This window comes from Balaenoptera musculus, chromosome 17 (assembly GCF_009873245.2).
Source record: "Balaenoptera musculus isolate JJ_BM4_2016_0621 chromosome 17, mBalMus1.pri.v3, whole genome shotgun sequence".
Lineage (NCBI taxonomy): Eukaryota > Metazoa > Chordata > Mammalia > Artiodactyla > Balaenopteridae > Balaenoptera > Balaenoptera musculus.
Window position 1 is genome coordinate 15,968,913 of NC_045801.1, and position 144,179 is coordinate 16,113,091.

Here is a 144,179-nt window from a genome sequence, read left to right on the forward strand (position 1 = left end):
AAGAAGATATTCAACTTGAAAAGCCAACACTCGATTTATTAATAAATATTTTAGTTTTAAAAGATGGCCAACCAAGGCAGCGTGGGCAGGTTAAGATCATTTGTAGCTGCTACCACTCCCTACCCATCCCCAACAATGTATTCAAATGCAATGCCAACGGTTACTTATTAAACTCAAGAGATATTATGCCCTGGGAAAACCATTATAAACTTGGCCTGTAGGAGAACCGATCTCTTAATGAAATACAGAACAACTATCTCTGAAAAAAAGAAAATGGGCAATCGCCATGTAAGTATTTATTGCTTTCGGGAATCAAACCAAGTTCTAATTTTGGTTAGCATGTGGAGAAATTTAAACTATGAAATCATGATTGATACTTTTATACTTTATCATTGTGATCACTCCTAATTGTTGGTTTTCACAACAGCAAACCATGCTTTCAAAATGCATTTGGAAAATATTTTTTCTCCATTAGTCAGAAATCTCTTTGGAGGCGTGAAAGAGAAGTATTCAAAACAAGGTGGTAAACAGTGCCTTGCAGAGAGCAAGCAGTTAAAATAGTATTTAAGGAATGTATGACTAAAGATGTTAGTTTGCAGCAAAGCTGCACAAAGCTTCATAGACTGTGCCCATCGGGTGTTTTGGGAATACAGGCTCATGTTGCAAATATCAGTAGATAAAGATACAAGTACTCTCACAAACCTATACAACTTGGATTGAAAGGTGAAAATATCCCAGTATTTTTTCTAAACAGCACCAAATGACCAGATATTTGCAAATACTCACGGAATGGATTTAATATTTTACTTTTTCTGAAATGTCTAGGCTCATGTGAATAGCATGTCTGTAAACTCTTAATGGCTAAAAACTGACAAAAATACTACCATTTGGAGCTAACTATGCACAAGGCAGGTCGGAGTTAAGTCTTGATGTTGGGGTTTTTTTACAGTGAAAAAGGTATACTTAAAGCTATGGCAATAAGAATTTTAATAAGGTTTTGCTGCACCTAATGTGGTTTCCCACAGGAAGACGGATTTATTGTGTGTACACTAGGAGCGAAGAGAATAAAACTCCAAAATTTTCTGCAAACTGGAACTTTGTTAATAAGATTTTCTCCTTTGCTCTAAATCAAACTTGTGCTCAGATGGTTGCAAACCTATAAGCGTTTTCTTTGAAGAGGCATTATTTTTAAAATCATCTGTAAGTAGCATTTTCATACTAGCCAAGGTTATGAAGCTTCCATTTAGATTATCTTTCAGAGAAACTGAAACCGACTTTTAAAATACTTCTGATCCTGGAAAAAAATTTTTAAATAATAAAATAAAATACTTCTGATCCCGGGCTCCCTGGTGGTCCAGTGGTTTGGACTCCAAGCTTCCAGTGCAGGGGTCATGGGTTTGATCCCAGGTCAGGGAACTAAGATTCCGCAAGCCGTGCAGCGCAGCCAAAAGAAAAAAAAATTTTTTTAATAAATAAAATAAAATACTTGTGAACCATGCAGAGGACCTCAGGAAAAATCATTGGCTCCTGCTTTAGCAGCTTAAGAGGATGTCTGCACCCCTTGAAAGGGGCAGCTGGCTTGTGTGAGTGGTCTAGCATTTTATGTATTTCTTTTTTGAATCCCCAGAGCCAATCTTACTCCCTGTCAGAAGGCAGTCAACAATTGTACGAAGGGCAGGCCCAACCCTCAGCAGCCGTGCAGCCTCTCAGCCAGCCATCAGGGAGTGGAGAGCCAGAGTTCCATCAGCCTGTAAGCACTTTATTTTCCCTCCAAATCGTAGGTATGACCAGGCTTTCTCATGGGCCCATATTACTCACCAGTGACTTGTTATACTGGACCCTCTACAATCCTCTGGTCTGAAAATGTCACCATCAGGCATTACTTCCAAGCAGGGAAATTTTTCCCTAGAAAATGTTTGTTATAATATTTGCAGCTAAGGTAAAAATGCAGTTTAGGAACTCAGCTTCCCTTCCCAACAGTGTCCCCTTAATGGTGTCCTGGAACAGAGTACATGATCCTACACTATGCCCCTGTGACACTGTAGAAAATATTAGTGGAATTTAGCATGTGCATAAGGAATGAATATGTTCTAAGACCGTGTTTCTAGATGAGTAAATGCAAAACCTTCTTAAAGGACAAATTACTGCATTAGACAATGATTTGAATATGTACAAACTTAAAACTACGATGCTTATAGTTTTAAAGCAACTACGCAACCAAAACAAATTTGCAAACTAAATGCTAGTAAAATTCAAGTCCATGATGTGCAAAAGTATGTTATTGATTTAGTGTAATAGATAATGTTATTTTGCTGAGATTAAATGTAAAAATGGCGCAGATTGCTATAATGTGGTTTTTCTGAGTTGCAGCATGTCTAAAATATGATGCAGTGTGTGACTTCTTAGTTCTCCTGTCACGTTTCTCTATCCAAACTACTGAGAAACTTTTGTTTGTAAGACTCCCTGTAAGACAATTGGGCCTTCTCGTGGCTAAAATGCAGGCTTTTTATATTAAACCTCCCTCTGTTCTCTGTTCTTTTACCATGAGCTTGTAACAATTAAAGTATGGTTATTTGGCATGCTTTTTAAACAGAAACACAAATGCAGACATTGAAATCATGTGCTAGCCCCTGCTCACCCTGATGATCCAGTATGCTTTATATTTGTTTTTATATATTAGTTATTATCAGCACTAAAGACACTATATAAAAAGCCTACTAGGAAGGTTGAATTCCCAAAAATATGTCCACAAACCAGAGTCCACAGATATCTGTTTGACAAATATTGCTCTAAAGCCAATAGAATGTTGGCCAGGAAATTACATTTTCCAAGGTACTCTGATATGGAATCCTAGCCAATTCTGAAAACTGAAAAATTACTTTTTTTTGCTTTGTGCTTTCCTCCAATCCTTTTGCCATCATTTTTTGAACTCAAGACATAGTCTTTGTGCCTAACCTATTTGGAGCAGTAATAACGGACACTTGGATATTATCATTTGCTGAAACACAGTGTTCAGAGTTTGCTTAGCCTGGAGGCCATGTCCCTGTGCTCAGTGAGCTCTGTGCAGAGACAGAAAAACAGATCCACAGGAAAAAGCTTAGGTTCAGCCAGATAACTCTTCTATTCTACTGTGTGAATTGTTTTCAAGAAAATCACCATCTAGAGGAAAATAGAATATTGACACAAAGAGTGAGATGACTTTGCCATAAGAGTATGGCTATAGGTGGCAGAGTCATAGACAGGGAGCAAGATCTAGGGGTGCCATGGATAAATGTGGAAATAATCACAAACTCAAGAGGACTATTGATTTCTGGAATTCTTTTTCCAGACTAATGAACAGGCGCTAGAAAGGACTGCTGCCTGGTTACTTACTCATAGTATGGACCCTGGGCTAGCAGCAACATCCACATGGCCTGGGTGCTTTTAGAAATGCAGAATCTCAGGCCCACTCAGACCTACTGAATCAGAATCTACATTTTAACAAGATCCTCAAGTGATTCCCATGCACGTTAAAGTCTGAGAAGCAATGGACTGGGGAACAAGTTCTTAAACTTGGCTGGGTGTTGGAGTCACCTGGGGAGTTCTAAAAACCACTGATGCCTGAGTCCCACCCCCAGAGAGTCTGAATTAATTAGTCTGGTGGTTGGCCTGGGCGTTGGGATTTCTAAATGTTCCCCAGGTGATGCTAATGGGCACAGAGTTCGAGAAACAGTGAACTGCACACCACGATCCTGACAAGACTAGCTCAGCACACCGCTGATGAACGAAGTGTCATTCTGAGGGTCGGTAAATGAAAACCAACTTGTAAATGTTAGGACATCTGCTCAGCGATCTGCCACAGTGTTTGTCAAAATGCCACGTTTATGACTCACTTGTGCTAATATTTAGCCAACACAAATATTGTCTGAAATGGAGACTAGTTTGGGACTCGTAGCAGGAGTTCCGAAGCAGCAAGTTCAGATGCAGGTGGATCGGGAACACCTGGGAGCTACTTGACAGATGGGGACTAGGTCCAGATCCCTGAGAAAAGAAGGGAGGCTCTAGAGATAGGTGAGAATGTGTTTGGGAATTTGAGACAAAAGTAAGCACGGCTTTAACCAAGAGTGTACATTCAACTGTGATCCTCAAACTCAAAGAATCGCAGTGAACCCCAAGCAGAAACCAGCCTAGACCATGCAGTAGTATCTCTCCTATCAGGAAACCTTTTGTCCCAGAAAGTTAGTCCTTCGTATCACCACCATCCATAAGAGGAAGCAAAAATGGCTTCTGATGCGAAAACATGACATGCACTAAAGCATGTCATACCTTTATGACATGAAATAAATATGAAATATTCTTTGAAATAAAGAAATATGAAATATGAAATAGAGAAGCATACCTTCTCTATTTAATGACAACTCACCCACTTAAAGTCTAGCTACATTTTTGGCACAATTACACAATCTGGGCTGTGGAGGTTTCTTGGCTATAATAGATTAAAAGCAGTCATTTTAAAGAGGTGGGGGGAAAAGGCTGGCAAGGACAAAACCACTGACAGAAGGAAGAACATGCAAACTGAAAACTTGACCCAAGAACTCTAAAGTTATAGGAACCCAGGCTCACTTCGTGTAGGGGATGGACTCCAGCGTATCCCAGCGCACCTGGGCAACTCTGCTCTCCAGCACGGCGACATGAATCCAAACGCCCAGCAATGACGGGCATCGCTGAAGGTTTAAAGGGGCCTTCTGACATGATGAGGATGATGATAATAAGAGACATTTTTCAAGTGCTTGCTGGACTGTGAGCAGTTCTGAGAGCTGGGGTCCTAATGTAGACGCATGGGTCTACTATCAGGTATTCCTCAGTGCAATAGTTCCACATGTGGCCCCCAGACCAGCATCATTAGTATCACCCAGGCTCTTGTTAGGAATGCAAATGATCAGCTGCCTACCCCCAGATCTACTGAATCAGAAACCCTGTGGGTAGAGCCCAGCAATTGCCGCTGAAAAAGCCCTCCAGGAGATTCTGATGTTCGTTCGTGTTGGAGAACCAGTGTTGAAGCAAAAGCCTCTCACGGGCCTCACTAGAGCTGTGCCCTTGCTCTGACCACGAACCATCCCCACCACTCAGCCTGCCCAGGTGCCCTGACCATGGCATTTCAAGCCTTCTTAGCCCCATGCCCTCCTCCTGGGCTTCTCACGCCAAATGCAACCCAGAGAACTACCCCCTTCTGTGCCTTCCTCCACCCCGAACCAGGCCTCACACTCTCCTGCCTCCCAGCTTAGAGCTGCACAGTGAACTGGCGGCAGAAAGGCAGGAAGCCACTCTCCATCCTCTCAGCCAGCTCAACATATTCTTTTAGAGAAACTACCAGAATCCAGGTACTGTTTGAGGCTCTGAAGATAAAAAGAGGAATAAGATAAACGACCACAGTCCATGCCCTCAAAATAGCTCACAGTCTGGTCAGGAGGCAAACAAATAAATAATTATAATGACGTGTGGTGGATACACTAATAGAAACGTGTCCATAGTAACAAGGTTCAAAAGTTGGACAGATGGTACCTCCCAGGCCCTTCCCTCAGAGAGCGTATCTCCTAGTTATTACTTTAAAATGTATATCTCAGAAATTAAAAAAAAAAAAAGTTGGACAGAGGAGGGAATGATGCCCTGTGGGAGAAGTGAGAGTAGAATAGGGTTTCTAGAGTGGAGAAAGGCATTCTTTGTAATGCAGGAGCACAGAGGGGTCCAGGAAGGCTGGTGCTGCTGGTGAGTTGAGTTCTAGCCCTGCCAAAGCACTCAGCACATCCCACAGCAATTGCCTGGGCAGCTGCTACCCTGTCCCCCAGGCTGTGAGCTTCTGAGGGCAGACGCTGTGTCTTACTCACTGCTGTAGCTCTGGGGCTTGACACATAACAGGCGTTCCATACATATTTTTGATAGAAAGATCGATGAGCAGGGACAGAGACAGGAGACAAGACTAGACAGGTGCACAGGGTTGAGGCCCGAAGTCCCTTGCATGCCATGCAATGTGTATTGGTTTCCTAGGGCTGCTGTGCAAACTACCACAAACTGGGGGGCTTCAAACAATGGAAATTTATTCTCTCAAAGTTCTAAAGTCTAGGGACTTTGAAATCAGCATGTTAGCAGGGCCACACTCCCTCCGAAGGCTGTAGGGAAGAATCCTTTCTTGCCTCTTTCAGACTCTGGTGGCCCTGGGGCACTGCATTCCTTGGCTCCTGGCAGGATAACCCTAATTTCTGCCTCCATCTTCACAGGGCCTTCTTCCCTATGTGTCCCTATGCTTTCTCCTCTTCTTCTAAGGACATTGGAATTAGGACCCTCCCTAAGTCCAGAATGAGCTCATCTTTCTTTTTTTTTAAACCACCTATAGAGGTTTGGCGTTCTTTCCTTATTTATTTATTTATTTATCTTTGGCTGCATTGGGTCTTTGTTGCTGTGCGTGGGCTTTCTCTAGTTGCCTCTAGCGGGGGCTACTCTTCGTTGCAGTGCATGAGCTTCTCATTGCAGTGGCTTCTCTTGTTGCGGAGCACAGGCTCTAGGCGCGCGGGCTTCACTAGTTGTGACACGTGGGCTCAACAGTTGTGGCTCAGAGGCTCAGTAGTTGTGGCGCACGGGCTTAGTTGCTCTGTGGCATGTGAGATCTTCCTGGACCAGGGCTCGAACCCGTGACCCCTGCATTGGCAGGTGGATTCTTAACCACTGTGCCACCAGGGAAGTCCTGAGCTCATCTTGAGATTCTTAACTAATTACATCTGCAAAGGCTCTATTTCCAAATAAGGTCACATTCTGAGGTTCTGAGTAGACATGAACTGGGGGGACACTATTCAACCCATTACACCAAGGAAATTGTGCTTTATTGCCTTAAGCTAGTAGTGGTTTTTAAACTTTGCACAACAGATTCCTTTGGAAGGCTTGTTTAAACAGAGAGCTGGGCCCCATCAGCACAGTGTCTGATTCAGTAGACACTCTATGGTGGGGCCTGAGAATCTGTATTTATGACAAGTTCCCTGGTGATGCTGATGCTGCCGGTGTAGGCACCACACTTTGAGAACCACTACCTTAGGCAGTAGAGAAGCCCTAATCGATCTCAGACAAGGGAAGGACAAGGTAAGCACTGCCTTTTGGATGGACCATGCTGGAAGCTGGTGGAGAAAGGTCTGGAGAGAAACATGACCAAAGGCAAGTAAAGCACTTGAAAGTCAGCACTTCCAAGTAAAGCACTTGAAAGCCTGGAGAAAGATGATGAACCCCTGCCCCCAACTAAAACAGTGACGATGGAATTGGAGAGACGAGGACAGATTGGAGGGTAAAATCGACATAACTTGCTGACTGACAGGATATGGGAGGTGAGGGACAAGAAAAACTACAGAGGGATTCCAAGGTAACTGGCTTGTGCACGCAAGTGGATGATGGTGATGCACCCGCGGGATGAGGCAAAGTCTGCAAGGTGAGAGGATGAGTTTGGTTTGGGGATCTGTTGAGTTTGAGATTTCTGTGTTCCACCTGGGTTGGATGCCTGGCAGGTAGCTGGATCTGGAACTCAAGAGTGAAGTCCGGGATTGAGGTAATTTGTGTGTATAAATTCTGTTTTTTTGTCTGTTTGTTTTGTTTTTAAGTTAGTATGTGTTTGTTCACAGACTACTGGACTCACAGTGGCTTAAATAACAAAGACCTTTAATGATTAACCCTAACAGGAAGTCTGAAAGGAGGGGACTCTAGGGCTGGTTCAGCAGTTCAGTCACGTCATTAAGGACCCAGGCTATGTCTGCCTTTCCATTCTGCCACCCTTGAGGTACTGGCAACATCTCCCCTCCTGGATGCAAGACGATGGCCATGTGTGTGTTCAAGTTAGTAATCTCACATGATAGGGTCACAAGCAGGAAGGAAGGGGATGGAGAAAAAAAATGTCTTTCTCCTCTTGTACCAGTCCCCTATCAGTGAGGAAAATCTTTTGGGAATGCCCAGGCAGACATCCCTTTCTATCTCATTGGCCAGAATTGGTCAAAAGCCCATCCTAGACCAATCACTGGCAAAGGTGAAGAGGATAGTGATGGATCATGATTCATCCCCAGGGCTGGGGAAATCATCTTGTCAGCTAGTGTTCTTTCCCTCTCTTTCTCTCTCTCTCATACACTCTTTTTCTTTCCATGTCCTAGCCTCATTCTCTCCTACTGAAAATGAGCTTTTTCTTTTCAATGATGGGGGAGGCAAAAGGAGTTGATGAGAGGGAGGCCTGGCCACAGATAGTTCAGGCACCACAGAGAGTTCCATGGCCTCACATAACCCCAGATTAACTACCCCAAGGAAAAGAGTTTTCTCTAAGCATCTATACATACAATGCCAGGGAAAATTCTGATTGGCTGAGGTATGTGCCTACCTCTTTGAATATCACTGTGGCCAAGGTTGGCCTTACCTATCGTTAGGGATGGGCAACATTGCTTTATCAGTATTGCTTTCTTATAACTATTGTTTTTATTAATATTACTACTACTACTTCAACAACTATGACTACTATTGGATAGACTGAAATAGAAAGAGAATGAAGATTTGAAGATCAGATGGGAAGGCAGTAAAATAATTCACCCTGTCAGTGATGGAGGTTTGGATTGTGGCGGGAATGAAAAGGAAGATAAAAATGTTTAGAAGAATTTTAAAGAAATAATTAATAAGTTTGGATCCAATGCATATTGCAACTCTCTTACCAGGGGGAAGAATAACATTCATTGTTTTGATTCTGGAGGAGACAAAAACTTGCTCAAAGCAAATTTAGCTCTTTCACCTTGTTTCCTTTTCAGCAAATCTGAACTTGTTCACATACTGTTGGTTATGCCCTACTACACAGCACTATTCCATGCTGTAATGGCTCAGCTCAGCCCCCAATATTTTCACTTTTCAATTCCATCTGCCCAGTTATCATTGACTCTGGAGGATGCCAGAGTATACTAGCTTCCTTTTTTCCTGTAAGCAATGAATCCCAAGTTCATACTCTCACTGAATTGGCAAAAAACAAAAGAAAAGAAAAGAAAAACAAAACCAGCCTTTGGCAATAGAAGAAGGAGATGGATAATTCTTTTCCAATGAGAAAAGTGCTTCATTTTTCATAACACTTGAAGGCATGGTTCCTTTCACAGTTGAGAAATAGTCGTCACCTCCCCATCACCACCTTTCCCTCAACTTTTGTTGAGGCAGTACAGCAGTCATTGGATATCTAGAGGTGTAACCCTCTTCAGAGGTCTCTAACGCCCCAAACAATCAGTGGACAACCTCAAAGCAGACATTTTCCCCAGGACACAAAATCTGGTTTCAAGACAATGCATGTTATTCTGCCTCTAGAAGAAACTCTGAGTTGTGAAGCCCAACACAGTACTGAAGGGTCCCCAAGAATGAGCCAACTGGGGCTGCCAGTGAGGATGTGATGCAGACAAAGAGGCAGGGGGTGATGACAGACTTCTCCCTTTGGACCCACTTTAACTCAAATTCTTCCTCCTAGTTACCTTATCCCAGTACTCGTCTTTCAGATTTGTCATCTGGGTTCCTTTGAAATCAAATCAAAGAGAGAAAGTCACCATGGTCCACTTCTAATCCTCCCTTTTAGGTAACCACAGCAATGCATTCTTTGTGACTGGGGACCTTGCTTTAGCCAGTACCTATGTACCATTTACCACTAGAAGCTCAGCCTTCTCAACACCTTAAAGTAACATGTTGACAGAATTGTTATAGCCATTAGATCAGGGCTGTAGACCCTCCACATATCAGATTTTAGCACTATTGGCACTTGCAACCAGATAATTCTTTGCTGTGAGGGGCTGTCCTGTGCCCTGTGGGTTGTTTAGCAGAATCCCTGGCCTCTATGACTAGACACCACTGACACTCCCTTATTTGTGACAAGCAAAAATGTCTCTGGACATTGCCAAATGTCCTCAGGGAGGCAAGTAGCTCCTGGTTGGTTGAGAACCACTTCATGAGACACAGACCTTAAATGGGAAAGCTGGGCTAGTGGGCAGATGTCCCCATAATGTCTTTATCTGGCTGAATTTCCACCAGCAATGATGCATTCCTGCCCCTCTGGTCTAGGCTCTCCCTCACACTGATTTGTCTCTCTTATCACAGGGTAAAAGCCAACTCATCTTGAAGCTTGACCCTTGTCCTCCTGTTGATGACAATGGCAGCTGAGAGGTGCTGGTTTTCCCCCAAAAGGCTGTTAGCTCATAAGTTAAGTTCTGATGGCCAGAATGCAAAGGGCCTCCCTGCAGAAATACCCAGTAACAAGGCTGCTAAGCTACTGGTTTTCCTGCCTAGATGAACAGTGCTCATCTGGAAAGACATAATCATGAGTGAAATAATCAGGAGTCAATTTGCTCACCTCTCCCCTGGGTGTAGCCCCCAAAAGGGCTGCCCCAATAAATCTTCCTCTACCAGAGCTCAGGGCATGGTAGGCCCATCACATTGTTTGCGTTTCTGAGTATACTGCCAGTAACTTTGGAAACAATGGTACCCACCACCTCGAAGAGTCTTAAGTTCACATCTCGTTAAGGTCAGGTCTCAACCCCATAGTCACCTTTGATGGTAAATATCACATTGACATGTATAACCCAGACAACATAGCCTAAGGAAGCTTGTCTTTCTGGAAAATGACCTAACTATACTAATCTTCATTAAAAGGTGTTCTTAAAATGCCAACATAAAAATAACCCCAAATTTAGGAGAAAGATCACTTTTTTAATCTAAAAAGTTTCACTTATTTTTCAGAACACACAGCATATGTAAGCATATATCATATTGAGATCTGATCCAAGGGGATGTTTTTTCTATTTTCAGCCTTAGTTGACGAATGATGCAAATATTTGTACCCATTTAGAATGATGGCCAAACTATTAATAGTCATACCTGTCACTTTATAACTGCATCTCTGAAAGGGTGAATAAACAGCAGCAAAGAGCTCCCTGTGTTCTCAGCACCCTTCAAAGGTTTCCTAACACACTTTCCTAGCTATCTTGTCTACATCCTTGGCTAACAGACTTCAAAAGCTGATCCAAGTGAGAATAGGATCTAAGAACGGAGGAATCAGCTTTGTCATCAGTCAGTGAGACCATGGTGACCATTAACTTTTTGCTCTGACCAGCATTTACATAGATTTTGATTTAAAACCAAAAAAAACAAGACTTTTAATCAAATTTATTGTTTCAAGGAAACCATGCCCAAGAAGCAATCAACTTAATTAAACAATATGCCACTAATTACCCAAGATTCATGTTTAAAGATGTGAATGACCCCTCTATTGTGTTTCAAATTGCCCATCAGTGTCTACTAAACGTATCTGTGGAAATGTCACCAGGATATTTTCTGGCTGAATTCAGTTCATTGACTTTAAATAGTACAATACTTTGCATTCGTGCTAACTGGTTTCAAAGTACAAATGAGTGACCAGTTAGAGGTGAAAGAACATTGTCCTGAGAGAGAGGAGTCCAGTTTTTTCCATAAGCAAGTAAGTGACCCTGGGCAGATGACTTAACCACCAACCCTCAGTTTATCTGTAAAATGAGGGAATTGGATACATTGAATAATGTTTCCCAGACTTCAGACTTAAGTGTGACCTTCTTGAACGTTGCCAGATACATGTGCCACATGTTGTACTAATAGTTCTAGTAACTATTTTCTTTAAATCCACTCATCTTTTTGACACAAATTTAGCTTAAAAAGAGACTTTGTATTAGTACCATAAATAGAAAACCAATATCATTCGATGTTAATACAGAAAGTGAGTGTATTACATTCGAACTAAATACTGTCGCCAGCCAAAGGCTCAGATCCTGTCACCTGTTTTCTGATAAAAAGACCTTTTGCATGAAATAGAGAAGGTGTTTGCAAAGTAACTATTTGAGGCTTTCTGGACCACACAGCCTTTGTTGCAACTACTCAATTCTGCCATTGTAGTGTGGAAGCAACCACTGACCAAATGTATATGAGTGGGTTGGCTATGTTCCAATAAAACTTTATTTACAAAAACAGGTGATGGGCTGGATTTGGCCTCAGCCTACAGTTTGTCAACCCCTAGATTGGAGGAGTATGAAAGACATACTATTACCTGGCAAAGACTGACTACTCAGAAGAATCTAGAGAGAATTTTATTTTATTTTATTTTTTTAACATCTTTATTGGAGTATAATTGCTTTACAGTGGTGTGTTAGTTTCTGCTTTATAACAAAGTGAATCAGCTATACATATACATATATCCCCATATCTCCTCCCTCTTGCGTCTCCCTCCCACCCTTCCTATCCCACCCCTCTAGGTGGACACAAAGCACCGAGATGATCTCCCTGTGCTATGTGGCTGCTTCCCACTAGCTATCTATTTTACATTTGGTAGTGTATATATGTCCATGCCACTCTCTCACTTCGTCCTAGCTTACCCTTCCCCCTCCTCGTGTCCTCAAGTCCATTCTCTACATCTGTGTCTTTATTCCTGTCCTGCCCCTAGGTTCTTCAGAACCATCTTTTTTTTTTTTTTTTTTTTTTTTAGATTCCATATATATGTGTAAGCATACGGTATTTGTTTTTCTCCTTCTGACTTACTTCATGCTGTATGACAGATTCTAGGTCCATCCACCTCACTACAAATAACTCAATTTCGTTTCTTTTTATGGCTGAGTAATATTCCAATGTATATATGTGCCACATCTTCTTTATCCATTAAAAGGAACTCCTTTCCCAGTTGGAATCTAATGGGCTTTAATACCTTCAGTGTTCCATGTCACTCACTTTGAAAAACGCTTGGTTGAATTTCTACCCTAAGAATCTATGATAAACCTCTTCCCTTTATCTTTTGCTCCTTGGATAAAGTCTAGGATTTCTTACTTGTACAGCTCTCAGTGTATATATTTTTTAAGTTGTCTTTCTCATTCACTGGGATGTCAATGGGAAAGTTCCTTATTTTTATCAGACCAATGGTTCTCAACCCTGGTTGCACATTAGAATTATCTGGAGAGTTTTAAAAATTCCTATACCTAGTATATACCTATATCTTAATGATTCTGATCTAATAGGCCCAGGATGTGACTCAGTCATTTGTGTATGCTCACAATTGGCTGTGGCAAACTTGCAAAGTCAGCCCCAGCCAGGGTGACCAACTCTCCCGGTTTCCCTGGAACTGGCCCAGTGTTAGCACTGAAAATCCAGAATTTCCTGAGAAATCCTCGACCTTTGGCAGTCAGACAGTTGTTCACCTTAGTGCCAGCCCACCACTGGCAGAAAGTCCTCGACTCTCTCCAAGAGGGTCTGGAACAGTTTCAGAGAGGAGATGCGGCGTCAGCAAATTTCCTTAAGTAGATCCATTCTCCACTGTTGCCCCCAGAATCAATGGTGGGCAACCAGGTGTTTAAAAAATGGACAGGCACGAGGCTCCGTGCTGTCAGTCCCCAAGCTTCTTTGGCCCTCTGAGGACTCAGGTAGGACAGTGAGGAATCCAGCACAGCCTCTGTCCTCTGCCTCCCCTACCTCACACTGATAGGCCCCTTGCTAATAAGACAAACCGGCAGTCATTTTGCATAGATTCTGTCAGGTAGGGAGAAGTGACCTTTTACCTGTGAAAATGTTTGACAGTTTATCAGGCTGGAAAGCAGTCACCCAAAAGGAGCAAACATCAGAAACTGGCCATCCTGCTGGCCTCATGCCTCTTCAGTCTTCAAAATGCCTCCACTAAAATGCAACTCCCTGGCACACTCTGGTCCTCGAACGACGATCCCTATGAACTAAGGGCAAGATGCTTTAGGAAAGGGGGAACTGGAAGATTTCGGATGAGATGGGGAGAGAAGGAGGAAGAGTCCTGAGAGCCTGTTGGAGAAGGTCAGAAAAGCCAATCCCTCATTGGCCAGCTCTGATCACCATTATGAGATCTCTCTGCCCAGTACTCTCGTCTTTTTTTCCCCAGCTTTATTGAACTACAATTGACACATAACATTATGTAAGTTTAAGGTGTACAATGTGTCGATTTGATACACTTATATATTGCAAAATGATTACCAGCATAGCATTAGCTAACACCTGCAGTATGGCACTTAGTTACCATTTCTTTTTTGTGGTGAGAACATTTAAGATGCTTTCTTAGCAACTTTCAAGCATATAATACCGTATTATTTAACTATCATCACTATGCTGTACATTAGATCACCAGAACTTATTCATCTTATAACTGCAAGTTCGTACTCTCTGGCCAACCTCTCCTCCTTTCCCCTAGTCCCTGGTAACCACCATCCTAGTCTCTGTCTCTATGAGTTCAGCTTCCACATATAAGTGGTATCATACAGTATTTGTCTTTCTCTGACTTATTTCACCTAGCAGAATGTCCTCAAGGTCCATCCATGTTGTCACAAATAACAGGATTTCCTTCTTTCTCGTGGCTGAGTAATATTCCATTACATATAATATATTCCCTTCCTTCCTTCCTTCCTCCCTCCCTCCCTCCCTCTCCCTCTCTCTCTCTCTTTCTTTCTTTCTTTCTTTCCTTCTACCACATCCTCTTTATATATTCATCCATTGACAGACACATATGTTGTTTCCATATCTTGGCTATTGTGAATGATGCTGCAGTGAATCACATTGTCTTATTTTATCTTCCTGAGATTCTGCTGGGTACAGCAGGTATTAGCCCCAGTTTACAGAAAAGAAGCAGAAAATATGATTCTATTTGACTCAGAAGGAATATTGGGAGCAGAGTTTGACAGTAACGCCTCTCCTGCACACACACTTTGCCCTGAGAGAGGCTGTCCCTTTTGCCTTGCAAATAGTGATAACTGGCTTTCATTTTTCATTTCACTTCCTATTTTCTCATCATCAAGAACATTTATTGACCCTATGGTCATGCAAGTGGTCCTGAGCTTCCCTGGTCAGCAGACAAGTCACAGGTCTCGACTGGTGTTTCTACTAAAAAAACAGCATTCTAATAGTTGAAATGAGCTTTCTACCATTAAATTTTTTTTAATAAATAATTTTGACAGGAACAAAAAAATGGTTGCTGAGAAGTCAGTAGTAGAGTTTCTGTATCCAGACTGTGTAGGTTTGAATTCCATTACTTACTAGCTGTGTGACCTCAGACAATTAATTAACCTCTCTGTGCTTTGATTTCCTCATCTGCAAAATAGGAGGTAATAATACCTACTTCATAGGGTTGTTGTGAGGACTGAGTGGCTATACGTAAATTGTTTGGACCAGCGTCTGGCACTTAGTAAGTGCGTTATATTCAGCTGTCATTCTCAATTTGAAGTGTTTCCCCCATAAATTTCTCTTAAACTCTTAGCTCCTGCTACTACTTCTCTACAAGTACAAAATCGTTTCTGATTTAGGACAGAATTATGTAATCAGCCACACAAGGCACCATGTCAGGCGCTCATTCAACACTCAGCAGGAATCAGGTCAAGAGGGAAGGAAGTAATAAAAATAACGCTGAGCCCTCACCACATGCCAGCATCCTGCTAAGCACTTTTGATCCATATCCTTATAACAACCCACAAGAGATAGATACTATTATTACCATCTTTCAGATGGGAAAACAGAGACTTAGAAACGAGAAGGAGAGAAATAGCATCATGCCAGATTCAAGGGTAGATATCTTGGAACAGGGGGGTTACCTATGTGATCAGAAAGAAGTCTCTCTCCCAAAATGAACCTCAGTATCCCCAACTCCATACAAGGCAAGTTTAGCCCAAACGGCCAATGTTAAGTCAAGTACCATTAACTAGCATGGGGATGGTCATTGCTAATGCTGAGGAGAATACAGGCATGTCTGAGCCTCTCCCCAGCACGGCCTTCATTTTGCTCCTGTTTAATAAGACCAGGCCATCGCCTAGTTCTAATCCTGGCCCTCCTTCTAGTCTCCCCAGCCCCCTTCCCGATTCCACGTCAGCTCAAACAGTAGCCCTCTTTAGATCAGTGTACAGCGAGCCCTCTGCCCTCTGCTCCCCAGCATTTCCTCGGAGACTTCCTGTCTCAGAGTCTGGATACTAAGCAACCACTTTTAAATATCTACCGAGGAGACTGCAGCCAGACAAGCCTTCTGGGGAACAAACAATCCAAATGCCACTCCCATTACAATTTGATATTATTTCAGAGTTTACAAATGACCCTTACATCCTTATGTCACCCAGCATCCCACCTCCTACGTGCCACCCACCGTGTGCTTACTGTAATCCGGCACTGTGCTACTGCACCCCGGACACGACTGCATCCAAACTTCACGCTACCCATGAGCTGGTGCACCTCCACTGTGAAGAGGAGACAACAAAGGCTCGGAGAGATGGGTCAGCTTGCCCGAGGTCCTACGACCAGCAAGAGGCAAAGCGTAATTGAACACAGTAGGTCTGACTCCCAAGACCACATTGTATCTTTACGTCACATTTAGATCAATCATGTTTGTTCTGCAGCGGCGCTGTGACAGGTCATAGTAAGCACACATGTACACAGACCCAGAAAGCATCATGCTGTAGTCTCTCCCTGGAATATCCTTTCCCCCACCTCCGCCCCTCCTCTTCCCCTTTTTTTTCTGCTTGCCTAACTCCTACTCATCTTTCAAGAACCAGCACACATGTCAACTTCTCCATAAAAATTCCTCTTTCTCCTCTCAGCTACTGGCAGCCAAAGTGCTTACCATACCATAACGCAATTGTCATTGATCTATTTCCATGTTAATTTCTCTGAGGACTATGATTCATAGACATTGAGTCCCCCCACCCCCTCACCTGGGGTAGTGCTTGCCACGCAAGAGATGTTCAGTATTTGTTTGTTGAAGGAAGAGGAGGGAAGAAAAAAAGGAGGTGGAAGGAGAAAAGGGAAGAAGGAAAAGGAAAAAGAGAAGGGAGGAGAGGAAGCAGGGGAAAAGGGAGGAACTGTTCAGAGGATGGTCTAATTTGCCTGCTGTGTATTGCTTTTTAATGAATTCACATGTCTCTCGTGAGACTGTATATTCTTATTTTCCAGTCTTGATGTTATCCAAGTAGAATATCAGGTCACCTGATCAGGTCCTAGCTACTGATGAGCAGGAGTGTATTTAAATACGGGTGTCCTCAGGCTGGGTGACCCACCTGGAGAATTTTGGTTACTACATAATGTATAGAGCCACGAGTCTGCAAACACATCCCTCAGCTAACTTTTTCACACACCCCATCCCCAGAGTTTGCTGTGAGTTGGAGGTAGATTTCTTGAAACCCCCTTCCGATCATAAGAGTTAAGCCTTCCTTCAACTGTACTGGGTCAGAAGCCTTTGAGCAGGTGTCTGTTGCTGCACGCTGGCCCTTCTGCCTGGGGGCATCAGATACAAAGCCACGCTGCTTCCTGGGCCGTTGATGGGCTGAAGCTGGCACACCCCTGAGTCATTTCGGAGTGGGTGTTTTCAACATTCTTTCCGCCCAGGTGACACTGCTTCCTAGGCTCCTAAAATTTCAGTTTATTTCCTCTGCATCCTCCCTCCAGAAAAAAATGGTTCATTCATTTCCTTGCTTTAAATGCAAGAACACGAAAACACAGAAAAGTGTCATTTAGACGCACTAGAAGGAAGAAGAAAACAGCAAAGCTCCCAGCGTAGTCGTGCACCAGGCAGTGCCCTTTGCAGAGTCAGGAGTATTCGTTTCATCTTGAGCCTGACACACCAGCACGATGGCCAGCACTGCACCCGCCTTGTATCTCAATGGGACCCTCACACCCTGGGGTGCAAATTAGCACACTGGCCGGAATGTGGTGTTGCGGTGTCAGCCCAGATCACCTGGACTCCACAGAGCCTGAATTTTTAACCATTTTACTGCCCTGGGTGAAATGCATGCGTGGATCCCAACTGCAGGTGATGAATGAAAAACTGATCCTCAGAGTGCCATTTACAAGCTGAAAACCCCTCAAGCAATATTCTGGAAAGGTCATTACTGATGTGCCTTCAACAAATATTGTTTACATTTATTGAGCACGTGCCCTCTGCTAGGCTTCATTTTAGATGTTTTGCATGAATGACTTCATTGAAACTCTCACAAGAGGCCTATGAGATAGGGGATATTATTATCCGCATTTTGCCATGAGGCAACCACAGCACAGAAAGATTCCCAAACTTGCCCAAGGTCACAGAAGTAATAAGCGGTACCGCTGGGATTCAAATCTAGTCTGACTAGAAACCTATGTTCTTAAAGTTGACTATTATATCCTCTGTGGCTACCTATTATAAACATGATGTCTGGGGCATTGCGAGATAGATAACAGATGGATAGATGGATAGATAGATAGATAACTAGATAGATGATATATAGATAGATGATAGAATCTCACAATATCAAGTTTGGAAGATGTCTGTATATTTCTATATGTATACCTTCCAAATGTGTCAAGTCAAAATATGCAGAATCAAAAACCTAAATATCACTACAAGACAAAACCCAAGAGTTGGCCCAAAGCAGCAGAGGCAGGATTAGCAAGCCTGTGGTTCCTCTAAATATCTGGCACTGGAAATGTTATCTCATGCAAGCCTCAGATCTCAGAAGGCAGACACTGCCCCCATTTTACAGATGAGGAAATGGTGGCTTAGAGTTTAAATGGCCCAACTTTACATGACTGCTGAGGGGCAGGACCACATTCAAACTTAGATCCACGTGGGCTCAAACCCAGACTCTGTAATCATTTTTATTAACATCTAACATCATGTCTTTTTTAATGTGTCTTCTGAGTGTCAATGCAAATGATGTTTAAAAAAAAAACAAAACCAAACCAAAAAAAGGAATGTTGCCCCACCTCTTTTACGCCTTGTAGTTGAAAGCAGGTGGACTATCCATGTATTTGCCTCAACCCTCACAAACTCAACCCTCTGTCCCCATCCTGGAGTCCCCTGCACCCCCATTTTGTGTCTGACTCACATTCCCGCAGACCTGCTTTATATGGAAGTTCTGCTCAGTGGCCTCAGGTTTCAAACACAAAATCTCCTGATGGGCAAACAGGCCCGAGGCCCCGAAGTCAGCTGCCTGGCCCACTAACAATGAACAATGGAGGTGGAATGTCCTCTCTGTGTATATTCCCGAGAAATTCGTTACCCAGATCATCGGAACAAGCCAAGGACACCCCTTGCATCAACACTGGCCATCGCTGATGAATGCATCCATTGTAGACACAGTCCCAGCCATGCCGAGGGGAAGATTCCTTCCACACAGACTGTCTTCTTTTTCTCTCTTTCCTTTTTAAATCACATCACATGATTCCTTCCCTCTGACATCAAATATCCTGCTGTTACTAGGAACAAGATGGAATTCTCTTCTGATAAGGAAAGCTAACCAACATGGCTAAGAGTCATTCATTCCTAGAAGGGGACGGTGACTTCAACCTGCCCTGCTGAGGGTCATGCATCTGATATAGACTTTTACGCTGCATTATTTGTAAAGCAAAAAAGGAAAAAATTAAGTCTCAATATCATCTTTATTCCTAACATGGGCTTCAACACTCTCCCACTGCACCCCACGCCACCCCACCAGACATTACTATTATTTTGGACTAAAAGACATTTATTTTTACTCATTTTTTGGCCTTGGATAAACAAACTGGACATGTTCGGAGGGTCCTTTTCCCCTCCCTCCACTCTTATAACTCTATGATATTTGTATCATGGAACCATCTTGCTAAAACAGAGAGGGAATGTCATTTCATACCTGTCAGTCAGACAGTCCTGGTTCGAGCCCTGGCTCCGATTCAGCTGTTACCTGGCCAGGTGATCTTAACCAAGTCTCCTCATGGCTTCTGCAAGCCCTGACAGCATCTTTGTGCAAACAAGGAAAAAGTATTCCCCTGGGGGAGAAGCAGCCCTGCCAGCACAGAGCTTGGCAAGTGTATCCCCAGCAGGACCCAGCTCCCACTGCCCTCAAGCCAGGCATAACCTGAACAGCCATTCACAAGTTCACAGCCATCCTCTGTTCCAACTCGTCAGTTGTGAAGTGGGATAGATAATAAGTCCACCAAACTCTTGCACCGATGAGGCTAAAATGACACACAGAATAGTTTATGAAGCCTGTCACGAGATTTCTGCTGCTCCGGTTTAACTCTACCTCACTTCCTGAGTCACACCTAATACTCCTGATGAAAAGCAAAGACACAATTTACTTCTTTGAGATTGCTACTTCCCACACTCCCACACCCAGAGAACCAGCCCTTTTATTTTTTTTTTTTTATTTTTTTTAAACAATTTCTTTTCTTTTTTTTTTTTAAGAAATTCACGTTCTTTTATTTATTTATTTATTTATTTATTTATGACTGTGTTGGGTCTTAGTTTCTGTGTGAGGGCTTTCTCTAGTTGTGGCAAGTGGGGACCACTCTTCATCGCAGTGCGCGGGCCTCTCACCATCGCGGTCTCTCTTGTTGCGGAGCACAGGCTCCAGACACGCAGGCTCAGTAATTGTGGCTCACGGGCCCAGTTGCTCCGTGGCATGTGGGATCTTCCCAGACCAGGGCTCGAACCCGTGTCCCCTGCATTGGCAGGCAGATTCTCAACCACTGCGCCACCAGGGAAGCCCAAGAACCAGCCCTTTTAGAATGTGATCAAAAGGCAGGGTGGGCTTGGTCAGTGTGCAGCCTGTGCAGCTGCACAGGGCCCCACGCTCAGAAAGGCCCTGCTCTTCGTTTAATGCTCTGATGTCACCATCCTGAAATTCTTAATCATTTTTGAACAAGGAGCCCTACACTTTCATTTTCCACTGAGCCCCACAAATTACGTCTCTGGTCCTCCCAACAAGCCTTCAGAAACACCAGATAGCCTTCTTACAGCCCACAAAAGATTGGGAAAGGAACATGGGACACGCCATTGCTCTGCCGAACATGAAGGCCCCAGTCATAATTAGAGTGTGAGGCAGGATGGTGCACGGGATCCAAGAGCATGAGCTTTAGGAGGCAGATTGAGCTGGTGCAAACCTGCATCTTGCAAGACCACAGACAAATTCCCTCACCTGCCTGAATCCAGGCTTCCTCCTCTGTAAAGCAGAAGACAAATGCCTACTCTTCCCTGTGAATAATGAAGAAAGGTCTGTCAATGAAGAAGTTGTCTAGCACATGGCGGGTGCTCAACAAATATGAGTCCCTCTCCCAGCTTGTTTCGGGAATAGATACTTCAAGATGGGCCAATGGACTACATTCCAAAAGGCAGTGGGGTGATAGGGGGCCCTGAGATCCCTTTGGCTCTTAAGATTATATGATTCTCCATTAACCAAAACCTACAAGCCAGCCTTCCTCCAGTCCATAGTTATTCAACCTCAATCTTTCCCTCTCTCTTTCTGTCTCTCTCTCTCTCTCTCTCTCCATATCTCCACCCTTCTTGTCTTTGCTTTGCTTCATTCTGAACCCATGCTTCCTTCATGTAGTGGACAAGATGGCTGCCAACAGCCCTAGACTCACACTCTGTTGGCTTAGCAAACCCAGCAGGGAGAGACATCTCTCTCTCAGTATCTATATATCAACCCAGGGAAAACTCTAATTGACCCTGCTTGGATTACATCCCCACTCCTGAACCAGTCACTAGTGCCAGAGTGACAGGGTGTGTGTCCACCCAAGGGCAGGACGATGGGGCTCAAGCTTCGTGACTGACATCCCCGGTGAGACCACAGGAAATGGGGGAAGTCCCCCAAAGGACATAGGGATACCAGGCAGATAAATGCAACTCATCCTCTGTGCTTTATGTGGTTTACTGCTCATTCCCAATAGGTACCCAAAGAAATGAAAGGAGGGACAGGGAAATTGGGGAGTGTAGACAGTAGCACTTAAACCAGCCTTCACTGAAGGATGGGAAATAAGTGACATATGTCATCAAAGACCATCTCTGTGAGAAAAGACAAAGAACTGAGAAAACACAGGGTGTGTTCAAAGCTACTCGTTGCATGACTGCAACTAACCTCACATCTTTAAATTTTTAATAGCCATGCATTGATGTTTATGCTTACCTTTTGTTTAGGCAAGCAACACTGGTTTTCCACTTCAGTGCTAATAGAAAGTTTCTTTTTGAAAAATAACTTTAAGCAAAAACAAAGTAGGTCAATTGAAAGAAAAATAATAAGCAAATAATAATAATGTAGACGTAGATAGCTGTGGACATTCAGTGCATGTATTATGCCAATGACTGAAGTATGGGAAACATTAATATATATACAGAACTTTTTCTCCCCAAGGAGCGGGAAAAACCAATAACTCTGCTGTTGCTGGTCCATAGGGTTATCTCTGACAAACTAAATATTATGTCTCTCATTGTGTGAATGGTAAAGCTTGTAGCCCAGATTGTCAAATGGATATGTAATAAGATCCTAGAATCCTCAGCTTCTGGCCGACAACACCTATTCTCTAGACATACTGTGTCTCAGGGCGAAGGTTGAAAACCAGCATTCCAGGACATTGGCCCACCGTATTACTCTCTGTTTCAGAGACAGACACACAAAGCTGGGGTTTATATGAAAATCACTTCTCCCAGAGCTGGCTGGGCTGATTGTCCTTGAGAACAGAGGGGGCCATTCTCCGTGGCCATCCATGTCCAGCTGGCTCCAGGGAGTACCAGCCATCTCTCTGGGGCCAGAGTTTCCCCAGCTGATTTCCACATGTACCCATGTGTAAAGCGGCAGCTGGTCCCTCGTTTGGATGTCTGCTTGGTCTTCCCATTAGCTGCCAACTTCAGCCAGAGATAATTATTAAATGCCTGTATTGTCCACTCAACCTTTTCAATTATTTTTTTCTAGGCCAAAGAGAGAAGTCATCAGGGTTTTGATGTTGATCGAGATGCCAAAAAGCTGAACAAAGCCTGCAAAGGAATGGGTATGAAAGATATTTTGTTTGCTAATTTACTACTGAACTTGATTAAACTTGATCTCATGTCCAACTTTCCCACGATCTTAGGAAGATGACCTCCCACTTATCTCGTATCTTCCAAGCTAAGTTGATCACTTTTAAGGTTCCCTTTATAAAAGTTCTCAAAGTTATAAGCAGATCCTATTACTTGTCAGGATTCAACATAATAGCTAGAAATTTAATATTATGACATTTAATTTGAACTTGAGCTGGGGGAAACTTCATGAGAAGTGTCGTTCATATGATTCTAATGTCATCTAAACCCTCTGATGCCTTTTATGGGAGGTGGTAGGGAATCAGGGTTGATGAGAACTGGATTAGGGACCTGGAAGCTGTATCTACGAGCAGAGCAAGTGGAGATAAAACTGTGGCCAAGGTTGAGAATCAAGGGGCAACACTGGAGCAACTATTTACATCCAGGCCTAAGTGCATGGCCAAGGATGGGAGACTAAGCAAGAGATGAGGAGTAAGGTAGACCCAGGAATAAGGGGAGATGAGGGAGGGAGCATCTAGGGCTAGGGCCATGAAAAGAGGCTCTGGAACCCAAGGAAGTCACTGATAAAACAAGGTTCTAGTCCCAGAAGCTTGGAAGAAGGTGGAATTCGAAGCTCAGATAGAAGGATTTACCTTGAGTGGGAGGGGGGAGGGGAGGGAGGGAAGACTGAGAGCGGAAATAGATACATTCATGGGTGTTGTAAGAGGAGAAGGCTGAAGGTGGTCATGCCTAGTAATGGGACATGGCTCCGTGAATGTGAGGCAAAGATATCTGCTAAAGACATGGGTTTGACAATGGAGTATGGAGTTTGGGTGATAATTTGGAATACTAGCTCTTGAGTAGAAAAGAAGGCAGAGGTGGCCAGTATCGACTTCTCATGCTGAGAGCACTACTGAATAAGAGAAGAAAAAGGAGGAGGCAGAGGAGGAGGTCAAGGAACAAACTTACCTGCCTTCAATGGTATCTTAAGTTCTGGAACTGTACAGAAAAAGCAGCTTTACAATAATAGGTAATGTTTATTGAACTCTTTTGCCATACATTTTGCATGCATTACTTCATTTGACAATAGCAAACCTCATTTAATCCTAATTTTCCAAATGGTTAAAGTGAGGCTCAGAGGGGCTAAATGACTTGTCCAGACTCACACATCTAGTGAGTAAGTGGTCAAGCCAGCATTAAGCCCAGGCAGGAATTAATTTCCTGCTCTTGACCACCAGCTGATGACCTTCCTAGCTTAGGGCAGCTTTCATCTCCATGGGGGCCTTCAGGGCTCTTTAACACACATCTCACATTCACTCAACAAACCAACAAACACTTATTAAGCACCTTCTCTGGAGGGTCATGTGTGACATGTTTAGGAACCTGCACTTTATTCTGAAACAAGGTGGAATCAAGCAAGAATTCATCTGGAAAGCAACATAGAGAGTTGACTGGAGGACGGTGGGAAGGGAGATAGGGGGACAAGTTAGGAGGTGACCAGGGGACAGATGATGAGGCTGCTGGGCAGTGAGTACAGACAAGAAGGAAAAGATTTGAGGCATTAATGGGCAGACACCACAGGGGTTGGTCACAGACCAGTCGGCGTACGAGGTAAAGTGAGAAGTCAGAAAGAACTCCCAGGTTTCTGTCTCACGGAACGAGATAGGTGTTATCATTCATCAAGAAAAGGAATATAAAAGGAGCCTCCAGTGTTCTGGTGAAAGTGTAGGTCTTACTTCAGACATGTTGAATTCAAGTGTCTGAGAAAATCCAATGGAATGATCCACATTAGTAGAAATATGTCTAGAACCCGGGAGAGAGATGTGGACAGAGACGGTAGACTTGGGAGACAGCAACACGTGGGTGGTGGTTGAAGCTATGGGTGAGGATGCGCTCACCCAGGATGTCTTTGTAAAGAGAGGAGAGATGCAGGAAATCCCAGCATTTAAAGCAAATGTAAAAGTAAGACTGGGAAGGAGTGGCCAAAGAGACAAGATGGGAAACAGGAGAGAATGTGTCTCCAGAAGTAAAGGGAAAAGAGAGTTCCCAGAAGAAAGGAGTGGGAAACAGTATAAAACCCTACCCACCCTGAGGTCAAGTAAGATGAGGAGTGAGAGTTGGATTTTGCAGCTAAGAATAAACTGACCATCTCTACCAGAGTGGTTCTCAGCAGACAGCTGGACGCAGAAGCCTCATTGCCCTTCACGGGGGTGAGAATGGGGATGAGGTTCTATCCCATCAGAGAAGAGAGAGGCTCACAGCTGATGGAATGTTGAGGTGAGGGGAGACTAGACACATAAAGAAGGAGTCCACTGAAGGGGAGAGCTTGTAAATACAGGAGGGAAAGGGGGCTGCTGACAAAAACAAGATTTTAGAAAGCCTGGAGGAGGGGGAAATCCAAAACACAGATATCAGGATCGACCTTGAATGGAAAGAGGAGGTGCGACTGAGAGCTGGAATTGATACATTCATGCGGGTAACAGGGGCAGAACGTTGAAGGAGCTCTGGCCTGGCAACGTGACATTGCTCAGTAAGGTGGGAGGCGAGGTTGTCTGCTCAAAGTGTTGGGTTTGACGATGTAGTATGAGGTATGAGTGGTGCTTTGGAATAGACGTTGAGTAGAGATGACCAGGAAATGACTGCTGATCCCCTGTGAGGTCTCCGTTGACTAGAGAGACCACGATTTCACATTGGCTCAGCCCACACGGCTCTGTGATTTTCTCCCGCAGCCTGAAGGCAGGACAGGGGAAATGGATGTTAGGTTGACCCCAGGTTTGCTGATCCAGGGGTTCCAGAAGAACAAGAAAGTGAGGGCATTTGAGGGGGCAGTAGCTTGGGAGAAAAAAGATAGAGGGACCAAGGGGCAAGGCTGATTAATTTCCTCAACTTTATTTTCTTACATCTACTGGGGAACTTTTAATATTCTAGGCATTGAGCCAAGCACTTTATATATAAAATCTCATTAAGTTATTCTCACAAAAATCCACTTTTCAGACGAGGAAAGAGGCTGTGACAAGTTAAGTAACATATCCAAAGCCACAACCCCGTAAGTGGTGAACACTGGGATCGAACCAATTCCTATCGTTTCCTGAAACGCCACCAATTTAGACACCACAGCTAAGCCGCCTCGGCCACACAGAGGCAGTGGGTGGGGATAGGGCTGAGAAGACATGGCTGGTAGGAGCCATCTCAGTCCACAGGCTGTTTTATTAAATTTTGCTTTTTCTTATTGTGCTATAATTCACATATCATAAAATCCACCCTTTGACAGCGTATAGTTTAGTGGCATTTAGTATATTCACAGGATTGTGTACTCATCACCTCTAATTCCAGAACATTTTCATCACCTAAAAGAAACCCCACATAGATTCACAGCCACTCCCACTTTATCCTCCCTTCAGGTCCAGTCAACCACTGGTCCACTTTCTGTCTCTATGGATTTGCCTATTCTGGGCATTTCATGCACCTGGAATTATACAATAGGTGGCCTTTTGTGTCTGGCTTCTTTCACTTGGCATAATGTTTTATGAAGACAAGTGCCAGATTTTTACTTAGAGGTAAATTAGTAGATTTACTTCCCTAGGAAAATAAAATAATTTACTTAGAGGTAAATCAGCAGATTTACTTTCCTAGGAATGGGTACTGTGGTAGAATAAAGATGGCCATAAACTCTTTGTGTGACTCCAGAGAGAAGAACTGGGATCCACAGTGGAAGTTCTAGGAAGACATCTTTTGCTTCTGTATAAGGAACTATCTAACTATAGAACAGTCTGCCTTGCCCAAGAAATGCTGAAGTCCCAAAGGAGCTGGGGTGGGAGACAATCTGGTAGGAAAGTGGTAGAAGGGATTTCTACGTAGTAAGTATTGTTGAATAAATGGGTGCGGTGGGGCTGGAAATGAAGGATGACAAGCAGGTTGCTTGGTTTGGGGGCATCAGAGGAAAGCTCAGCATAGGGGAGCTGGTCCTTGCTCACATCCTCGCTAATCCTGTATTCGGACAACAGCTGTTGGGAGGTATGTTTGCCTGCAAGTGTCAGGATGTTTATAGTTCTGAGCTGTGCTGAGCGGCTGAGCCAGCCTCACAGGTGTTTCCCTGCTGCCTCTCAAGTGAGGGCCTGGCATCTGGATGTGGGTTGGAGACAGGAGCTGAAGTGGGTGTGGGAATGAGTCAGCTGTGGTTTATGATAAATCCCCAAGCTCTTAGCCACCACACAAGTTTAGTTCACTAAGCACAGATGGAGCACCTACTGAACGCCAAAGTCATGCAGTGTTCTCCTCCCCCTCCTTTGGGTGTGGCCACAAGGTGAGGCCATTCTTGTGCTGGTGACTGTTGGAGAGCCCCTTCTAGGTGCCAGGCTCTATGCTGGGTACCACACGCACGTCACCTTGTGTAACCCTACCAACAACCCTGTAAAGTTGTACTATAATGACAACAGAATGCCGAGGCTCAGAGGTTAAATACTTGCTCAGGGTCAACAAGATATGAGATGAGGGGAGGGTGATTGCAACCGAGGGCCATCTCGAAAAGATATCATTTGGATGAAGGTCTAGAATTCCCACCGCTACTAATAAGAGCAAGCCCAAGCAAAATCGTACCATTGGCAAAATTTGTCTGCAAGACCGTGCACATATCTTGTTGCTATACCAGCCCAAGGCTGCGAGGTCTGGATTTAAATGTCTAGGGCCATGCTGTCCAATAGCCACCAAGGTGAGGCATACAGGTCACTTTTAATATTTTTAATATTTTAATATTAATATTTAATATTTAATATTCATTAAATATTTTAATATTTTAAATATTTAATATTTTAATAATTTTAATATTTTTCTCTCAAACCGCTTTTTTCTTTTTTTTTTTTTTGGCCGCGAGGCACGTGGGATCTTTGTTCCCCGACCAGGGATCATACCCACACCCCCTGCGTTGGAAGCTGAGTCTTAACCACTAGACTACCAGGGAAGTCCCCATTTTTAATTTTTGAGAAGCCAAATTTTTTTTTAAATGCAGGTGAAATTAATTTTAATTATACTTTAGCTAACTCAATACTGTGTCAAAAATATCATTTCAACAGATAGTCAATATCAAAGTTATTCATGAGATACTTGACGTCCCGTTTTTTGAATTAAGTCTTCAAAAGACCGTATGTATTCTACACTTACAGAACATTTCAACTTGACCAGCCACGCTTGAGTCCTCAATAGCCACATGCACGCACTGTATCAGGTAGAGTGAGGTCAGAGGCCCTAGGCATCAAAAAGATTACGTGCGCTCCTCACCTGTTCACCCACCTATGCAAGTCAAAGTAATAAGAATGCTGTACCATAAAATAATATTTGATTCTTACAAATAACATAAAACTGACAAATTTCCTTGTTTGCGGTTTCTTTGGTACCCCTGCTTTCCTGGCTCCTAAGTACCTGCTTGGTCTGGGTCTTGGTTAACCCAGAACCCCTGACACTGACACTGTCAGGCCTTCCTCTCAGGGCTCCATGCCCACCCTGTTGCCCCCATCCCAGCAAGGCCCTTCTGAAGATGACGTCTTAATCCGATAGTGTGTGGACCCCAACATTCACTATCCTCTCTGAAATGTAAGAGGATGTTTGTCATTCTCCCTCCGAGAAACAGAGAAACAGGGGCTTAGAGGGAAAAGCTTCTATGGAGCTGCTATGGGGTGAGACGGCTGTGGCTGGCTTTGGGGCCTGCTGGGAAGCGGCTCACTCACTAGGCACCAGAGTCCCAGGGGTAACGGGGAGCGGACTTCAAACCCAGAGGTCCCCACCCTGCTGAAACTCAGCTCTGTGTGTTCCCAGAAAATGGCTGGAAGAGCCAAAGCCAGGAGGCCCTCCGGCACTCCCGGGGCTGACGGTCACCCAGTTCTGACCTCTACTGTGTAATTACTGCGTCAGATGAACAGTCAGAGCTGAGGTTCCTTCTTTTCTCATTTTTTAAAAAAGTCTTTCCCAGAACCACTGGGGACTGGCCCCAGTGCCTCAAATCACTGTAAATGTTTACAGGAAATTGTTCCACTGCACAGACTGCTTATATGACACACATACTGTGAAATGTAAAGTGAGGTCACCATCCAGTAAATCGCTTCTCGGCCGGGTAGTGGGAACAGCTCCCTGGATGAACCTGACACCCGGACTCAAAGGGCTCAAGAGAAATCCAGTCAGTTCCAGGCTCTCCCCCACCTCCAGGCTGCTGCTGGGACATCCCCAGACTGCTTTGCTCTCTGCTCTCCTTTTAAAAGAACATTCAGGAAGGAAAGTCTAAAAAACCTTATTTTTAAAATTTTAACTCAATTTTCCTGAATTATGCAGATATGGGTTGACTATAGCAACAGAGTAGAGGATTTCCTATTGGTCCCTGCTACACACAGGCCACCTGAGTAGCACACACAGCTTACACGCATGCAGAGACCAGCTCCATCATAATGCAGTGCAAACCTCTCTATGCATGCATTTACACATTCGTGCACTCAGCAAGTCAAGTCTGATGAAGACTGAGAGCCTTCTCTGTGGATATTGCAATGAGCAAAGCCCCCTGCTCCCGTGGAACTTGCAGTGTGGGGTGGCAGAGACAGGACAGAGGAGGAGGACAGGTAATGTGAGGGACACCAGCAGGTGTCCCAGAAAAGCCCAGCGAGTTGAGTCCTGAAAGAAGAATGGGAATAACGGTGAGGAACAAAGCTAAAGGTCTTGCAGGCAGAGGGAAGAGCCCAGGCTGTTATTCTGGATTTGAAGGGGCCTAGATGGAAAGGTTTGAAGCAGAAGAGTGCGCAGGCTGATCTGCTCCACAGAAAGGTCACTCTGGAGACTGTGAATGCTGATTGGAAAAGGTGAGAGCAAGACAGGAACGCCATCTGGGGATCAGCGCTGGTGGATGATACGACAGAGGTGAGGATGGAGAGAGATGGGTGGGTCTGAGGGCTACCAAGGAGGTGAATGGTGAGGTCTTCGTGGTGACAAGTTAGGTGTGGGGCGAGGGGAAAGAGAGAGCCAGGGGTGAGCACCCACACCCCTCCTGGCTGGCACAATACAGCGAACGGGCCACCTGGGAGGCAGGAAGGCTCCTTCCAGCGATGACAACTGTAAGGATAAAGGTCTGAGATGCGGAGGCCCTAGACCTGGGCTGGAGCAGCCCACGTGAAAAACAAAAAGTTGGGGGGCTGGATTCAGAGATTTTTTATGAGAAAAAGAAATCTCTCTTGAGGTGAGATTTCTGGCACTCCATGGTTAAAAAGAAACAATGTCACAGAGGAAGTAACTGGATACACAGTACGCAGGTGAGGCTACAGGAGGAAATGAAGAGGAAGGACAGAAATAAGTGCTGGAAGTGAGCCGGAAGGAGGCAGGCAACGAACGCTATTTTTGCAAGTGAACTCATCCTAGAATTTTCTGTTTCTCCAACTGGAATCAGAGAGCTAGATCTTCCCGGAACCGTAAAGGTGGAACTAGTCCTTGAGACCAGGTGAACAGTCCACGGACACAGAGCTGGTGTCTGTCCTAGGAGCAGCGCACAGCTCTCTCACCCCTGGGTCAGAGCAGTCTTTCTAAGTCCCAGCACTGGCTTTCCAAACGTGGCATTGAGGGCTGGGGCCAGAGTCGGGGCCAGAGTCAAACACTTGAAGTCTTTGCCAACACCCCTTTTTCTTCCCTTCCCCGTCTCCAGCCAGCTCCCCCTTCATCCCTTCCCGCACCCTTGACCCAGATTTTTCCTGTTCCCAACCCGTCTATCAAAATGCATCTGCCCCGTATTTTGTTCCTTCAGGATCCTGATCTCTCAGCGGAACAGGAGCCATCGTACAAGTCCAACTAATTCAGTTCCACTGAAAAATTGCCAAGCATGCTATTTACAGGCAGCAGACATTGAGAGGAGGGCTAGGAACAGGCTAATGCAGGAAATCTCCAGACTCTGGGCTGTGAAGGGGGGTTTTTTTATTCCTTTCTTGAAGTCTTGAGATACTGCTGAGGACAGTGGATGGACTGGCTTCCTAGGGCTGCCATAACAGAGCACCACACACTGGGTGGCTTTAAACAGACATTTATTATCTCTCAATTCTGGAGGCCAGGAGTCTGAAACCAAGAAGTCAGCAGGCCATCCTCCCGCAAGGTGCTAGGGAAGGACCGTTCTATGCCTCTCTTCTAGCTTCTGGTAGCCGCAGGCGTTCCTTGGCTTGTAGATGCATCACTCCAATCCTCCGAACTCACAAGGAGCTCTCCTGTGTCCCTTCACACCATCTTCCCTCTGTGTGAGTCTCTCTCTGTGCCCAAATTTCCACTTTTTATAAAGACACCAGTTATATTGGATTAGGTCCCACCCTAATGATTTCATTTTCACTCGATTACTTCTGTAATGACCCTATTTCCAAATAAGGTCACATTCTAAGGTACTGGGGGTTAGGACTTCAATGTATTTGGGGGAGACACAATTTAACACATAATAGTAGGTGTCCCGCAACAGCCAGGTTACAAGAGAGGAGTCAGATGGGAGGTCTGCCAGTGCCAGGATGGACAAAGTGATAATATTCGAACAGAGCTTTATTATTGTCTAGATACGAATTTTCAGAGTCTCTGTCTCATCCTCTTACAGCCCCTATGCGATCAGATTGTCATAACTTCCTTCTCCCAGAGAGTAAAAGTGAGACTCGGGGCAGCACTGCCCAACAGAAACATAATGCAAGCCACACATGGAATTTCCAAATTTCCAGAAGCCACATTTTTTAAAAAGTAAAAAGAAACAAGTGAAATTAATTTTAATAATATATTTTGTTTAACTAAAGACATTAACACTCTAACAGGTAATCAATATAAAAATTATTGAGATAGTGCTTCCCTGGTGGCACAGTGGTTAAGAATCCACCTGCCAATGCAGGGGACATGGGTTCAAGCCCTGGTCCGGGAAGATCCCACATGCCGCAGAGCCACTAAGCCCGTGCGCCACAACTACTGAGCCTGCGCTCTAGAGCCCGCCAGCCACAACTACTGAAACCCACGTGCCTAGAGCCCGTGCTCTACAAGAGAAGCCACTGCAATGAGAAGCCCGCGCACCACAACGAAGATCCAATGCAGCCAAAAATAAATCAATAAAACAAATTTTTTAAAAATTAAAAAAAAATTGAGATATTCTACACTCTTTCTTTACACCAAGTCTTTGAAATCCAGTATGCATTTCACAAAAACACATAACTATTAAAACCTTAAACGGTCCTAAAATGATCTTTCATTCCTTCAGTGGTATGCATAGTACCACACCCTAGAAGAGCAGATCTGACAGGCAAGACGGACCCAACAGCCCCACTCACCCAAGGAAGACAGCAGTAAGTGGCACCTAATAGTACACACTACCTTTCAGTGACCACTCCCTATGGCCTAGGTACCAGGCTTAGAATGTCACATACATGCAATCTTATGTATATATTATATATATATAATTGGATAAAATCTTATATAACATGCAATGACTCTAGAGGTATATAAGCAATGTTCTTTAGAGGAACAGCGGGAGCAGAAACTTAATGTTTCAGGATTTCGGAAAGTGCCTGACCTACTGACAAACGTGGTTCAGGTAAGGTGAGTGAGCCTGGGGGTTTGTGTGTACAGAGATGGGTCTAGAAGAGCAGTTTGAGACCATACTGCAGGAAGTCTCAATGCCACATTAAAGAACAATGATTTAATTCTGGAAATCATGAAGAATCACTAGAGGTTTTAAAATTAGGGAGTGAAATGAGCACACGCGTACTTCCAAATGATGATTCTGATGACAGTGTGGAGGGCAGGCTACAGAGACCAGAGCCTGGTGTCAGGGAGACTGAAAACAAGCAGGGCCTGATAGGCAGTGGCAGGAGGAATGAAGAGGGAAGAGTCATCTCGTAGGTGAGACAGATGGGACTTGGCGGTGTCGGAAAATAAAAGAAACGTAAGGTGGGCCCTCAAAAGTGACTTTGGATTTTCTAATTCAGGTGATGCCACACACTGAGATGAAATTAACAGGGTGGGGAGTGGATTCAAGGATAGACAGGATGAGCTCAGCTTTAGCTACATGGGGAATTGAAAGGCCTTGGGATCTCCATGGGAAGCTGGCCACAGGCAGCTGGAAATAAGATCTAAACTCAGGAAGGGTAAGGGCTAGAGGTGCTAGTTTAGGATTCATCAGCCAAAGGGCAATGGTCACGGGTTGGGGTGGGGGGAGTGATGGCAATTAGCAAGGAGAACTGGCAGCTGAGTGTAGAGGGCAGGTAGAAGAAGAAGGGCTGATGGAGGATGCTGAGAGGGAGATGATGGAGGGGCTGAAGGGAGGAACGGAGGACAGAGCTAAAGCCCTCAAGCAGAGAACAGTCAACAAATTCCAATACTGCCGAACAGCAAGGTACATGCGGGAACTAAGAAGAGGGTCTGAGCTGTGCCTCAGTTTCCTCCTCTGTAAATACGACTTTGAGCCAGAAGGCTTCTGACACTCCTTCCAGCTCAGTCACTGGGGTGACAGCCCAGGGACAGTGGCCTCAGCACAAGCCTTGCCTGGATCTGAGGCAGCCCTGGGGCACTTGGTCATTTATGCTCCCCGGTGTCCCAGGACCCATGTGCACCTCAGGGCAACCATGGACCCCTACTTGGATTTCATTCTCACAGTAGCCTTGTCTATTATCACCCCATCTTATAGGTGGGAAAACTGAGGCTTGGTGAGGCTAATTATTTGCCTGATGTCATACGGTTTAAGGGATTTGAATCCAGTCCGAAGAAACTGAATTCAGGGTTCGCTGATCAAATAGTCTTTCTCACTCTCACACCTGCAACACCTGGGTCATCTTTCCAATCCTGTCTCCAGGTTCAAAAAATGATACGCTCCCCTTCTTTCTTAGTCATTATCGTTTCAGTGCTGATCAAATACCTACAATGAACAAGTATTACTATGAGCATCAGGGAAAAAATCGTTTTAGAAAGAGTGTGATTCAAAAGAGTTTAAAGGGTAACTGCCCCTCATGCTCCCAATTAGGACTTTTCTCCTGAGATTAACAAGTTTATGGATGGGCTTGATACTATAGCAATTTGGGTCTATATCTTAATCTCTTCCACTCCATTTTAAGTACCCGCAGACCAAGGAACATACCATATTTTTTTTTTTTACAGTTTCTTTGAGGTATAAGTCACACACCATACAATTCACCCATTTAAAGTGTTCAATTCAGTTGTTTTTAATGTATTCACAGAAATATGAAAGCATCACCACAATTTAGAACATTTTCATCACTTTAAAAAGAAACCTCCTACACTTCAGCTATCACACCTCTGCCCACCCCCTCCCCAGCCACTATTCTACTTTCTGTCTCTATAGATTTCCCTATTCCGGACTTCCATATGAATGGAATCATAATATGTGGTCTTCTGTGATTGGCTTCTTTCACTTAGCATAATGTGTTTAAGGTCCGTCCCATTCATACTGTAGAATGCGTCAGTACTTCATTCCTTTTTCTGGCCAAGTAATATTCCACTGTATGGATATAGCACCTTTTAATTATCCATTGTCCACTGATGGACATTCAGGTGGTTTGCACATGTTGACTATTATGAATGATGCTGCTATGAACATTTGAATACAAGTTTTGTGTAGACATAAGTTTTCATTTCTCTTGCATTTATGCCAAGGAGTGAAATTAAGGAATAGACCATACTCGTTCCTCTTTCCACTACAATGCCTAGCATTGTGCTTCGTGCAGTGTGAGGCCTCAGTGGATATTTGTCAAGTGAGTGAAAAGAATACAGTTCTCAGCATAAGATATTAAAGCCAAAGGGTCCACCTAGGTTCCACCAAAGCCTGTGACCACCACCCTGGCTTCCCCAGATTGACTAAAACAAACGCCCATCTTGTTTCTTGCTCTTTGTGATTTTGCCTCTTTCTCCTGCACTTCAGGTACTGACGAAGCCACCGTCGTTGAAATCCTATCAGGCAGGACATCGAGTGAGAGGCAACAAATAAAACAGAAGTACAAGATAACGTATGGCAAGGTGATGCGGAGGGTCCTCGGCCATGTGCACACGGCCTTGGTCTTGACTGTCTCTTCTGCTTCTTTGATCTTCCCAAGACAGTGAGGACTATCCTTAAAGCATTATTGAGTTAGCCCAGAGAAACAAAATGAAACAACTATTTAAAGCTTTAATTGACTTCAGAAAAACTGAAATGGCCTTGTTAACAGCCTGTAAAATCAATATTGGCTAACTCATTATTTTTCCAATTGACTTCTTTTTAAATTGATTCCTCAGTCTTTTTTTCCCACTCATTTGGATTAATTCCACATATTAACTTATAGATAGGCCAGGGATTTGAAAACCAGTTTTCACAGGTGGGTCTTTATGTAAGAATTCTTCATTTATTCAGGTGTCTTCAAGAATGATATATTCTTCATAAGTGATTGTTACAAAAACTAAAAAACCAAAAACCAAAACCAAAAAACCCTCTATTTCGTTAAGCATCAACGCCTTTTTCTTTCTTCGCATATCTTTTCTTTCATTCTTCTTGTTGATGGTGTTACATTTAGAAATCGTTAAGAATGCATTAGGCTTTCTGTTTTCTTTATTAATATAGCATGAACACGACTTAACATTTTCTTAATGTCATTAGAATTATCAGTTTGCCAAATAAATGTGAATTATCATGCTGCATTCTAATCCAAATTTATACTTCCTTTACAGTTTCAATAACTCTATGTATAAATAGATATAGAGATAGAGGTGGATTTTCTTACTTATTTGTCACTGGGGAAGCAACAATCTCTCTAGGCCTTGGTCTCCTCACAAATAAAATGAAAATGGTAATTTGCCTCCCTTCTCAGGTTGCTGTGAGAATCAAGCAGGGTAATGCTGGCACCTACCAGTAAAGGGGGGCTGTGATAGGTATGATTGTTTCCACCTTACAGAGAGAAAAAGTGGAGCTCACCTGTTTAAATGACTCATGCAAAACCACACACTTAGTAAGAAAAAGAACCAGCAATCAAATCTAAGTCTTCCATCCCCAGGGCCAGCCTCCACTCCTGAAGAATCCATTGCCATGAGAGGAGCTATTTATTTATACATTAAACAGTCCAGACAGCTGTGCTTTTGTAGTTTTTCTGCTTCCCTCTTCACAATCAGGCTTGTCAATGTCACTCATTGATGACATTGGTGAAAATAAGTGAAGCTTCAATTCAGCTGCATATGATTGAATTGAATGACATTGAACTTTCATCCTTGTCAGCGTGCCTGACTATAGCATCCTCTCAAGTGCTGTGTCTACTCATATCCTACCAGTATGGAAAGTCAGATACAGGCATCTTAAGCTTTGGTGTAAAATAAGTGTAAATGGGTTCAAAGAGAGGACTCAGGGGCTCTGTTAAAGTGGGCATGCTCTAGCACAAAACTCTGCAATACCTATATCTGCCAATCATTTGCTTACTTTCCAATTCTCAGCTGTGTTTCAAACAGCTGAGACTGCCAAAGAGGTGATCGAGAATCATACCACAAAGCTAGAAGACATTAGAGACAATCAAATCTAAAGTCAGCTGAGCTCCAAAGAGAATAAGTATCCCAAGGTGACACAGCTAGTTAGCAGGAAACCAGGATTAGAGCCGAAGAATCCTGAGCTGGCTCCTAGGTCCAAACAGAATGTAAACACACAAGGATTTGTTTTCATCCTTGTGACGTACGAGAGCAGGCAGCTGGGATTTCTCTTCTCTACAGTTCTATATAATGCCCATCTGACTTGAAAAAATATTTCCAGTCTTCAGGTAGATCCACACCAGAGGACTGACCAAAGGCCTGTCTTCACAAGATCAGGGTTAGATGCAGCAACTGCCACGGGATGGAGCCAGTAATATCACAACCTGCTATTAAGACTGCAGATCCCAGGGCCTTGGACAAAAATCTTCTGGGATTTTCCTCCCAGGCCCAGAGCTCAGAGGTTCATTTGAGAAATAGTTGATTTGCCTTCTCCCTGTAAGTTCCTTTCAACATGAAATAATAATAATAATAATAATCACTTATTGAACATTGAAAATGTGCCAGGCACTGTGTTCAGTGTTTACAAGGATTGTCTTATTGAATTCTCCCAACAACCTTAAGAAGTAAGTCTTATTATTCCTCCCATTTTTCAGAGAAGGAAACTGACAGTTGGTGAAATTAAGCACACTTCCTAGGTCACAGAGCTACATGACTGTGTTGTTAGACATCATGCCATGGTGCTGAGTAGCCAGGCCCACCCCATGCTGTAATTTGGTCTATCGGCTTCCAGTCTGACCCACACAGGGCTGTCTCTGTGTGAAGGTCCTGCTTTGAGGTCCTTCATTTAACTTGGGACATTGATGACTCTAGTTGGACTGAACGCCCATTCTTAACGCTTTTCTCATTAAACCATCAGGTCGGAGGGAGACAGGTAGGAGTAGGCAGTTCACCTGTGATTAGAGGGGGCGTGCCCAAAACAGGATGCCAGTGAGAATTTCATGTACTTCCCTTCCCCCACCTGAGTTCTTTCCCACGTGTGTCCCTTTCAGAATCTAACAAAATGCCAAAGTGACTGTGTATCAGGTTTGCCCAGGACAGTCCCTCTTTATTCCTGTTGTCCCCCTGCAATTATTAATAGTGCCCCCCCCCTTTCACTGTCAAAAGCATCCCAACTTGGACAATGAATGATCTGGTCTCCTAGAGATGACAAACCTGTATTTCAGTCTTCTCTAGCCAAGTATTTGGAGATGAGTCCTTTATCTTATTGAGGTTCAGTCCATGGGGATAATGCAATACCTCTCCTGCCAGGGCTGTTTCAGGGATCAGTGAGGAAGCTCTCTGAACCCTAAAATATTCTGCAAATGCTGGTTGTTATTATGATTCATCTTTGGGGTCCCCAGCCCTGAGCAGGGGATCTTCCCTCTGCCTCTCTGCCAGCCTTGGCAGAAGATGGATGGGCACTTGGGTGACAACTGTCCTCCAGAGCAGATCACTCATGCCTGCAGAGCTCCAGTCTAGATTGTGCCCCGTGTGTCCACAGCAGGTGTCCTGCGGTGGGGAGAGCAGACACCTGTCCCTCTGCTCTCAGGACGTTCCCAGACAAGACTCTCGCTGTCTTCCCACAGGACCTGGAGGAGGTGCTCAAGAGTGAGCTGAGTGGAAACTTCGAGAAGACAGCCTTGGCCCTTCTGGACCACCCCAGCGAGTATGCCGCCCGGCAGCTGAAGAAGGCCATGAAGGGCCTGGGCACGAACGAGGCGGTGCTCATCGAGGTCCTGTGCACGAGAACCAATAAGGTGAGTCCCAGCCGAGCCCTGGACCAGCTCCCAAGGGAGCGTCCATATGCCCATCAGAGATGGTTACAGCAGCCAGAAGGGAAAGTCCTCCCTGCATTCCGCCCACGGGGTGAGCAAGTGTCTGGGCAGAAACGCGTCCACTTGGTTCACACTGGAGAGATCCCTCTTCCAATCTTCTGATGGTCAGTCTTGGTGTTGCTGCTCCTGGCTTGACAGGATAGATCCTTCCAGAAGCACAGTGTCAATCCAGCTTTCATTTTTCTAAAGAGATGCACAGTTTTACATGAAGGAGGAAAGTTCTACTTTACCCTCCCAGCCTGACTTTGCGGGTCTCCTGGCACAAATAATACAATAACAGTCCAAGCATGGCTGCATCTAGCGGAGAGCACAAGAACAGGCAGGGGGGTGGGTGGTGTCAGGGGGGTCCCAGTGAACACCCCTGGGGCCGCCACCACTTCCCCAGAGGTTTCCATGTCCTCTATCCTGTCCTCCCCTGGTCCCTTGGGCACATGCCACCATTTCAGGAGCTGAAAAGGACATTTGTTAAGGCCCTTGCAGAAACCCATTCATCTTTGGTTCCAGAACCCATAAGGGCCAAGGACTTCATCAGGAGAAAAGAGGGCCCACAGGTCATTATTTGGAGACCCCCTCCCTCTTCCACAACACCCATCACATAGAATGGGGAGGTCCAGCGAGGAAATGCCAGGAAAATCCAACATTCTTGAGGCCTCCGGGTAGGAAACAGAAACAGCACTTGGAGCAGACGGCGAGGAAAACCGCCACAGTGCTGGGACACTGAAGTGCCATTTAAGCCCCCGAGTGCCTACCACCTGGGCTGCTTCCTCCTGCTCAGCCTGTGCCGTCCATCCACGTTTCCTGAAGCACCAGCAGCCTCCACGCTACAGCTGCAAACCCCTTTCCTGAACATCGCTGGACTTCTTCCCAAAGGATAATAAAACCCCTCCATTTGGGGAGTTTCCGGTTAGGATTGTGCCTTAAGGGAGGGTTAGCACAGGAGGGCGGCATCAATTCAGTCCAATAACCACACAACTCTCCTTACTCAATATTCCTATCCTTTCCAGAAGCACCAAAGTCCTAGCGACCAGGAAGCCAATATCTGGGCAGCCTGCCTTGGCAAGAAGGTTAATTCGGTCGTTACTTTTCTAATCACACTTGCCTACACGAGGTTCACCCTCAGCCTAATTTCTTTCAGGTCCTGGTCTCAAACAATGAGCAAGATCTTTTTTTTTTTTTTTTCAATCAAATAGATCTGACAGTAAAAAGAAGAAAAGCAGGGAGAGAGCAGGCCCTGCGTTCAGGCAGATCCTGAGAGTGGGCTGGAGGGAGGAGAAAGGGGAGGGGGCTGCAGAGTCACAGGTGTTCGGTCCCCACCTGCTTCCTCCTCTCTCCCACCCACCAAAGCAACATCGGCCTGGCCCTCATCTTCTATCGCTCCCACTCCCTTCTCCCCATCACTGCCCGATGACTCTCATTTTAAACAGTTTATGAGAGATGCTGTAGGGAAATGCCTGCTCTTATACGCTGCTGGTTCAAGTGTAAACTGAGGCAGCTCCCAAGTGGGTCAAGCCATTGCAACATACAGCCATACCTTGTTTTATTGCGCTTCGCTTTATCACGATTTTACAAATAGCATGTTTGTGGCAACCCTTCATTGAGCAAGCCTCTCAGCACCATTTTTCCAAAAGCATTTGCTCACTTCCTGTCTCTGTGTCATATTTTGGTAATTCTCACAATATTTCAGACCCTACACTGGCAGAAAGATGACGACTTGTTGAAGGCTCAGGTGATGGTTAGAATTTTTTAGCAATAAAGTTTTTTAAAATTAAGGTATGTGCATTGTTTTTTAGATATAATGCTATTGCACACTTAACAGACCACAGTAGAGTATAATCATAACTTTTGTATGTACTGGGAAACCAAAAGATTCATGTGACTCACTTTATTATGATACTCATTTTATAGGGGTGGTCTGGAACCAAACCCACAATATCTCCAAGGTGTGCCTGTAAAGCAGTTCTTCCTGGCACACACCCTAGAGAGAGATTTGCACTCCTGTACACAGCAAATTGTTTACCGAGTGCAGTCTTGTCTGAAGTAGAGAAAAACTGAAAACAGCCTAAATGTCCATCAATCAGAGGCTGGCTAAATAAACAGGGGCTTACTGTAGGATGGAATATTTTGTATCCATTTAAAAAAAAACACTAGGTGACTAACTAATGTACAAGCATAGCTGGACCTCCAAAACCTATTACTGAGTGAAAAAATAAGGCAAAAAACAAACAATATGAACAGTATTCCACTTTTTAAACACATACACAAAACAGTTCTATATATTTGCACTAGCACAAATATATGTATATGAATGTAAAGGGAAAATATGCACTGAACTTCTAACACTGGCTACCTGGGTGGGGAAGGGGGAGTGAGATGGGGTGAGGGGGTAGTGAAAGAAGATGTTAGCTTAGCTGTAATGTTTTCACTTTTAACTAAGGATGACATATGCTAAAGGATTCCACACAGCTAGGGACTTGCTCTAGGCCTAGACCTTGACTTGTAGGGACAACCCCCGTTGTAGGAAGTCATAAAGGCATCCTGTATCCAGAGACAAGCTCCTGCCTCTTCCCTTTGCTTGTCTCTGCCTATATTATTGATTAACCCCACCTTGGAGTATTGATTTTTCTTTATTACCTCTCCTAGGAAATCATCGCCATTAAAGAGGCCTACCAAAGGTGTAAGTGACCGTTTGTTCTGACTTTAAAGAATGTTCCTTCCAAAATACCTCTGGGAGACTAAATCTGCTTTCTCTCCTCCTTTCTTCTTCCCCAAAAGTATTTGACAGGAGCCTTGAATCAGATGTCAAAGGTGATACAAGTGGAAGCCTAAAAAAAATTCTGGTCTCCCTGCTACAGGTAAAAGTAAAAAGGTCTAACCTGCTTTATGATCTTGGGAAACAGCCCTTGGTAGCATGGGACCATGATGAAAAAGGCAATTTAGATGATAAACATTTCCTTCTTTTATTAAAAATGTTACTGAGGGATCATCAACCTGTGTTCTGTCAGCCCAACTCTTGTGAAATCATTCAGTGGGGATTTTTCCCATCATAACAATCCGCCTAGTCATTTGCAGTTTACAGTCCCTTTTTGTTCGTGAGCTATCTCATTAAGCATCACCACCTCACTTGGCCAGTGAGGAACCTCTAGGTGTACACACAGTAAGACACAGCTTAGGAGCAAGAACCAGCCCATCTGACCCCAAGTAGGGCCCTTTTCATGACACAACTTACTTCCAGGATTCACCCCAAGTCTAGGCCTGTAAGAACTGCTGCAGGGAGCTTGGCCTGGAAAGCAGGGCTTTAAGAATAGGCCCTGCTAGGACACAGCCCCCGCGGCCCCCAGCCAGATGGCATCTGCACTCTCATTGACACACCCATCTTTGTGAGCTTTGTGTGTTTCCTCTGCTTCATTACTCTCGATGTGGAGAGACTGATAGCAGAGAATACACAGAGTAGGCTTCACCTGTAGCACGAAGAGTATATGAGTGTTCTCCTGCTGTATAACAAATTGCCGCAAACTCAGCAACCTAAACTATGCAGACCCATGATCTAGCGGTTTCCATGGGGCAGGGGTCCTGTTACGGGTTAGCCAGGGTCTCGCCAGGCTGAAATCAAGGTGTCGGCCAGGGCTGCCATCTCATCTGAGGCCTGGGGTCCTCTTCCAAGCTCACTGGCTGTTGGTAGATTTTGGTTCCCTGTGGTTGTACGACTGATGTCCCTGTTTTCCTGGTAGCTGTCAACCAGAGACCACTCAGCTCCTAGAGGCCATCTGCAGTTCCCTGTTGTGGCCCCATAGACAGTTCAGAGCATGGCTATTTGGTTTCTTCCAGGCCAGCAGGAGTTCATGTCTCTGACTTCTTCCATCTCTGACCTTAAAGAGCTCACCTGATTGGGTCAGACCTACCCAGGATAACTGATTAGGGATTTTAATTACATCTACAAACATCCCCTTTGCCATATAAACATAATATGATCACAGGAGTGGTATCTCACCATATTCACAGGTCTTACCCACAATCAAAAGAAGGGGATTATACAAGACTGTGGTCCACTTAGGTCATCTTAGAATTCCACCTGCCACTAAGGGCTTAGGTTAGACCTCCAAAACTTTCCATGACCAACATTCAGGGCTCTTCAGGACTGGGACCCTGAGAAGTGAAATTTGATATTTTGGAAGGAAGACTAATAGTTTCCCAACAGACTCATTCTAGGGGACATCATGAGGTTTCTTAGAGGTCAGTGGGGTTTGTGAGTGACCCTGGTTTCTACCAAAAAAAAAGGAAAACTGTGTTGTCACAGAAGCTACTCTGTTTATCAGTTGTGCCCAAGAGATGGCAGCAAAGAGCAGCATTGCCACTTGGCCAGGTTTTGTCTAGATTCAGCCCACCCCTCTGAAATCACCCCCTTTTCTAGGACTTTCCCTTTTTGTTTTCTGTGGTCAAGCAGGAACTCAAGTTAATAACAATGTGTTGATTTTTCTAGGCTAATCGCGATGAAGGAGATAATGTAGACAAAGATCTAGCTGGTCAGGATGCCAAAGATCTGTATGACGTAAGTATGCAGATGTGCCAGTCTCTGCAAATTCTTTTTTTTTTTTTAATTAACATTATTTTCAACAACTGTTACTTTATTTTATGTGAATTGGAATTACTTGGGAAATAAGAATGATCTTTAAAATATTTTTCATATATACAGTCTTCATGAACCTAAAAGAATTGCTTTTTCTATTCTTATATTCTGGGGTTAACCACCTCAGATCCATTCTGGAACAAGGGAAGGTATAAATCATATAAATATGTGAGGTATACTTGTGGGTTAGAAGTTTAAAGTGCTAGATCGATCAATGTGGCTTAGATTCAGTGCATATTTTATTGTTTCCTGTAAGGGAGGCCTGGTCACAGCTCTGTTTATTCAGTCTTTTTGCAAAAGGCTTTTTCAAAATGTTTGCACTCGGCCCTCTAGGCAGGGGAAGGCCGCTGGGGCACGGACGAGTCTACCTTCAATGAAGTCCTGGCCAAGAGGAATCACAAACAGTTACAAGCCACATTTCAAGCCTACCAAGTTGTAAGTGATCCAGTACTAAGGCAAGGAGTTCACACGGAAACTGAGTCTCAAGTTATTTCCAAAAGAAGCCGAGATCTGGGATATGGAACTGGGCGGCAGGGGGCGGGGTGTCTTTTACAATAGTGGTTCTCAATCAGGGGTGATTTTGCACCCCCAAGGGATATTTGATAATGTCTGGAAACAAGTGGGGTTGTCACAACAAGGTGCGTTGGGGGGAGCAGCACAGTTGGCATCTAGAGCGTCAAGGCCAGGGACGCTGCTGGACATCCCACAGTGCACAGGGCACCTCCCACAACAAACAGTCATTGGGCTCCCCGTGCAGCGCTGAGGCTGGGAAACGCCGCTTTGCAACAGAGGCTAGGGAAGCAGGGGAGTGTCAAGTTTAGGAGCAAAGCCCTAGAGTCAGAGGGTCCAGGTTCAAATCCTGGTTCTACCACCAACAAGTATCCTGATGTCACCATCCTCATTTGTATAAACAGAGACCGTGAACATCAACATCCCACCCTCACGGGGTTATTTTAGGTGTTAAATAAGATGAATATAAAAGGCTCAGGACAGTATCTGGCATGTGGTAAGCTTACAAATGCTGTTACTATTATTCCAATTGACAGTTGGGCTAACAATATCTACTGCTCCCAAAACAGATACGATAATACCTCAGAGATACACTCTTGGAAAGATGTGTATCAGTTACTTTTATACAATTATCTTTTTTAATCTAATGATAATTTTAAGTCAACGAGGTGAGTTAGCTATTTCAAGGCACTTAGTGGTTAGTCCTTCCCTGAAAATCAGTCTTTAATTGCAAGAAGACTTTTGTGGAATATCAGATTTTTTTTGGTCTCCTATTTTATATTTGTGGAATGCTTTTAACTATTCAAAGTACATCTGTGCCCTGTGTCTCATTTCAATTTCACAAGAATACTGTAACTCAAATGTAGGCTGAAGAGCCATTGTAACCCACAACTGCTGGAGGAGGAAAATCTGTTACAAGTAAGGAACCATCTGTAACTTATCAGGACCACACAGCAAGTCAGTAGCAGAAAGTGGATGAGAACTCCAAGATTCCCCAGCCTGAGCTCCTACCTCAGCTACAGCTGGCTGCTCCTCACTCAAAATAGCGCTTCCTATGTGTTGCCAGCAGATGAAAAGACAACAAAGCTTTGGAATTTTATCATTACTGTATATAAGCCCTTAGGGCCCTCTGCTTTCAAATCCTGCCCAGAGTCGTGATCAAAGGCAGCTGACCCTGTACTCCCCTGGCCCCTGGGCCTGGAGCTATGTAGACTGAGCTGGAAGCCTTCTCCATGACCTAGACCCTCTTCCCATAAGACTGGGGCCATGGATGGAGTTTCTGGGGTGGCTGTCATTTGGGATCACTATAGAAACACACATATGTGTGAGGGTGTGTGTGTGTGTGTGTGTGTGTGTGTGTGTGTGTGTGTGTTTACATGAACTACTGACTATCTAAGGATACTCCCTAGGCCGATTGTTCTCAAAATTAATCCCAAAACAGCAGAATCCGTATCACTTGAGACAATGTTTAAAATGAGAATTCTTAGTGCCTGCCCTGGACCTACTGAATCAGCTTCCTTGGAGTTAGGGTCCTATAGTCTGTGTTTTAACAAATCTTCCAGATTCTGATACATGTTAAAGTTTAACAAGTCTGCTCTAGGCTACTAGCTGTATGACCCTGGGCAGGTTATTAAGGGTTCTGTGCCTCAGTTCCCCCCAACCGTATAATAGGGATAATAATAGTACCTACTTCACAGGGTTAGTAAGGATTAAATGAATTAACAGATTTAAAGCATTTATTGCCTGGCATGCAGTAGGTGCTCAGTTAACATTAGCAGTTGTTACGAGTCGCCTTATGTGAACCGATAGTGTCAAAAAACAGAGCTAAAACTCAAATGGTCAGTAAGATAATCAATTGATCTGATAATTCTTTACATGAAACCAGCTCTAAAATGCTACCTATTCATCATTCCGAAAGCCTTGTTGGAACATTGTTCATCTTGATCTTTATCATTGATCTTCTGAGTTCATCCTGATCTTGGGAACCTAGCTCCATAAATTTTCTCATGATCTCTGGTTAAAAGCACTAAGATGCTAGGGTCAGATCAGTGAAGTGTATCATACGGCATAGGTTGTCCTGGCATAGAGTTGAATTTTAATTTTTGGCCCAAAAACTCAGGTTTTTGCCCTTAATCTGCCCTCTAAACCTGAGTCTTAACTGTTGACACTCTCAGAGATCCCAGCCCAAGCAACAAAGCTTCCCCAACTCTGCAGCATCATGAAAGATTATTACCGTCCCCAAATCTACCAAATATGAAAGGCTTGTAGAGTTATAAAGTTCCCCAAACATAGCTCAGCATAAATTGTAGGTACACATACCCAGAGCCCCAGGTCACTGCCTCACCACCACACCCCTCACCACTTCTCCCCTCCCCTTAAAGAGTTCCTAAGCCCATTCCAGAACCTTTAGCCCTTTCCCTTTAACTGCTATAACCAAAGTCAGAGTGCACAGGGTTTTGCCGTGGGCACGCTGTCAGTTTGGGGCATTGGTTTTAAAAGAAAGAAATGTGTCTCCTATTCTTCTAATAATCTCCCCACAGGCAATGTTACCTGGTAAACTAGAAGCCTTTGAGGCTTGTCTGGAATCCACCCTGGCAATTGGTTTTTGTACCGAGATCAGAAAACCTGGTTTTGTCTAAAGAGCCCCCCTAGGAATTAAGTGTTCCCATAAGTGAGAAGCTTTCCATTTGCAAAGGAGCATCTCAGCAGCTTGGGCCAGTGGATTGTTTTCCATTTGTGTTCAGTGGAGTCCCTGGAGGTGCCTTGGTAGCTACCAGGAGGGAATGGGGGGAGGAGGTAGGTGGAGAAGAAAGGGCAATGCCGTCTCACTGTATCTCATGAATAGTACCCCCCAGAGTTGGGCAGCGAAGAGACTCTGAGAGGGCGGGAACCTGGCATTACCGTCTGGGGCTGCGCTAAGGAGCCCATCTCCCGCCTCCCCAGAACAGCTCTGCTTTCCTGCTTTTATCTGTTGTGTAGGCTGAGATGCTACAGAAAATTTAAAACCACTGTTCTAGCCCAGTACTAACAATAAAAATGGAAAGTGGTTTAATGTGAGGATTTTTTTTTTTTTACTAAACACAGACCTGTGTGGGGAAAATGTCCTCTTGAAACACAATCTCAGTCTACACAGCAAGAACCCTGTTCACGGGAAAAGTCAGAGCAGTTTCTTCTGAAACACCAGCTCTCACATCCAGCCCCCAACACCTGAGAACAGCTAAGAAAGGGACTGAAAGCCCCCCCAGTCCAATCCCCTGCTTATCTAGGTCGATTCCACACCAGACCTCTAGATGGGCCAACTATGATGAGGAGATCAAGCGACGGGTTTCATTAAATCTGGACCCTCCTTCCCCCCACATCTATTGTGCTCGTATCACAAAGAATATGTTGTTTACCAGTGTTTTCAGAATAAACTACATAAACTCCACTGGCATGTCCTCAAAGGCCCCAATTATTTATAGACTCACAATTGTGTCATATCCTCAAGAGATAATTTCTAAGAAAGAAGTTTCAGTATTTCTAATGCTTAATTGCATTTCCCAACCCCAACCAAAAGTTCTCCTTTCTCTTTATATGCCTGCCCTGAGCTTGGCCCAGGCGGTACTTGTGTTAAGCGTGGTCACAATTTACTCTGAACTTCAGCTTCTATAAATATTTGGAAGGAAACCTAATGTGTAATGCTGTGCAGAACGAGCTGGCGGTGAATATAAGATCATCTGGAGTCTCCCCAGAGGGAAAGAAAGCAGCATTTGACGTGGTCAGCCCCTGGCTTCCAGCCCAAGTAGCCCCACAGTATCAGACACATTAAACCAAGTCCTTACCGTGAACTTCACCACCTCTCTTCATGTCGCCCAAAGTGTAGGTGCCCGAGCTCCCAGTCTCGGTCCACAACGGAGGAAGGTGTGGGAGATGATTATAACCACAGCCTCCTGGAAAACTGGAAACGGAAAGAATTTTTATAAACACATAGGAAACTCAAGTACGATAGAAACGTAAAGAATATTGTTGCAGTATTTATTCATTGTTTTTCCACTCCCTGATTTCACAGAGGAGGAAACTGAGGCTGAGGGAGTGGTCCTGATGGGGGTCACATCCATTAGGGGTCAAATCGGGACTAACTCCTAGGCCATGAGAGTCCCCACTCGAATGGCGGGCAGCCATCCCCAGCCCTGCAAGGGCTGAGGCCAGAGAGGAATCCCAGAGTTCCTCTGGTCCTTGCGTGACCAAATCTGGTCCTTGCGTGACCAAATTTTTTTTTTTTTTTCTATTGCTTTTTGTAGAAGAACAAGCCTCAAGTGCACCAAGGCCAAAAGCAAAACCTGGACTAACAGCTGCACTTTCTTTCTCCAGCTCATTGGCAAAGACATCGAAGAGGCCATCGAAGCAGAAACGTCAGGAGATCTGCAGAAGGCCTACTTAACTCTCGGTAAAGTAAAGCTAGGAAAGCCCCTGACTTAGGTTGGGCTCCCTGGAGCCAGACTTGGAGACAGAGGTTTGTGTGCAGGAAGCTTTCAGGGAATAGCTTGGGAACCACACATCTAAGCAGCACTGGGAAGGGAGAGAATGAATGTGATGCAGCTGCAACAGGAGCTGTGCTGGTCCCCCAAGGAGCCCTGAAGTCAGGATGTCCAAAGTGGAGGCAAGGGGACCAGGCCTTCACACCCCACATCAAGCAGCCGTCTGGCTGCACCCAGGGAGCATTTGCAACCTTGGGGAAGATAGCTCCCTCTTTGGACTCCTAATGGATATGACCCCAGTCAGTCCCTCCCTCCTGAGAAGGGACTCAGCCCTGAGCAGCCAGCAGGTAACACTTGGCATGACCGCCTGCTGTCCTGAAGACGGCAGCTGGGGGACCTACCACAGCATCCACGACAGTCCCACTAAGATCATGGGGCCCCGAGAGCATCCATCAACAGCCTGGGACCATTGTCTAGTCTCGTGGGGCAGCATGCGGTTCATGTGACACACACTCAAAAGCACCCAGGTTCGGATCCAGGAACAAGTTTCTGCGGGTGCCTGATGGCCCAAGGGTGACCTTTTCCATTTGGTTCCCTTCAACATTGGAATGAATGAGGTCTGTGTAGAAAGCAAGGCGGGGGAGACTAGATCAAGGCCGTGCCAAGCAAACGCCAGGCATTTCTCTCCAGGTGTTGCCCGTAGACAGGAAATAGCAGAGAGATGGGTACCGGGCTGTGGCTGGCAGGCTCCTTTCTCATTTTTGCAAGCCCCGGAATGAAGGCATTGTCCATTGTCCACACGCCGGTGGCGAGGAGGCCAGGGCAGCAACCCAAATGGCACGAGAAATGGAGAGAATATCCCCAGAAGAAGAGGAAGAACCAAAAAAGCAGCCCCTGGAAGCTAAAAAATGTGCTCACGCTGCCAAACTCTTTTGTTTTGTTTTTTTGATGGAATTTTGGGGGCAATGTCAGCAATTGATTTTTTTTTTTCCACCCTCATTTTGCATTCAGATTAGCAGGTCTGCTATTGTTATAGAGGCCTGAACATCCTTAATGTCACTCCTGTCCCACGATGGATACACACAGATGACTGTCCTTAGGGCTTTAAGGATGAGTGTCTTAAGTAAACGGAGAGATCTACTCATGGCCCAGCTACAAGGCTCCAAACCCTTTCTGTACCTGCAGTGTAAAGAAGCAGGACAACGCCAGAGTTCAGTCAGAAGATTAATACTAATTCTTATTAGTATTAAATATTAATGGTAATAAAACCATTCAACCCTTTAACATTTACTTAGCACCTGCCTGGGCCAGCAGTTGTCCCAGGCGTGGGGATCAGAGGTAAATAGGTCCAGTTCCTGTTCTTAAGAAGCTTCAAACTCATGGCAGATACACACAAATCAACAGACTGAGCTACAGTAAAGATAAAACCAAAAACAATCAGAGCAAGGCAGGTACAGAGGAAGGAAAGGACCCATCCCTGCAGTTGGGGGACCATGAAATGAAGGAGTTGGGTGGACTCCACTGGTAGCAAATATAAAACAGATTAGAAAAGACCTTGAAAAGGAACCACACAAAGAGTGGGACATGACTTCATGACTAAATTCTCTACACACTCCCCACCCTACTCCCACCTAACTCACAAAGATGCCAGTTTGCCACTAAAATTGAGGAGGAGGTGTTATGAGACCAAACGGTTCCCACCGCTTGCAGCCTCTGGAGCAGCCCTTCTCAAAGTGGGGTCCGTGGACCCCCTGCATCAGACTCACGTGGGGAGGCGTGTGAAAGTGCGGTTTCTGGAGGCCCACGCCAGGTTACCCACTTAGAACTTCCTGGAATGCAGCCCAAAGCCACACATTGACAAGTTCCTCCCGTGATCACCTTATGCTCCCTGGAGTTTGCGAACCCCCGTTCTGCAGGCCAGGAGGAGCAAGAGACACCGCTGGCTGCCCTTCCTCTCACACACACGAAGATCTTTACTCCCACATCCTCCCAAGCTGGCCCCACCCAAACTTTCGGGGTATTCCTGCCGCTGCGAACAACAAAGGTTGTTCACCAGGCATAGACTGTATATGGTAGAAAAGTTGAGATTTTTCTCCCCAAAATATCAGGAAGAAGGAATGTCGGGGGGAAGTCACTGGAGTAGGGACGGAACGCACTGAAGTTAGACAGACGATCACTGCAGCGTCAGTTAGTACGAGTGCACAGGACGGGGTCCCCGGGAAAACCTTGTGAGGCCACTAGCTCAGAACGTCTGGGGGTGTGCGTCACAGTGAGTCTCAAACATGCTGCTCCCCAAATTGCCAGGTTCACCCCCCACCCCCCATCACCACCACCACCAATCCAGCAGCTTGTGGATTCAGACTCCTGGGTCTGGGCTTCTCCGCTGACACTCTGGTGGCTGCCACATGTCCTATAAAATAAGGAGACAGACCCTCCCCCAACCTAGACTCTGCTTTCCTAATTCTGTTCCTCCCCCTTCCTTGTCAGCATTCTATCGGCAATTATCTAGAAGACAAGAGTTCTCGCTGCAGGACATACTAAGGATGTGCATTCCACACTTATGCTGAATGTATTACTTATTATTTATCACTAACATCAAAAATGTTAAGTGTTCTAGGTAAATGTCAGCAACATAAACAGTAAAGGGTTCATTCCCCCAAAGTGTTAGTCCTGATGGACCCATATGAGCCTTGGAGGAGGGGAGAGCAATCATGATCTATCCCCAGGAGCAGAGATGCACCCCATCCCCTGATTAGTGAATAGAAACCACACTTTGTTAATCTGTGGATTAGATCATACTTTATTCATTTCTGGCTGGGGCAGGGCCAGAAAAGAGCAACTAGCAGCATCGCAGGAAGGTGCTCTGTAGACAGGATCAAACATTGCATCAAGCCCACATCCCAGATGGAAAACTAAGATGATTGTGGGGACCTTGGAAAAGATTCAGAGATGAGGCTCACAAACAAAACCCAGTGAGGGACTTCCCTGGCGGTCCAGTGGGTAAGACTATGTGTTCCCAATGCAGGGGGCCTGGGTTCCATCCCCGCTCGGGGAACTAGATCCCGCATGCATGCCTCAACTAAGATCCCATGTGCCACAACTAAGACCCGGGGCAGCCAAAATAAATAAATAAATATTTTTTTTAAATAAAAAATAAAACCTAGTGAGGAAAAACAAAAGAAAGGAAGGTTGTTTAGCATGGGCAGGAGGGCCACGGTCCAACTGAGCGTATCTTCAAGATTACAAAGCTTTATCATGGCAAGGTTGCCAGCCAGTGCGTGTTTCCCCTCCAAACCCAACTCCGACATGAGATTCCTCTTAGAGATGAGAAGGCATTTCTGCTGGTGGGAATCATGTACTTTACAGGGAGGGCCTGAGGATGGTCACAGCGCTCCTCCTCCTCCCAAGGGTCTTCAGGGAACAGGAGAGGTTCTTATGTGTCTGAAGGGGTTTTGGTTGAAGAGTCCAGATGCCCTGACCCCAGGGGAATCTTCCAGATCCCATTAGCAACAGTGTGAAGTCTGCTCCTTTCAAACACCCGCCTCACAATTCCACCAGCTCCAAGGGCAGCCAGCTGACACTCTGAGCCAGCTCTGTTCCTTCCGAGGGTCTCTGGGTCATTCCACAAAATGTGAACACCTCACGTTCTCTCTCCCTTTGTCCTGCCCAGTGAGGAGTGCCCGGGACCTCCACGGCTACTTTGCTGACTGTCTGTACAAGGCCATGAAGGGTGCAGGGACCGACGAGGAGACCCTCATTGACATCATCGTGACCCAGGCGGAGGTAAGACGCACTCCTTGGGCTCCACCTTCTTGTTTTGCCACCACTGATGTCATCTACAGGTCGTTTCTAGTAAGAGCCTATTTACAGAAAGAGTAAAACAGAGAGAGCCCTTGCCTTCCCAGACTTTGCAGAGGACAGTGTGCTGTGCTTCAGTCTGTTTCTTTTTATAAAAATACAGTAACGATAGCGGCTTCTATTACTGTCATCTGTGGCTCTGGAGAGCTTGGGGTAGTGTGTGGAGGGAACCTGGAGGGGCCGTTCCGGATAGGGCAGCTCCATTTTAAGGAAGGTAAAACAGACACTCTGAAAGGTGAACAATGGACTAGATCACCCGAGCAAGTAATTTCCCGACTCCTGAGCTAAGCCTTTATTTCCTTAAACACACCCCAGAAGCACAATTTTGCACAAAAAACCACATCAGTACAAGACAATGTTTCTCAACCTTTTTTAAATTAGCGATCGCCTACCCTCACCTCCAGGGAGCCTTCTTAGACTCAGTTTTTTCCTGTCACTCCCTTCCAAGAAATGTTAAGATGGCATACACTGTGTATCTGTTTATGTTCCCTATGTACATACGTAGTTAATTTTACACAAAAAGATTAAGATTTTTTTTCACCCTCTAAGAACCAGTTTTTGCCCCCGTTGGGAGCAATATCGCCCCCCTTTGAGAATGCATGAGTATAACAAAGCCACAGGGAGAGGAGTGGCCAGAAGCTTGGGAGCAGCTGTCAAGACTCATATTCAGAATACAGGGCCACAGAGAGGAGGAATTACAGAATAAATGGGAAATGGCATTTCATCCACAGCAGAGAGGCCTTGGAGAGTGAAGTGGAACTGGGCACTTGAAAACCACAGACATCTTCCCTCAAAAACCTGTTAAATGAGGGGGAAAAGATACCAACCCAAATTCTGGCCCCCAGCTTTTTGACAAATAATACTTAACATCTGACACTGTTTTGAAATATAACTTAGCAACACAACCATTCTTTCGTTTTTCTTTCTATTCCTGGAATTTCTCCTCCCCCTCTTTCTCCTCCTCCTCCTCCTCCACAATTCATATTTTCCTCTCTCTCTTAAAGCCCCTTTCTTTTTTCTCCTCCCCTCTCCCTCCCCCAGTCTCTCTGCCACTCTCTTTGTTTTATTTTGGTTGCTCTGATTCTCTCTTTCCCTTATCTCTCCAGGTCTCAGCCTTCTCTGTCTCTCTGTCTCTTAGTAACTCACCCCGCCCCCAGCCAGAGTCTCTGGAGATCCTACGACACTCCAAGGAGCAGGTTGGTGACAAAGCCCAGCAAGGCTTCTAAAGACCCCAGGGGGCTGGACCACTCCGAGGGCTCCTCAGGGTGCCATATTCACTCCAGCATGCATGAGCTGTAGCGTGTTTATTCCAAGATGCTCTGTCCTATCTCAGTACTGACCAGTACTGTCCTGGGTCATCAGTACTGGGTCTCAGTACTGTCCTGGGTCATCTCCACATGGGGACCATTCCCTCGGAATGCTTCCGGCCCAGCCAGATATATTGGCCAGACCCCCTAATCCCCCAAAGCCACCTGGTACTAGAACAGAGCCCCGTGAGCCCCACCCCATCCCTGCACTGACCCACCCCCCCCCACTTCCTGCCCCTCCCCCAGCTGAGCAGCCTACCAGCCAGGAGAGCAGGGATCACAACCCACCTGCCTGATGCAGTCTCTCTCTTGCACAGCATCCACTTCCAACAATCCCTCCCTCTCCTACCCTCTCCTGCTCTCATCTTTCTCTCTCCTGTTGGGCCCTCTAATTGGGGCAGGAGAAGAAAAGAACCAGAAGCTTGAGCAATGGTTTGTGAGTCTCTCAAGAAAGCAAGATAGAGTCTAAATTAAAAACAACGATAACAACAAAGCTAAAAACAAAAAACAAACAAAAAACTCCTGGTTAAAGAGAGCTCTGTGCTTCTTTTATGAGACTTACTGTGTTCTTTCTGGAATTATATCTTCCATGGTGCAAGTGTTATCTCCTTTACTAGGTGGTCAGAATCTTCAGAGCAGAACAATCTTTTCATTTGTTTCTTCTGAGTCCTTTCCCCACCTCCAGCACCTAGGTCTTTCAAGCTTTTCAATGAATTACAGTTGATCCCTGAACAACACGGATTTGAATGGTGTGGGTGCACCCATATGCAGATTTTTTCAGTAAATAACAGTACCTGTATTTTCATTTTATGGATCTTTAAATTAACTAAGTGTGGGGAAAAGTTTGTGCTCCATTAGAGATCACAATATGTAGAATCAAAAGAACTAGGGTTTGAGGCCTGATTCTATCCAAACTGTTTCAGCTTCCTGCCCTTGGGTGAGTCATTGATCAAATTCCTTTGTTTTTGAGGCAGAGACAGCAATACACAGATTCTAGACTGCACGGGGGTCTGCGTTCCTAATTCCTTTATTGCTCAAGGGTCAACCGTAGATTCAAAATAAGTCCTAAAAATTGATAATGAATTGAATCTTGTTGTTTGGCACTAATATCCTTGCTGATCAGGGTACAAGAGAAAAAAAAAAGGTGTCATTACAAACTGTGTTCACAATTTTCTTAACCTTATACTAAGAGTCAGCAAACTGTGGCCTGCAAGCCAAATCAGGCCCACCACCTGTTTTTGTACAGTCCTGTTACCTGAAAATGATTTTAAAGTAACTGTAAAAAACTCAAAGGAAAAATAATATTTTTGTAACACATAAAGTCATATGAAATTCAAGTTTCAGTGTCCATAAACAAGGTTTTACTGGAACAGACACACAGACACTGAACTCAGCTTTCCTATTCTCAGCCACGGAATAGGAAGAATAATAACTCCAACTCTAAGGGTTGCTTTGAGGCATTAATGAGCAAGTGAGAATGATGTGCTCGGAACAGTGGCTGCCTTTGTTTATGGTGAAAACGCTATAAATGTCCCAGTTGCTGTTGTCATTTCTCCTACAGGTGAACCTTCAGGGAATAAAAGCCAAGTTCCAAGAGAAGTATCAGAAGTCTCTCTCTGACATGGTTCGCTCAGACACCTCTGGGGACTTCCAGAAACTGCTGGTGGCCCTCTTGCACTGAACCGAGCCAGCACAGCAGGAGCACAGGGAGGAACCACCTTTGTCAAGAGCCCCTCCCAAACCAGATTTGCAAATGCCACTCCAGCACGAAACACCCTCAAGGGTCCTGGTTTATTTCCTTGGCAGCTTGAGCCATGCGGCCAGGGCAAACTGTTTAAGTTAAGGGCAACAGCCTCAAGACGCTTGACTAGATCACCCTGAATGCTGGTTTAGCGAGTATCTGGGCTGCCTCTTAATTTTCCTTGAGGGTAGTCACTGAATGCTTTCTGAGCACAGATGAAATCCGCAGTTGATGAAAAACTATGCATTCGTAATAAAACATTTAAAAGAATATGTATCACGCAGGGATATGTATGTTCTGGGTAAAGAGCAAATGGTTAAAGTAAAAGAAAGACCAAAGTAAGCAATTCATTCATTTTCCTTCTGTGTGCTCAATTTCAAATCCTCCATGTTAATTGAAGATGTGGATTACACCTACATCAGCTGCTTTTCCAAAGACTGGGTTGATTTGCTTTGGTGTTTGTCCTGTAAATAAATGACTTGTGAAATTTGAACATATCTGGAAAATGCAAACAGTTACATTTATTAATAATCACCAAGGACAGTCACCAAGGCCAGTGGCAAGGAAACAACTGACTTGCCTATATGAAACGTAACGAGAGGTAAAATTCCCTGATCTGCTACCTGGTTTAAATGGTTTTTCTTGCTTCTCTAGACATTTGAGCCACTTGAGTCTTCCCTCTGACCTTCAAATACAATTAGGCTGGGCACAGTGCCAACAGGATCAAGGTTAATGGTCTGACTCTCAAATGGATTGATTCTGTACCAAAAGCATCTCTGTTCCAAGGTGTTTGTCTCATAGCCATGTGCTGCTACACATAAAGGGGTCTGTCATGAGAACATAGACACTTTGGTCCAATAATTATAGTTATCGTTCATTGGATGATTATTTGTGCCTGGCACTGCTAAGTAGCTTACTTTCATACTTAATTTTCCCAACATCCCTATGAGGTTACTATTACTCCCATTTATGAGCTGAAGCAACTGAGACATTAAGTAACCTGGCTAAATTCATTCACAAATGACAGAACCGAGGTTTGAATTCAGGGCTGGTGGACTCCAGAATCCATCCTAGTAACCGCTTTTCTTGGAAAAATAACACAAAGTACATGGAAATGGGTCTGTATTCATTCACCTGCTTAAGTTCCTACTATTTGCCAATCACTGTGCTGGGCTCTGAGGATACAAAGATAAAGAGAACACTGGCCACACCTTGGGCAGTTCATTCCCAGGCCAGTAGTGTAGACGGATGCCTCCAATATTCATCAGACGCTGTAAGTGCATTGATACAGGCATGTAAAGCTCTCTACCCATGAGTAAGAAGAGGGAACACAGAGCTCTGCCTGGCGGAACTGGGGAATGCTTTACAGAGATGCAGTTGTGCTGGGTTTTGAATACATAGAAACTTTCGAGAAAAACAAAGAAAGAAGCACATGTGTAGAGGCTTGGAAACATGAGGGAGCAGGATGTGTTCAGGAGGCGTTGAAATCCATTCTCCTGGGGCATAGATGTGGTGAAAGGGAGGAGAGGGCCCGGGAGGCGGGTGATGAAGCTGCAGAAGAGTATGTTTGGGTCACATCAGCCGTGGTTCTGCCTTCAAAGTGTGAGCTTGGTCCTCTGGGCAATGGTGGTCATCGGAGACGTTTAAATGAGTGAGAACATGATCAGATTTGGGCCTTGGGAAATCACTTTGGTGGTGTAATCAACACAGAGCATACCAGCCCAAGCACGCTGTGCTGTGTCTTTCTAGTAGCTGTAAAAGCGTGATCAACAAATTAAGAAGTTATGTTAACATCTGCATCCTCAACATACCGGTTTATCTACCTAACAACAGACACTGCTGTCATTACGAGCTTTAACACGTAAAATGGTTCAGTGACAAAACACACTCATGTTCACTTGTTGTCAAAGCTGGCCTCGTGCTTTTAAAAAACAAACAAAAACAACCAGTTCTTGGGATCTGAGCTTGTAGTAAGGACAGAAAAACAAACCAGTGGACTGAAAAGAGATCTATTAAAAACAGCCATCCTTTGAGAGTGTTGAAGGCCATGATTGACATGGCGAAGAGAGGAAAGGGATTTCACAGGGGAGGAAACAGGCTGAGTAAGATGGAGAAGCAAAGTCATTTGCTCAAGGTCACACCCAGGAAGACTCAGGGCCAGAATTCAAACGCAAGTCCTTCTGACGCTGATGCCTGAGCTCTTGGCCAGTCTGATGCCTGAGCTCTTGGCCAGTCCGCTCACACGCATGCGTGCTTTCTCCAGCCCTTGCTGCTCCAGGCACCTCCCTGTTGCTCACCACTCACAGGCAGAAGCCAGTTTCCGCGCTTGAGCTGGGGGCTGCCTCGCAAGAGGACTCCCCCGTCTGGTCTGTCCCCAGAGTGTCCCACCCTCCCCGTCCTCATGGTCAGGAATTTCCTCCTTTTCCCTTCCATACACCCCTGCCCGGCCCAGGCTCCCCCACCCCTCTCCCCAGGCCCCTACTCTCAGAGGGCAGGGCCTGCCTGGGGATGGGGAAGGAGGAGAGGACAAAGGTGGAAGGAAGCGGGGAGAGCAACCCTGCCCTGTCACCCTCCCGCTGCACAGCCCTGTCCCCCAGCCCACCCACCCACTTCCCCCAGGGCCACTGGGGAAATCCTAGCTCCTGCCCCCCCGGGTGTTTGGGTAGGTGGGGAGGGGGTCTGAATCCCTCCTCCAGGGCTGCATGGGGAGAGCAGGTCCTGCGGGTGCACGTGGTAAGTCGCCATCCACTTCCCCATGAAATTCTGTTCCGGACCCTGACTGGCTCAGCCCCAGTGACTCACCTGGCCGTGGCAGGTAAAGCAGGCTTAGGGACGCTTGCCTGTGGGCACCACAGCAGAAGCTGAGGTGCCCCTTGAGGAGCAAAAGGAGTCCCTCGACCAGTCACGGGCGCTCCAGGCCCTACTCACTCCTCCCAGCAGCTCTGGGAGCCCCATGTGGTTCCCCTCATGCAGGCCCCCCCCAGTATTTGTGGGTCCCAGCCCGCCTCCCTGTCTTTCCCTTTCCTAGCTCTGTCCTGAATTGTGAGGGGCCCAGGGGGACAGTGCAGACCACACATCCAAGTGCTGTCCACAACCCTGTCATGGACCCTCGGGAGAGGCCGGGTCCTGCCTGGAAGCCAGCTCAGGGCCCTGACAAGGGCAAGGTCTAGAGAAGGGGGTTCAAGCTGCAAGTCGGTGTGTCTCTTCGGCCCCGTGGAACACCCCTCCCCCCCGCCCCTGCCACACGGAGGACTGCGGCCGGCGGAGGACATGGCATCAGCCCCGAGAGAGGGGCCCAGGGCAGGGAGCCCTTTCCATGCGCCATTTTGAGTGGCACTCGTCACTTTCCTTCTTACTCTTCCATGGCCTCCTATTTCTTCTCCTTTCAGGAGATCAGGGCCGGCTCAGGCTGCTGGTACCCTGCATGGGCCTTAAGCACAACAAAGGGGCAAAATACCCGCCTCCACCACCGCCCACAGACTGCCTTCTGCTGCATGGTGACACCGCCTAACCAGACTTCTGAGGCCTCAGCCTTGAGGCAAACTGCGCTTTGTCATTTTTCTCTTTTTTATTCTAGGCTCTTCCCTCACCCAGACTCAGGATCGCCAAAGCCAAGGGGCTGGAGGGCAGCTGTCTCATTCCTATTCCAATCACTCAATGAGCATGAACTGAGAATCTGCCGGGCGCAGGGCTGGGCGTTGAGGACCCAAAGGTGAGCCGATCACACCTGGTCCTGCCCTCACAGAGCTTCCTGCCCAGGGGGAGACAGACATTTACCAAGTAAACATACCGAGCCAGAAAATCATCACAGGTTGACATGACATGTTTGTTAATGTTTGATTGATTATGCTATTGGTCGTAAATTTTCTAACTTAATAAAGCTCAAGAGTTTTTGCACTAAAAAGAAAAGAAAAGAATCACAAGTTACAATACCAACCATTAAAGGAATGAAGTGGGTGCTGTGATGGAGGGTGATGGGGGCTGGGTGGGAAGGAGGGAGAAGGGAACCACGTTAAATGTAGCAGCCAGGGCCCGCCTCTCAGGGGAGGGAGAATTGAGCATTAAGGCCTAAGGAATAACAGGACGCACCCATATACTAGGTGGAGGGGATTTCAGGCCTAGAGGACAGATCAGGACAACTTGGGACGACGTGGGAAAGAGCAGGGGTGGTCTCGGAACCCCTGGATGGTCAGCGTGAACGAAGGCAGAGTGAGGGGCGGTCAGCAAGGCAGTTAGGGCCTAAATGGAGCACGGCCTCACATGGTAAGGTGTCTGGGTCTCATTCCAAGTGCCTTTCCCGTGCGGGAGCCCCACATGCAGGCTCCAAGGTTTCACCTCTTCTTATCCTCATGGTTCCCAGTATGACTGGGATGAAGTGGTGGAGCGGTGGTATCACCCATGCACAGTCCCAGATCAGCCCAACCTCTCTCTTCTCCCGGTTGAGCTTTTCTAAGAGGATTTTGGTGTCCTTTCCCACAAGGTGACTTCATCAGAACCATGTGACATATCAGAGAGTTTCTAGAAACACTGGATTCCACTGGATCACATTGAGAGGTTGTGGTATGTTGGTAAATGTTTAAAAATTAGCTCTCTTGGGGGAGGGGTAGCTGATCTGTAGCATTTGCTGATTTCCATGGTGTAAATACTCCCACCATAGCCAATTTCAAGCTACTGATATGATGTCACCGAACACAGGGTTCAGAAAAGATGAGAGTAGCACACCCGTATACAGTCTTTCCACCATACATATACAAAAGACGTAAATAACTTCAAGAGCACAGATGATAGTAAAATGTAGTAAATAACTAGAAAGTAATAAATTTTGAGTATCTATTACATTTTTATCAATATAATTTAATTGTAGGTTTACATAATTTAATTTTTAGTAATGACTGATTAACACCAGCTCGTCAAATTCATGAAAAATTAAAAACTGGCTCCCATGAACCCATAGGAGCTGATGCCAGCGCTCTATTTGGTGTGAGTTTCCATCCCATTTCTTCCAGGGGACTCCCGAGACGATGTGTACCCTGTCCCCAGGTACCTGCATAAGAAGTGAACACTGAACACTGTTCACCCAGGACAAAGTGTTGCTACCTACCATACATTTCAGGGGCACAATGAATGGTTGTGTATGTTGTCTACTGCACAAGGCTGCCTGGTGGAGGGGACGTTTGGGACCTGAAACCCAGCCCTAGTCCCTCCATCAGATTTTGCCTGCAGGACTACAGCTGCCTAGAGAGGGCGCCTTCCACTAATTTTCACCGAGGTACCGTACGGACTGGTCCTGGAGCTGTAAGTAATCTATTTTACCTGTGAGAGGCCATTCAAGAGACTCTTCCCTGGACAAAATGCCCGTTACCAGCTTCTTATTCTAAAAAATATTTAGATTCTGCCCCTCTTGGCATATAATCAATATAGCCATATAATCGATCCCTGTAAATCTAAGGAGAGTGTTTAAAAGTGAAGATTAAAAAGAAAAAGGAGATGAGAATAACGGTCCAGAAGAGGAGACAGAGGTTATATCACATATACGGAGATAGATGGTGGAGCAGAAGAGGGATACCCAGCTGCCTTCAGGAAGACGTCAGCCCAATCAGAGTTAGATGTGTCAGCCCCCAGAACACGCCACCATCCTCACCCAGAGGGCACTGGGTCCCTGCCCCAGCAGTGCAGAGTCTGGCTCCTGCAGCAGCAAAAGACCGATGCACAGGACTCCTCCAGGCTGCAAACTAGCTATTTCTCAGAGCACACTACAGCCCATAAAAATGCCTCAGATAAGCCCCCAGAAACTAGATAAGTCAAGAAATAAGGGTGCCACGAAACCAGAAGTGGTATTCGGCTCTCCATACCAACAAGCAAGAACTGCCACACTGTATTCAGAGAGATGTCAAGGCTGCCTGCTTGTGCCACTACAATTTCTTGCATGACCAGGGCATAGAGCAATGACCACTATGTTAAGAGAGGGTCAAGAGAAAGAAAAGTGGGTGGGGTGGGGGCAGGGAGAGAGGGTTTCAAAAGAAACTTTTTATTTTATTTCTTTCTGTAAATTTTAGGTTTACAGAAAAGTTGTAATTATATTACAGAGAGTTCCCATATATCCCACGCCCAGTTTCCCAAATGTAGCACTAATATTGTACATTTGTCACAACTTATGAATATGGATACATTATAACTGAGTAAAGTCAATACTTTATTCACATTTCCTTAGTTTTTACCTAATGTCATTTCTCTGTGCCAGGGTCCCATGAGAATACCACATTACATTTAGTTGTTATGTGTCTTCAGGCTCCTCTAGACTGTGACAGTTCCTCAAACGTTCCTTGTTTCTGTTGACCTTGACAATGTTGAGGAGTACTGGGCAGGTATCTGGTAGAATGTCCTTCCATTTGGGTTTGTCTGATATTTTTCTCATGGCTAGACTGGGGTTATGGGTTTCTCTGGAAGATCACAAACGTAAGGTGCTATTCCCATCACAGCATTATCAAGGATACAAGGGCACAAGGGTACATGCCATCAAGGTGACTTAACACTGCTGACGTTGACCTTCTGGCTCAGGTAGTGACTGTCAGGTTTCTCCACTGTACTCATTAAAAGGAAGTCACTGTGGCAAGACAGGAATAAAGTCACAGACCTACTAGAGAATGGACTTGAGGATATGGGGAGGGGGAAGGGTAAGATGTGACAAAGTGAGAGAGTGGCATGGACATATATACACTACCAAACGTAAAATAGATAGCTAGTGGGAAGCAACCGCATAGCACAGGGAGATCAGCTCTGTGCTTTGTGACCACCTAGAGGGGTGGGATAGGGAGGGTGGGAGGGAGGGAGATGCAAGAGGGAAGAGATATGGCAACATATGTATATGTATAACTGATTCACTTGGTTATAAAGCAGAAACTAACACACCATTGTAAATCAATTATACTCCAATAAAGATGTTAAAAATAAATAAATAATAATAATAATAATAAAAAAAAAAAAAGGAAGTCACTGTGCATGTCCCATACTTCAGGGGCAGAGAGTTATGTTCTACCTCCTGGAGGGGGCAGTAGCTACATTATTTGGGATTCTTCTGTTCAGGTTTGTCTGTTCTCCCCCATTTATTTATTTATTCAATAATTCATTTATATCACTATAGACTTATCAATACTTATTTTGTACTTTGGGTTATAATCCAAGACTATACTATTCATTTTGTTGCTCAAATTGTTCCAGCTTTGTCTATTGGGAGCTTTCTCAGTTGGCTCCTGTGTCCCTCTGACATACCCCCTCACTTTGCTTCTTGAGTACTTCTTTTATTTCTGGCACTATAAGATGCTCCAGGCTCATTTTGCATATTCCCTTCCCCAGCCCTAGAATCTGCCATTTCTCCAAGAAGCCCTGGTCCTTTTATGGGAGAATGATATTAGCAAACAAAATCTGGGCACTGGGTGTGCTCATTGCTTCTAGGCCCACTCAGTGGACAGAGCTAGGAAATATAAGTGCATATACTAACCCATGTATACACACGTACCTATATTTATACATATATGTAGGTAGATGATATAGATATAGCTGTATAGGTATAGATGTAGATGTAGACATAGACATAAATCCACCTGTATCTATATTAAGTTAGACATGAGTTCATACAATGTCTTCAGCTTTCATTCAGTACCACACGGTTCATGCTAGTAGGATATTTGACATCTTGAAAACATCACAATGAGACAAGAGAGTGGGAGGGAAGCTCCTAGAAAAAGGAGCCATGGGGGAAGAAGCAAAGAAAACTACACAGCGCCCTGCATGTGCCACTGATTGACTGTATTTCCATTTTGAATGGCAGAGTTTGTGCCCAGATCTGGGGAGAAAGGGTAGTCCATGTCTGAATGGTCCTCCACTACCAGGTACCCAAGGAAATATCCTTAGGTTCTGAAGAGAATGCTCCATGGCTCCTTTGTGACCAAACCAGAAATACTGAAGTCTTCTGTTCCTAAGGTAACCAACTTCCAATGAGTTCAAAATGTGTTCAGCCAACACTGATACCATGCAAAGGAAAGGGAAATAAAGACCATCTTCAGCGTTAGAATGAAGAGACAGTGGGTTCTTATGTCAGTCTCTTCCTGAAAATGATTTTTTTCCCCCTATAAGTATAACTTTAGGATTCCTTAGAACAAGGATGTCTCAGAACAAAAGAGGCCTGAAGTATTTTTAGACTCTGGGCTAGAAGAAAAGAAGCACTGGTTTTGAATCATTCCTCACTGTGAGTAATGTGGACCAGGATAATATGACTCACAAACCAAAATGGACACACTAATTGGCTGAACTCTGAACCCAACACAAGTATTAATTTTTTTTTAACTACACTGAAAACAAAATCAAAGTTGTTGTTTTTAAAATCCTACCAAACCAGTTCAAATTAGAACCAGTCTTTGGAAATGGTAGAGCCAGAAGAAAAAAAGAATTAGAAAAGCAAAATCATTTCCATACAAGTATTTCATTCAAGTGTCTGGCACATACAAATATGCACTGTATATGTATTTCTATCAGTAGGAGCTCTTTTAGATGAATCTCACTTAACCTATTTGCCAGATTAAGTAACATGCCCCATACTCTCTATAAAGTCTATTGGTGGAGGTCCTGGATGCTCTAAAGGCTGGTGGCTTGTGGGGTGCTGGGTAGGAAGCCCGCCCTTCTGGTGGATCGTGCATTTTGCAAGAGTGCATTGTATTTGTTCCCTAACCTGTCTATACCTATTGTACTCACTATTGTAATTACATAATTTAATTCAATATTAAATAAGTCGATCAACTATAAGTACAAAAGGAAAGACTTCTTGTTTCTATGAAAGCTAAATCAAATGCTTTGGAAAGACTAGATAAAGGTGTGTTGCATTTAAAATAAAAAGACTGAACGACAACACTGTGATGCCCATCAGTGGCTCATCTGCAAAGAAAAAGTTTTCAGTAAATCAGTGTACATTTGAATGCTTTATATGAAAAATAAAATTATGTATGTTTTATTGTAAGGATTCTCTACTTTTGGCTTAAATAAAATGTCCAATTGCCCTTATCCAGTGTGGCAGATAAGCGGGTTTCCATTCTGTACGTATCTTTTCTTCCTTCTGAAACACTAATTCGTCTGTGATGATCACACAGGCTTTTCTTCTGGTCAGAGACTTCCAAGGCACCACCACTGCCTCCTCTGTCTCTGGATACCTAACCCTCTGTGCAGTGATTAAGAGCAGGGAGGGGCTGAGGAGAGAGAAAGACCAGGGAGAGGCTCCAGGCGGCTCCATTCACAGGCTGTGCTGTTTTGGGAAGCCACCTTGCTCTCCTGAGACTCAGTTTCCTCATCTGTAAAATGGGGGTGATAACAGTCCAGAAGCTTCCCTACTTAAGGACCAGAAGCAAAAGAGCCTTCATAGATGAGAACAATACACCTCCAGGACAAACAAGGTGACTGCCTGCTAATAAGAGATGTCTTTAGAGGTCACTTACTCAGTGCCATTTGGAGTTTACCAAAAACAACAGCAACAACCTTGTTCATGTATAAGCGGAGGAGCCGAACCTACCTAGTAGGATCTTGGTGAGGGTTAAATGAGATTACGTATCAGAAGCCCTTAGCACAGAGATGGACCCATGCCAAGAGCTCCCTATATACTGGATAAGTTTTTGTCTAGCCAAGTCCCCGATTCTCTGTGCTAGATGGCCATGATCCCTGAAATGGAATCTCAAAGCAGTCTATTGCAAGAGGAAGCAAATCTAAGTTGCAAATGCCAGATGGATTCAGGAACCCCACATTTTCCCACCTGGACTAACAAGACAGATCGGGGTGGTCTCCCCACCTCCAGTCACATCCCTTCTCCAGGCTATTTCCCACCCCACAGCCAGCATTGCAGTTCTCCTCACTGCTCTCTCCCACACTGTCCCCAGGCTCCCAGAAGGGTTTGCCACTCTCATACCTCAAGCCTTTATGCTTCCTCTCCACGGGGATGTCCAACTAGCATCTCATACTAAATGCATCCAAAGAAAAATCTTGATTTCTCCCACAAGACCAGTTCCCTTCCTGGTCTTCCTGATCTCAGTAACCACTCCCCGCTACCAAGTTGCTCAAACCAAAGTCTCTTTGTTTCCTTTCATCCCTCAATCCTCAAGGACCATGTAGCAGAGTCCTATTAGTTCTATTACTCAAAATATCTTCGACTTTCCATGTTTTACCACCTCCAAAGCTCTCACTCCAAGTCAAGCCACCAGCCTCTCTATCCTGAATCCCTACAATGGCTTCATATCTGGGTTTCCTGCTTCCCTGGTTGCTTCATCTCTGACTCCTTCTGGAACCTCCACTCTCCCCCCTCATTCACCAGGCACCAGTCACACTGGCCTTTTATCTGCTCCTCAAACTTGTCATGCTTCTTCCTGCCTCAGGACTTCTGTACCTGTAGTTCTCTCCACCTAGGACTCCCCTTCTCCCAGACCTCCCCGTGATCCGATCGCAGTGTATGTCTCCCCCTCCAGAGGCTTACGCCAGCCATCCTAACTAGTCCCATTCCCATCACTGCCCTCAAAACACACCCAAACTTTCCCTTTAACATTGTCTTGTATTGTCTTCATAACCGTTGTCACCATCCATAGTTATCTTATTTGTTTACATATTCATTGTCTACACCCCCCATTAGAACATAAGTTCAAGGAGGGCAGGGACTTTTTCTCTATTATTCACCACTGTAACCACTGTAACCACTGAACAATGTCTGGCACATTGTAGGTGCTCAATAAAATGTGGTTGAACAAACGAACACCTAACACACCATTTTCTTCTTCCCCTTTTCCAGCCAACTTTATCCTTTGACTTCCAAGTTTCCTTTCTGTTGCAGCATCACAATCTTGCCTTGCCTGCCCCACCCTCACGTAGCTAGTCTCCCCCTCTAAGCACTCCCTTTTACACAGTTCCATCAGAGCACTTAGTGTATTATTCTTCATCATTCTTTGTCCATATCCCCAACTAGACCAGGAGCTCTGTGAGATGAAGGACCACATCTTCCTCAGCCTTCCAGCCCCAACACACACTGCAATTCTCTGTATCTCTCACCACCCTGCCAGCCCTGACCGCTAGATTATTTCATATCTAATCTTTTCCTCCATCCTCTTCTCTATCACAGTGCTGCCTTCATAGCACTTATCATCACCCCAAGTCATCTCATCTCTAGTTATTCATTTATTTGTTCTGCTTATCTATTGCCTGCCTTCCAAACTGTATCCCTAGTGACTAGAACAGTGACTGACACATAGTAGGTGCTCAATAAAGATCCGTTTACAAAGGGCTCATTCAATGTGTTTGTTAAATGAAGGACTAATTAATCGATTAGCCACCATGACCACTATAAATCTCGGGACACCCAAAGAACAGGGAGATTCGATGCTATGTTTACAGCAGTTACTCATGGTTTCCAAAACAAGACACATGGACATGATTCATGAAAATCACATTGTGAAGCAAATGTTTGTGAGGAGAGGGGGGAGGAGAGGGGAACGGGGCGAGCAGACACTTGGCTAATGAGCAACATGGTCTCGAACTGCTCCAGGGCATCTGCTGCCTGAATGACGGACTGGTTGCTTCTTTTGTTTGGCATTGAGACAGGAGCAGCAGGTCTCTCTGCAGCTCTATTAATTCTATGCCAATTAGTCCAATTAGAAGCAGGTCTATAGATTAATTGCCCAGATGTTTGATTTCTTCAGAGGTCACATGGCATACGCAGCCCAAGAAGATTAACATAGATCTTGGCACACAGAGGATGGAGGAAGGGATGACACTCAGCAAAACAGGTCTCAAAGGCAAGTTCTAAGAAGACTTAAGGGAGTTTCAACAGCCCCTTTCCAAGAGGGAGACCTCAGGTCACCTGCCTTCTCCAGGCCCCTCAACCTGGGCCAGCTGGGGAGTAGGGACATGAGATTTGCTGGTGACGTCGGCTTGGCATCTTCCATGTGACATGCAACGAATATCAACCATATTAAGTCACTCTAGGTCCCCAGCATTGCTGAAGATGCGATAAACAGAAGTTGGGCCATGCGGCCACCACAAGGGCAGTGAAAGTGGAGGCTGGAGCTGAGCCAGCAGATGGGGCCAGCAGAACAGAAGCCAGCTCGGGACTGCCAGCCACCAGCCCCCAAAATAATGTTTGGTCAGGATGACATGTGAGACCTGGCTAGAACTGGTCTACCCCAGTGGACGGAAATGTATGGCTAATTCCAAACACGTTATCAAACATACAAATGTACCCAGGAACCTAGCTGGCTGCACTTCACCTCTGGGCAGGGTATCTGTAAGGAAGATCAAAAGAAGAGTTACTGGTTTCTACTTTATGTCTTATTATGAATAAGATAGGCCAGTTAGTCATTCCTGAAGTTTGTAAGAGACGTGAGTGGTATCTAGCACAGTGCTTTCCACCCTTGGCTGCACAGTGGAATCGCCAGGGAAGCTTACAGAATGCTGAGCCTGGGCCTCACCCCAAAGATTTGGATTTTATTGGCCTTAGGGGTGCAGCCTGGGAATTGGGAATTTTTTAATTTCCCCAGGGCTTGAATGGGAAGCCAGGATGAGAACCACTGCTCTAACACAGCTACAGATTGAGAGGCTCTGAAACCCAGCCCCTGCCTTTACCCATGGACACTCCCCCAAACTCCCATCACCCTCCGGACTCATTTTAACCAAAGAGGAAAGGGAAGGACCACTCACTGACTCCTGTCACAAAAGGGCCCTTCTGGGGACATACAGTGTACCTCTATACAGGCTATATTGAAGTCCTCATAATTTCCTATAAAATCCTAATTCCTTAAACTAGAATTCTGAGCCATCTATCTACCTGCTCATGCATTCCTCCAACAAATACTCTTTGAGCATCTGCTATGGACTCAATGTTCTTGCTTGCATGAAGATTTCATTCCATTAGGGGAGACAGAATAAACAATAAGATGTTACAAATAGAATAATTTCATTAAACAAAAAAGTGTAATAAAAAATAAAACAGGGTGATATGACATAGAGAGACAGGTGGGGGGACACAAGCCACTTCAGGTGGCCAGGAAAGGTACTTGTGATGGTGTAACATAAGCCAAGTCCTGAACATTGAGAAGCCAGCCGTACGACTACCTGAGGGAAAAGCAAGTGCAAAGGCCCAGCTTCAGTCTCCTTGTAGGCCCACTTCAATTCCTCTGCTGTCCCACTGGGTGTCACCAACTCCCCCACCTTTGCATTTTGGCCTTGTCCTACCAGAAATGCCATCTTCCAATCCAAATCTATGACTGCTCAAAGAATCCCCTCCCCTCTAGAAGCTTCCCGGATCCAGTCCCTTCCTCATTCTGACCGCTCATTACCTCACCTGAAATGCCTGGAGATGCCTTTGATAAATCGCAATGGGTATAAAAGCATAAGACTTGATTATTACTATTCATACCTCCTTAGCCTCCTGCCTGATTTGCGTTGAATCATCACACCCTTGATTTTGTGGTCTTGTTGTTTCACCTGGGTACAACTGGTCTCCTTCCATGGGATCGTTGGTCCTTCTGGGCATAAGTCAGGTTTTCTGCTCCTTTGGTATTCCTAGTTGCTCCCCAAACAGAGCTAGGCATTCATTCATAGCCCCTGACCAGAGCTCTTTGTAGGAGGATTTGACTAGGTTGGCAATTCAGTGCTTGTTTGAGTAAAAGAATTAATTAGTAAGCCTTGCCTCCAAACCACAACCTTCATCCTCTTTTGTAGTAGCATTATCTCCATTTTATAGGTGAGAAAGCCAAGGCACAGAGAGATTAGTAACTTGCCCCAGGTCACACAGTTGGTAAGTGGCAGAGCTGGGATTCAAACCCAGGTCTATCTGGTACCAGATGCTGGACCACACTGCATGACATGGTCCTGAGAAGAACGCAGGTCAGTAGTCCCAGTCTCAACTTTTCAACAAAGAAACTAAAACTCATAAAAGAATTAACAGAGGTAGCCTGGTTCATAGATGGAGTTGGTGCCAAAGCCAGGGCAGTTATTCATGGCTGTGGATGCCAAGGCCTCTGGGCTTCTGCTTTGCCACATCCCTTCAGAAAAGTCAAAATTCTGGTTGGGATTCAGCCGAAGTATCAGATCATCACTGTGCCCTCTACTGAATTTCAGTGCTGTCAGGTTGCTGCTGACAATAGATGAAATAATGAAATGGTCCGTGGGCAGAGGGCCAGAGAATATTCATTCACTTTAAATAATATTTTCTTTCTTTTTTTCCTCTGTTTGGACTGCTGGAATGGTGGAGAAGGGGAAGGACAGGAGTAAGAAGCTAACATTATCCAGCACCCCGAACAAGTCACATGACCTCATCTGCAGTTTGGGCTTAATGAACGGTTGCCAGAGTTAGCAAATGAAAAGACAGGATACACACTTAAATTTGCATTTCAGGCAGTGAGAACATATTTTAGCATAAGTATGTCTTGCTCAATATTTGGGACATACTTACACTGAAAACCCTACTTAACGAAACCTGCCTCCCAGGATTATGGTGAGGATTAAAGAACACACAGGACATAAAGCGCTCATAGGTACCTGACTATGGCGAAGGGGCAGCACTAGGTCTGTTCAAAGACTGCTTTTTGTCCTTTATATAACAGCTGGCAACACACCCTGCCCTGGACCCTCATGCAAAACAGAAAAATGGCCACCATGGATTATCGACTCACAGTTTAATAAGCAAATTCACCTGGAGAAGACACTGCTCCTTTCAGTAGGTGAGGCTTTCTTGCTTTGTCTTTGCTCCCAGGGAAAACAGGGTGAAAGGGTAGAATCCAGTGGCCAAACCTGGTAAGTCCAGAAAAGTTCCTCATGAGAAACAATAATAGAAGAGATAAAGGGTTAGCAGTTTTGCAAACAGAAATAACTTAGCTAAGCAAGAGGAGAAAATGAGGTGGGGAGATGGAAGGGGGAGGGGTGTAGGTGGGGAACAGGGCCTGGGGAGAACACATGAAGAAAATTTGTGGGAGAATGTCAAGTGGGAAAGGCCTGTTGCGCCTAAATCAGAACATCTGGGCACCTTGTATGAGGCATGGGGAGGATGGGAACGTTTCTCAAAGGTCCTCAGACAACCTCAGGCACAGCTGCGAGGCAAACGAGTTTGTCTTCAACACCCTTTCCTCCGCCCTTTCAGCAGTAACTCCAGGTCTGGCCACCCCTCTGCCCAGTGATCCCCTCACATCTCAGAAACACTGTTCTAAGAAAAGCACCACCTTCATCCCCCACGCCCTCCCAGGTTCGGCACTGTTCTGTTTACTTGTCCAAAGTGCTCCTTCTCAGACCCCAACCCTTATGTGACAAACTAACCACAGGGCTGGAACATTCTTTCTAGGGATAACTCACATTTGGTAACATCTTCTAGAATGATCTTTTCCCCTTCTCCCCTGCACTTTCCTCCTCATTGTTGTCTAATTTATTACCTGCTCTAATTGGCGGAAGGAGTGCTTTTTAGGGAGAAGAGAGGGTTACCGTGCAGCCTGGTAAAAATGAGATCTTTGTGTGTCTCTCCAAATACATTCCATGAGCAGGGAAGACAGTAGGTGTGCAGTAGGTGTTCAATAATTTTGTGTTGGGATGATTTAATCAATTAGTGTGCGCTGGTGACTCTCCTAATTTCAGAAAAGATCATCCTCATTACTGTTCTTATGCAATCATTTCTGGAGGGAGATCCACTAACAATTGGGAATCTCAGTCGTGTCATCAGTTGCCCATCCCCCGTCTCTATAATGTTCTACTTTGGAACACAGAAAGTTTCCCTTCAGGCACTTGTGTTGAAGAAAGTTCTGGAGATGACAGTGGGAATGATGTGCACATCTTCCAGGTAGAATGGCAGGTTTCTGATTGCTATTATTACCACCAATATTTTGCAATGCCTTTGGGCGACCGACAACGCACTAGGTGTTATGAAAAGTTTAAATAGCAGACTCCCCGACCTCCAGGTCAGGTCTGAAACTCCATGGCCTGTTCTGGCCTGCCCATTGGAATGGGAAACACAAGAAGATACTTCCTACTTCCTTACCCAAAGCCCTGGGGAGTTGGGCAAGCTTTCCTAGCAATGGGGGTTACCAGATCAACTGTGCTGTCTTTGCTCACTCTTTTTTTCTATCTTTTGATTATTTAGGTGTAGGAGAAAGTAAAGTGCTGACAAGGGAAGCCTTTATCCAAAGGGCTCCTGGAATCCCTGGTAGGTTCTGAGGACTGAACCTCAAGAACAATGTGTGAAGCTAATACAAAACAGTGTCTCTCTGGTAGCATCTATTTCCCATCAAAAATGATTTACAAGGAATGGTGAACACTCACCACAACCTCAGAAAGATAGGACTGATTACAACCCAATATCAGAATCAACTCAATATCAGAAGCAGACACGATTGGCTTGTCAGGAACAGTGAGTCATCTATTCATGCTTTATCTCATGAAAGAGAGGAGATTCAATTCTTTGAAAGTCAATAAAGAGAGAGTTCTTTTCTTCTACACTCCTGCTCCTTGACACAGAGACTAGACTAATCTTAAAACTGACCAGCTGTCCTCTATTACACAAGTGACATCTTTTGAGGCAGCCAGAGTACAGCTTTATACACACACACATGCACCCCCCAAAATCTTTCTGTATCCTTTTAGAGACTACAACTTTCAAGCAACCAATAGTACAAGATGTGGAAGACGGTGGGGAGAGTCCCTGCCAGGGACCCTTTGCATCCTGAAGGTGGAATAGAGTTGGTATAAATCAAGTTTTGAAAGATGTGGGGAAGACAAGAAGAGCCTGTTGGGGCATTTTTTGGACAGTTGGGGGTTATAGGTTTTTTTGCATTGCAGATAGAAGAAAATCACACCTCAACCCAACAGGGCCAAACTTTGTGTATGTCACTAACCCTGGGAATGGAGCTAGGAAGTGGGAAGGATAATCAGCCATCCCTCCAACTATAGACGTAAGAAAGATATTCAAGTAGCACCCAAGGGGATAGTTAACCATTCCAAAGGCAAGCTGTATAGTCTGTTATTTGCCCATCCCTGGGTCTGGATTAATCTTCTCATTCAAAGATGAATACATAAAGAAAAGAGACAGACTGAAAGTATACTGCAGGACATGAAAAGAGAACACCATTCTGAAGACTCAAGAGTATGTCCAGAAGAAATTTTTTCAAAAACTTCAGCGTCAATAGAAAGAAAAATGACATTCCTTCTGTAAAACTGGCAGAAATCCATTATGATCATACTGAGACAGAAAGAGAGCTAGAAGAGCTATGGGATTATTTTGGAGGGATAAAAATGCAATAACATATTTCAATTCTGCATTAGAAGCAGCAAAGAAGAAAACTAACCATATGGAAAAGTACACCAGTGGTATAAAGGGTAAATTTGGGTGAATATTATAGAATGCAGGGACAAGCAAGTAAATATTTTAAAAGAGATAATAGTTTAAATAAGGAGGCCAAGTTAAAAGAATATATCTGTGTTGTTCATGAAGGAACAAAACTGCAATAAAAGTAATAAAGATATAATTGAAGAAAAATTTCCTGGGCTGAATAAAGTCTGGAATATACAAATCAACAGCCATGTTTTATAGGCAAAATTTATAAAAAGAACATACACTTGGACATATCCTGGCAATGCTTTTAATTAAAAGAATAGAGAAAAAATTTTAACAAACAAAAAAGGATATAAATCAGTCAATTCTCAAACTTCTACTCTGCAGCACTGCACTTTTTCCAGGATAAAATGGGTGGTTTTCAGAAAGTTTTGATGAAAATAATTTTTTATTTATTTATTTTTAGTTAATATATAATTGACACATAACTTTATATTAGTTTCAGGTGTACAAAATAATGATCTGATATTTGTATGTATTGTGAAATGACAACCACAATAAGTCTAGTTAACATCCGTCACCATACATAGTCACAAATTTTTTTTCTTGTGATGAGAACTTTTAAGATCTATTCTTTTAGCAACTTTCAAATATGCAGTACAGTATTACTAACTATAGTCATCATGCTGTACATTACATCCCCATGACATTTATTTATTTGTTATGAAGAAAAACAAAAATGAAGAAAAAAATTCTTGACCTAAACTATTATACCTAGCCAGAATGTTGTCCGTAGATGGTAGGAAACAAAAAGAGAATCTTAGATAAGGAAGGATTCAGAAAAATGCACCTCTCCCATATTCTCCCTAAAAAAATTCATATCAATGAACCCCAGTTAATAGAAGGATAAGTCAGAATTAAGCATTTGAGAATGGGGAAGTTGTGCCATAAAAGAACTGGCAGTGAAAATGTAAATCAGCTAAGTATGGAGCTAAGTCTAAATAATTGTTGTAAATATGATTTAAAAGCAAATAATAAAGCCATTCTTAAAAGACAAGCTATAGTATATGAAATAATTTGATGACAATAATCTGGGCCTTAAATTCCAGGTTACCTTTACAAAAACCAGGGAGATATAAGTAAAATGTTTCCAATTCTTTTTCTTATCTAGCAGGGAGTCAAAAATATTCTTTTATTTTTGATCATTAGAAAAACACAGATTAAAAAATGTTTTGGAAAACTTAAAAGAAAGCCACCAGTAAAAATATAAACAGTCTGGGCTTTGCTGAACCAAGATGGTGGAGTAGAAGGACATGCTTTCACTCCCTCTTGTGAGAACACCAGAATCACAACTAGGTGATTCACAACAATCATCGACAGGAAGACACTGGAACTCACCAAATAAGAGACCCCACATCCAAAGACAAAGGAGAAGCCACAATGAGACAGTTGGAGGGGCGCAATCACAGCAAAATCAAATCCCATAACTGCTGGGTGGGTGACTCACAGACTGGAGAACACTTATACCACAGAAGTCCACCCACTGGAGTGAAGGTTCTGAGCCCCACGTCAGGCTTCCCAACCTGGGAGGAGGAATTCCTAGAGAATCAGACTTTGAAGCCTAGTGGGATTTGATGGCAGGACTTTGACAGGATTGGGGGAAACAGAGACTCCACTCTTGGAGGGCACACACAAAGTAGTGTGTGCATTGGGACCCAGGGGAAGGAGCAGTGAACCCAGGGGAGACTGAACCAGACCTACCTGCTAGTGTTGGAGGGTCTCCTGCAGAGGCGGGGGGTGGCTGTGGCTGTGGCTCACCGTGGGGATGGGGACACTGGCAGCAGAAGCTCTGGGAAGTACTCCTTGGAGTCAGCCTTCCCAGAGTCTGCCATTAGCCCCACCAAAGAGCCCAGGTAGGCTCCAGTGTTGGGTTGCCTCAGGCCAAACAACCAACAGGGAGGGAACCCAGCCCCACCCACCAGCAGTCAAGCAGATTAAAGTTTTACTGAGCTCTGCCCACCAGAGCAACACCCAGCTCTACCCACCACCAGTCCCTCCCATCAGGAAACCTGCACAAGCCTCTTAGATACCCTCATCCACCAGAGGACAGACAGCAGAAGCAAGAAGAACTACAATCCTGCAGCCTGTGGAACAAAAACCACATTCACAGAAAGACAGACAAGATGAAAAGGCAGAGGGCTATGTACCAGATGAAGGAACAAGATAAAATCCCAGAAAAACAACTAAATGAAGTGGAGATAGGCAACCTTCCAGAAAAAGAATTCAGAATAATGATAGTGAAGATGATCCAGGACCTTGGAAAAACAATGGAGGCAAAGATCGAGAAGATGCAAGAAATGTTTAACAAAGACCTAAAGAATTAAAGAACAAACAAACAGAGATGAACAATACAATAACTGAAATGAAAACTACACTAGAAGGAATCAATAGCAGAATAACTGAGGCAGAAGAACGGATAAGTGACCTGGAAGACAGAATGGTGGAATTCACTGCTGCAGAACAGAATAAAGAAAAAAGAATGAAAAGAAATAAGACAGCCTAAGAGACCTCTGGGACAACATTAAACGCAACAACATTCGCGTTATAGAGGTCCCAGAAGGAGAAGAGAGAGAGAGAAAGGAACCGAGAAAATATTTGAAGAGATTATAGTCGAAAACTTCCCTAACATGGGAAAGGAAATAGCCACCCAAGTCCAGGAAGTGCAGCGAGTCCCATACAGGATAAACACAAGGAGAAACACATCGAGACACATAGTAATCAAATTGGCAAAAATTAAAGACAAAGAAAAATTATTGAAAGCAGCAAGGGAAAAATGACAAATAACATACAAGGGAACTCCCATAAGGTTAACAGCTGATTTCTCAGCAGAAACTCTACAAGCCACAAGGGAGTGGCATGATATACTTTAAGTGATGAAAGGGAAGAACCTACAACCAAGATTACTCTACCCAGCAAGGATCTCATTCAGATTTGATGGAGAAATCAAAAGCTTTACAGACAAGCAAAAGCTAAGAGAATTCACCACCACCAAACCAGCTCTACAACAAATGCTAAAGGAACTTCTCTAAGTGGGAAACACAAGAGAAGAAAAGGAACTACAAAAACAAACCCAAAACAATTAAGAAAATGGTCATAGGAACATACATATCAATAATTACCTTAAACGTGAATGGATTAAGTGCTCCAACCAAAAGACACGGGCTTGCTGAATGGATACAAAAACAAGACCCATATATATGCTATCTACAAGAGACCCACTTCAGACCTAGGTACACATACAGACTGAAAGTGAGGGGATGGAAAAAGATAGTCCATGCAAATGGAAATCAAAAGAAAGCTGGAGTAGCAATACTCATATCAGATAAAATAGACTTTAAAATAAAGAATGTTACAAGAGACAAGGAAGGACACTATGTACTGATCAAGGGATCAATCCAAGAAGAAGATATAACAATTATAAATATATATGCACCCAACATAGGAGCACCTCAATACATAAGGCAACTGTCAACAGCTGTAAAAGAGGAAATTGACAGTAACACAATAATAGTGGGGGACTTTAACACCTCACTTACACCAATGGACAGATCATCCAAAATGAAAATAAATAAGGAAACAGAAGCTTTAAATGACACAATAGACCAGATATATTTAATTGATATTTATAGGACATTCCATCCAAAAACAGCAGATTGCACTTTCTTCTCAAGTGCGCACAGAACATTCTCCAGCACAATCACATCTTGGGTCACAAACCAAGCCTCAGTAAATTTAAGAAAATTGAAATCATATCAAGCATCTTTTCTGACCACAACGCTATGACATTAGAAATGAATTATAGGGGAAAAAACGTAAAAAACACAAACACATGGAGGCTAAACACTACGTTACTAAATAACCAAGAGATCACTGAAGAAATCAAAGAGGAAATCAAGAAATACCTAGAGACAAATGACAATGAAAACACGACAATCCAAAACCTATGGGATGCAGCAAAAGCAGTTCTAAGAGGGAATTTTATAGCTATACAAGCCTACCTCAAGAAACAAGAAAAATCTCAAATAAATAATCTAACTTTACACCTAAAAAAACTAGAGAAAGAAGAACAAACAAAACCCAAAGTTAGCAGAAGGAAAGAAATCATAAAGATCAGAGCAGAAATAAATGAAATAGAAACAAAGAAAACAATAGCAAAGATCAATAAAACTAAAAGCTGGTTCTTTGAGAAGATAAACAAAATTGATAAACCATTAGCCAGACTCATCAAGAAAAAGAGGGAGAGGACTCAAATCAATAAAATTAGAAATGAAAAAGGAGAAGTAACAACTGACACCGCAGAAATACAAAGCATCCTAAGAGACTACTACAAGCAACTCTATGCCAATAAAATGGACAAGCTGGAAGAAATGGACAAATTCTTAGAAAGGTATAACCTTCCAAGACTGAACCAGGAAGAAATAGAAAACATGAACAGACCAATCACAAGTAATGAAATTGAAACTGTGATTAAAAATCTTCCAACAAACAAAAGTCCAGGACCAGATGGCTTCACAGGCGAATTCTATCAAACATTTAGAGAAGAGCTAACACCCATCCTTCCCAAACTCTTCCAAAAAATTGTGGAGGAAGGAACACTCCCAAACTCATTCTAGGAGGTCACCGTCACCCTGATACCAAAACCAGACAAAGATACTACAAAAAAAGAAAATTACAGACCAATATCACTGATGAATATAGATGCAAAAATCCTCAACAAAATACTAGCAAACAGAATCCAACAACACATTAAAAGGATCATACACCATGATCAAGTGGGATTTATCCCAGGGATGCAAGGATTCTTCAATATACGCAAATCAATCAATGTGATACACCATATTAACAAATTGAAGAATAAAAACCATATGATCATCTCAATAGATGCAGAAAAAGCTTCTGACAAAATTCAACACCGATTTATGATAAAAACTCTCCAGAAAGTGGGCATAGAGGGAACCTACCTCAACATAATAAAGGCCATATATGACAAACCCACAGCAAACATCATTCTCAATGGTGAAAAACTGAAAGCATTTCCTCTAAGATCAGGAACAAGAGAAGGATGTCCACTCTCACTGCTATTATTCGACATAGTTTTGGAAGTCCTAGCCTCGGCAATTAGAGAAGAAAAAGAAATAAAAGGAATACAAATTGGAAGAGAAGAAGTAAAACTGTCACTGTTTGCAGATGACATGATACTATACATAGAGAATCCTAAAGATGCCACCAGAAAACTACTAGAGCTGATCAATGAATTTGGTAAAGCTGCAGGATACAAAATTAATGCACAGAAATCTCTTGCATTCCTATACACTAATGATGAAATATCTGAAAGAGAAATTAGAGAAACACTCCCATTTACCATTGCAACAAAAAGAATAAAATACCTAGGAATAAACTTACCTAAGAAGACAAAAGACCTGTATGCTGAAAACTATAAGACACTGATGAAAGAAATTAAAGATGATACCAACAGACGGAGAGATATACCATGTTCTTGGATTGGAAGAATCAATATTGTGAAAATGACTATACTACCCAAAGCAATCTACAGATTCATTGCAATCCCTATCAAATTACCAATGGCATTTTTTACAGAACTAGAACAAAAAAATCTTAAAATTTGTATGGAGACACAAAAGACCCCAAATAGCCAAAGCAGTCTTGAGGGAAAAAAACGGAGCTGGAGGAATCAGACTCCCTAACTTCAGACTATACTACAAAGCTACAGTAATCAAGACAATATGGTACTGGCACAAAAACAGAAACATAGATCAATGGAACAAGATAGAAAGCCCAGAGATAAACCCATGCACCTATGGTCAACTAATCTATGACAAAGGAGGCAAGGATATCCCATGGAGAAAAGACAGTCTCTTCAATAAGTGGTGCTGGCAAAACTGGACAGCTACATGTAAAAGAATGAAATTAGAACACTCCCTAACACTATACACAAAAATAAACTCAAAATGGATTAGAGACCTAAATGTAAGACTGGACACTATAAAACTCTTAGAGGAAAACATAGGAAGAACACTCTTTGACATAAATCACAGCAAGATCTTTTTGATCCACCTCTTAGAGTAATGGAAATAAAAACAAAAATAAACAAATGGGACCTAATGAAACTTAAAAGCTTTTGCACAGCAAAGGAAACCATAAACAAGACCAAAAGACAACCCTCAGAATGGGAGAAAATATTTGCAAATGAATCAATGGACAAAGGATTAATCTCCAAAATATATAAACAGCTCATGCAGCTCGATATTAAAAAAACAAACAACCCAATCCAAAAATGGGCAGAAGACCTAAACAGACATTTCTCCAAAGAAGACATACAGATGGCCAAGAAGCACATGAAAAGGTGCTCAACATCACTAATTATTAGAGAAATGCACATCAAAACTACAATGAGGTATCACCTCACACCAGTTAGAATGGGCTTCATCAGAAAATCTACAAACAACAAATGCTGGAGAGGGTGTGGAGAAAAGGGAACCCTCTTGCACTGTTGGTGGGAATGTAAACTGATACAGCCACTATGGAGAACAGTATGGAGGTTCCTTAAAAAATTAAAAATAGAATTGCCATATGATCCAGCAATCCCACCACTGGGCATATAACCAGAGAAATCCACAATTCAAAAAGACACATGCACCCCAATGTTCATTGCAGCACTATTTACAATAGCCAGGTCATGGAAGCAACCTAAATGCCCATCAACAGATGAATGGATAAAGAAGAAGTGGTACATATATACAATGGAATATTACTCAGCCATAAAACGGAACGAAACTGGGTCATTTGTTGAGCCGTGGATGGATCTAGAGACTGTCATACAGAGTGAAGTAAGTCAGAAAGATAAAAACAAATATCGTATATTAACGCATATATGTGGAACCTAGAAAAATGGTACAGATGAACCGGTTTTCAGGGCAGAAATTGAGGCACAGATGTAGAGAACAAACGTATGGACACCAAGGGGGGAAAGTGGCGGGGGTGGGTGGTGGTGGGATGAATTGGGCGATTGGGATTGACATGTATACACTGATGTGTATAAAATTGATGACTAATAAGAACCTGCTGTATAAAAAAAAAAAGATAACATTCTTTTCTCCCAGTTAAAAAATAAAATAAAATGAAATAAACAGTCTGGAAAAGGCAAACAGTCTCCAGTGTCAGTCTCTGTCAGGAAATTCCATTATTCTTCTTCTCTGCTTTTCCTGATAAGGGCAGGGGAATAAGACTTATCCCTGCCCTCAAGGAGCTACAATACAGAAGAGAGGTGAAAACACGTTATTAAAATTCAGCCTGATGTGAGAGCTTTTCAAAGATGTGTGTATAAAATTCCCCTTTGGGGGTGACCCAGAATTCATGGTGGGAGGGGAGTGAGGTGGGAAGGAGAAAGGTTGAGGAAGGCTTCTCTTCAGAACACTTAAATTATTAACTTGTCTGTCTACCAGATTGTGAGCACTGCAAGAGCAGGGACCTTGTCTTACTCAATGGATGAATGGATAGATGGATGGATGATGAATGGATGAATGGATAAATGGATGATGGATGTTTGGACAGACAGATGGATGGACCCTTAGTTAATCAGACCAATTCAATTGGTCTTGCTCAATTCACATTTCCCCTAGGGATTCTAATTAATCCTACTTCTAAAGGATTAAAGTTCATCCTCCCAACAGACCTTCCTCTGTAGGTCATCCACTTTCTATACCACAGCAGCAGATTGCCAAACTATGCCTCAGTGGCCTAGAGAGAGTCATGTTCCTGTTTAAATTCCTATCTCCCCATCAGGGAGTGCCTGCCCGGGGGAGCAGAGACGCCAAGGCAGTGTATTATTCTTTGTGACTCACAGTGCTAAAACAGGAGAATAAGAATGTATCCTTGATCATATTATTTCTTTATTCCTGATTTGATTTAGAGCCCAGAAAGCTGATTTGTGGCATAAATGATGTATGAAGTCAGACTTTAGTTTGTGGGGAGAAGTGGGACCAGACAGCCGGGTTATGTACCAACCATCCCCTAGCAGTCCTGACATCATCTCTGTCGGCCTTTTTTCCCCTTGCCCTCCCTGGGGGAAAGAAAATATGAAGATATTTTCTGGCAGTGGGACAGGATGGAGGAAGAGTTGGGAATGCAGTCATTTGCACTACTGGCCTAGTAAAATTAGCTAGGCTTTTAGTTCTCAGAGGACAGTCGTCATGGCAACCCCAGAATCAAGGAGCAGGACGCCTTTTGGCCATTGTCTGGAGCACAAAGTCCTTATTCAGCTTTCCACAAGCTGGTTAAAAAAAACATACTCAGACAGATAGGTACAGACGCCGATAGACAGGCACTCACAGACACAGAAAAGTTTTAAAATCACATAGCAAGGGGCAAGTTCCTTCCTACAGCTTTTGATGATCCAGATCACTGAAACGGTATTTGTCTGCTCCTCAGCTTTCTCCTGCACGGAAGTGGAGATACTCTGATGTCATCAGAGAACAGTCTTCCAGGTCTCAAGGAGCTGTCCCAAAGCCTTTAAGTGTACATATGTCCCTTCTTGAAACACAGGTCCTGGGAACTGTCCCAGCCATGGTTCACTGGTTAGTGTGAAAGTAACACCTTGCCTCGAAGGGTCTTAGGAGGACTGGACATGTGTGATATAGCACATTTTGTGGCTTCCTTGTCTGTAGTTGTCAGACGTGAGGCTGACCTGAGCCAGCAGCACTGGCCTTCCATGGGAATCCAGGCCTAGCTCACCCAGACAGGAAAGAAACCGAGGCCTCCCGAGTCCAAGCGGCCTGTAATATCAATGCAAAACTCTATGGGGAAACTGAAGGCTTTCTGAATTTACTTAAAAGGGCAAAATAATAAAGAGTACCAGCTGGCAGCTTGACTGGTGTTCAGACCAGAGCCTCTGGCTTCGGACCAGAGATGTGCAGAAGCTCTGATGAGGCCCCTTTGCTGAGGCTCAGCCCCTAGCATTCCCTTCTCTGGCCTTTTCAGGGCACAAACCACAGGGTGAGCTGAGAGAGGCACGGCTCAGAAGTCACCTGCCCATACCTTCGTGGCCAGGTGAGAAAGTACAGAAAGGTTAGGTGACTGGTCTAAAGACACACAGCCTGTCCATGACAGAGTCTGGACTGGAATCCAGGACTCCTGAAAGCTGAATAGGTAATGAGGAACATAGCAATTGCTCAGGGCAAAGGAAACAGGTAGAGTGAGTAGGAGACTAAATTAGATGCTGACAACTGGGCCCAGGACCTACTGGAATCTCATGAGGTTATTTTCAGAGTAATGGTATAAAACTAACCACAGTTTCCTGTGAACCTACACTGTGCCAGCACTTTACTAGATGTTTCTCATACATTATTTCTCTGTGACAAGGTTATCCCCATTTAATAGATGGAGAAACTGAGGCTGCAAAAGTGGTTACCAAAGGGGAAGGGGAGAGGGACAGATTTGGGGTATGGGATTAAGAGATACAAACTAATATTATAAAATAGATCAGCAACAAGGATATATTGTATGGAACAAGGAATTATAGCCATTATCTTGTAATAACTTTAAACGGAGTATAATCTGTAAAAATACTGAATCACTATGCGGTAAACTAATATGACATTGTAAACCAATTATACTTCAATAAAAAAAGCTACCTGCCCAAGACCACATAGATGCTGAGAGGAAGTGTCAAGATTCTCCCGAGTCTTCATGCCCTCGAAGCCTGACTCTTGACTCCTTTTGACACCAACTTTCATCACAAGGAGAGGCAAGGAGCTGAATGTCCTCGTTTATCTTAAGTTCCCATATGTTCAGACCCTAAACTAAGACATCTCCCAGAGAAGGTCAGGACATAAAGTTAAGACAAAGAACATAAAACTTTGGGAGACAAATAGATTCATGAATTGAAAGTAGCCGGCTGGGGTTACATGCTATGGGTGATAGATACGTTTTTTGGATTGGGCTTAGTGTTATATGTGTGTGTTTGCTAGGAGGTAAACACCAAGATTATTTGTGTCTTTTCCTGATGTTTAATGTAGAGCCAGAATTCTCCTAGTAGGCCAGGCCAATGGAATGGGGCCTGTCTTTTTTAAACTTTAGAATCCGAAGGATTTATTAAAGTTGGTCAGACATTGAGGCTGCACACCAGGGCTCGTCTGAAGACTTGACAGGGCTGGATTCCAGAAGGTCTAATTAGTTAGAAAACATAGGGGAAACTTCAAGATTCCTGCCAATGGGTGGCGCCATGTTAGTTGCCCTCACAACAAACTCTTGGCTTGCCCACTGGCTGGAAGAGAAATAATATAGTCGTTTCAGAACAATAAGGAAGTTATTTTTTCCTTGTGCTGACTCCGAGGCCAAGGACTAAAGCACTAGCTTTGGAGTTGAGAAGACCTCAGTTCAGTTCCCAACCTTGAAGTTAAGTCTTGCTCTGTGGTATAAAGCAATTATTTTACTTTTCACTTCATCATGTTACTGGATTTGATCAAAATGAGGGACACCCAGGGCTGCTCCAGAGCACAGCTTGCATTGCAGTCTAATGCACATGCACCAAGCTGTACACGGCAGCCCTGCTAAACTTATACAGCAGGTGGGGCATGAAGGCCACGCAGCAGAGCTCCCTCTCTTTCCCTAGTCTCCATTCTGTTATGCTCAGTTCAGGAACTATATATAATTCACCCTCTATGTGTCAGGCACTGTGCTAGGTGCTGGGGATAGAGAGACAATGAAGACAGTTTTTGCTGTCCAGACACTTCCATTCTAACAAGAGGGACACAAACAGGCAAACATAATTGCAATGAGGGTATGAGGCATGTACGATTGGAAGTGTGCAGAGGGTGTGGAAACAGTACAGAGGAGTACTGAGTACTGAGAGGGTCGAGGAAGACTTTCAGAGATGCTGATATACAAACAACATTTGGAAGGATGAATAGTAGTTCAGACGTGAAAATGGAAAGGACACATACAAAGGCCCAGAAACGCCAACAGAGGGACCTCAGGCCCTTTCAGGAATTTGGCTGCTTGCTCGTACGTCCCCAGCGTGGCTCAGGAGCGCAAGAACAGCCACCAGCTCTGAGAGCTGTACAAACAGCTGCTCTCTCCAGCTCCTTGCTTGCACCTCCAAGGGTCTCTGACCCACTTGGCTCAGATCTTTTGCTCCTAATTCTGGCCTCCAGGCGCCTGGCCCCAGTGACATGGGATGGCTATGTTTTCCTGACCTTGATTTTCTTCTGGGCGTGATCTACTCTGTGATCTGCCACTATGAGAGACACTCCCCCTCCCACCATGCTCTGTGGTGCCCTAAAGGCCAGCCCAGCCCAGCCTTCCCAACAGGGACCAGACACATACAAGGATCTGCAAGTTGTCTGAAGGAGCTAGAGTGAAAAATATAAGTGGGACAAGGAAGTGGCAGGAGACCAATATGGTTCCTGCTAAAGAGTATGGACTTGATCCTACAGACAGGGGAGCCACTGAAGGGCATGATGCAGTGGTGGGGGGAGTGTGGAGACTGGCAGATTCTGATTTGTCTTCTTCAGGGTGACTCTGGTGGTGACGGGGTGGATGTACTGGAGGGAGAGACAGGAGCAAGGGGAAAATCAGCGCAGGAGGCTGTTGCAATAGTCCAAGCAAGACTTGAGCAGGAGAGAAAGCTGGGCTTCCCTGCCATTCACTGCTGGTACCCTCAATCGGGACCTCCCCGGAGGCAAGGGCAGGACAGACCTGGGGTCCCTTTAACTCATCCTGGTTGTTCTATAACCCTCCATCATGGTTCTAACTCTTACATTTGAAGGCTGCATCCTACTCCATCACCATCATTGTTCTCCTCTCCTCCTTCCCCTCCTCTTCCTCCCCCTCCTCTTCCTCTCCCTCCTCCCCCTCCTCCTCCTCCCCCTCCGCCTCCTCCTCCCCCTCCTCCTCCCCCTCCTCCTCTCCCCTCCTCTTCCTCTCCCTCCTCCCCCTCCTCCTCCTCCTCTCCCCTCCTCTTCCTCTCCCTCCTCCCCCTCCTCCTCCTCCCTCTCCCCTCCTCCTCCCCCTCCTCTTCCTCTCCCTCCTCCCCTCCCCCTCCTCCTCCCTCTCCCCTCCTCCTCCCCCTCCTCTTCCTCCCCCTCCTCTTCCTCTCCCTCCTCCCCTCCCCCTCCTCCTCCCCTCCTCCTTCCCCTCCTCTTCCTCCCCCTCCTCCTTCCCCTCCTCTTCCTCCCCCTCCTCCTTCCCCTCCTCTTCCTCCCCTCCTCTTCCTCTCCCTCCTCCCCCTCCTCCTCCTCCTCCTCTCCCTCCTCCCCCTCCTCCTCCTCCCCCTCCGCCTCCTCCTCCCCCTCCTCCTTCCCCTCCTCTTCCTCCCCCCTCCTCTTCCTTCCCCCCCTTTTCCTCCCCCTCCTCCTCCCTCTCCCCTCCTCCTCCCCCTCCTCCTTCCCCTCCTCTTCCTCCCCTCCTCTTCCTCTCCCTCCTCCCCCTCCTCCTCCTCCTCTTCCTCCTCCTCCTCCCTCTCCCCCTCCTCCTCCCCCTCCTCTCCCTCCTCTTCTTCCTCCCCCTCTTCTCCCCCTCCTCCTCCTCCACTCCCCCTCCTCCTCTTCCTTCTCCTTCTTCTTCCTTTCATTCTCTCTCTCTCTCCCACCCACCCCCCTCTCCTGGAGCAACATATTTTGCCTCCTTTCTCTAGCACAAGCCTCCCTGAAGGGAGAAAATGGAAAAATAAAACAGAAAAGCAAATCTGAACTATAAAAAACTAACTGAAGAATAGTCAGCAGGGGTCTCGTGAGAAGCAGGTATGACCCACAAGACTACTGCCCTTGCCACTTTAAAACAGAAGCGCCTGTGATAAGGAGGATCAATAAAGGTTTGGTCTTTCCCAAGTCTAGAAACTCTGGGATGCTCCACAAATATTTAAAACAACTTTCATCACAGACACCATCACCTTGGAGCCTGGAGGAGGAACTCTCAGCCCTCTGCAACGATCCTGCCAGCAGACAGTAGGAAATAGAGACCCACTAAACAACACCCTTGGGCCCATGTTCTGGCTTCCCTGTGACCATCTGCCACCTTCAACTTGCCCAGGACTATCTTCAGTGACTTTCCCCAGGTCACGGCAACCTGTTTACAGACATCTAGAATTCCCAGGCACTTTTAGGACAAGGGACTCGGGATGTGTCCAAGTGGGCAGCAAAGTCTTCTCTAAGAGAAGCCGTTCCTCCAGATCTATTTCTGCCGATGTAAACACTTGCCAAAGAAACAAGGCATGTGGGCATGCGCCGGCACTGCAGGCCCTCGGGTTGCTGCAAAAGGCAACTGGAAAGTCACATGTCATAACAGTGGAAAGTACATATGCAACTATTCTTAGCCCTGGAATGTATACACTGTCTCCCTGCCCAGCAGTTCTTTCACAAAGGTCTAGAAAACTGTGAAAGTACCTTCAGCATAAACAAGTCCAGAATTCTCCCAGGACAAATTATTTGCCAACTGAAGGAAAGGCCTGGGTTTATGGTTTCATTTGGAGCGAGAGGTGGAAACTCTCCGGAGGGACCAGCCGGAGCAGGTATCGGTGGATGTCACTGCAGCAAAACAAGGTAAATAGCTCGAATGTTTAATTCTTCTGCAGGTAGACGGACAGCCAGATGTCATCCAATAAACCTGTCCAGGGTATTGTTTGGTCTCTGCTTTCTATTTATCTCATTTTAAAAACAAACCCCACAAGACTCTGTGAAGTCATGCTTTAAAAAAGAAAAAAAAAATCTCAAAGGTCCACTTTCATCCCTCATTTCTGTCTTGTTACAGAGGCCACACCCCCAGAATGACATGGGGAATGACTAACACCCAGAAAGATGTTTAGATGAGTTTACTAAATAACAGACATGCTGAGAATCTGGAGAAAGGTTCACAGACTTCTGCTGGTCAAATGCACAGACTGTCATCTTGCTTCAGGTTAACATTTCAGACCATGTGACCATTTGCCGCCTTCAACTTGCCCAACTTATCCAACCACCTTCTCTTTTTTCTTGTTTTTCTTTTGTTTTGTTTTGTTTTTCTCAGATTGTCCGCAGATGCTATTTGCCTGTTACCTTTTAGAGTAATCGTAACCAAAAAAAAGAGGTGTCAGCTGTGAGGCCCACGCCACAGGTGGTCTCCCTTTCTGATCTTCCCTGAGCCATATTCTTGGCAATACCCACAGGCGTCTTGGTGAATGGACATAGGTGCTCTAAGTCTTGGAGCCGCCGCAGCTAAACCCTCCAGCACGTGCTCCCTCTTGGGACTTCTCCCCGTCTTTGTAGGATGGACGAGGAATCGCCAGATGGGCTGCTCTTCAAAGACCATGACTTCTCCTCTGACTTGTTGAGGCAGCTCAATGGCTTGAGGCAAAGCAGGATCCTGACTGATGTGAGCATCTGCGCTGGGGCCTGGGAGGTCCCCTGCCACCGCAACGTGCTGGCCTCCAGCAGCCCCTACTTCAGGGCCATGTTCTGCAGCAACTTCCGGGAGAGCAGCGAGCCCAAAGTCCAGCTGAAAGGCCTCGACTCTGCAACTCTGGAGCGGATCATCCTGTATGCGTACACGGGCGAGGCGCACATCACAGCGGAAACCGTCCTGCCCTTGTTGGAGGCCGCCTCCCTGCTGCAGTACCCCAGGCTGCTTGAGGCCTGCTCCTCCTTCCTACAGAGCCAGCTGGCCCCCAGCAACTGCCTGGCCGTGACCAGACTCTCTGAAATCTTCAGCTGTGAGACCCTCAGGAAGAAAGCCAGGGAGGTGGCCCTGACGTACTTCCCAGAGGTGGCCGCATCAGCTGATCTGAAGGAGCTCCGTGCCTTGGAACTGAGGGACTACCTGGGAGATGACGGGCTCTGTGCGGAAGAGGAGAAGGTGTTCGAGGCCCTCATGGTTTGGATCAAGCATGACCTCCAGACCCGGAAGCAATACATGCAAGAACTGTTCAAGCAGGTCAGGCTGCAGTATGTCCACCCAGCCTTCTTCTACCACTTCATCGCCAACGACGCCCTCCTGCAGTCCTCGCCCCCCTGCCAGACCATCTTGGAGACAGCCAAGAGGCAGATGTTTTCTTTGTACAGCACCACCAGTGCCCCGGACCTCCAGCCTCTGTGGCATGTCCCCCCAAGAAACTCTTACCAAGACTTCCTCATCCTCTTGGGTGGAAGGAAGGACAACCAGCAGACCACCAGGGACGTCCTGCTGTACGACGGACAGACCGGCCAATGGCAGAGCCTTGCCAAACTCCCGGCCCGGCTGTATAAAGCCTCGGCTGTCACCTTGCACCGCAGCGTCTACCTGCTGGGAGGCATGGCGGTGGGCACGGGGAACAGTGTGCCCAGTCCCAAGGTCTACATCTTCTCCCTGAAGTTCAATCAGTGGAGGCTGGGGCAGCCCATGCTGGCAGCCCGCTACTCCCACAGAAGCACCGCCCACAAGAACTTCATCTTCTCCATCGGGGGGATTGGAGAAGGACACGAGGTCATGGGCTCCATGGAGAGATATGACAGCATCTGCAACGTCTGGGAGAGGATGGCCAGCATGCCACTGGGGGTCCTCCACCCTGCAGTCGCTGTGAAAGACCAAAGACTCTACCTTTTTGGGGGAGAGGACATCATGCAGAACCCTGTGCGCCTTATCCAGGTAAATGGTCCCTCCCACCATGGCTACACATACACACACACGCACACACACACATATATACATACACAAATACATGCATATACACATACACACATATACACATACATATACACACATGTACATGTACACTGCATACACAAGCACATACATATATATACATACATACATACACATACACACACATACATATAATACATACATATATGCTTGTCAGTTGCAGGGGAAGGAAAAAGGAGAGAGGGAGAGAAGGAAGGAAGGAAGAAAGTTAGTTTAATTTCAGCCAGATTTTATCCATTTATGAATTCTTTTTGTGTAAGATTAATACATACAGAGGTACATCAAGTACATCTAAAGGTTCTACCTAGAACACATCGAATGCCAGATAGTGAAGTCCTATAGGAATATCGCAGATGCTTCTAACCAAAATCAGTAAGGCTTTAAAAGAAGACTCCCAAGCACTGGTCCATAGTCTGTTACCAAATCCCCTGGAACCTGACCTCAGATCTGCTGAATCAAAACCTCTATGTATGGGGTTTTGACATTTACTGTTTACAAGCGTTTACAGGGGATTCTAAGGCACAGTCATGTTGTGGAACCCCTGCCTTAAATGACAGGTGGATGCTAATGTCACTGACAAGCTCTCTGAGAAGTGTGATTAATAAAGATCAAAATGTCAGAATATTGGGTGTTTTCCACCTTGACACAAGTTCTAATCTCTGCAGTTCACCTAGATATGAAAAACTTCAAGCCTCTACGTGATATATAAAGATAATCAAGGAGGCCCCTGAGATCTGCTCTGTTCATTTAGAGGAGTTATATTGGGTGCTAACCACAGAGAAGGCCCTGGGGACATGGACATGAGCAGTAAATCCCACTTACCCTCCAGGAGCTTACGAGACAACTGCAATTCAGATGCTGAATAGAGGGGTGCTCTAAGAGCATAAGGGGTGCCCTAAACCAGTCTTGAGGGAATCGGGGAGGGTGTGAGGGTTCAGGGAACTTCGGAGGGAACTCTGTGAGGTTGGTTTAAGCTGACTTGAGCAGAGAGGCAGAGGAAGAGAGAAGGCAGGTGAGAATGAACAGTGAAAGAGGAGGAGGACGTACAGGGCGGACAGAGGGCTCTGACGTGGACAGAGGTGGGCGGGCAGCTTCCCTGAGCAGGTGAGCCTGCGTCTGGAGCAGGAGTCACACTCATCTGCTGAGGGAGGGGTGGCGTTCCCTGGTAAGGGAACAGCTGGCACGAAGGCCCTGAAGCAGAAAGGGGCGCGGCCCTTCACCTGGAGGAGCCGAAAGCATGACCAGGTCGCAGCAAGTCTGTGCACCAAGGCGGAGCTGGGGATGGTCAGTCCCCCCATAATCTCTCTCAGTCCCCTTCCCAAGCCACGCAAGCAACCCCCTCCACCAGACTGCTGCCCCTGAGACCCTCGTACAGAAATTCCAGAACATTCCTGGGGGGATGAGTGTGGAGATGAGGCTGATCTGGCAGGGCTTTCCAGGCCTTGTCAAGGAATTGGGGTTCAAGCCTAAGAGTAGCAGGGTAGGTGAAGTAGTCAAATTTGCATTTTTAGAATTTCCTTCTGGACACTTTGTGGAGAAGGCACTGGAAGAGGCCTGAGTGGACAAAGGAAGGAGAGTTGGGAGATTCTTCTAGAAGTCCAGGCAAGGGATGATGGTGGCTCAGACTAAGTTGGTGCCAGTGGAAACAGAGAAAAGTGATAATTTCAATGCAATCCTTTTCTTGTTTTTCTCTTTCCTTCACTTCTCCAGCCCATATTGTCAACTCTTCCCTGACCATCTAGGCAGATTCTAAGTCTGTTCCAAATCCCACTCATTTACTTGAGCCAAGGGAGACATGTTCTGTTCCCCCTCCAAGCTCTGGCCACACAACACAGGTATAATAAAGAGCTTCTGTGTAAAGCTAGAGCCCCTCCTACATTTTTTTAAAACTATTTTTCAAAATAAAGTCAACAACTATGTTGATGATTTCACATTACAAAATTGTTACCTATTCCTAAGAATAAATACAAAGCTCACAAAAGCTTTTAAGCTACCTCATCAAGAAATGCTTAGGACAATTAAACAAGCTTAAACAGCCAAAAACCAAAAACCAAAACACTAACATGTGAGTGATTCTTTTACACTGCAGTCATGAGAAGGGGAAAATGGGGAAAGTATTAATTTGGAAGCTCTTCTTATCTACTTAGCATTAGCTTTGTAATGGAAATTATACTCATTCAGATATCGTTTAAGATGAATGCTTGGGGTTACTTGATGGGGTAGGTTGGATTTTCAAGTATAGGTTCAAAGATTTCTTCATGGGATGGTTTATCTGCACGCAAGCATTCTTTTTAAGGACTAGACTGCCATGGCGTTACTGTGCAAATTGTGTGTGTACTGTACCTTTCTCCCTGGCCTTCTTTCTACCCCTATTGCTGGATGGCGTTAAGCAAATCCTTTACCATAACAAAGTATCACTTCCTCCATGGGTCAAAGATCATCCTTTGTTGTCCTTGCCTCATCCTCTCTGGCGGTATGGTGAGGATTGTAAACAAATGTTTAATCTATTTTTGAAACCATCCCCAAAGCTAATAGAGAACAGAAAGCCAGGAGCCAATTACTCAAGTAAAATGCAACCAGTGTTTGCTTCTCCTCCAAGGATCTCATGTTTCCCAAGAGTGTTCACTACATATTTGCAGATGAAACCATGAGGCTTGACAGCCATTGTGGTTGCCCCTGTCTCTAGCTGTGGCCTCCTCTATGCTTCACCAACTTTAAGGACTGACAGAGACTTCAAGAGGGCTTCAGTCTTGAAAGTCTCCATCAAGAAAGCCACACTGAAGAAAAGGGAACCGTCCTACACTGTTGGTGGGAATGTAAACTGGTGCAGCCACTATGGAGAACAGTATGGAGGTTCCTTAAAAAACTTAAAATAGAGTTACCAAATGATCCAGCAATCCCACTCCTGGGCATATATCTGAAGAAAACCATAATTCAGAAAGATACATGACCCCAGTGCTCATTGCAGCACTACTTAACACTAGCCAAGACATGGAAGCAACCTAAATGTCCATCAATAGATGAATGAATAAAGAAGATGTGGTATATATATACAATGGAATATTATTCAGCCATAAAAAAGAATAAACTAATGTCATTCACACAACATGGATGGACATAGAGATTATCATACTAAGTGAAGTAAACCAGACAGAGAAAGACAAATATCCTATGACATTGCTTATCTGTGGAATCTAAAAAAAAAAACCAAAAAAAAAGATACAAATGAACTGACTTACAAAACAAAAACAGACCCACAGATATAGAAAACAAACTTATAGTTATCAAAGGGGAAAGCTGGGGTGGCAGGGGGATAAATGAGGAGATTGGGATTAACATATACACACATATATAAAATAGGTAACTAACCAGGACCTACTGTATAGCACAGGGAACTATACTCAATATTTTGTAATAATCTATAAGGGAAAAGAATCTGAATTCAGTTTTATATATATATATATATATATATATATATATATATATAAAACTGTATCACTGTGCTGTTCACCTGAAACTAACACAACATTGTAAATCAACTATACTTCGATTTTAAAAATCTATAAAAGGGACTTCCCTGGCGGTCCAGTGGTTAAGACTCCATGCTTCCACTGCAGGGGACACGGTTTTGATCCCTGGTCAGGGAATTAAGATCCCACATGCTGCGGGGCACAGCCAAAAATACAAACCATCACCAAATATCTTTAAACACTACTAATACTGAAATAAAAGCAAATTAAAATAGTAAATGCTTTTTTTTTAATCTATTAAAAAAAAAAAGAAAGAAAAGCCACATCTCCATGGCCCCAAGCAGAGCCATGAGTGTGGTGGATAAAGGCATGGATTCTGGGTTCAATCAGACCAGCTCTTCTACTACTCTAGCTGTGTGACCTTGAGCATGTCGTTTCACCTCTCTCAGCCTCAATGGTCTAATCTGGAAAATAGAGGGAAGTAATGGTATCTACATCATAGGATGGTTGTGAAGATCCAATTTGGTAAAATGATAAAATATAAGGCCTTAAATATGGCGGCAAAAATATTTTGTACAGAAAGAATTTCCAGTCAAGAATATTGGAATATTTTGTTCCTTCGTTTCTTATATGAAGTCCATCCTATATCTCTTGTGCTAAATTCTGCCAGTAATGAACTAATTGGCATTTGACATTTAAACTTTAAACTGAGGGATCTAACAGGAGCACGTGTTCTGGGAATCATGATTTGCTACTCTATTTCAGACCAAGGCCAAGGAATCCTGCCTCCACCTCTTTGCTCTTTCTTCCTTTTCTCATGCTTACTTTTTTCTAGGATTCTAATGACTTTAAGGCATGACCTGCTGTTCAAAAGCCTTCCTCCTTTAACCCCAAATTTATTCTTGGCCCTAAGAGCCTCTCGGATACACTGGAACATTTAGAAATTTAAACATGAGCCAGAAATAAAAATGATTGAAAAATCACTGGTTTTACGCATGTCCAAGTTGCTCCATTTCTCACTGAAAGGAAAGAAATGTCCCAAGCAAGGTAAGCAAACACATACTACAAACACTTAACCCTCGGTCCATTCCATAGACACACAGCCACTGAGCTCACAGGGCCACATAAAGACCAATTTCTGGGAACATTCTTCTTTCTGTTATTTAATTACATTTTGTTTACTGACAGTAAGATAACTACATTTTAAGAACTGGGAAAAAAAGTGAAAAGAAAGAGAAATCACCGCTCTTTCACCCTCTTAATTACTATTTCTATCTTTTAAAAACGTTATCACTTTAAAATGCAGTGCCGTGATTATATTTCTCTGTCAGGTTTATCACATTTCCAGAAACACGTGGTTCAAAATGGAGACGAGAATGATCAAGAATGTATGTGCGCCTGCCGTGGTACTTGGGGAGCGGATTGTCATCGTGGGAGGTGAGTTTTAACAGAAGATCGAGAGGCTGGACACGAACTTGGCAACTCCCATGGGAAAACGGTCACTGATGTTTTTCTACTAGACAGTATTTATTTATTTATTTATTTATTTATTTATGGCTGCATTGGGTCTTCGTTGCTGCGTGTGGGTTTTCTCTAGTTGTGGCGAGTGGGGGCTGCTCTTCGTTGCGGTGCACGGGCTTCTCATTGCGGTGGCTTCTCTTGTTGTGGAGCACGGGCTCTAGGCACACGGGCTTCAGTAGTTGTGGCTCGCGGGCTCTGGAGCGCAGGCTCAATAGTTGTGGCGCACGGGCTTAGCTGCTCCGTGGCATGTGGGATCTTCTTGGACCAGGGATCGAACCCATGTCCCCTGCATTGGCAGGTGGATTCTTAACCACTGCACCACCAGGGATGTCCCAAGACAGTCTTTTTAAAAGCGCATAACTGAACCACTTTGCTCTACACCTGAAACTAACACAACATTGTAAATCAACAATTCCCCAATATAAAATAAAAAATAAATTAAAAAAAAATAATAAAAGTACACCCATCCAACTAGGGGAGTGTGGATGACTTGACAAAGCTCTTTTCTCATCCAGAAGTTTCTCCCTGTCAAACAAGGAATGAAATAATGAACCTATTTCACAGAGTTGTGATCATAAAATGTGCTCATCTATCTAAACCACTTAGCACTATCCCAGACCTGGGGCAAATACTCAAAAAAACATTTACTGTTGTAAATAAGATTAGCTGCTAAGGGATAATTTCTCTGTAATTGTAGTATAATACTATGGTTAAGAGGGCTGGTTTGGGGGTCAGATAGACCTGGGTTCAAATCCTGACTCTGTCACTAACTGGCTGTACACTCTTAGGCAAGTTATTCATCTCTTTGTGCCTCTGTGTGCTGATCTGTAAAATGGGGATCAGAAGAGTACCCACCAGATAGGGCTGTCGTGGGGACCCTCTTCTGAGTTCCCAAAGGCTCCGTCTTGGGATTGTTAAAGCTCTTGGATGAGCATATGAGAAAGATGAAAAAGCTAACGAGGCTGAGAAGGCCACTGGAATCTCTGCTCTCAATCTAAGAACGAATGACATAAGTGTTGCCCTCACTTCGAGTTAAGATGCAGAGACTGAAGTCAGATGGATCTGGGTCCAAATCCCAGCTCTGCCACACACAAGACCTTGGGCAGGTTACGGAAACATTCCACGCTTTAGCTCAGAGGCCAGCCTCAGGGTTAGGCGATGACAGAGATCAGACAGGTCCCCGGACTGCTGACCTCCAGTCCCAAATAAGCATCACTGACCTTGTCGATATGCCATTTGGTTTTCAGGTTACACAAGGAGGATCCTTTCTTATGACCCTCAGTCCAACAAATTTGTCAAATGCGCAGACATGAAAGACCGGAGGATGCACCACGGGGCCACGGTGATGGGGAACAAGCTCTACGTGACGGGTGGGCGGCATCTGACCACAGACTGTAGCATCGAGGACTCGGCCTCCTTCGACTGCTACGACCCTGAGACCGACACCTGGACGTCCCAGGGGCAGCTGCCTCATAAGCTCTTTGACCATGCCTGCCTCACTCTCCGGTGCATCCCTCACCCCTCCACCATCCCCTGAGGCCCACGAGAAACTGAGAAGTCATCTGTCCTAGTCAAGATGCTCTTGTTGCAAGAGACAGAACCCAACTCCAAAAAGCTTAACCCTGGAAGGGTGCAGGGAGAGCCCACAGAACGGAAAGTTCCAGAGCCTGGAGGCCTGGGACCAAGCATACTGTTGACAGAACACTGTCTCTCTGTCTCTGTCTCTATCTCTGTCTCTGCCTCTCTATCTTTTATCTCTCCCTTTCCCTTTCTCCCTCCCTCCTTCTCTACCTCATCTCTGTTAGGCTCTACTCTACAAATAAGCTTCTTTATCCACACAGTGTGAGAACAATGGCAACTGATAAATCCAGACCCACACTCTCTAGCTTGGCATCTTTGGGAAAGAACTTTACCATTATCCATATAATAACTGCCTCCCAAAACGATGCTGATTGGCCCTTTTTGAACTCCATGCCTCCCTCCTGAGCCAATCACTGTTTCCAGATTGTGCTACTAGAGTTGGCTTGTCCTGGGTCATGTCTCTACGGGCAGAGGTGGGGTTAATGGTTGTCATTGACAACCTATCTGAACTGCGTATAATGGGATAGAAATGGTTCCCCAAAGCAAGAAATAAATGCTAAGCTGATTAAAAACCACATCTTCCCAGAACATCACAGAAATTCAGAATGAGAGGGCAAAGACACCCAAGAGGGTTTCTGGAAGCACTTGGTCCAGGTGGCAGCAAGAGCAATTGCCATGACTGTGTTTCTCTGCATTCTAGGATGTAGTGCATTGGAATTCCAGAAGAGTATGTGAAACTCAGTATCCAGTGTTTGCAAAATTATCTGCACCAGCAGAATAAAGTGTGTTTCTGGTGCCAAATGATGTTTTCCTCTAGCCTCTGTGGAGCAGTAAACCTACAGAATTAAGCAAGATTTTCAATTTGGTAAATGTTATGAGAATTGCTGTTCTGAGGAAAGCCAACAAATTCCTTCAGAGATTACAGCAATTACGGCCCTTCCAATGCCAGGGCTGACTTTCCCTACGGCCCTCTTTGTCTCAAAGAGCCTCCCACACTGGCTCAGTCCCAAACTCGGGAATTAACTGAAGCTGCTAGCACATTACAATCACCTAGGAAGATGTTTGAAAATGGGGCCACGCCCCATTCGGGATGCACAGACAGGGATTCTCAGAGGTGGGACCAGAGCTCTGTGTTTTTGAAAAGCATCCCAGATCATTGCAATGTACGTGCAGTGAGGTCGAGAACCGCCCCCCGCTCAGCTGCGGGCACAGAAGACCTTCACCTGCTGGTCCCATCCCCATCCTGGCCTGGCCCCCCCCCCCCAGCCCAGCAAGGGAGGCGAAGTCCTCTCCCCACCTGGGATGAGTGTTGCCGCCCTGAGCCTGGCACCACGGTGCCCCCAAGCTGACGCCTTCCTCCCCGTCCAGCTCTCCACGTCCACGTTCTGGACTTTTCCTTTCTTCCTAGTTTGTATTTTTCGCGCTCTTTCTCCTGCTGGGGTCTGAAGCTCTGCCCTGCTCCCCAAACCACTTGGTTGTGGTCCAGACACCCTCCCCAGATGATCATCCTGGACGCTGTCGCCTGAGCTGTTGGCTGGCCTGATTTCAGCCTCTTCTCTTTGAACCTCTTTGTTCAGGCTCTCGATCCCCCGCTCCCTGAAACTGTACTTGTGAAAGTGACCAGTGACTCCGACAGTGCCTACACGGCAGCCCATTTTCACTTCTTGTCGGACTTGACCAGTCGGCAGCATATGACCCACTGACCCTCTCTCCATCCTGAAATACCTTCCTCTCGGCCTCTGGGACACCACCTTGCTCCTGCTTCTCTTTCTTCTCCCTGCAGTTCACTCTCGTCTCCTTGTTTCCCTGGCAAATACGTGGTGGCTGACTCACCCCCGTGCTCAGCCCTGAGAACGTTTTTGTATCTACTCTCACTCCCGGGGTGCATGAGCTCTCCCAGCGCATGGCTTTCCACACTGTCCCAACGCTGCTGACTCCGGACTCCACTGCTTGCCCTACGTCTCCACATCAGTGTTAAGTAGACACCTCAAACTAAACATGTTCAAGGTCACTCTTTCCTCTCCAAGACAACTCCTCCCATAGGCTCCTCCACTCTGGGACAGAACAATACCTTCTCCCAGTTTCTCAGGCCCGAAGCCTCAGACACTACTCTTGGCTCTTTCTCTCACACTTCACTCCGTTTGTTCCAAGAATATGCAGAGACCGACCGCGTCTCACCACCCATAGCTCTGTCTCTGGTCCCAGCTGCCATCTTGACTCAGTTGGACCATCACCATCATTTCTTCACTGGTCTCTCCGCTGCCACCTTTGCCCCTGAACCTCTTCTCAACACGGCAGCCTGTGTGATCTTTCACACATATAAAAAGTAAGTCAGAATAGGTCATTCCCCTGTTCCCTCCAAAGCCTTCCCAGCTGTCTCAGACCACCTGCTGGGAACTGCAAGCTTGCTCACCCACCGGCCCTGCCACCTCTCTGTTCTCGGCTCCTGGCCTCATCTCCCACCATGTACCCCTCTCCCTCAGCGTTAGCCTCCAGCTCACACATTCCCAGCAAGTCTCCACTTTCTGTTTCCACCCTTGCTGTGCCCTCCACCTGAAAACGCTGGCCCCAGTTCATAACCACGTGGTTCGCTCCCTAACGTCCCGCTCAGAGATGGCTTCCCTGACGGCCCTCATCTGATCCATCAACAGGTCCTGTCTGCGACACCCCTGAAATAGACCACAAATACCTCCAGCCCCTCTGTCTTCAGTGCGGCTTCTCTGAGTGCAGCCGTCCTCACCTGCTACCAGCCTCCTAACAGACTCGCTGCTTCCACCCCTGTCCCTCTGATCCTTCCTCAAATAACAGGTATTCTTTTTAAAACACGGACCTGATCATGTTACTTTCCTGCTTAAAATGATGTTGAGTCTTCCAGAGACATTTGCCCGAAGCCCCCAATCCTCCAACTAGCCTCTAGGGCCTTCCATGACCCAGCACCTGCCTATCTCTCTGCCCTCATCTGTTGCTACTCCTCTTCCCCACCCCCCACCCCCACAGTCATCTCTGCTTCAGTCATCCTTTATTAGCCCCCCTCCTCTCTCTTGCCACAGGGCCTTTGCACTTGCTCTTGCCCCTGCCTGATACACACCTCTCTCACCTCTTCACCTAATGTAATTTCAATTTATACCTGACACTCCAGATTTAAAAAGTCACTGCATCAAGGAGGCCCTCCATGCCCCCTGCTGCCCCAGCCTGGGTCAGCTCTCCTATATGTCCCCTTTGAGACCCTCACCCTATTTGTGATGACTTGATCATTGTTTTCCCCTCTAGAGTCTTACATCTGTCCTGTTTTCCTCTGCATTCCCAGAGTCGGAGCTGGGCTCAGTGTCAGACACATGGATCGCAGATCCTCAATAAACATATGATGAGTGGATGAAAGAATTAGTATATGAACATGGAAGCTGAATCAACACTGGCTCTGGGATCTCCATCTCAAACTCAGAGGTAAGTCTGTGTAGGCGCTAGTTTATGCCCCGTCAGGCCCTCTGCTAAGGGCGACAGTCTGTCCTTCCCTCTTTCCCTCCCTTTTCCCCTCTTGAACTGAGTCTGGCGAGTCTGGTTGGCACGGCCTACCTCGGTCAAGCCTGCAGGGTAAAGGGCTTTGTCCAGAGGGCACTATTTGCCTGGGAGTCTTGCCATCTATAAACTCCTTCTGTGGCCTCCAACAGTCCTTCTGTCAGAGACTTGCTAATGCCTTGACTTTCTTTTCCCTTCGTCTCAGTCCAATATTTAATAAGCTGCCAGAGTTTGTGGCTACTCAGAACTTGTCCAAGTCTCCCTGGGGCACAGAAGAACTATGTAAATTGTCTGCTGGGATTTAGAAAGAAAGATGGCACCAGAGCCAAACACGTGCGGACACACATCGCAGGCCAGCTCGTGCATCGAATCAGATGCATCTGTGACAGGTGCATTCACACACCTGGGCATCCTGAGGGCCAAGCCCCGTATCTGAACTGGGCTGCAAAACGACCCTCAGGACACAAGGGATCCTTTCCAATCTGCTGAGGATAACCTCAGTCCAACGAAAGACAGAGAAGGTTTTGGCACAAAGCTTCCTCGGTCTCGCTGGCTGAGGGGAGAGCCACAGTCCAGAGCTGAGGTCAAAATATATTTAGCCAGCAGCAGTTAAACTGAAACATTTTAAGTAGAAAAATGTCAACTAGCCTGACTAATCATCTCAACAGGCAACAAGGGAAGGGGGGAAAATGAAGCAGAGTGAGTGCTAAGCAAGAAAACATTAACAAAAATATCAAACACCCTGTCCCAACACATACCAGTGAGCAGGAGGGGGGCCAGCAGAGAAAACAGCATCAGAGGAAACGAACTGCAGCAGGGGAGTGCTAAGTGGGGGCGCTGGAGGGGCTGCTAGCTTCGGCATTGAAACATGCCCCTCCCAGCCCCAACTCCCAGCAGGCATCTTGGAAGAAGGTCTGCTGTGCTGAGGCCACAGCGCATCAGGCCATGCACTGACCAGGACAGGGCCAGCAGACGCTGCACTGGCTGTCCCCTGGCAGAGCTACATGGCCCCAGTGGGAGAGAGTTGCTGGCATCCTGGCCCCATGCAAACCCTCCCTGACTCTCGCCCCATGAGCAGTGGTGGCTTCGAAGGTGAAAGCCGACCTGGAGCCTCCAGTCTCCCCTCCAGGTGGTCTCCTTATGATCCTGCTTCATCCTCTTCTGCATCCATTCTGTCTGGTGAACAAGAGCAAGTTGAATTTACCTGAATTTACCTTTGCCACCTACAACAAAAATCTGTAACGTCCCAGAGGCAAGGGCTGTAACTAGCTTTATTCAAACACGTTCTCAGGATGTCTGACACCACCCTCCCCACCCAGCTCCAACATGCCCCCGTGCCTTTGCACATGCTACTTCTCCTGCTATGATGCCTCCCCCAGCGCCACCTACTGAACTCTTACTTGGCCTTCATCTCCTCCATGGAGCCCTTTCCAACTTTTCTACCCACCTCCCTTCCCCCCTTTATTCCAGCTCCTTTCACATTGCAGCACCACAGAGACCTGGCAAATGGAAATGAAAGGGGAGCTCTTCATGGAGGCAAAGACAGACTCTCAGTGCCCTAGAAACCCCGGGCCAAATTCAATCAGCACTTGGCACACAGACAACGCTGACATATTTGTGGAATGAATGAGCGGCTGCACAAACGAACGGGTCCTAAACACCACTGGGGTGTCCATGCTGCTCTGGGTGAGAACAAGGGCTTAATTATCAGACGCACTGGGCTTTAAGTCACGGAGGACCCCCGATGGTGTGTAAGCTTTAAAAATTATTATTGCAGAATGAAAAGCATAGACTAGAGTAGTATGTAATATGGTGGGGAAGAAAATTACACTGATTTTTACCCCAAGAACACTATTCAAAAGAGCACAGCTGACGGCCTTCAGATGATCCAGGTCCCCAGAACTCTCTGCATGCCTTCTGTCCTCTTGGATCATTTTTCAGAGAATCCTCCCTCTCCAGTCATCTGGACTTGGATGGCATTAAATCCTTTCCGAGCTTCAGGGATCCCCGATGACCTTCCCTTGCCAACAATTGTTTATTAGTGGAAGCAGCATGTTGTGCTGCAGAGAACACAAATGTGGGAGCAAATGAGACCTGGGCTTGGATTCGGGTTCTGCCACTCACTGGCAGTGCAACTTTTGACAGGTTACTTCACCTCTCTGAGCTTCAGTTTCCACATCTGGAAAATGGGTGCATTTTTATCTACCTGAGGGATTATTTGGAGAATGACAAGAAAGATGATGACAGTTAACAGTACAGTGTCTGACATTGAGTGGGCAGTGAACACGGCCAAGTTCCTTTCTCTTCTTCCCTATTTGGTCCTTCTCCCTGTCCTCATTACTGGCTAGTCTGCACGTCCCCGATGAAAAACCTCCCTGAGAGCCCACTTTGACCAAGGAAGAGCAAATAACTCAGACAACCCTGAACAGCCTCTCCCCTCTGGCTGCCACGGCTTCTCACACCTGAGGAGCTGATTCCTGCATCTTGCTAACGGGTCCTCCTCTGAGAGCACTCTTGTCTTCTTCATTCATTCACTCATAGACTGTTATGCATGCAACAAATACTGACCAGAGACCCCTACATGCCAGGCACGGTGGTAAATATGGGGGTCATGGAGTGAACAAGGGGGTGAATGAGGCTCCTGCTGTCACCGACGTCACAGACTGATGGAGTTTTCCCAACCAGATGTGCTCAAACAGGGAAAGGATGGGAGAATGAGGGCAACACTCTGACACTTCCTTTAGGACTCAGCTCAGACACTGTGTTGGTTCCCAAGGCTGCCATAACAAACCACCACAAACCTGGTGGCTTCAAACAACAGAAATTTGTTCTCCCACAGTTCTGGAGGCTAGAAATTCAAAATCAAGGTATCGGCAGGGCCGGGCTCCCTCTGAAGGCTCTAAGGAGTATCTTTCCTCATCTCCTACGGCTTCTGCTGCTCCTGGAAAACGTCGCCATCCCTTGGCTGGTGGCTGCATCGCTCCAGTCTCTGCCTCTGTCATCACAGGACCTTCTTCTCTGTGTGTCCTTCTTGTCTCTTATTGGACTTTGGGCCCACCCTAATCTAGTATGATCTCGTCTTGATCCTTACCTTATCACATCTGCAAAGACCCTGTTTCCTAATAAGGTCCCATTCTGAGGTTCTGAGTTGACATGAATTTGGGGAGGAGGCACTATCCAGCCCACTATAGATAACATCTCCCCCAAGAAGGCATCCTGATGAGCCCTCATCGCCCTCTGTCCCAGGCTGGGCCACCATGACGCCGACTCCTCCTCATCTCCCCATTTCATCAGGGGCATCTCGTGGCAGGGATGAGAAGATACTCAGTAAATGTGTACCGAGCTGAACTAAACCATATCACAGGGACTAGCAACTCTTTAATGGATTCCAAGGTCAACGTATATGAGAAACAGCTTCCGAGTAGCTTCCCAGAAGTCCAAGGTGAGCAACGTTTGCCAAATGCCAATCAAGAAGGAGCTAGGGTCCATAAGGAGAAGTCCGGGGTCAGGCATGAGAAATGATCTAAGAGAACTAATCTGTTAGCATAATGTTACCACAATGTCTTATTCTCGGTCTTGCCAACATAAGCCTTTGGGGTGACGTCGTGAGAGGCTGCACCTTAAAGCAGAAGCCAATGCTGAGGGTGCTGGAGGGAGGGGTCTGGTTTCTGAAATGTCAGCTCTCATGCAGTCTTACAGGAATTCTAGGCTCCCATTCAAACACCACGTCATTCTCTTCATGTGGGGAATTGGGGTTTTGTTTTCCCTAAAGATAGGCACAAGTCTCTTTTCCTCTTCATTTCACTTGTTTAATTAAGATTCCAGGCCCTGCGGTCCAGAAATCTCCAGTAACACTCCCAGGAGAAGCTGATGGTCCAGAAAATGGTGCTTTGAGGACAGAGATTCAAGAATTCCAGGGGTCTGAAAGACGCAAGCACAGAGGTAGGTCCTATTCGAAATCAGAGGCTATCTCTGCAGTTTCCCCAAAGGACCCATTGGCTCTACTCACATTCAGAGACAAGAGGCCACCTCACGGCAACTGCAAAATCAAAACCCTCTGAAAGGGGCTGGAAGGGAAGCAATGTGGAGACATCTATACTCAAGATAAGGCCGAGGAGAAAATGGTAGAATTTTTCATTAGCAGAGCCTGTGAGACACTTCTCTTTTGTGCAGTATTGGAGAAGAAAACAGAATTAATCCCCACTTTGGCTATAGATTTATTTGACTTAACTTATCTGAAGGGCAAAACTAAGAATGCTAATGGATTTGAAAGAGCCCAGATAATTCTCCACTTGAGACTGAGACCACTGGGGTCTGTGCCCATGGGTGCAACGATTAGCCCTCAGAACATTTTTGCTGAGTGAAGGAATCCATGAGTGATGATGACTAATGTTTATTGCCCAGTTGCTAAGCACCGTACCCACATTACCTGGCTCAGGTATCACAAGAATCTTCCAGCATCTCCTCAGCACCCTTCCTGCAACCCTATCCAAAACAGCCTCCACCCCACCCACTGCATTATTCTTGCTCACACCTTGTATCTTCCCTTCATACCTTTTATCATAATTATTTATTGTTTTATTTGCTTTCCTGAGTTTACTTAGTTGACGCCCTCACCCAAATGGAAGTTCCATGAGGACAGAGAACAGAGCTGCCTTGGTCACATCTGTTTCCCTGGTTCCTGACACAGAGCAATCCAAACAGGTTTGCTGAACGAATGAATGAATGAACGAATGGCAGCTGGGCATTAGGATGCAGCACAAAGGAGAGAGAAGGTAAATTTTTAGAAGAGCATGGTGGGGGGGGGGACCCAATATGAGGAAGGAGTTAACTGGCCCTGGGGAAGGCATGATCTTTGTCCAGGTGAGGGCTATAGGAAGATCACTCTGCAGGCAGCCAGTGGAAGGATGGAGAAATCCAGAGAGTTTATTTATTTATTTTATATATTTATTTTTGGCTGTGTTGGGTCTTTGTTGCTGCACGTGGGCTTTCTCTAGCTGCGGCGAGCAGGGGCTACACTTTCTTGCGGTGCGCAGGCTTCTCATTGCGGTGGCTTCTCTTGTTGTGGGGCACTGGCTCTAGGCACGCGGGCTTCAGTAGTTGTGGCACGCAGGCTCAATAGCTGTGGCTCGTGGGCTCTAGAGTGCAGGCTCAATAGTTGTGGCGCACGGGCTTAGTTGCTCCGCGGCATGTGGGATCTTCCCGGACCAGGGCTCGAACCCATGTCCCCTGCACTGGCAGGTGGATTCTCAACCACTGCACCACCAGGGAAGTCCCCAGAGAGTTTAGATGGGCTGCTATTCCCAGTCCCTGGGAGGGATGATGAGTTCTGGTCACTAACATGACAGTGAGGAATAAAGGGAGGGGAGGACATGTGAAACAAGATGGCAGAATCCACGGGGAACTGGACACTAATTGGATGCAGAAAGGGGAAGAGGTGGGAAGCAAGGAGGAGAGAGTGCACAGTTGCTAGCCTGGCTGACCACAGGATGCCTGTGCCATCAGCAGAGAAGTGCAGGACAAAAGCAAGGGGAAGTATGCCATGGGGCTGCCAGCCAGGAGGTGAAAGCCCCGAGACAGGTACAGAGGCATCCCATGTCCAGAGCAGTGTCCCCTGCCCAGGGGTTTGCACAAGCTCCATGGATCTGTAATCTTGCCTATAGTCTGTCTCCCCCACTAGATCTTAGGGGCCTATCTTTCAGAACCCCTTTTGAAACTACCCAGTCACCACTGAAAACACCTCTGACAATGGCTTGTGTGGTGACCTTTCGCATCTGCAGAGGAGCCTATAAGGCAGTTTCTGAGTGGACGAGAGCACAGATGGAGCTAACGTGCCTGGCTGTGTGGCCCTGAGAAAATTAACCAACCTCTCTGTTTCTCAGTTTCCTCATCTCTAAATTGGGTATTATGATAATACACCTGCCTCCTCGTAAGAGTTTTTGAGAGGATTTACTGAATTAATATACATAAGTGCTGTCTGTAGGTTAGCCATTATTACCATTTCTGTCCTTAAATATAATGCACTGCAAAGAGCCATCTGTAGCTATGTGGCCTTGGGGACGTCTCTTAACCTCTCTGAGCATCCGTATCCCCTTTGGCAAAATGGAGATGATGATGCTATTGCTCTGTAGTGGGTTGGATCATGGCCCCAAAAGATAAAACCTTATTTGGAAAAAGGGTCTTTGCAAATGTAGTTACATAAAGCATCTCAGGATGAGATAATCCTGGATTAACTGGGTGAATTGTAAATCCAATGGCAAATGTCCTTATACGAGAAAGGCTGAGGGAGATTTTAGACACAGAGGAGAAGGCTGCATGAAGACGAAGGCAGAGACTGGAGCTGCACAGCCCACAAGCCAAGGATGCCTGAAGCCATCAGAAACTGGAGGAGACAAGGAAGAGTCCTCACCAGAGCCTCCGGAGGGAGGGCAGCCCTGGGAACAACTTGATTTTGGACTTCTGGCCTCCAGAACTTGAGAGAATACACTTCTGTTGTTTTAGGCCATCAAGTTGTTTCAGCAGCCAGAGGAAACTAATACACTCCCTCATAGGATTGTTTCAAGAATTAAAAGAGGTAACATCCATAACGTAGCTGGCAATCAACAATTCACAACAATTATTGCTATAATTTACCTCCTTTCTCTGGACCTTCATCTCCCCACCTGTAAAATCAGAATTTAGATGGGATAAAAATGTCCAACTTTTTGCTACCTTGTGCCGGCTCCTTCACCCCTCAACTCCCTCACAAGGGAGGTTGGGACCATGTTAATTTCTCGTCTCCCTTCTTCTCCCTTCTGTCTCTCATTCCAGGGATCCATGACAGACAATGTCCCCAAATGACAGGTCTTTACATCTCTGTGTCCATCACGGAGGATGGTGGGCACTTATCCTCATCTTCAAACTGGACGTGATGATGAGACCACAGAATCCTGAGCAGTCACCCTCCAAATCTTCCAACATGAAAGAAGATCCTGGGCAAGTCACTCAACCCCACTAGGACATGACTGCCCAGAGTATATTTTAGGAATTATAATATTCTCCTCCTTCTCAGGGCTTGATGAGGAGGAAGCACTTAAGATGACCATATCAATGTCTAAAGCAAAAATAGTAACCATGAATGGTGGGAGTGCTAACAGACATAAAAGTAAAATGTGCAATGACATTAAGAATGTCAGTGATGTTTAAAATTTAAATTTACAATGACATTGTAAATGACAACGATAGCAGAAAGGATGGAAAGAAGGAGATGGCGATGCTTCATGGGTGTACTGGATGGGGACCTCTCACCAGACTATGCAAAGAGGCCCCTTAACTACTCTCCCTGGCTCCATTCTCTCCTCTTCTCACTCTTGCCCTGCCACTCAAAGTCAGGATTGGAAGAACACTCCTAGCCGAAGTGCAGGAGCAATAGATCCATTTATCTTTCTAAAAAATAAATCTGGCCAGATCCCTCCCTTTCTTAAGTCCCTTCGAGGAATTCAAACTCCATTTCCATACCCATGAGGTCCTTTGTATGTGTAAGAATAAACAGCCTCGGGGCTTCCCTGGTGGTGCAGTGGTTAAGAATCCGCCTGCCAAGGCAGGGGACACAGGTTCGAGCCCTGGTCCGGGAAGATCCCACATGCCGTGGAGCAACTAAGCCTGTGCACCACAACTACTGAGCCTATGCTCTAGAGCCCGCGAGCCACAGCTCCTGAAGCCCGCGCGCCTAGAGCCCGTGCTCCGCAACAAGAGAAGCCACTGCAGTGAGAAGCCAGCACACTGCAACGAAGAGTAGCCCCTGCTCGCCGCAACTAGAGAAAGTCCGCGCGCAGCAACGAAGACCCAACACAGCCAAAAATAAATAAAATAAAATAAGTTAATTAAAAAAAAAGAAAAATAAACAGCCTCCGCTTGATTAGGTAACAAGTAACATGGTAGCGGAGGTCCCACCCAAAAGGTACTCAGTGAATGCTAATTTCCTTGCTGCCTCCACACTCCCTGCTCTCTTCAACTGGCCAGAAAGAGAACTCTCTTATTTCCTATTAACAAACAATGCTTAGCTATTAGCTGTAGCTGCAGATACATAGAAACAGAGACTAAATAGATCTCAGATTCTTGGCCACTGGCTCCCCATCCTATAGGGACACAGTGACCTGCTCTTTTATGCCAAAGGCACAGGACATGCTTCCTACAAGGGCTCAGTCCCAGTGAATGTGGTCAAAGCCTTAGATTCTCAAGAAGTTTTCAAGGAAATATTTTTGCCCTCAAAATTGCCTCCTTCTTTTTTTTTTTTTTTTAATTTATTTTATTTATTTATTTATTTTGCTTATTTATTTTTGGCTGCGTTGGGTCTTCGTTGCTGCGCGCGGGCTTTCTCTAGTTGTGGTGAGCAGAGGCTACCCTTCATTGCGGTGTGAGGACTTCTCATTGCGGTGGCTTCTCTTGTTGTGGAGCACAGGCTCTAGAGCTCAGGCTCAGTAGTTGTGGCACACGGGCTCAGTTGCTCTGCGGCATGTGGGATCTTCCCGGACCAGGACTCGAACCTGTGTCCCCTGCACTGGCAGGCAGACTCCCAACCACTGTGCCACCAGGGAAGCCCCTGCCTCCTTCTTTTTATCTAGAATGATGATTTATTTTGTTATTCAGTGACTGAAAATTCATGAAATTTTGTGGTTAGAGCAAAAACGTCACACATGATTCCATATGTCCATGCAGTGGGGCTGAGAAAATCTGACAGTGAAAACCACCATTTCTTCCCCTAGAGTTTAAGGGCCTCCAGCCTCTTTTTTTTTTTTTTTCTTATAATATTTTATTCCCTTAAAAACATTGCTTTAAAAAAATCATTAGATACAAGGCTCTATAAATAAAGACAATGATCAAAGCACTGTATTTTCTTAGATTAGTTTCAAGATTGAAATTCTCAAATGCAAATGTAACATTTCCGAGTCATGGACCCAGAAGTAGACCTGACAGACCAGCTGGTCCAATCCAGGGAGGCAACATGGAGAAATGGAAACAATGGCGGGTCCCATGAGAAGCATCCAAGGACCTGGATTTGAGGTTCAGTTCTCCCTGCACTAGGCATAGGACCTTGGGCAGGTCACTAAACAACCAAGTCTTGGCCTGTAAAACGGATGAATCTCATCTGCCCAGCATGCTTGAGAAAATCGTGATAGTAAATGGAAAAGCTGACAGTGCTCTATAGTGACCAGGGATAAATATTTTCCCACACTCTTCACTCTACCTCTCTGGACTCAAGGCCCATTTGGCCTGGGGAAGCAACAGTAAAGGGATAATTAGAGAAAGCCATGGAACACACACGTGTAACCAGCATCTGGATTAAGAAAAAGGATATTATAGCACCCCAGAAGGCCCCTTCACACTTTGTTCCATCATTAGACTTTCCAGGGGGAACCACTATCCTGACTTCCAAACCTCATATTAGTTGTACCTATTTATGAATTTCATGTAAATGGAACTAGATAGGTTGAACTCGTCTACATGACTTCTGCTCAACATTAAGTTTGTGAAATTCATTCACCTTGTTATGTGTAATTATAACTTGTTCATACTTGTTGCCTATAGTATTTAACTACATGACAATATCACAATTCATGTATCTGTTTTACTCTTGATGAACATTTGTGTAGTTTCCCATTTGGGGCTATTATGAACACCCATGTGCATGTCTTTTGGTGAACATTTGTGTGCCTATCTGTTAACTGTATATCTACTAATGAAATCGCTGGGTCACGGGGTGTGCATAAGTTCAGCTTTATAAAAAATTGATACAGTCAATCAGTTCCCCAAACCTGTTGTACCAACCTCTACTCCCACCAGCAGTGTATGAGAGTTCCAGTTGCTCCACATCTCAACAATACTTGATACTGTCTGTCTTTTTCATTTTAGCTATTCTGGTGGGTTGGAAGTGGCATCACATTGCAGAATGATATTTTTAAAGTGTAAACCAGATTATGTTTCTCTGCCAATGGTTTCTTTCTGCAAGCAGAATAAAACCCAACTCTTCAACCTGACCTATAAGGCCTTGGTTACCTCTGACCTTCTCTCTGACCACTCACTCTACTCACTATTCCTCCACTCCACTACCTTTCCAATCTTCAGATATGCCAAGGTCATTCCCAACTCAGGTTCTTTGTATTTGCTGTTTCTTCTGTCTAGGAAGTTTTCCTCCAGATCATCCCATGAATGACTACTTCTGGCTCACTCATACATTCAACAAATACTACTGAGTGATTATCAGGTTCCTTCTCAAATATCACCTCCCTCCAAGGATCCTTCCCTGATTACCATCAAATGTAGTCAAGATTACTCCACCACCACTACCACCACCCCACGTTCACTCTCTAGCCCCTTATCTTGCTTTATTTTCCGTTTAGTACTTATCACTACCTCCCATTTCCTCTTTTAAGATTTCTGCCTTATCACACTAGGATATAAACTAAGAGCAGAGACAGTCAGTGTATCTTCAACTAGAACAGTGCACACAGTAACTATACAATAAATATTTATGGGATGAACAGAGAATGAAAGGGAAGGAATTCACATAGCCTTCTCAAAGATAACCATAGAATGTTAAAGCTAATGGAGCCCCTTCTATGTTTTTCTATCTTACTCCCTCCCCGCCCCCATCCCACTTGACTGATAAAAATGAAGCTCAGAAAGATAAAGTGGATTGGTCAAGTCAGCAGCAGAAATGGAGTTTGAATCCAAGCTCATGATTTCTAGTTCTAGTATACTATTCTGCCTACAGGAACAGGGGACAAAGTCTAATCCCATTTGAATGAGTCTCTAATTATTGAATACTGGACATTAGGAACTGATTCAACCTGGAGAAGTCCCGTCTCATACCATGAAGGTAGACAACACATCAAGAGAATATGACACAGGAATCACTTCTGGTTTTCCCCCAAATCATCTCTGACCTTGGTTCAGAGGAAGAGGATGACACTGAGAGGGTAAATATGGATGAGGGTGGCTCTAAGTCTACCTCCCATTCTCTCAAGAAAGGAGAGTGAACCATCTTGGCAGGAATAATTTCCCTGGGCTCCAAGGGCCTGAGATCTACCAGGAGATCATGCCCTACCAGGAGATCATGGCCTACCGGGTGAGGGCCCTGTCTCACATGCTTAGTTTGGGTGAGAATCAGGTTGTACCACAACGCAAGCCTCAGGGCCAGTTGCATAATTGGATATGTAATCAGTACCTTCAAGAACTTCAGCCAAAAACACTCCTGACACCACTTCGATCTTGCTGAATCAACTCCAAACCCCATGACTGGATGATTCACTGGTCTCCTCTGGGGTCATGACTATCAGGTGCTGACCCAGGAATGAGAACTAAATTCATAAAGGGAAAGATCCACTAGTTGGAACTCTGGTTTTTCCAGTGCTTCAACCTACTGCTCCTTGGGTTTCCAAGCAGTGACGGAGGCCATGTTGGTCTCTTCCTCATCAATCCAAATAAATGGAAGATAACCAGAGACCAACTAGATAAGATAGGGAGCTACCGTTTGGGAAGAAATCAACCTGGAATGATTAAAAAAACAAATACAAAACCACAACCTCCTATCACAATTCCAAAATCCAAAAACCTCTGAAAACTGGGTTTTTTTTCTTTTTTTAATAAATTTATTTATTTATTTTTGGCTGCATTGGGTCTTCGTTGCGGCACGCGGGCTTTCTCTAGTTGTGGCTACTCTTTGTTGCGGTGCGCTGGCTTCTCATTGCGGTGGCTTCTCTTGTTGCAGAGCACAGGCTCTAGGCGCACAGGCTTCAGTAGTTGTGGCACACACGCTCAGTAGTTGTGGCGCACGGGCTTAGTTGCTCCGCGGTATGTGGGATCTTCCCGGACCAGGCCTCGAACCTGTGTCCCCTGCCTTGGCAGGTGGATTCTTAACCACTGCACCACCAGGGAAGTCCCTGAAAACTGGGTTTTTTGCTTGATTGTTTTGTTTTGTATATTTGCAGCAAATTCATCTGGCAGCAAATCCTGAGAGCGAAAACTGACATGAGACTATTTTTAGCCTTTATTTATCCTACTTTGGGTGCATACTCATACATTTTGATGTAGAAATATTACCGTTTGATTTTGAGGTGCTGAGTCAGACCCCAATGGAGTGATCAGAATATACAGTATATTGTACATCTTATTACTTTAATGAAAACTGAAGAATTCTTAATACCAAAACACATCTTGCTCCTAAGATTTCAGGTAAGCATGGCAGACCTGTAATTCTTCACTTATTTGTTCTGCACAAAAAACTAGGCAGACAGTATTGTCCTCATTTAACAAATGAATAAACGGACGCTCAGAGAAGTTATATGACCTGTTATCTATCACTGAATAACAAATTACTCCAACACTTAGTGGTTTAAAACAAAAATAAACATTTATTGCTTCACACAGTTTCCGTGGATCAGGTATTTGAGAGTGGCTTAGTTGAGTGGTTCTGGTTACGGGCCTCTCGTGAAATTGTAGTCAAGATGTTGACCAGTTATCCAGCGTGTTTTATCTGAAGGTTTGACTGAGGCTGAAGGATCCACTTCCAAGACGGCTCACTCATATGGCTGTTGGCAGGAGGCTTTGGTTTCTTGTAACATGAATCTTTCCCTAAGTCTGCTTCAGTACCCTCCCAATATGGCAACCGGATTCCCCCAGAGCAAGTAACCCAAAACAGAGCAGGATGAAAGCCACAATGTCTCTTATGACCTAGACTCAGAAGTCACATTCCATCATTTTCATAATATTCAACTGGTTACAAAGGTCAGCCTTTCAAATATGAGGAAGAACTACATAAGGACATAAATGCCACCACAATTATATAATATTTTGTTTATGTTTTACAGATAAAGTCTAAGCAACTGGTCCAAGGTTGCATAGCTCATCAGATGCAGAATAGGACTTGAAGCCAGGCTGACCAGTTCCAGAGTCCATACTTTTAACTGTGACATGATAATACCCCCTTCAATTTACTTGACTGTCCTCTAATATATTGGACATATAAGTAAATTCCGATTTCTTGTTACTATAAATCATACTGAACACTTTCCACATAAATCCATATCTCCAGCTCCTGTTCTTTTGTTAGGACAAATGCCTAGAGGCAAAACTGCCAAGTCAAAAGGTATGAACTTTTTTAATCCTCTTGACATATACTACAAAAAATAATCTCCAGAAAGGAAACACCAATTAACAAACTCAGTGAAAGTTCCTGTGAATGCCTGTCTCACTACATCCTTGATACAACTGAATATCATCATTGTTTAAATCTGTTAATTTTATAGGCTATAAATACTTATACTGATTTGCATTTCTTCATATAGTTATTATTACTATTTATCTGCACATTTAGGAGTTTTGGTTGTAAGCAATAGAATTTGACTAATTTAAAGTTTTTTGTATCGAACGAATACAGGTGGCTCATGGAATTAAAAGGAAGGTTGGAAAATATGGCTTGTAAAGAAAAGGAGACCAGAGCATGCCGAGGGCTCTAGGCAACAGGAAGGGATGGATGGCCTTAAAGGCCACAATCACTGGAATGAGTCAATTTCAACATTCTATCCATCCTTGGGTCAAAGAGCCCAAGCCTGAATCATGTATCTCACCTTGGGTAGGGCAAGGCAAGGTGCCTTGATTCAACCAAGACTTAGAGATTCAAGCACTTAGTGGGGGAGAGGTAATTACCCAGAAGTAGGTAAATTGCTATTACCCAAAGAAGGAATGGATCCCTTACAGCTAAAGAGCAATAAATGTCTACTACAGGGTTCAACTTGATGGCTCCCAAACCCATGCTGTTAAGTTAAAAATTCTCTGCTCCTTATGCTGGTTCACTGTCTATTTTTATTCATTGGTCAAGTAAAATAACTTTACTTTGTTTTTAACCTAAGAAGTTGAGCATCATTGGAGTCCCCACCATGGACAAGCCAGGGAAGAGTTCTCTTTGGTTGGGAGAAGAGTCTAAAAACGTAGAAATGTGGAGATACGACGCCTTCAACTTTGCCAAGTAAAATAACCAAGAACAAAGGGATTAGACCTGCTCTGGTCTGAATGTTTGTGCCCCCCCCCCACCCCGCCCAAATTCATATGTTGAAATCTCAATGCCCTATGTGATGGTATTAGAAAGTGGGGCCTTTGGGAGGTGATTAAATACTGAGAGTGGAGCCCTCATGAATGGGATTAATGGTTTTATAAAAGAGACCCCAGATTGCTTCCCAGCCCAATTTCCATCACATGAAAATTGATGTGACGAGAAGTTTGCAATCTAGAAGAGGGCCGTCACCTGACCATGCTGGCACCCTAATCTTGGACTTCCAGCCTCCAGAGCTGTGAGAAGTAAATTTCAATTGTTTATTAGTCACCCAGTTTATGGTATTTTGTTAGATTGAGATAAGCTCTTTACCAGGGGTTGGCAAACATTTTCTGTAAAGAACCAGACAGTAAATATTTTAAGGTTAGAGGGGATAACATTCTCTACCACAACTACCCAACTCTGCTGTTGTAGCACAAACGTACTCAGAGACAATAAGGAAACAAATGGACCTGGTTGTATTCCAACAAAACTTTACTGACAAAAACAGGTGGCAAGCAGGATTTAGTCTTGGGGAGGGGGGATACTTTCCTGACTTTGTCTTTAAACCAAACAACAACAAAATGCATAAATGCTTCTGTTTGTGGTTATTTTAATGCTGGCTCCAAAACAGTAACATTTCTCCTGTGGTTTTAAAGAATTTACCTTCAGATGCCAATATTTAGGACAGTGTTCACTTGATTTGTCACCTGCATTTTAACTATAAATTACTTCAGGTGATTTTGGCTTGGAGAAAACATGAGAGCAATAATGAACTGTTTGGTAGGGACTCAATATCCACCTCAAAATCAACTTCGCTATCCATGTACATGGGGACAAGCAGATGTGTTTATTCATTCAAGAACATTCAACATGCATTTACTGAGCACCTATTATGTGCCAGGGACTGAGGCTAGATACACAAAATACACAGGCCCAGGCCTTAAAGAGTTTAAGCCTGGTGGAGAAATTACAGTCTAGAAAAATAATCCATAGTTGTTGAGTGTTACTCTAGTGGATAATGGATGGGTGTTACAGAGAACTGGAATCAGGTTTGAAGAGCTGTAACTGACTGAAAATGGAACAGGGTGCCTCATGGACAGGTCAGAAGAACTCCAGCTTTTCGGGATAACCAATGCCCAAGGCCAATTCCTAATGTGGGGTAAATCTCAGACTGTATAGCTCTGTAAGATTCTATAATCACCAGATATCCCTTGGAGTGCCCGCAAGATTTATAACAATTCCCCCTTCAGTGGGTGTCCTCCTCAATACGTCATGTTGAGCTCCCAGTGGCTGAATCTATACTATGTTCTGATGCCTGTGTTCATGACTGACTGATCCAGGGGTTGACAAATGACCCAAGTAGGGTACAGTAGAAAGTCTCCAAAGCTGGCCACCATTGATTCCTTTCCTCCTTCTGTGCACATGCTACTCCACACACCCAGAAGGGAAGTCTATTTCGCCTATGCTTGAATCTGGGTTGATCTTAGTGAATTTTTTGACCAAAGGTAATAGCAGAAGTGATGTTGTCTGACATCAAAGGCTAGGTCAGAAGACCTAGTCCTTAGTCCTTTGTAACATTTGCCCTTGGAACTCAGCTGCTATGCCGTGAGGAAGTCAAGCAGCCCCATGAAGAGGCTCACATGGCGAGAAACTGAGGTCTCCCCATTGATGGTCTGGCTGAGATCCCAGCTGACAACCAGGAACCACCTACTAATCATGTGAATATGCCATCTTGGAAGTGGATCTTTCAGCAGCACCAGCTGATGCTGCATGAGCTACGTCGCTGAGCCCTGCCCAAATTCCTGACTCGTAAATTATGAGATGAAATAAAATCATTGTTTGAAGTCACTAAGTTTTGAGGTACTTTGTTACTCAGCAACAGATCATTGGAACATGAGCCAACCACAGTCTTTCTCTCCCAACAATCTGAAATTTCGGTTGGAGATAAACAAAATATTGGAAATTTTAGGAGCTGAGTCTCATTAAAAGCAACCCTTGGTGTGCATTAGAATCACATGGAGAAACTGTGTCAAATGTAAAGTTCTGGGCTACAACCCTTCCCCTAAAGTTCTGATCCAGTCAGACTGGGTAGAGCTTAGGGATATTTTCAGCAAACATTGTACGTAAGCATCCCAGGTGCTTCTGACGTCATGGACTGAAACCATGATTTGGACACACAACTTAGAGGAACAACACACACACATCCACTTAGATTTTCCCTCCCCCTGTGTTGCCAAACTGGCCTTGACTTGAGCCCCTGGCAATCCAGTGTTAGCTATTTGTAGCCTAAAAACTGGTTGGATCTCAAGGTTAAGAAAAGCCCACATCAATAAAAAAACTCAGTAGAGGAAAGGTGGTGCTTGAATCCTCATGAACCCACAGTTCTCTCTAAATTGAACTTGAAGACTTAATCATCTTCCTAATTTTAGAATCCTGAAACATCTAGGATTGCGAGATTAAAGACCTCTTTAAACTGCAATGTGAAATGTGTTCTGGTCCTTGCTATATTTTTTTCTCCAAAAGGCAAATCTCATCAGCCACCTTGGGGATTCTTCTGGATTATATCACAGACAACAGGATTCTCTCAGTAAGACAAGCTGGCTGTGACTGCCAATATCTGCAGACAGAATTTCAAAGGGCTGGTCAGTATGTGTGAACTCTGGTGAGGCGATTGCTTTGGGGGAAGATTTCCTTTGAGGAGCTCAGATAGGAAAGCTGATTTACAGGCACTGGACTCCCACAGTCCTGCTCTAGTTAGACATGAATCGGGTCAAGGTCTGTGCGTTCTTTGCTGCTTGAAGGTTTATTTGGGAACAAGAAAAAGAGAGAAAAAAAAATCTTTGTTTAAGTTGGTGGACTATTCACTTTTTCCCATAGCCTGTCCAAAGAGGCAAATACTATGTAAATGAGTATTTGATAAGACTCAGAGTGACAAGCCTGGAGTTTTCAAATATGGGGTCAATGCTAGCAAACTTGGAAAGCAGGTGACATTTACTTCAGCAAACTTCTCCCAACTCTGTGTTTCATAATACCTCTCCTTGCTTTACCCTCTGTCTTCATATTGCCCTTCTGTTCCTCAGTCTTCCCCACACTAAGGTTCCCCACCTAAAAGTAGCTTCTTTAGGAAGTAACTTAAGCTCCAGAAGTGTTTTCCTCCTCTTTCTTCAATCTGCCCACCCCTCCATCAAAACACACCTTTCCCAATATCCATGCCCTCTGGACCCTCCTCACACCTCATCAACCTGATGAGTCATCCTTCTGGCAGCACTAAGTAGGGGAGAATTTTTATTATTATCCTTCACGTTTCAGTTTTGCAATTTATAGGAAACTGGAAGAAGCAATCCCTTGGGGTAACTAGTAGTTAAAGCTTCAGGCTCATAGCAGTGAGAATGATAGGGTTTAAAGCAATGCATGGCTAAAGAAGATATGATATGCGTGTGCGTGCGCACACACACACACACACACACACACACACACTGGAATACTACTCAGTCATTAAAAAATAACGAAATTTTGCCATTTGCAGCAACATGGATAGACTTGGAGGGCGTTATGCTAAGTGAAATAAATCAAACAGAGAAAGACAAATACTGCGCATGATATCACTTATCTGTGGAATCTAAAAAATGCAACTAGTGAATATAACAAAAAGGAAGCAGACTCACAGATACAGAGAACAGACCAGTAGTTACAAGTGGGTAAAGGAGAGGGGGAAGGGGCAAGATAGGGGTAGGGGAATAAAAGGTACAAACTACTAGGTATAAAATAAGCTACAAGGATACATTGTACAACACTGGGAAGAGGACCAATATTTTATAAAACTATAAATGGGGTATAACTTTTAAAACTGTAAATCATTATATTATATCTAGTATATAAATATTTACATAATATTTTACAGCAACTATATTATCACTTTTTAAAATGTTTATAGCAGCTTTATTCATAGTTGCCTAAAACTACAAATAACCCAAATGTTCATCAACAGAATGGATAAAGCACAATATACATATATCATGAAGTTCTAGCCACATTAAGGAAGAAACAAACAACTGCTCCAGGCTACAATGTAGGTGAATCTCAGACATAATGAGCAGCGTATAAGTCAATTTCTTTAAAAAAGCACTGAAGGAGAAAAAAAAAGCAGTGCATGGCTCCTTCTTTGTACCAGGCAAACTTAGAGACTCAGGGGAGTTGCAGGGTCCTGGGTACTGAGGAAAAAAGAGTTCATTCTTAAATGAGGGTTTAATTGAATACGTTTGGATTTTTGGAATAAAAATGACCTCTCCTGTAACTTAGAATCTATTTATTCTTCCCTGTGCAAATTAACAAAGCTTATTTTTAAAATCTGGAAAATAAAACCAACTCAAAAATTAAATTAAAAAAAAATGGAAATCTGAAACTCACCCTCCCAAGGTTCTACTGGCTGACTCTGTGGCACATTTTTGTGGGCAGTTTACATTCAAGGAACGTTACAGCCCTCGGCCCTGGCTCAGCATGGAGAAGGGGGCACTGATCAGTCTGTCTGACCACAGCTAATTTCCCAGCTTGTCTACCTTGGATCCCAAGATATCCATTATAACTCTATTTTCACATGAAAAAAATCCAGACTAGAAATCAGAAGACCTGACTTGTAACCCAGGTTCTGCTGCTAAACATGGGGTCTTGAACTTAAGAGAAAAATGAAGAGTACAAACCTGGGAAATTCTCTTCACCCTAAAAAAATCTAGGATTCCAAGATTGAAGGTCTTTGTTTAAAATACACATTAACTCCCTGAAAAGAGTGACACATTAATCATCTACTACCCACTGCCCCTTAGCTCAAAAGAGCTTCCCAGCTTAGCTTATTCATCTTCTCACAGGTCCTAAAGGAAGCCACAGAAGACGAGTAATTTAAATAGGATGATGAGAAGGGAAAGTTCTAGAATATGGAGGCTTCTCAAGGGAGGAGAGGAATGTGGTGGGAGACCCTGCTGGAGCAGGGGAAAGCATAAGGCTCTGGACCCCCATTGTGGAGGCACCGAAAGGAAAGGGAGGCCGTGGACAAGGCACAACAGAACGAATTTTGTCCATTTCACATTTTTTCCCTTGGCTGGGGCTAAAGAAAAACTGCAAAAAGTCCATCATAGTGAAAGTGTTTTAGACCCTTGTGGATGCTTATTAAATGGTAAATAACTCCAGAAATAATGATCCTCAGGAATGCTAGTCCCATCACTGCCCTGACCCAAGTCAAAATAAGTGCTTTCTCTCCTTTTCGAGAAATGAGACTCAGCTGATGTGCGGTCAGCAGGGGTTAGGAGGGGGAGAAAAGAAGACAATAACCAGCAGTTGCCTTTATCAAGCATCCGCTCTGCACTAGGCGCCGTGCTAGGGTCTCTCGCTGGATGTGACAAATCTGTCGAGACGAGATTTATCATTCCCATTCTACACACAGGGGCCACTGAGGCTCAGAAGAGGTCCCCTTGCCCAACATCACCCAGCTGTGATGGGCACAGCCAGGATTTAAACCCACACCTGGGTGACACCAAAACCTGTACTCTTTCTACAATGACCACGGACAATGAGTTTTAGCAAGTGAGTTTTAACTTTCCACTTAAGTGATAAGCAAAGTAGTACTAATGATTAACATCCAGTGAGGGCCCATTATTTGCCAACCACTGTGCTAAATGCCATCATTTATCATGACATTTAATCCTCACTCTGACCCGATAAAACGGCTAATATTTGCCCATTTCACTGCTGTGGAACCCGAGGTGAAGCAATTTGCCCAAGGACACATGGTTAGATAGCAAAGATTGAAGCCAGACAACTGGACACCAAAGACTGTAATCTTAACCACTGCACAGAGCAAACTTATCTCAGTCCAACCCCCCCATAAATAAAAACGTGTTACTGCTCAGTGTATTAAGAGGGATGAAGATAGAGGGGATTTGAACTACGATCCAAGCTGTTGACAGATCCAGAAATCGCTCTTTGACAGCAGCTTGGAGTGACTGAGGGGTGAATGTTTTCAGAGTGACAGCCCTGCCCCCAAAGCTATTCAGGCCCCAAACAAAACCTTCTCTGTGTCCCTGATGTTCTTAAAGAACACAGGCCAATTTCAACAGTCCCGGACAAATGACTGCCACCGTACCACAGCCTGCGGAACAGCACCCTGACCCTCTCCTGGAAAATGGTTCTGGCATCTTTGCAAAGATGGGAAACCAGAGTGAGGAGGAGAAAGGGAGGAGAGGTAAAGTGTGGAAAAAGCAAAACAAAAACCAGTGTCCACGTACATAAAATGCAGAGGGAAGCTGAGCTAATGAAAGAACATATTTCCACAAATGGAACCAAATATGTCTCACAAACTCTCTCGGCCTTACAAAGGATTAGCTGCTAAAGGACATGACCATGGGTACCACTCTCTGTTTACAAGCTTCTCCTCCATGCTGCATGGAGACGTGACTTTCCGTGTCCTCGCTGAAGGGCAAATTATCTCCTTACCTGAGCTGCGTAAACCCAAACAATTCCCGGAGTCTCTAGGAGAGGAGTCAAGGAGCAAGGCCTGGAGGGGCACTGGCTGTTGACACACGTTCACTGTCAGCTGAGATACGTGTGTCTTCAAGAGTTTTCCCACCACAAACAACTAGCCTGTATGCTTCAGAAAAGTCGGTGTCATGAAAGACAAAAAAAAAAAAAAAAAAAAAAAAAGCTGAGGAACTGTTCCAGATTAGAGGAGATTAAACAGGCATGATGACTAAATGCAATGAATGATCCTCCACTGCATTTTGGACTGGGGGGGATATTGCCACAAAGGATATAATTGGGACAACTGGCAAAATTTGAATATGGAGTTAGCTAACAGTGTTTTACCCTAAAGTTAAATCTGAACTTGATGGTTATGCTGGCGAAATGCAAATGGACAATGGCCAGACCATATCTTAAAAAAACTTTGACCCACAACCTGTAGCCACCTGCCCAGGAAACCAACCCCTTATCTACAATAAACAGCTCAGGTACCCAGCCTGCTATAAGTCAGATTTGCAGGAAGTCAGATTGCTCTCTCTAGTGACAATGCGAGAAGCTAAACAATAGTTCTGTGACAACTGGCCCCAAATGGCCAGGACTTGATTAATAACTGACATCTTCCCTAAATTTTGTTCCTGTTTCCAACTTAGGACCAACCAGAGAAAGTCAATCATGCACCCCTAACCAATCACGTGGATCCCCCGCTTCTAGTTAGCCCACCTCCAGCATCCCCATGCCAACAGCCTCCAACAAGTGCATACCTGAAGCCTTCCCTTTTCTCCACTATAAAGCTTTCCCAACTCCTCTGCCTTTCTTTGCATCTCTTTCAAAATTCAAGTGATGGTGACCGACTCCCTTGCTATAGCAAGCTCAGAATAAATAACCTTTGCTTTTTTCATTTGGTGGCTCTTTGTTTATTTCCACAGTTCTGCGGTTATGTGAGAGAATGTCCTTGTTCAGGGGAAATATGCGCTGAAGTGTTTAGGAGTAAAGGGTTTTCTGAACATTAGTGGTTCAGAAAAATATATATACATCTAGAGAGAGAGAGAGGGAGTGATAAAGCAAATGTGGTTACAAGTTAACCATTAGTGAATCTGGGCGAATGGTGAGAAAGTTCTTTGTACTCGTCTTGCAACTCTTTTGTAAGTTTGAAATTATCTCCAAATAAAATGTTTTTTTAAAGTGTCCCCCCCAAAAAATAAAATAAAAAAATAAAGTGTCCCCAGCTGACTGCTTACATCCTGACCAGACAGACCACACCTGTTCAGCTAAGATCTCAGATGATGGACTCGTGTCTTGTCTGTGTCACTTTATCCACCTGCTCCCCTTGCAGAACCACAAAGGCAGAAGCCAGGGCTCTCTCGACCCGACCCCTGAAGAGCGATCACACATTCCCCACACTCACACTTTCCTAACCCTCTTTGGCAGTGATCTTTTTGGATCGCTGGCTGTGTAGAGAATCAGAGTGATCTCGAAGTCCCTTCTCCCTTCTTCCCTGGGCCAAGGGGCACAGAAGAAGCAGGATGCTCCTCTCATTATCAGCCCTCACATGTACCCTGGGCCTCGCGATGCAAATGGCTCGTGAACTGAAGATTGCAAGGATGCTTGGAGATTGGCCATCAGTTTCTTAAGGCTAAGCTGAATTCTTGGAACTGGCAGGACTTAACTATTACATTCCAAAGCTGCTGTATATGACTGTCCCCTAATCTTGCCTTCCTCCTTTTCTTTCTTGCAAATTACTGGGGCTCCCTCTTCTTTATTAAGCCTCTCTTATCCCTTCACCCAATGGCTCCTAACCTTGGCTACACGATGGAATCATCTAAGGAGCTTTAAAAAGTACTGATGCCGGGTCCCGTGTCCCAGAGACTCTTATTCAATTGTTCCAAGGTGCAGCCTGGGATTAGGGAGTTTTGTTGTGTTTGTTTTGATTTTTAAGTTCCCTGGAAGATTCTAACGTTGCAGCCAAAATTGAGAACCACTGTCTAAGGCATTGTCAAGTACATCTACAAAGCTCTTCTCCCCCAGGTTTCCCATCTTTCTAATTACTCTGGGGAGATTTCTGATCATTTGCTCAAACCTCAACGAAGCTCCCACATAGGGGGAATTTCCCTGAAGTGCTTAGAATTCACTTCACAAGAGTGACTTATTTGAAAATCTTTCCCCAGCAATGAATTAAAGAAAGATGAGACACGTGAAAACCTGCTCCAGTTAATAACAATCAAAGGTAACCATCCTCATTTCCTATAAATAAACTCACCCAGCCTATATTTACAGGGCAAAAACCCCAGCGGCATCACAGCACACAGCACACATCCCCTTGTGACTGCACAAGCTCTACAAGGCAGAAAACAACAGACCATCCATCCAGATGTAGATATAAGATACCGAGAATACGTCGGGCAAAGCGATGATGAAACTGCACCAGATTTACAGCAACAGGTGGTGGCCTCTCCTAGCAGGCGTGTACATGGTCATCCAACCTCTCAGTCACAGGAAAGAGAGAACAAGAAGGTCCTGCACCAAGAAGTCTGTTGAAAGGTCTGTGGCTTGGATTCCAAACAGGGGGGCCTGGAACGGGCTGGGAAGGCATGCCCTTGTGCAGTTTTCAGTCCAGATATTCAGACTTATGAAGGGGGCTTCTAAAAATAACTTGTCTCTCTCTCCTATCCCCTGCTTGGCCCAATGAAATGAATTTTTGTGGGTAGGGCCCAGGCACTGGTATTTTTAAAGTCTCCCCAGATAGTCTAAGGTGCTGTCACTTGACTTCGAGTGTCACCTCCACGTAGAATCCACTTGTCTCACCAGTCAGGGAGGACCCTGAGTCCCCAGGCACCCTGAACCGGGTTCTGGAGCCATATCACTTCTCTTACCCCCACCCCCTTAAGCACTGCCTTCTCTTCCCACACCCCTGCTCCTGTTACACACACACACACACGCACACCCATAAACACTCACACTAACACATACTCTCACACACGAACCCACAGAGTGAAATTCCCAGCAATTCAGTGTGTTATTACAGTTTCTTGCATGTGAGTTGTTTCCTTAATTATGCTGTGAGTTTCTGGAAGCAAGTATCTCTTCTCACCCTGGGGTTCCGCTAGATGGGTCTCAATAACGTATAAGTGCTGAATGGCTGAAGGGTCAGTTGATCCATTCAGCCAGAACTGTCAGAAGACAATTCACCTCACTGAGCCCAAGACTTGGCATCTTGAAGCTCAGTCAGACAGCTACTGAATATTCCATACCATGGCCTGGATTTGAGTTTTGGCTCCAACACTTAGGAACTCTGTGACCTTGAGCAACCGACTCACCCTTTTCTCCAAGCCTCAGCTTCTGTAGCAACCAAATGATGATAATATTACTATCCACCTCATAGCGTTGTTAGATAATACTACACGCAAAGCACTTTGCAACTACATAGTGTCTGGCAGATAGAAAACACTCAGTGAATGTTTCAGTGAATGATTTCAATAGCCACATCTACGGACCAAAGTTTGCTCTGAAATGATCCTCAAAGTCCAACCTGAACTATGTAATATCTTCTCTAAGCAGTGACAATGGTTAGCAAAAGTGGTCTCCAGATGGTACAGGGCCCATCACCCTACTGATGTGCCAATGTCCTGTCTGGGTGACCGTGCAGCTCCTGTTCAGACTATACTCAGTTTAAAAGAGCCACCCAGAAAGTGTCAATCCATGGCTCGTCTGTTTCATTCTTCCCCTATAACGGAGTACAGAGCATGTGGCAGAAATGTTGAGATCAATCCTGGAAATCGGACCAGTCTCAGAGATGCCCATCAGCCATGGGGAGCGGGGCTGGTGGAGAGGGTCTTAAGCACGAATGACGTCAGAATCACATGCAGAACTTGCTGCATAGACAAGGGGTGGGCTCCACTGCCAGAAACTCTGATTCCACAGGTATGGACTCTGTGAGACTTCCAAACAACAGTCCAGGTGATTCTGGGGCAGGTAGTTCAGACCATTCCTGAAGAAACGTTGATCTTGTACGGTAATCAAGACAGAAAACACTAAGGGGGTCATGAAGGAATGTGGCTTCTGACGTCAGACATATTCATTATAAGTTTGAATCAGTTACCTGATCTGTGAGTCTTAGTTTCCTCATTTGTAAAATAAGAGTAATAATACCCATCTTACAGGATTATTATGAGGGTCAAATGCCTGGCATTCCCACATGGGAATTTATAGGATGGGAAGAGGAAGCCAGTCCAGGAAACAGACAAAAATATCAGCCAGAATCCAGGTGAAGGAGAGAGGGAACAGTTGTGTCAAAAGCTGCTAATAGGTCAAGATGAAGACCACGGGATTTGGCAACATGGAGGCAGCTGGTGACCTTGAAGAGAGTGTTTTAAGATCAAATATACTCTTAAAATATTGGAGCAGTTTCAAGTCAGAAAAAGTGGGAAAAATCTGCATTACTAGCAAATTGTAGACTCACATAACCCACAACCCAGCAATTCTATTTCGTGTACCTACCATGCAGGAACTCCAGCACACTCGCACCATAAAACACACAAGAACGCTCCTAGGTACGAGGAGGACGCGGAACTCGCGTCTCCTCACAACTAAGGCACCTACCACGCCCCTGAGGGGCGGCTGGGGGAGGGCACGGGATCCCACGCCGGAAGGGGGAAATTGGGGAACCGCTGGGAGGGCAGAGGATCAAAAGGGAGCATGGCCAGGTCTCCCCTGCCCACATGGGCCCCCGGGAGCCTGCTAAGATCCCCAGCCTGATCCTCTGCCCACCGAGGCACCCTCCAGCCGCGCGGGTCCTGAGGGAGTGAGAGGGAGGGAAGGAAGAGCAAAGGTAAAGGCCGGACCTCCGCGACGGCACCCCTGAGGGGCAGCTGGGGGAGGGGAGGAGTTCCTACACCCAGCGGGATCCACCCACGGTTAGGGGTCCAGCGGAGACGGGGGAGACCCTGGGGGAGATGGTGGGGGAGGGGCGCGAAGGAATGGAAGGGAACGGGACCAGCGCTTTCCCTGTCCACTGAGGCACGGGGGAGCCTGTTGGGCTCACGGGCCTAATCCCCTGCCCTCAGAGCCTCCCTCCTGCCGTGCAGAACCCAAGCCGCGCCCCTACCCCCCCACCCAGGGCCCTACCTCTGCACTCGGAGACGCCCTCCGAGACTCCCTCCAACGCGCTGGGACTAAGCCCCGCCCACACACCCTCACTCAGGGCCCTACCTCCAAACTCCGGAACTCCACACTCCAGGCCCTCCTTTCCACGTAGTGCCGCTCCCCTTCTGCGCAGGTCCTAGGCAGAGGCCCCGCCCCACGTTTGAACATCATGCCCCCAGCCATCTAGGTCCCGCCCCTGCCTAAGTTCCACCCCCGCCTAAACCCCGCCCCCAAAGCTGACTTTTTTTTTTCCGTTTTTTTTTCCTCTTTCAGATTTGGGTTCTGTTTTACCTTATTGATTCATTGTTGTTGATGCTTTTATATTTTTATTTTTCCTAATAAATCATTTATTTTTCTAATTTTATTTTATTCTTTATACTTTGTTATTGTTCACTCCTTTTGGCTTGTTCCCCACCCCCCCCTTTTTTTTTTCTTTTTTTCTGTTGTGGTTTTATTTTACCTTGTTGCAGTTGTTTCAATTATAATTTTATTTTTCCTAATATATTTTTTATCTATCTATTTTTATTTTGTTTTTTATTCTTTGATATTGTAACTTTTTTCCTTTTTTTTTTTTTTTTTTTAACATGCCACAAAGCTTGCGAGATCTTGGTTCCCAGGCTGGAGATCGGGCCCAAGCTCCTGTGGTGGGAACTCTGAGTCCAAACCGCTGGACTAACAGAGAACCTCAGACCCCAGGGAATATTCATTGGAGTGAGGCCTCCCAGAGGTCCTCATCTAAGCACCAAGACCCAGCTCTATCCAACTGCCTGCAAACTCCAGTGCGGGACGTCTCAGGCCAAACAACCAGTAAGACAGAAATACAGCACCACACATCAAAAAGAGAGGAAAAAAAAAAAAATGAAACGACAAAAAATTACGTTACAGACGAAGGAGCAAGGTAAAAACCTAAAACCAAATAAATGAAGATGAAATAGGCAAGCTACCTGAAAAAGAATTCAGAGTAATGATAGTAAAGATGATCCAAAATCTCGGAAACAGAATGGAGGAAATACAAGATACATTTATCAAGGATCTAGAAGAACTAAAGAGCAAACAAACAGTGATGAACAACACAATTACTGAAATTAAAAATACTCTACAAGGAATCAATAGTAGAATAACTGAGGCAGAAGAACGGATAAGTGAGCTGGAAGGTAAAATGGTGGAAATAACTGCCAGAGAGCAGAATAAAGAAAAAAGAATGGAAAGAATTGAGGACAGTCTCAGAGACCTCTGGGACAACATTAAACACACCAACATTCGAATTATAGGGGTCCCAGAAGAAGAAGAGAAAAAGAAAGGGACTGAGAAGATATATGAAGAGATTATAGCCGAAAACTTCCCTAACATGGGAAAGGAAATAGTCAATCAAGTCCAGGAAGCACAGAGCCCCATACAGGATAAACCCAAAGAGAAGCATGCCAAGACACATATTAATGAAATGATCAAAAATTAAAAACAACGAGAAAATATTAAAAGCAACAAGAGAAAAGCAACAAATAACATACAAGGGAATCCCCATAAGGTTAACAGCTGATTTTTCAGCAGAAACTCTGCAAGCCAGAAGGGAGTAGCAGGACATATTTAAAGTGATCAAAGAGAAAAACCTACAACCAAGGTTACTCTACCCAGCAAGGATCTCATTCAGATTCGATGGAGAAATTAATACCTTTACAGATAAGCAAAAGTTAAGAGAATTCAGCACCACCAAACCAGCTTTACAACAAATGCTAAAGGAACTTCTCTAGGCAGGGAACGCAAGAGAAGGAAAAGACCTACAAAAACAAACCCAAAACAATTAAGAAAATGGTAATAGGAATATACATATCGATAATTACCTTAAATGTAAATGGATTAAATGCTCCAACCAAAAGACATAGACTGGCTGAATGGATATGAAAACAAGACCCATACATATGCTGTCTACAAGAGACCCACTTCAGACCTAGGGACACATACAGAGTGGAAGTGAGGGGATGAAAAAAGATATTCCATGCAAATGGAAATCAAAAGAAAGCTGGAGTAGCAATCCTCATATCAGACAAAATAGACTTTAAAACAAAGACTGTTACCAGAGACAAAGAAGGACACTACATAATGATCAAGGGATCAATCCAAGAAGAAGATATAACAATTGTAAATATTTATGCACCCAACACAGGAGCACCACAACACATAAGGCAAATGCTACCAGCCATAAAAGGGGAAATCGACAGTAACACAATAATATTAGGGGACTTTAACACCCCACTTTCACCAATGGACAGATCATCCAAAATGAAAATAAATAAGGAAACACAAGCTTTAAATGACATATTAAACAAGATAGACTTAATTGATATTTATAAGACATTCTATCCAAACACAACAGAATACACTTTCTTCTCAAGTGCTCATAGAACATTCTCCAGGATAGACCATATTCTGGGTCACAAATCAAGCCTTGGAAAATATAAGAAAATTGAAATCGTATCAAGTATCTTTTCCGACCACAATGCTATGAGACTAGATATCAATTACAGGAAAAAAACTGTAAAAAATACAAACACATGGAGGCTAAACAATACACTACTATATAACAAAGAGATCACTGAAGAAGTCAAGGAGGAAATCAAAAAATACCTAGAAACAAATGACAATGAAAACACAACAACCCAAAACCTATAGGATGCAGCAAAAGCAGTTCTAAGAGGGAACTTTATAGCAATACAATCCTACCTCAAGAAACAAGAAAAATCTCAAATAAACAACCTAACCTTACACCTAAAGCAATTAGAGAAAGAAGAACAAAAAAACTCCAAAGTTAGCAGAAGGAAAGAAATCATAAAGATCAGATCAGAAATAAATGAAAAGGGACTTCCCTGGTGGTGCAGTGGTTAAGAATCTGCCTGCCAATGCAGGGGACATGGGTTAGATCCCTGGTCCAGGAAGATCCCACATGCCACGGAGCAACTAAACCCATGCGCCACAACTACTGAGCCTGCACTGTAGAGCCTGCGAGCCACAACTACTGAGCCCAAGTGCCACAACTACTGAAGCCCGAGCGCCTAGAGCCTGTGCTCTGCAACAAGAGAAGCCACCGCAATGAGAAGCCCGCGCACCACAACGAAGAGTAGCCCCTCCTCACTACAACTAGAGAAAGCCCACGTGCAGCAACAAAGACCCAACACAGCCAAAAATAATAAATAAATAAGTAAATAAATTTATTATTTTTTTAAAAAAGGAATAAATGAAAAAGGAATGAAGGAAACAATAGCAAAGATAAATAAAACTAAAAGCTGGTTCTTTGAGAAGATAAACAAATTGATAAACCATTAGCCAGACTCATCAAGAAAAAAAGAGAGAAGACTCAAATCAATAGAATTAGAAATGAAAAAGGAGAACTAACAACTGACACTGCAGAAATACAAAGGATCATGAGAGATTACTACAACCAACTATATGCCAATAAAATGGACAACCTGGAAGAAATGGACAAATTCTTAGAAAAGCACAACCTTCCGAGACTTAACCAGGAAGAAATAGAAAATATAAACAGACCAATCACAAGCACTGTAATTGAAACTGTGATTAAAAATCTTCCAACAAACAAAAGCCCAGGATCAGATGGCTTCACAGGCAAATTGTATCAAACATTTAGAGAAGAGCTAACACCTATCCTTCTCAAGCTCTTCCAAAATATAGCACAGTGAGGAACACTCCCAAATTCATTCTATAAGGCCACCATCATCCTGATACCAAAACCAGACAACGATATCACAAAAAAAGAAAAGCTACAGGCCAATATCACTGATGAACATAGATGCAAAAATCCTCAACAAAATACTAGCAAACAGAATCCAACAGCACATTAAAAGGATCATACACCATGATCAAGTGGGGTTTATCCCAGGAATGCAAGGATTCTTCAATATATGCAAATCAGTCAATGTGATACACCATATTAACAAAATGAAGGATAAAAACCATATGATGATCTCAATAGATGCAGAAAAAGCTTCTGACAAAATTCAACACCCATTTATGATAAAAACTCTCCAGAAAGTAGGCACAGAGGGAACCTACCTCAACATAATAAAGGCCATATATGACAAACCCACAGCCAACATCGTTCTCAATGGTGAGAAACTGAAACTATTTCCTCTAAGATCAGGAATAAGACAAGGTTGCCCATTCTCACCACTATTATTCAACATAATTTTGGAAGTTTTAGCCACAGCAGTCAGAGAAGAAAAAGAAATAAAAGGAATCCAAATTGGAAAAGAAATAGTAAAACTGTCACTGTTTGCAGATGAGATGATACTACACATAGATAATCCTAAAGATGCTACCAGAAAACTACTAGAGCCCATCAATGAATTTGGTAGAGTAGCAAGATACAAAATTAATGCACAGAAATCTCTTGCATTCCTATACACTAATGATGAAAAATCTGAAAGAGAAATTAAGGAAACACTCCCATTTACCACTGTAACAAAAAGAATAAAATAACTAGGAATAAACCTACCTAAGGAGACAAAAGACCTGTATGCAGAAAACTATAAGACACTGATGAAAGAAATTAAAGATGATACCAACAGATGGAGAGATATACCATGTTCTTGGATTGGAAGAATCAACATTGTGAAAATGACTCTACTACCCAAAGCAATCTACAGATTCAGTGCAATCCCTATCAAACTACCAATGGCAATTTTTACAGAACTAGACCAAAAAATTGCACAATTTATATGGAAACACAAAAGACCCTGAATAGCCAAAGCAATCTTGAGAGAGAAAAACAGAGCTGGAGGAATCAGACTTTCAGACTTCAGACTATACTACAAAGCTACAGTAATCAAGTCAGTATGGTACTGGCACAAAAACAGAAATATAGATCAATGGAACAGGATAGAAAGCTCAGAGATATACCCACGCACACATGGTCACCTTATCTTTGATAAAGGAGGCAAGAGTATATAATGGAGGAAAGACTTCCTCTTCAATAAGTGGTGCTGGGAAAACTGGACAGCTACATGTAAAAGAATGAAATTAGAACACTTCCTAACACCATACACAAAAATAAACTGAAAATGGATTAAAGACCTAAATGTAAGGCCAGACACTATAAAACTCTTAGAGGAAAACAAAGGCAGAACACTCACTGACATAAATCACAGCAAGATCCTTTCTGGCCCACCTCCTAGAGACATGGAAATAAAAACAAAAATAAACAAATGGGACCTAATGAAACTTAAAAGCTTTTGCACAGCAAAGGAAACCATAAACAAGACGAAAAGACAACCCTCAGAATGGGAGAAAATATTTGCAAACAAAGCAACTGACAAAGGATTAATCTCCAAAATATACAGGCAGCTCATGCAGCTCAATATCAAAGAAACAAACAACCCAATCCAAAAATGGGCAGACAACCTAAATAGATATTTCTCCAAAGAAGATATACAGATTGCCAACAAACACATGAAAAGATGCTCAACATCACTAATTACTAGAGAAATGCAAATCAAAACTACAATGAGGTATCACCTCACTCTGGTCAGAATGACCATCATCAAAATATCTACAAACAATAAATGCTGGAGAGGGTGTAGAGAAAAGGGAAGCATCTTGCACTGTTGGTGGGAATGCAAATTGATAGAGCCACTATGGAGAACAGTATGGAGGTTCCTTAAAAAACTAAAAATAGAACTACCATACGACCCAACAATCCCACTACTGGGCATATACCCTGAGAAAACCATAATTCCAAAAGAGTCATGTACCACAATGTTCATTGCAGCTCTATTTACAGTAGCCAGGACATGGAAGCAACCTAAGTGTCCATCGACACATGAATGGATAAAGAAGATGTGGCACACATATACAATGGAATATTACTCAGCCATAAAAAGAAACGAAATTGAGTTATTTGTAGTGAGGTGGATGGACCTAGAGTCAGTCATACAGAGTGAAGTAAGTCAGAAAGAGAAAAACAAATACCGTATGCTAACACATATATATGGAATCTAAGAAAAAATGGTTCTGACGAACCTAGGGGTGGGACAGGAATAAAGACACAGATGTAGAGAATGGACTTGAGGACACGGGGAGGGGGAAGGGTAAGCTGGGACGAAGTGAGAGTAACATTGACGTATATACACTACCAAATGTAAAACAGATAGCTAGTGGGAAGCAGCTGCATAGCACAGGGAGATCAGCTCGGTGCTTTGTGACCACCTAGAGGGGTGGGGTAAGGAGGGTGGGAGGGAGACGCAAGAGGGAGGGGATATGGGGATATACGTATGCATATAGCTGGTTCACTTTGTTACACAGCAGAAACTAACACAATATTGTAAAGCAATTATACTCCAATAAAGATGTTAAAGGAAAAAAGAAAAAAAAATGGGAACTATATTCAATATCTTATAATAACCTATAATGGAAAATAATCTGAAAAAGAATATATGTATATATATCACTGAATAACTTTGCAGTACACCAGAAACTGACACATCATTGAAAATCAACTATACTTCAAAGAAAATTATCTTTGTACTTTAAAGAAAAAAAAAGTGCTCCTAGTGACATTGAAACAACCCAATGTCCATCAGTAATAGAATAGATCATGAATTGGGTATACTGATGTAATGGAATAATATGGCATCAATGGAAGTAAACTCTCAGAGACAACAACACGGATAAATACCACAAACATAATGCTGAGCTTTTAAAAGAAATAAGACACAAAAGAATGCATACACTATTATTCAACTCATATAAAATTTAGAAACAGGAAAAGCTAAGCTATACTGTTCAAAGGATGTATTTGTTTTTAAGGACTTGTATGTGCTCTATCTTACCATTTAAAAAAAAAGAATGAGAAAGAGCTATTCAACAAAAACTTCTCTTAAGCATGATTATGGTTGGCCACATCCTGTGCCATCCCTGAATGGACCCCGCTCAGAAGTCACTTTCTTACAAGGCCTTCGGGACCACTCAGACTACACTAGCCCAACCTCAACACTTTCATTTCTTCATAGCACTTCTCACCACACAAAAGCATCGTGATCATTCACGTTTTACTTGGTAATAGTCTATCTCCTCCATGGAGGAAAAAAGGAGAATGGGAACTGAAGAAGTGGATACAGAGAAGATAAACAACTACTTCCATAATTTTTTTTTCTGAGGGAGAATAGAAATGTAGCAGGAGATGGACAAGGAGCCAAGGGAGATTCTTTTCCTCTTCCTTTTTTAAGATGGTACGTATCAATGTATTTGACGATGGATCTGTGCAATGAAGGGCATCATCCAGAAGGAAGCGGGGAACGTGATGATGCAGAAGGAAGAGAGAATAATTAGACAGGCTACGTGCTAGAGAAGGTGATGGGAGCTGGATTCAGAGTGTGAGTACAAGGCTGGGCCTTGACAAGGAGCAAGGACCACAGGGGGAGGAGCAGTAGGGGATGATTGCTGGGAGGTCTGAGATCTGGTAGTGGAAGGAAGAGGAAGTTCTCTTCCAATTATTTCTATTTTCTCCATGAGAGTGAGGATGAGAGAGGAGATGTGAGAGACTGGAGGAGAAAGGTAGTGAAATAGCCCTCTGGGAGAATGGGACCAGAGAAATTGACCAGAAAAATGCAGTAGAAAGCCTGTGTGTGCCTGAGAGCCTTCTTAAAAACGATGGTCCTCAACTTAAAGTGAGGTTAGTCAACATCATTGAGTGATTTTCTCCAGCCTTATTCAGCTACTTGGTACAGATCAAGAATAGGAGGAGAGGTGGAATTTTGTCAGCTGAATCTAACAGAGGGAGAGAGGGCAAGGGCCTGGTTGACACGGCAACCAGGGGCTCTAGGCTGGGCAAGGAAGGACATGCAGACGGTAGCACACTTCACGTTCACTATCACCACCATCTTCAACTGCCAGAGCAGTTGTTACTTTCATTTGTGTTTTAAAGCTATAGCAATAGAATTTACTACAAGACAGAGTTATCTGCTTTTAAAACTTATTTTTTAATATCTATAAAGATATGAAAGTCCTTGGGAAAACTGGGCTCTTTGAATCTGTCATGACAGGCTCCGGTTTTTTGACAGAATCCTGATAAGACATAGGAAAGCCTGGGAACCACTATCTCCTGCAATCTTCACCCAAGTAAGGGTCCATTTCACAGGAACCACGTGCCCTGCTGATTAACAACTCGGGCCACAGCAAGAGGTGGATCTGGCCTCCAACCCCCTCTCCATCACCAGCTGACTCTGGCCAGGTTTCTTTTCCTTTTTTCACTTTAGTCTTCTCAGTCATATAATAGGGATAACAGTAGCATCTACCTCCTAGAATTGCTATGAGGATTAAGTGAGAAAATCCATGTAAAGTGCTCAGCAAGGTGCCTGGCACATGCTAAACATTCAGTAAAAGGTAATTATAGTCTCTTAGAGTAACTTCTCAATAACGTTGACTGTTTGGGGCTGTTGGTGGTGGTGCTATTGCTGTTAACTTATTTAACCCCGAATAATGGGTTAAATGCTTGAATACCTGGGTGACAAGGAGGCCTCAGTCTCACTGGCATCCTAGTCTATAATTGGACAACCTTAATTTGATTCAAGACAGGAAGCATTTACGTTCTCTCAGCTTATATATATTATTTCACTTAACTGGCACAACAACAGGATTCAAAACCAGATCCTTCTGCTGCCAAAAGCTATACTTTTGGCCCAATGAAACACTTCTTTCTGATAGTCTGTTCTAACTCTAATATGTTCTAATTCTGATTTGTTCTAATTCTGCTCGCAGGAAGGACCCCGAGGAAGTCAACTTCTCTTCTATGTGACAGTTACCTCCAAATTGAGCTCCAAATTCTGCAGAGCTGTTGATCACACCGGGAGGCTGTTGGGGAACTCAGCCTCCGGATCCACTGAGTCCCTCTCAGAGCCTCTACTTACTGCTGGAAACCTCTTCCCAAGGGAGGTCTCTCATCTAAAGTCGTTTCCATGAAGTCCAGAGAAACTTCCTCAGGGGAAGCAACTTCTCCATCCAGTGAAACAAGAGGCTGCTGATCCCATATTCCCAGTATAAGATCCCCATACATGACCCTCTGCCTTACGTGCATGTGCCATCATTCCATCATTCAACCAGCCAGCTTTAAGGGCATGCTTGCCAAGCTACATAGGCACTAAGGGGAGTGCAAAGGAAATATGAGGTCTGGACCTTAAAGACCTAAGGACACACGATTAAAGACACCCAATAGCTTACGTGACCTCAGACAAATCACTTCACCATTCTAACCTTCAGTTTCCTCAGTGTGAAACAGGGATAGTAATAACTCCCAATGCAAGAGTTATTGTGAGAATTTAGTGAGATGATGCTAGCTGTTATTATGGAAGACACTCACACACAAACACCCTTCTTCCTTGTTTTCAGAACCCCAATTTTGTTCAAGAAAGCACTGTGCCTGCCCCAGACTCTGAATTAAAACTGATATGATATGGTCATAATAATCCTATTTCTCTGTTAGATACTGACTTTCCCAGCTTCCGTTGTGCCTGGGAATGTCTATTTGACCTTGTTCTGGCCTATGAAAGTTAAGAGAAGTCATCTGACAGGCTTCTGGAAATTTTTTTGCTTTCCTATAAAGGAGGCAGGCATGAGATAATACACATAAGTGTCCCCAACCTGCATGCACATGCACGCACATGTGCACGCGCACACACACACACACACAATTTTCTTTCATCTTTCTTCCTTGAATTCAGATGCAAAGCTTGGAGCTGTGGTAGCTATTTTGTGACCATGAAGCGGTAAACATGAAGGCAATAGTTAAAATCTAAGGACAGAGAAACTGAAATGAAGAATGACCCTAGACCCTAGAGCTGATGAACCAACCTCTGAATGCCTTCCTCCAGAGTTCTTAAGTGAGATAATAAATGCTTGAGTATTTAAGCCACTACTAATCAGTTGTCACTCACAGCCTAAAGCATCCCTAATTGATTCAATGATATTGTCTATTATCATTTACTCCAAGCTCCCATCATTGTTCCTTCTTTGACTTGGAGCAGGGAGCCAAGTACTTTGGCTATGAGAGGCAGTACTTTGGACCAGGTCATCCACAGTAAAGTTGAGCCCCTCTATTATTTTGCATAAAGTCCTCCTCTACAAAGGATCCCAGCACAATCAGCAAATGAGCAGCCCTTAGCCCCATATGGCTCAAAAATGCTTCTCAGAGATTCCTCCCATATGACACCATATTTGCACACCCCCCCGCCTTGACCAATCCCATGCTTCATGTGTCTCACATGTTATATTAACACAATTCTGGGTCATGTCCTGGGCATTCCACTCTGCTCCAATGGAAAAAATTCGGAGAACCAGGTTTCACAATTGCCCATAAGGGCAGAGAGATCTGAACATGTGATCAAATGCATAGAAACTTAACACAGTACTTACTTAGCACAGTGGCTGGTACCTAGTCGTCTCTCAATGAAAGGCCACTGTTATTACCATGATCATGACCATTATCACTATATAGCACGGTTGCTGTCACTTCTAAATTCAGCTCTTCCACAAAGGGATAGACAAGCCCTATACTTCTGAGTCCACCCACCCTCTGTGACTTAGAGATCAGGATTCCTTCTGACACGGTATGTTCCTAGTGCTGGGGGGAATACCAGGTGCTGGTAAGTGAGCAGCTGCCTGATAGGTTACATGAAGAAAGAGGCAGGACTTAGACTGACCATTCAGGAGATGAGTCAGGGCCATGGTAAAGAATCACACCCTATCTTCCCAATCTGGACTGAAAGTCAGGATGAATTTTATATTATTCATAAATACCCAACAAGTATTTATTGAGGTACATGGCAAGTGCTCAAAATTGTACTATAAAATTCCCCTGGAAAACAAGGGAGACAGTAAGATATATACTGCAGAAGGGATTTATGGCTTGATTAAAGGCATTCATTCCAGTAAAACATCCTCAGGTTTCAGCCATTCACTTTCCTGGAATTCTTTTTTTTGGTTTTTTGGGTTTTTTAAGATTTATTTTTGGCTGGTGTGGGCTCTCTCTAGTTGCAGTGAGCAGGGGCTACTCTTTGTCGCGGTGCATGGGCTTCTCATTACGGTGGCTTCTCTTGTTGTGGAGCACAGGCTCTAGGTGTGTGGGCTTCAGTAGTTGTGGCACACGGGCTCAGTAGTTGTGGCTCGTGGGCTCTAGAGCACAGGCTCAGTAGTTGTGGCACATGGGCTTTGTTGCTCCGTGGCATGTGGGATCTTCCCGGACCAGGGCTCGAACCCGTGTCCCCTGCATTGGCAGGCGGATTCTTAACCACTGCACCACCAGGGAAGTCCCACTTTCCCAGAATTCTAACTGAGGTACCAAGCTGGAAGATCCCCAAAGATACACACCAAGCTTCCCAAAGAGCTCTCCTCTAAAATGTACACTGCAGCTCTATAAACAAGCCAATCCAAGGCAACTAAATGATGATGTGGTGGGACTCCCCTTTATTTGGTGCCAAAGCAATAAGCAATCTCCTCGTGCCCTGGGTCGCCACCCAGCCCCAGTGGGGAAATACCCCAGTGAGTGGTGTTAGTGCAAAGGGGGCAGGACTGCAGCCAGGACACCTGTATCTCCACCTGCAAACCACCCTCCCCCCCACCACTAAATCGCTGCACAACTACAGGCAGATCACCAAGCCTCCCTGGACCCCCATCTCCCCACTTGCCAAGTGAAGGGGCTGAACTCAATGACTCCTGTGATGGTTAATTTCATGTGTCAACTTGGCTGGGCCATGGTGCCCAGGTATGTGGTCAAACATTATTCTGGATGTTTCTGTGAGGGTGTTTTGGGAGGAGATTGACATTGAATCTGTGGACTTTGAGTAAAGCAGATTGCCCTCTGTAATGTAGTTGGGAGGGTGGGGCTCATCCAATCATTTGAAGGCCTGAATGAAACAAAGATTAACTTCCCCTGAACAAGAGGGAATTCTGCCAGCAAATGGCCTTAGGACTCGAACTCGTCTCTTCCCCGGGTCTCCAGCCTCCCAGCTTACCCTGCAGATTTATTTTAGATTCTTTCCAAGCCTCCATAATTGTAAGAGCCAATTCCTTTTTTTAAAAAAAAGTATACATGTATATATGTGTGTGTATATATTATATATATGTATATGTGTGTATGTGTATACATCCTGTTGGTTCTGTTTCTCTACAGAACCCTGACTAATACACCCCCCAAACTCTTTTCCAGTTTTAAGATGCTGGGAGTCTGACAAGTAGCAGAGGAGAAAGTTGGGGCCCATTTCTCAGGCTGCAGCTCCCCAGGGCAGGGATGTCAAAATGATCAGGACAATGTCCTCTTTCAGGAGGACTTACGCAATGAGCCTCCTTGGCACAGCAATAAATACCAGTAGTTCCAGAACTGGGACACCACGTACTGTGGGGCTATGGAGAGAGATAAATTGATATGAATGCAGCCAAAAGGAATCCAACATAGGAGGTTACGAAGGCAGCTTCACAGCCCACCGGTTTTGCCATCTTCTGTCAGGACCTCCCCAGATACTTGCCGCATTATGACGCTGTTATCCCAGAGGCAGGAAGCAGGTTTTTTTACTGTGATTGATGAGGTTTTGCTATAGAGCAGAGCGTCTGCTGCAGAGGAGACAAGGAGACTGTCTCTGCAAGATAGAATTTGGGAGAAGGAGGAGAAGGGAGAGTGGGAGCAGGCTGATACTGAAATCCATCTGAGGACCGCTGCATCAGAAGTGCCTGCCCCACACCAGCTGTTGTCTGGATGCTCCAGGACCGTTTCATGGCTCTCCTTTAACAACTCCCGGCAGATACCAGCCACAGCTTTCGGAACTAGAGAGGCCACAGATGGGAGATGGCAGCTCATTCTCAAGCTCCACTGCTGTCTCTTCTTCCTCCTTAAGTCCTGTGTGTCACGTGTTCCATCCATGGCCTTCTTCTCTTCCTTTCTACACCCTTCCAGGTTGCCCCATCCATGCCCAAAGCTTCACCCCTGTGTGGGTGAACCCCAAATCTAGACATCCAGCTCTCCTGTTCTCTTGTGCTCCTGACCAGAGCTGCCTGAGAATGGAAGCTTCATGAGAGCAAAGACGGTCACCTCCTGTTCTCTGCTGCAGCTCCAGCTCGTGGAACAGCTCCTGGAACGTAACTGGTGATTAATCGATGAATGAACCCGAACTTGGCAGCCTGTAGACATCTCCACTGGTGCTGTCCTGGACTCAGCATATATAAAACCAAACTTGATTTTCCCCTCAAATCCTGTGTTCTTCATTTTGTTGACCCTCTCCACCACCCATTTTCTTGCTAAGTCCCGAAATCTGCACATCATCTGAATCTCCTTTGCTCTCCATTGTCTCCCACTTTCAATGAGTCTCCAAGTTCTATCTTCTTAACATTTCCTACCTCTTCAGTTTTCTCTTTCTCCACCTTTATCCTTGATGCTCTCAATTAATGGGACTTTTTAAAAAATTTTTTTAAAAATTTTATTGGAGTAGAGTTGATTTACAATGCAGTGTTTGTTTCAGGTATACAGCAAAGTGAATCAGTTATACATATACATATATCCACTGTTTTTTTAGATTCTTTTCCCATATAGGCCATTACAGAGTACTGATGAATACCCCTTTCTTATTTCCGCTCAGTGGAAAATCCTCCACTGAGTGAGAAATGGTGAGAGGCTGGGCCTCAACTCCCCCAACAGAAGCCAAGGGCGCCAACGTACCCTCCCTGTACTCATGATCACATGACCTGGCCTCACCCAATCAGAGGTCTCCACCCAGGAATAAAAAGCTGGAGGGAGGAAAGCGAAGAGGTAGCTTCATTCAGAGCTTTTTCATGCTCTAGCCATCGTGGTGGTTGTCCCAGCGGGGTGGCGCCGGCAGTGAGCCCTAACCAGCAGACTGCCCCCGGGGGGGGCCCCGGGCTGTGTCCTCTGCAGCCTGGCTCCCTTGGCCCTGCTTGTCGTCCAAGTCCTGCTCTCCAGCTCCCCATCACTCTAAGTGACCAGTATCCTTGTGACACATCCCTTTTACTAATAAGTTTACTGGAGTCAGTTTCTGGGCTGTAACTAAGAACTCTGACTGCCAAATCTGGTGTTACCTGCCCCTTAACCCCAGCATCTAGCAGAGTGCCTAGTATCTAACAGGTAATGTGTGTAAAGGGGTGAATGAAAGGAGAAAGAGAGGAAGGAAGGAAGGAAGGAAGGAAGGAAGGAAGGAAGGAAGGGAGGAAGGAAGGGAGGAAGGAAGGGAGGAAGGAAAGAAGGAAGGAAGGAAGGGAGGAAGGAAAGAAGGAAGGAGGGAGGGAAGGAAGGAAGGAGAGAAGGAAGGAAGGAAGGGAGGGAAGGAGGAAAGACAACCATTCTCATTCTTTCTCAACCTTTGACTACTTCTCAGGTGAGCCTGGAAGTAGGGAGAGAAAGGTTGGGAAATTAGGGATGACTATACGTATATGAGCCTCAGGAGGGATTTGTGTTTGTTTGTTTTGTTTGGCTGATTGATTGATTTTTAGCACTAGAATTCCCCTCCCTCTTCACTGGCTGTATCTGGGAATCCTTAGGAAGCGTGAGAAAAATATACCATCCCAAACTCTGAGAAATCACTAGGATTCAACATCCTCCAGGCAGTAAGTTGACAGCCAAGTAAAATGGTGACTCCAACATGACTCCCAGTCAGAGCAGGGAGAGCAAGGGAAGGAAGGAGCAGAACCTGCATGATTATGGAGGGAGAAATAAAATAACGAGCTGAGAGTCTGGGAAGGCACATAAATAGAGCTTGTAAAATTCCCATGCTTTATAAAAACCAGCTGAGAGTACAAATTGGTGTAAGTTTTCCGGAAATCACACTGGCATCCCCTCTGACCCAGTGATTCCACGTCTAAGCATCTATTTTAACAAAGCAATCAGAAATATGAACAACAGGGACTTCCTTGGCACTTCAGTGGTTAAGACTCCACGCTTGCAGTGAAGGGGGTGCAGTTTCGATCCCTAGTCGGGGAACTAAGATCCCACATGCCTCGCGGCCAAAAAGAAATATGGACAATGATTTACATATAAGAACCATCATGTTAATGTTATTTATAACTAGAAAAAAAATTGGAAGCAACTTAATGTCCAACTTTAAGGAAATAGCTGAGTAATACATGTCTCTTCGATACAACGGAATATTAGGCAGGCATTAAAAATAATGTTCACAAAGGGGTCCTAAAAGTTATGAGGAAATATGGTGACATAATGTTATGCAGAAAAGACATGGGAAAGGAGCATCTCTTCAATGAACAATGTTAGGAAAACTGGACATCTACATGCAAAAGAATGAAACTAGACCACTATTTTATACCACACACAAAAATCAACTCAAAATAAATTAAAGACTTGAATGTAAGACCTGAAGCCATAAAATTCACAGAAGAAAACATAAGTGGTAAGCTTGATGTCAATTTTGGTGATGATTTTTTGGATTTGATACCAAAAGCCCAGGCAACAAAAGCAAAAATTAACAAGTAGGACTACATTAAACTCACAAGCTTCTCCACAGCAAAGGAAGCCATTACCAAAATGAAAAGGTAGCCTATCAAATGGGAGAAAATATTTGCAAATCATATATCTGATAAGGGGTTAATATCCAAAATATATAAAGAACTCACACAACTCAGTAGTAAAAACAAACAATCCCATTAAAAATGGGCAGAGAATAGACATTTTCCAAAGACATACAGATGGCCAACAGACACATGAAAAGGTGCTCAATGTCACTAATCATCAGGGAAATGCAAATCAAAACAAGGAGATCACCTCTATTCCAATAGATCACATCTATTGGAATGGCTATTATCAAAAAGACAAGAAATAACAAGTGTTGGTGAGGATTTGGAGGAAAGGGAACTCTTGTGCACTGTTGGTGGGAATGTAAATTGGTGCAGCCACTATGGAAAACACTATGCAGATTCCTCAAAAAACTAAAAATAGAACTACTATAATGTTATATGTCAGCAATTCCACTTCTGAGTATTTAACCAAGATAAACAAAAACACTAACTTGAAAAGATATAAGCACACCCATGTTCACTGCAGCATTATTTACAAAACCAAGACATGGAAGCCACCAAAGTGTTCATCACTGGATGAACAGATAAAGAAAATGTGCCATATGTTTACAATGGAATATTATTCAGCCATAAAAAGAAGGAAATCTTGCCATTTGTGACAACACGGATAAAACTTGAGGGCATTGTGCTAAGTGAAATAAGTCAGACAGAGAAAGACAAATACCATATGATCTTACTTACATGTGAAATTAAAAAAAAAACAAAAAACAACTGAACTCATAGATACAGAGAACAGATTGCTGGTTGCCAGAGGTGAGGGTGAGGAGCAAAATGAATGAAGGGGTCAAAAAGTACAAACTTCCAGTTATAAAAGAAATGTCACGAGGATGTAATGTGCAGCGTGGTGACTATAGTTAATAATACTGTGTTGCATATTTGAAAGCTGCTAAGGGAGTAGATGTTAAAAGTTCTCATCACAAGAAAAAAAAATTTGTAACTATGTATGGTGATGGATGTTAACTAGACTTATTGTGTTCATCATTTCGCAATACATACAAATGTCAAATCATCCTACTGTACACCTGAAACTACATACTGTTATATGTCAATTATATCTCAATTTTAAAACTAATAAAATGCAATTTTAAAAAGAAAAGAAAAGATATATGTAAAATAATCAATATAGAGCACGGTTGCAAACAAATAAAGAAAAATGTCTATATCTGAACAAAGGCTGAAGAGAAATTATCAAAGTGTTAACAGGGATTGTCTCTACATGATGGAATTATGTAACTTTTCAGTAACTTTTCTATAGTTTTCTACAATGGGTCCATATTAATTTGTTGATCAAGAAAAAGGAAATGCAGGGACTTCCCTGGCGGTCCAGTGGTTAAGACTCTGAGTTTCCACTGCAGGCGGCATGGGTTTGATCCCTGGTCAGGGAAATAAGATCCCATATGCCGCATGGCACGGCCAGAAAAAAAAGAAAAAAAAAAAAAAAAAAGAAGGAGAAGAAAAAGGAAATACAGCAAAATGCTGGAGTAAAAATGAAACTTAGATAACCAGTGCCATATTTTGTTCTTTAATTCAGAGCCCTTTTGGTTGATTCTGAAGCTAAAGAAGCCCTACCTTCTGCCCAATCGCTTTACCTCCCACCTTCCTCCTTCCTCTCTGGTGAAGTTTGAAGGAAGATCTGCTATCTCCTGGCCCCAGGCATGCAGTCCCTTCCTTTCCCCAGTCACTTTCTCTCACTCCAACTTCACGCCCACCTTCTCAGAGACTCCTTAGCACAGATTCATTACACCTGACCCGTGGGTGCTACTTCTTCTAAGGAGCTACTCTCTCAGGTAGGTGTGTCTCTGAAAGGATGTGACAAAATAATTCCTATTCAGTGAATAGGATGTGTGGCATGTGTTGTGATCATCCACCACCTGAAAACTTTGGGATGACAACCAATGACTTACCAAGGCTCATCAATTCCATCTAGACTCTCTGTCTGAACCCTGAGCAGTTGCTACAGGCTTATTTGCTAATAAGTCCAGCACCTTAGCACATCTAACATGGAGAAGCAGGTATGTGCATTCTGTCACAGAATTAATACATTTTCTCACCAAATATAGAGTTGCTCTTTACTCAGTAAACAGTGTAACCTTTTTATTAATCTCAGTTTCTTCTGGCAACAACATAATAAATGTTAGAACAAAGCTCATATAATTAATTGAAATACTCTTGTAACTAAACTGTTATACAGCCAAGTTCAACTGCTCCTCAGGTCTGCTCCAGCTTGTTCGGAATTGTACATAAAATAGATTGTTGGTGTTAATCGCCTCAGTAAAAATAACATTTAGAATAGTAATGGCTCATTATGTGCCAAGCACTGTACCAAACTCATTATTTCCTTTAATATTCACAAGAACCCACACAGAAACTGAGGCACAGAGAGGCTGAATAACTTGCCCCAAATTACACAGCTAATAATAGTAGAACTGGGCTTGAACCCAGGCAGTCTTTCTCAGAGCGCCCTGTGTACTCCCTTCCCCTTCCATACGGTTCTATCCCATCGCTCCAGCTGTGTCTCCAAAGGAGAAATGGTTCTTAACACCCTCCAACAAATTGCACTCTTGAACTTCTGCTCTTGGCATCCTGAGATTCTCCCTGTTTTGTGACTCAGAAGTAATTGCTCTAAAACCTTACACCTTCATGTCTCCAACCGGTATTTTTATTTTTTCAACTTAAGTATCTGTCTCATTTTCTAATGTGATACTTGTGCATTATTTGCTTTTTCAGAACATTTTTAAAGTGCCAAATCCCCTCTCTTAAAATGTTTTTAAATTGTAAAAAGGCTACCTAGAGGAAGCAGAGTGGAATCGTTCTAGGAGCTGGGTAGATGGTAAGCAAATGTTATTTTAATAAAGGGAAAAGTTTTAATGAAACCGAGAGTATGCACACCTGATGGTGGAATTTGGTTTGTTGGCAACAGTCTGCTAAAGAAGATATTTTTGAGTTACCTTCCCGGGGAAAGCAAAACAAATCAAAACAGAAACTAGTTTTCTTGTCGCTTTTCCAGGCTTGGGAAATGGCAACCCACTAAAATTTCTACCTAATGATTTGACCTGCCAGGAATTTGCTCTGTCTGCTTACAAAGGGTTGCCCTCCTGAGTCTGGCTGTGGTAAAGGTGGCAACCATCCATAAGTGACTCTGAAAAAAGAAGAATGAGACAGGAAAAGGAGAGGAAAAGAGCGGCAGTAGGTAATGTAATTGCTAAATTTCAGCCACAATAGTAAGATGCCAAGAGCTATCGTCCAATTGATAAAATATTGACAAATCAAAAAATAAAGGTATAACAACATTTAGGTTTATAGTTGTAACTATACCATTAATTTGTAAAAATTAACATTTGAAGATGGGGTAATGTGCCCCTCTAGGAAGTGGGGTGGTAAGGTCAGGGGAGAGCAAAAACTTTTTAATTTCACATATACCCTTCTACACTATTTGAAATCTTAAATAGGGAATAGGTATTATTGCTATAATAGAAAAATAAAAGGACCAAAAATTATAAAAATGTGTGTATACATATGTCTATCTACATACGTGTATACATGTGCATGTACATACACATGTGTACATGGAAACATGCATATCATGAATACATGCACATAAATATATACACACCTATCCTTTCAAATATTCTTTTTCCCTTAAGGGTGTTTGTAAAGCTCATATGGGTACCTATTTTCAGACAGCCAATGCTGTCTTTTCATCAAGATCTGTATGCTTTCACAAAAAAAAAAAGAGTGACTCAGAGCTTCTAGTCAAAGATCCTTCTATTTAGATGAAGAAAGAAAAACACCCTTTCCTCTAACATTTATAGAGCAGCTACAATTACCAGAAGACAAGCTGCTAGGCCTCGAGAGGCAGGGATGAATAACTCCAAAGGTTTCTGATTAAGAAGAAGGTCAAAAATGCAAATGGCTAACTATGAAGACAACACGAATGCAGTAAGTGGCAAAACTGAAGCAAAGGGCAATTACTCAAGACGATGCCAAAAGAAGCACCAATCACAGGTGTGAGCTCTTCCTTGGCGGGGAGGTGTTCAGAAGTTACTTCCTCTTGTCCAGAGGTTTGGGACCCGAAAGACACCCGACTCACTTCTCCCCATTCATCATCCTGCTCCAGCCAGATCAAGGTAAAGCAGAGTCCAGGGATCCAGACACAAAGAGAAATCCTTTCCCTGCCTTTGCTTCACTAGAGCCAGGTTATTTTAGGAGCCAGGGAACTAGAGGACATTCTTAGTCTCCCTAGAGCCTAGATCCCTGGAAATCTGGGCCAACGAGTGAGTTCTATTCTTTCTTAGGAACTGAGGGCTTCTAAAAACAAGATGCAAACAGACGGCCCCATGCATACGAAAAGTTGTGGAAACCTCCCTAGTAACCAGTGACACGGCAACCTGGTGCTTCCATTTTCTACTCATCAGATTGACAAAATTTCTAAAGACTGAGCAAATTTATGTTGTTGAGGATGCAAGATAAAGGACACACCCATTCACTGCTGGTTGTAGTAGAAACTGGCTTAACCTCTGGGAGGACGAGTGGAAGCATCTACACAAAGTTCACATGTAAACCCACAAGGACATCCTTGCACAAGGATATATGGACAAAATTCTCACGTAGATGCTTATAATAGCAGAAAACTGTAAACAACTGAAATGCCAATCAATAAAGAAATGGTTAACTCAGTTGCAACCTATCCATCTTAGGGAATACCATGTGCAACAATTTAAAAGAATCAGGCAGATCTCTTTGTCTTGTCATGGGTAGAATGGTAAGTGAAGAATGCAAGTATGATAAAAGTACAGAGTGTGATCTTGTGTTTTTAAAAATCTATATGTGTTTGTGTAAATGCAAATGTCCAAGAAAGAGAGTGGTTGCCTGTCCCTTGTTATCTAAAATTTTACAACATGTATTCATATTTCACTTACTGCATTTTTTAAAGTGAAAGAAAAATAAGAGTATTTTAAAATATGACAAGAGAAAGTGGAAAGAATTTTTAAGTCACAGAAGATAAGCAGGCTGCACAGAGCTCTAACTGGTGAATTCGTCTCAGTCCAGGTGCTGGTCCTCAGCCTGACAGGCTAAGAGACTT

The 144,179-nt window shown here is 44.4% G+C and overlaps 2 protein-coding genes across 4 annotated transcripts; both read left to right on the forward strand.

Moving 5' to 3' along the window:
• Nucleotides 1-209: 209 nt before the first annotated feature.
• On the forward strand, nucleotides 210-55,090 carry ANXA13 (annexin A13). 2 transcript variants are annotated; one of them, XM_036830457.1, is made up of 12 exons: nucleotides 257-288; nucleotides 1,628-1,750; nucleotides 22,719-22,794; nucleotides 34,707-34,801; nucleotides 37,894-38,064; nucleotides 40,783-40,816; nucleotides 40,915-40,994; nucleotides 42,620-42,688; nucleotides 43,100-43,201; nucleotides 47,627-47,702; nucleotides 51,404-51,516; nucleotides 54,460-55,090. In XM_036830457.1, the coding sequence occupies exons 1-12, from the start codon at nucleotides 274-276 to the stop codon at nucleotides 54,577-54,579; spliced, it is 1,074 nt and encodes a 357-aa protein (XP_036686352.1). In that variant the 5' UTR covers nucleotides 257-273; the 3' UTR covers nucleotides 54,580-55,090. The 2 variants fall into 2 exon arrangements, with proteins under 2 accessions (XP_036686353.1, XP_036686352.1); XM_036830458.1 differs by lacking the exon at nucleotides 1,628-1,750 and having other exon boundaries at nucleotides 210-288; nucleotides 54,460-55,074.
• Nucleotides 55,091-85,395: 30,305 nt separating this feature from the next.
• KLHL38 (kelch like family member 38) lies at nucleotides 85,396-95,073 on the forward strand. Of its 2 annotated transcripts, XM_036829810.1 has the most exons (4): nucleotides 85,396-85,587; nucleotides 86,051-87,643; nucleotides 92,502-92,607; nucleotides 93,939-95,073. In XM_036829810.1, exons 2-4 carry the CDS (start codon nucleotides 86,291-86,293, stop codon nucleotides 94,226-94,228), a joined length of 1,749 nt encoding a protein of 582 aa, XP_036685705.1. In that variant the 5' UTR covers nucleotides 85,396-85,587; nucleotides 86,051-86,290; the 3' UTR covers nucleotides 94,229-95,073. The 2 variants fall into 2 exon arrangements, with proteins under 2 accessions (XP_036685705.1, XP_036685706.1); XM_036829811.1 differs by lacking the exon at nucleotides 85,396-85,587 and having other exon boundaries at nucleotides 85,881-87,643.
• The last annotated feature ends 49,106 nt before the right edge of the window (nucleotides 95,074-144,179 follow it).

Coding starts and splice junctions, on each gene's coding strand:
- ANXA13 (XM_036830457.1), top strand. Junction 43,202..47,626: donor CATTTCAAGCCTACCAAGTT/GTAAGTGATCCA, acceptor TTCTTTCTCCAG/CTCATTGGCAAAGACATCGA. Junction 51,517..54,459: donor TCATCGTGACCCAGGCGGAG/GTAAGACGCACT, acceptor TTTCTCCTACAG/GTGAACCTTCAGGGAATAAA.
- KLHL38 (XM_036829810.1), top strand. CDS start 86,291: ATGGACGAGGAATCGCCAGATGGGCTGCTCTTCAAAGACCATGACTTC. Junction 87,644..92,501: donor ACCCTGTGCGCCTTATCCAG/GTAAATGGTCCC, acceptor TTTCTCTGTCAG/GTTTATCACATTTCCAGAAA. Junction 92,608..93,938: donor GCGGATTGTCATCGTGGGAG/GTGAGTTTTAAC, acceptor TTTGGTTTTCAG/GTTACACAAGGAGGATCCTT.